This window comes from Dicentrarchus labrax, unplaced genomic scaffold (genome assembly GCF_905237075.1).
Source record: "Dicentrarchus labrax unplaced genomic scaffold, dlabrax2021, whole genome shotgun sequence".
In the NCBI taxonomy this organism is placed as follows: Eukaryota; Metazoa; Chordata; class Actinopteri; family Moronidae; genus Dicentrarchus; species Dicentrarchus labrax.
In genome coordinates this window covers 2,360,920-2,494,144 of record NW_026136709.1, presented here as the reverse complement: position 1 = coordinate 2,494,144, position 133,225 = coordinate 2,360,920, and the positions used below count along the sequence as shown (strand labels likewise).

The following is a 133,225-nucleotide window of genomic DNA, read 5'->3' as shown; positions in this document are numbered from 1 at the left end:
TGTAAATGGTTAACATATTGGATATGTAGGGTTTCTATATACCTCTCTCATACAGCTTAGATTTAAATAGACTCCTTGGCAGGAAAAGTACATTTTTGTGAGGGTAAAACTCCTTTGTGCCAGAGGAAGACAGAGAGGAAGGTGTGACACACATGTGATTTTGTCAGACAGAAAGAACGTGTCACTGTGGCTCTGACTGAGGGAACATATCATAATAATAACATCAGCAAACAGAAATAACATTCTTACTGCTGCCACTCTTCACCGATAACATATCCTCAATGACATGCTGTGGCTGGACCCTTGTGCATCGTCCATATGTCAGTCTTTCACACACTCTCGCACTCACACACACACACACACACACACACACACACACACACACACACACACACACACACACACACACACACAAAGACAGATGCCTTACACAATCACGGCACCTTACGCACACAAATATATCCTTCATACATTGTTCTAAAGCCTGTAACGCTTCCTTTGTCTTGTACCACATTTACTCCATCACTTGAGTAGACACACCCACACACACACACCCACACAAATGTACACACTTGAACTAGCCCCTGATCCCCCTCCTTCTGATGCACACACACACACACACACACACACACACACACACACACACACACACACACCCCTCACTAGTCCCTGGAGATTGTGACAGAGATTGATGATGGCCTATTATTTGATGTCCAACTGAGTCCTGCACAGCCCGCGCACACACACACACACACACACACACACACACACACGCACACACACACACAGTCTGGTACACTCTCATGCATATTTATTATAGTTATGCCTAAAAGATGGAGAATAGGAATGGTACTGCTAGTTAAATGAGCATGGTGACATACAAATACATGAATCCTGTGATGCAAAAAGATACAAATATTTAGGATGTGATTCAAAAGCCTAAATATTATATTCACTTAAACAGATGTTGATAAATGCAGAGCCACCTTTGACACCCCAACCCCCTAAAACACACACACACACACACACACACACACACACACACACACACGGACAAAGGCACCACCTGCTTTTAGCAGTAATCAAATGCTGTTTATATTTTGGTGCTTGTACCTGTCTCATTTGCATTCACAATTTTGGCATTTAGCCAACACGTTCATCTTGAGTGACTTGCAATGTGCGGAGCAGTACAAAAAGCTCCCATTTTTAATTAAAAAAATTACAAGCAACCAACAGTAAGTAGTACAAAGGTCAGTGACGATATTGCTATGAACACAGAATGATTTTGCAAAAAAAACAAAAAACAAAAAAAGACTGGTGCAAGGAGAAACAGTGAAGGACAGAGATAGACAATGTTCCTTTTCAGAACAAATATACCTTCAATAAATACACTTTCACCCCACCCCCCCCGTGGAAGGTCAAAGGGTGTCTTCATCATTGGAAAGGAGAGCGGAGAGCACAGACGACTAAAGCTCCATTTCATTAGACATTTTGATACGTCCTCATTCACTTCCCTTTGGCACACTCATTCAGGAGAATCTTAAGTGCTGTTCCATTAGTCTAAAACCTCAGCTCAGCTTACTGAGACCCAACCTTCAACTGGCCAAGGCTGTTAGTCAACAGTGTGACCTTCACACACTATTTCTTCACTATTTCCAGTTCATATAGTGGTGTTCCTTGTACTATGACATTTTTCTTATAATTTAATTTTATTCATTAAATCGCAATACACCGCCTAGCTTACAGTATTGAAACATATCACAATATATTGACTCATAACCTGTATCATGATACATATCGTATTGCCAGATTTTGCCAATAAATAGCCCTAACTGTAACTAAGGTGATATATTGTGATTCAAATTCTAGAAAAACAGTCAAAGAACATATGCATAAAATATGAGTAAATAAATGTGTTTATTGTGCAGTCAGAACAGTGGGATCTGCATTTCTATTGATCACAATCAATGCAACAAAACAAAATATCATATACAATATTTTTCTACACCCCTAACAATCCTACAGAAAATGTATTAAAACACATCTGCAGTATTCTGTTATCTATTATCTACAGTCACCTGTGTTGGGGCAAGTGTATTCCATTGCAAGTTGTAAACCTGGTTCCTGGCTTCTTGTGAAACCTGGTGCTGGTGTGTCACAGGGGATGAAGAGGAACATAACAGACATGCAGAAATGTTGCCTCCACTACAGCTGAATCCTCAAGTCAAAGTTGTCGTCAAAAGTTGTATTATTTTTTTTTTTTTTTTAGGTTTTGTTAATTAGGTGAAATACTTCTATTGTACTTAATTTAACTTTTAGTTCCCAACATGAAGGTCAACTTGCTGTGTCAATACTTTCTCCACGTTTCTCCAGTAATGCTGAAACCTTTATTTCAGTAGTCACATTTAAAAAGTACTGCTGATGTTACAAAAACCCACAAACAAAAATCCATACAACTTTGGTGTACTCAATGGTAGCTATGGCCCTGGATTATTTTAGTGGAGTCTATATTAAGTTTATATACTATATAAATATCTATCTATATTAGGGTGATGTCAGTATTTTGGACATGGATTATTTTTTAAATTGGTCCAGTGGTTGCACTAAAAGTGCCACTGACAGGCTCAGATTGTTATTATAAGTGCCTGACAACATTATTGAAGGGATCCCTACAGAGATAAACCTTTATGTGCAGGATCTCTTTTGTTTAATCAGAAACAGCAATTATCACTGTGATCAAAACCATCAGACTCTAATGATAAAAACAGGGATTGTACCTTTCACATTCATTCAAACTGGACAGAAACAAACTAAAGCTCACCAAAACCTTGGTCAGTCTTTCCACTGTCTTTCCAACAATTTCATTGCCACACATACATTCACCCTGGCAAGTATGAAAAAAAAATGCAGTGATGAAACAGTTTTATAGAGGGTTTACTGGTTCCTCAAATGTGTGGTAGTACCAAAGTATTCCATTTTTGTGACAGAGATTTTACACACAGTGTGCATGTCCAGTTTGTGCTTCCCAGTAAGTTCATAAAATCCAAAATATCCCAGGGTTTGCTTTCAAAACAATGTAATTTTACTACTTAATTGTCCAGCCGAGGCCAGAAAATCAACAATCAAGATTAGTAGGCTGTAATTTTGTGTAAGCTAGCTCTCGATTATGTTCTGTCACTGCATTGATGCAGAAAATCCACACTCTGATGCATCTTACATGCATCTACATTACATGCATTCTCAAACATCAACTTGTTGTCATTGTGAACATGTTGACATTGTTTCCTACATGTCTATGTTAAGTCCTTTACTTACTTTAATGTGCAGCAGACCTTTGTCTGTCAGAGAAAACAGACTCCTTTAGAGGTCAACTTTGATGAGATGTCACTGCTCATTCAATCAAGTACTTCTTCTTTGCCTTGTGTATTTTAAACTCCATAGATCTGTTGCTGCACCAGGACCGGGCCTAGAGCTGACACTATCCATCTTTCACATGGAGAGCATATTTGATGCACTGCATTCTCAGGCTGGAGACATGTTAAATGTAAATTTAATGTGTTATGTACACTGAAATGACAGAGGGATGATGAGAGCTGGAGAAATTCCAAATAAAAGGCAGACGATTTGATGTTCAGCATGTACTCCATCATACCTTTAACCAATGTTGGCAAGAAATCCAGAGCATCAGTGCTCCATGTTGTTTTATTGCTTTCATTTGTTTCATTGCAAGCATCAAACCACACTGGAATCAAAATTAACTGCCGTGTATTTCTGATAGATTTTTGATCATACACATTAATAAAACTGGATTGCATTCTGTTAATTGAGTGGCTTAGGGTTAGGGGTTCAGTTGTAATCATCAAATACAGAAAATGCTATTTTGTCTTTTTAAAAAAGAAATTGTTTGAAAGGAAAAATAAATGTCAGCTTTGTGGAATACAGATCTCAGTGACTGTAGATCATGTTAGGAATGCCTCTCAGTCCATGTTAATAAATAAACAGTAATGAAAATGCATTTAAGGAATAAATGATGATGTCACAGATGAATAGACCACTCAATGTCAAACAGTTCAAATTATTCTGAAAAATAAATATTTTGTCTCCTCTGTCCTCCCACAGTAAATTTAGAATACTTTGCCTTCATTGCAGTCGGCTTCTCCCAGTTAGGATTCCTTCAGTGTTCATGGTTCAGGAGGTTTCTACTGGGAGCCCAATTATCCACAGAGGTCTCCTCCTCTCCAAAACAAATGGACCTGCAGATTAAATAAGGTAAAAACACTGAATAAAGTTCCACCTTTAAAATCATCACTGTTTCTCCCACGCTGTTGGGCAGACAAAGGACGTCCCGGAGGGGCTGCAAGCCGAGCTGCTGCTAACGTTAGCTCAGCTTGTTTCTCTGATAAATTGAGATCCAGACGTTGATGACTAAAACCTTTCATCCGGTTCAAAGCACCAAGATCTCAACAGTGGATGGTAAAAATGTGGCTTCAAACTGATAAAAAGTCAATGTATGACAGCTTCAATGCTGACGCAGGCACAAAGGGGAGATGACGACCGGTGAAACGCAGCGTTACCTGAATAAAATGACAGATTTCTCTTGTTTCTCAGTTTGAACATGGAAGTACACAACTCAACTATGTATAGAACATAGGTCTAGGCCTACATATTATACACTGTAAAAAAACAACATTTTGTTTTATTTTTTGTCTAAAAAGAAAAATAATCTTGTCAAGCATGTTTTACATTAGAAAAGTAGAAAGATCTAACTTTGTGTTAATAAGATAATACAGTTAATACTGAATATCCCAGCAGAGATTATTTTCCTTATTATAAGACCACTTGCTTTCAGTTTAAGAGAAAGTAGTCCTCTTCCAGTGTTGGAGATGAAGCAGCTGTTTGAATAAAAAATGCAAAATATGCATCTGGTGCCTTCATTTAAGACAAAGTCACTTATTTTTATTATGGTTTTTGAAAAAATTGTGTCATTTCTTTTGCTAAACATTATTAAGGTTCAGGTTATTAAATTCAGCTCAATAAAGTGACCAAACTACAAAGTCTATCTTAAATAATAATAATATAATAACATTTTTCTTGTAATTAGCACAACTTCTAGTTTTAAGGCCCATTACAGTGTGTTAGTGGTTAGATTTTTAGGCTTGTTTTAAGAATTCTAGCCAGTCAAAACTGGCTTACACCCCACCCCCTAACTTACTGGCAGATTTATTTTTCTCAATACATGAACATTTGATTATATTTAAGAATATTTGGCTTGTTTCTAGAAGGGCTGTTTTTGCAGTGTAGCTTTAGTTGCCATCATTTTGAATATTATATACTGTTTCCAACATGTAAAGGTTTTTGTGGCTGGAGGAGTATTGCTTGGTACAGACTAAAATGCCACTTGTAGTTTTTTTCTTCACACACGCGCACACACACACACACACACACACACACACACACACACACACACACACACACACACACACACAGACACACACACACACACACACACACACACACACACACACACACACACACACACACACACACACACAGTGTGGCTTTCATGCAGTGTTTAACTAAAGGGAACAGACAGTGCCCGATCCAGGGATCATTCTCGGACTCCACCCTGATATCTGGTGGTGTGGATGGAGCTTTGCCAGTCATACCACTCCCCTGCTTTTATTTTAGAGTCAGAGCCGACCCTACAAAAGACTCAGCAGCTCTTTCACCGTAGGAAACAAATGAAATATCATCCTTACTGCTAGAATAGAGCGCTCTTCTACCAAGCAAGATATGTAACAGTTACAGAATATTAGTAATGAGTAATGTGACTTTAACTCAGATGCTAAATTTAATCTAGCCTTCTCCCCATTTTTATTGAAATTATTTAGTTTCTCTAGCTTTTTAATTGTTGGAGATAATGAAATATATGGATCCTCCTTTTGAAAAAGCCTTTCTGTTCTCTCATTATTTTTCTCTTCTCATTATACAGTATCATACATATGGCTCTGTACAAGAGACTGCCTATGGAGTCACCACACAATCACAATCTGTATGCGACTGTATGACTGAGTTCATTCATTGCCTTAATAAAAATGATTAAAATCAAGTCATTTATGCGGCCCACCATCATGGATCACACATTTGCCTCAACGGGCTTTACAATCTGTGCAGTTTACAACATTCTCTATGCTTAGACTCATTCAGATAAGGAAAAACTTCCAAAAAAAGCCCCTGCGACCCAAAAAACATTTTCCCCAAAGACCAGTATTATAAAAGAGACATAGTTGTGCTATTTGTGACTCTGTGTTAAATGGTGTGGCCATGGGGTGGCATCGAATTTCAAAGTATGGCCATGAAACAGGAAGTTGTCATAGGTTTGGTGCAAATTGGACAAAGCACACTGAAGTTAACATATCTAATAAAAGTCCTGTCCTGAACACATACACATGCCAACAGTCGCGAAGGCCCGTACTTCAGTATTTTAACTTCTGCAATATTTCATCACTATGTCTTTTTCTTAGATTCTCTGTTTTATTTTTATACATATTGTTTAGGCATCTCTAAGACAGGATCGTTTGTCGCTTTCTGTGTTTCCACTTTGTCTCAGCCTGACTTGCCTGCTGCTTTAATTGATGCTTTCCTTAAGTCTTAGTTGGGTGTATAAATTTACAATATACTCACTAACCAACTAGTCTGTGCACTGTGGGGAACCTCTGTAATTACAGCCGTGCTCTTTACTGAAAAACACACAACAGTGCTGAGAGAATGCATGTCAGAGGAAATATTTAGTCTGTAGAATGATGGACCTGTCAGTTCTCCAGCACTGACACCAAAAATCTGACATTTACAACTGGAGTTTAGGATACTTGAAATGTTATCCCATCAAACTTCATTCCAGCTGCTGGAAAAAAAACCTGTCACATCATAAATCTGTGTTTGGACATTCCATCAACTTTCATCAACTACACATCTACACCAACAGCCTAATGGCCCCAGGCCCTTTCACAACCTCTGTCAACGTTCTCCTCGTCTTTGTTGAAAAGACAACCATATTTTGATAGATTCATTGATTTTAAGAGTTAAAAGATAAAAGCAACACATATATAGCTAATGTTATCAAACCCTAGCTAACCAGCTAGCACATCAATCATTAGCTAGTTATATTTAGCTTGCATTTTGCTACAGAGCAAAACACTAGCTAACTAGCTTTGAAGATGGTTAAAAGAAAAAAGAAAAATATAGTCACATTTTGTGTTAGCTAATGTTAGCAAAATGCTAAATAACTAGATAGATAGATAGATAGATAGATAGATAGATAGATAGATACTTTATTTATCCCGAGGGAAATTCAAGCATCCAGTAGCAGCATACAAACACACATTAGACCTACATTAAAATTAAAATAACTATGTGTAATTAAAATAAGGCTGTCGACCAATGGTCCAGAATGTATTTGCTGGAAGACAGGGTTGATACTTTGGTCCATGATTATAAGACTAATGTTTGAATTTCCATGAAATTTGCTGATTCATGGTCCCAACAGGGTTAACTTTACAGAATATAATATATATTATATATTATCAATATATGTATATATCTATCCATGTATATATATATAGATGTATACAATGTAGGCATATACATTACATGCTATTATATGCTATATATTAACTGCTTTTTTCACTGCCCTCAGAATAATGATTGTTATAAGTACTTAAGACTTTATTTGTGGTCTTGTTTCTTTACCCACAGCTCTGATCTGATACAGTAGCTCCAACAGTATTAAACTAACAGTGTAGTGTAATATTCTACCGGGCAGTAAAGGGCTCCTGTACCAAAGTAGCCTTCAGGCAGAGCATTTAACGTCTTTTTATGGCACAGCATTAATTCCCTGGCAAGGCTCTTGCCTATCAGATCATGTTCCTTGTATGCTGCCTTGCAGTTATAGCTTTGAAGAGCAACTGATATATGGAATCATCTTCCATATTTCTCCTCATGACTAATAACCTTGCTGTGAGATGGGAGATTGTAAAACCTGCTAAATGGCACACTGAGGAATGTCTGCTCTGATTGTGAAGATGAAGGAGGGCAGACTAAAAGCACCCTGCTATTCTCCAGATGTCATTTTCCTCTACAGCTAAAAGTGGAATATCATGCCTAACACCTCTTTTAGCAGATGAGACTGCAGTGGGGGTAATCAGTCTGCTGCCTGGAGGATATATCCATTTACATTATGCATGGCTCTCAGGTGCTGTAATGTTAAAGGTATTTAACAGTGAGTAGGGCAGAGGGAAATATGTTAAGTTACTTTGATTTCAGTCTGTTTTGTGAATTACACAGTAGGGCATAAGCAATCATATTCACACTGTGCCCTATTATAGCTTTATAAAACATAGTCTTATGAATGCTCATTGTTTGGTGTATTTGAGTCCAGACATTTGTATGCTTAATTTTTTTACACTATAATGAGGCAATGGAACAGTATATCACCAGCTTGTCCTGTGGTCAGTAGTGGTGAAAGATCTGGCCCGACCCGACCTGAACCTGAAAAAGTTCTGTGAGAGCCCCAACTGAGCACAATCCATAGAAGCAGTTTGAACCCAAATTTCGGCTTGAAATATATACATAAAAGTAAACTACATTGAATATTAATTTATTCTTTATATTAAAGCTACCTTATAAACTTTGGGTTACTTAATCTTTTTGTTTTTCAAACCATTAATTGGAATTTGGACAAATTAAACAATACTGTGTGCGATATACAGTGATGTAATATGTGTACAAGAAAAGACAAGAGAAAACCAAACAGAGCATAGTGACAGTAAAAAAAACAACTACGCTGTCAGATATGTATTTGTAAACATAAAAAAAAAAAGAAGCAGGGATTAAACTGTTGTAAGTGAGTTAAGTTAGCACGGCTAATTCTGACTGATAACTTTATTTTCTCTTAGTCTAGTCCATAATAATATTTCCAGGGCCTTGCAGTGATTACCTCATATTTCATTTTTCTTTCGTTTACATGTACATCTACACATATCCCCTAGCATACAAAATATCAAGGATCTGTGGAAGGAAATCTGTGATTTTGCTGGTTATTTTTACTTAATGTAAAACATACTGTTAGTAAGCACTGTACAATCATAATCATAAAACATGATCACCCGGCTGTGGCTCAGAGGCAGAGCGGGTCGTTCCTAAATCGGAAGGTGAATGTGTATGAATGTTAGTTTCTGTTCGATGGACTTTGCCATCACTGTGTGAAAGGGTGAATGTGGCACGTAGTGTAAAAGCGCTTTGAGTCGGAAGACTAGAAAGGCGCTATACAAGTACAGGTCCATTTACCATTTACCATCGATGAAAGTGTCACATCCCCCTATAGGTGAGTGTGTAACTGTCAAATGTGTTGGTATGTGTGCGGGCTATATAAGGCTGATGGTCCTACTCCCTTATAGACAATCTGGGGGTATGTAAGGGCTGAGGAGCTCCTCCAGGCTTCTTAGGAACCTTCTGGTGCCTGCTTATTACTACGTATTTGTCTATTGTGAGATATTTTGTCAGGTCCACAGCTCTTCTGTATGTTGGTCAATTTCAGGTTAATGTCAGAAAGGTAATGGTTTTGATGTTAGAATTCAGTTAATCAATGAATTATCTTAAGTTATCATTTATTGTATAATTTCTAGCTTCAATTTTCGTTTAATTCTTTCTCCTCTTTTTTCTGTTGTTAGTTAGGCTTTGAATTGTAAACTTTTTTTGGGATTGTCTGCTGTAGGATAGTTTGTGGTTTTATTTCTAGTGAGAGCTGGTTGGTTTGAACTTCTCTCTGAAGTTCAATTTTAAGCTTCTATGTGATGGGTCCTCATATTTTTCATCTAGTTTAATGTTAGTCCCACCAACCACAAAGACACAAAGGTGTCTTTCCATCTTTTTCGGCTCTGACTGGTTGTTTTTATTCAGGCCCGTTGGATTCTTGTAAATTAGGAGCACAAGGAGGAGCCAGAGGAACCAAATGTTTTCACATATTATCTGTCTCATGTACTACTGTCAGGATATAGTAAATTAAGACAAAAAGTTATTTTTATAAAAAATACCTACTGCAGCTTCAATTGCTTAAAATGTTCTTTTAAAATGGAAATACATATAGTGTAATAATCTGTTACTATGGGCTGATTTTTGTGTCAGTAGAAACTGAATTTGAATCATTTAGAACTGAATCTGAATTGCTCAACTTGAATAATTGCATTAAAAAACTGAATTTGAATTGCGGAATTTGAATTTGTATTGTTTAACTTGAATAACTGTATTGAAAAACTGAATCTGAATAGCATAATTTGAATTTGAATTTATTAGTTTGAAACTGAATTCCAATAAACTTCAAACTGAATATAATATTATGAATCTGAATTCACTTGCACTTCAATTTCAATCCACAAAATTCACTGTTAAGATCACAGACGGGTCAAGGTCGTTCAGTAAGAGCAATCGAGTGCAGATGCACAGAGCTCCTTTTTGACCAGCAGCATGTTTGTTTTTTTATTTCCTGGACCTGTAGACATTGGCTAGCGAAAAACATGATTAAAGGAGACATATTATTCCCCTTTTCAGGTTCATAATTGTATTTTGTTTTTTTTTTATTTTAGGGAAGCGGAAGGATTTTGTGTTGAGCGAGGAGCGGCAATTTTTTTTCAAGTTGGAGCGGAGCCTTATCTCTCACTCCAATTTTGCTCCGGTCGCTCATGCCCCACCCAGAATGCATCTTTGCACCTGCGCGCACACCCACACTATTTTCTTTCAAAACTATGTGTACTTCAGAAAAGAAACTGAGAAGTCGTACAAGTGTACTATTCCTATAAAAGTAACAGATGGGGATAATGTGGAACAAGAAAAAGAATGTGGCGACATTGTTGCAGTCGGTAAAGAGTTGTTCGATGCAGGTTTTTTTTTTTTTGAGCAGAGTGGTGAGCGAGTGGAGCGGGATAAAATGTATGATGGAGTGGAGCGGAAAATGCGCAGAACCAGGCGGAGCGGATGACAGGTCTGCGAGGGAGGAGTGGAAATTTTCACCCTGTCCGCTCTGCTCACATGCTCTGGTGGGTAGAGCTTGCGACCTATGCACTGAGGCTGAGACCCTGCTGCAGTGGCCCAGGGTTCGAATCTGACCTGCGGCCCTTGCTGCGTGTCATCCCCTCTCTCTCTGCCCCCCTTTCCTGTCTGTCTTCAGCTGTTACTATAATAAAGGCAATAAAAGCCTAAAAGAATATACTATATATATATATATATTATATAAAAAATAATAATAATGCTGATTAAAAGTTGTGCTATTTGTTCATGTACATTCAAGGTCGTGTTTGTGGCGTGACATCGAAGTCGTACGTGACGCGGACGCAGCACACCCGGACGCGCCGAGTGTGAGGGCCCGTTCATCGCTGCTTGCAGCTTTAATTGTTATTATTATTATTACTACAGTTACTATTATTACTATAATCACTGCTCATTGTCCCCCATCGTTGTTGTCGTCATCGTCATCATCTTCTTCATGTTCATCATCATCAGTCACTACTATTAGTGTAGTTGTTGCTACTGTTGTTGCTGTGCATCTGTCAGTCTCTGTCCTTTTGTCGTTACCTCTGTTCTCTCTCTCTTTCTCTCTCTCTCTCTCTCTCTCTCTCTCTCTCTCTCTGTCTCTCTCTCTCTCACCCCAACTGGTCGAGGCAGACGACCACCCACCTAGAGCCGAAGGATCTGTCCTAGGTTTCTGCCTTTTAACAGGCAGTTTTTCCTTGCTGCCGGCGCCAAGTGCTTGCTCATGGTGGTACTGTTGGATCTCTGTAAATAATGTTATAAGGAGTATGGTCAAGACCTGCTCTGTTTGAAATAACTTCTGTTATGAATTGGCGCTATACAAATAAAACTGAATTAAGAGGAATAACAGAAATGATTAGTTATTGTATAGTTTATGTCCTTTTCGAGAGCTTGTCATCCATTTTGCATCACTGGGCTCTGGATCCGACCAAACACGTTTTTTATGTGCAAAAGAGACCTCAAAACTTCCCAACAACAACATGAAACTAAAATATTTAATATTTGCAATTGATGTATGAAGTTTGTTTTTGAGGCCTCGGGCCTCATGAGGAATGAGTCAAGATATATCCACATGCTGCTGCAGCAGTGTACATCAATAAAAGTTTAATATGTTCTCAGTTCATTTGAAATTATTCAGCACATCCTGTTCTGTTTTGTCATCAAAAATCAGCTTTGCTGTCATACTGCATCAATATGTGTTTGAATCTGATTAAGTGGCAATGGAAGTGTACATGACTGTGTAGGTCACATTTAAGATGTGAAAATTCACATTATACGCTAAGTTAAATCTACTGCAGTTTTTAAACTGGTTACGTGCTTGTAAAGGAAAAAGAAGAAACATAAAATCAGGTGCTTAGTGGTTGAATCAGTTATGTATTGTAAGGAGCTCAGATATCTTTCACAAGCAGAAAAGGGTAAGGCAAAAACTACAAAGGGAGAGAGATGGTGGGTGCTGTGTAAATCAAAGACATAAATGTAACCAAAAGAGGACTCCAAGAGCTTAAAACTATATGAAATAAAAGAAAATTTAAAGAAAAGCCTCACTATCTACTTTCACTTACCGAAAACAGCCAAAAAGGCACCCCTTATCTAGTGTTTCTAGACATAATTTTTAGGTCTAACCTGGCCCAGTCCCAGGTAGCGAACAACGTAACTTGACAATCAACAGTCTAATCGCAGCAACAATGAAGCACCAGCTGCACTGACTGGTTGATCAGGCTGAATAGTCTCTGTTCCAGGTCATGTTCACTGAATTGGAGAGCAAGACTGGGTGCCACTCCAATCAGGGTCTTCTGCTCATCAGAACTTACACACACACACACACACACACACACACACACACAAACACAGGGCTTATAGACGTGCAAATGTGGAGAGATGGTGGAGTGATGGCCTCCGACATAGCAGTTCCCCCGGGGGCAGTTTGGGGTTCTGTGCCTTACTCAAGGGCACCTTAGCAGTGCACCTCTCTACACCTTGGTGCTATCTAGCGAACAGGCTGCGTTTCCACCAGTTTTGAGTGGAACCACTATAATGTGATGCGTCACCAACAGAGGGTGCTGCACAGTGCACAACAACCTGCAGAATATGACACGCCCACTTTGGTTCCCAAACTGGACTTGAATCTGGTTCCCAAACAAAGTCTCTATGAACTGAACTACTGCTGCCCCAGACTGCACATTGACATCTGTCACTTGATTCTGATTATGTTTCACATGGAAGAAGTTATTTAATGAGCATTTTTAAATCTTGGTTACTGTCAAGAAGGTTAAGGATAAGGTCCAGAGTTTAAATCCACTCGCTGGCAGGGGCCTGTCTCCCCAACAGTCCAAAGACATTCAGGTTATGAGAATTGGAGAGTGAGTTGCCTGTAGGTGTGAATGTCAGTCTATTTGTGTCAGGCCTTTAACACTGGTGACCTGTCCGGGGTGTACCCTGTCTCTCAACCCTCCAGGCCCCCTAAGCAGGATAGATGGGTTTGGAAAATGGAGGAATTTTAAATCTGGAGCATGAATATTAGAGTATTTCTAAGAAAAAGCTGGAGATTTAGGGAGAAAAAACACTGGCAAACAGTCCCGAGAAGGCAGCAGTGAAGAGGTTATCATAAGCAATAAAACCCTGAGACAAAAATGTCAGAGAGTGATATTGATGCTGCGTGAGAATGAGGAGCAGCTGGGTGGGCAGGTGACTGGGTCAGCTGATGAGATAAGGTGGGAAATGAAATAGTGACGGCTGGAGGACGTGCGTGAATGTTTGGAAGGACAAGAGGGGTTAGTATGCACAACACACACATTATTCAGAGGAAGACAGGAGGATGGCGCAGCTGTTGCCATGACGGCAGACACTTAAATTTCGATTCCAAATAATTTTCATTTTAATTCAGCTACAACAATGCCTCTGTCAGAGTTTAAGGTAACAGGGAGTTTGTTAAGTTTTTGTTCACCAGCAATTTTTCCATTTATTTCAAGCATCAGCTAATTGGTACAGTGAAAGAGCTCCTTGGAGCTCAGCAGCCATTAACTTATCTAAAAGTGAAAAAGTTTATTTGGGCCGGAAAGTGCAGGTACAGTGTGTTCCTTTTGAATCCGAAAGCAAATAAACAACAGTCGATAGTATCGCCCTTGGTAATGACAGTATCCAGCAGCAAGGTTTTGTTTTGCTTCCCACAAAGACAAACCTTGTGGGAGGCTGATAAGAGGAAGGCCCTCCACCCACGTCCCTGCAGCCAGCTACTACACTCACATCATGTGTTACTCTCTTTTTGGGGGTTTCATTTTCTCTCATCTGAGCTTTTGTTGGCAGTTGATTAAAGAACGTGGAATGCAGAACAATGTACATAGCAGCTATGTGCTCCACAGAGCCGTGAGTCAGCAAGTTCGCTGCCAAAAAAACCCTACAGCAGCTGATCGCAGAGGCAAATTCCTCCTCATCAAATCAACTGTTGCAATGCTTGATAGGTAGGAAAATCTGCAGCTTTGGGCCATGATGATACGATACCATTTATTGTTTTTACTTCATTGATTGAAAAGTCAAATTGGCACAGCAGCACAGCAGGAACAAAGAATAAAGAAATGAAATACAATAAGATAAATAAAATAGAGTATTATAAGCCTATTTGGTTGCATTTTTATTTTTTTATTTTTTTGATGCCCAAACCTAGGTGAGTCTGGTACATTCTCCCCCAGGGAGATTTTTCCCCATTTACAGCAGCTATATGCACTATTTTTTCAGTCAGTTGAGATATAGAATGCCTAAAATTCTGTACATCATTTGGGAAATGTGATGTAGTATAAAGAAAGTGTCTGGAGGTGCTCGGGTCAAACAAACACAGGAGACTGCTGTTGGTGTCCTGTGTGAGACAAAAAGTTAACGATGAATTGTTTCAACTTAAGGGACTTATGGAGTTTCCAGATGGACTTGTCGCTGTAGCTTGTACAGCAAAAAACCCCTCAAACTTTATTCCTTGTGGTCAAACTGTTCTCTGTCGGCATCAGACACTGCATTCAGTCCTGTTCTGGATGTGCTGGGAACTCTCAGTCCGGCAGAATCAGCTAATGGGTCTGTTACAGCTGACTGACTGGGGAGTGTAACACACATTGCTATTGGCTACTGTAACAAATCCCACCCCTACCTGCCTGTCTTTGCCTTTAATACATTAATATGTGGAAGTAGTGCTCAGATTTCAGTTTCCTGTGACTTTAACTTACATCATCATGTATATAACGTGATCTTTTCTTAAAACTAAGTAGTTTTGTTGCCTAAACCTGTTTATTTTTGATACCATGACGATGGTCACCTCACCTGTCCTTTCCTGAACAAAACTTAAACTAACTAAAATATGGCATCTGTAACAATGTTAAATGACACATGAAAAACATGCATGCCATTTATATGCCATCCCAATGCCGTTTCAAAAGTGTTTTAACAGAACCGCTCATGGCACATCAACACAGAAAGCATTTTCAGGTGCAGTTTTCAGTAGTCTCAGAAAACGTGTGTTAAGTCAAGTTTTGAAATAACAAGTTTTGCTGACCTACAACTATTGTTGAGATTTTTTTCTTTAGAAAAACTTAAAGCTTTGAGTTTTTGAAGTCATTTGCATTTCAAAAATTGTTAACAAATATATGAAATTTCACTTTGAGTTTTAACAGTTTTTGAAATACAGATTTTTCTTGTTTACAAAACTTAATGATTCAAGTTTTTCTAAAGAAGACAAGTAAAATATTATTAGTTTCTAGTTGCCTTTAAATGATGAATTTTCCCAATTTGTTTTTTACAGTGCAGATGTGCTACTTTTTTTATCAATCCAGCTCTCTGCCCAAAATTTGCTTGCAATGTATGTGTGAAAATGTGAAGAAGCGTAGTTTTACTAGTAGTTATACTGAATATAGCCGACTGAAAGAAAGGTTAACCTCTTTATAGACTTCAGCGTGTTGCCTGCCTGTCTGTTTTGTTTGTCCCAGCTGTATCGTCACTGCTTCTTGTCCAACTCTCTGTGGAATGTACATTAATTTAATCCATAAATCTGTTTCTTCCAAGAACGTCAGATAGCATTACAAAAGGTAATAAGTAAGGAGTTGAAGGTAATATTTTCATTTGCCTCTAAGAAAGATGCCTCACTTGTGCATTTCTGACCTGTGTTCAAGAGATTTGTATGACCCCTTAGGGGCTGGTAAATGTCTTCAATTCATTAAAATGCATGCAATCCTTCAACTTATAAAACTAATTAAATGACCAAAAAGAGAAGCTATCAGGTTTTTACCAATTTGTGGGGCTAATTTAATACACCTGGCTCCATATACAAACATACTGCACACATCCATGGTTTCAGACATCGAAGGAACCAATTGCTAAACCAGGATCCAACTGCTGATTGGGTTAATGAGGCTTATATTCAGTAACACAATGCTGTTTCGCTTCTTTTCTGAGCTTCCCCTGAATGCTGCAGTAGGTAACTTTTTTAAAAATATCTTCTTGTCATTTTTTCAAAAATGTTCACTTTATCCTGACAGTAGTACATGGCTCCTCCTAGTGCTCCTGTGAATGCAAGAATTCACAGGACGTTAACGAAAACAACCAATCAGAGCCAAGAAAGACAGTTGATTGTACAGTCTCATTCCCAGCTTCGGTATTTAATGACCTGTGAATGAGACTGCATAATCAACTATCTAAGTTCGAGCAGGAAGACCTTCTCATTAAGCCTCATTTGTCACGGCCCTCCGGCTGTGACCCTGGTTTCCTTCATTGTATGTGTGTGAATGTAGTTTTTGTATTGTTTTCTCCCCTTTGGTGTGCCTGCTGTGTGCCCGGTGTTTTTTGGTTTGGTGTCCGTCTCTGTGTTTTGCTTTCCCCACATGTTCTGAAAGCCGCTGGTGGGCGTGGTCGCTGGAGCTCCTGCTGACACACCTGTGGTTCATCACACCAATCAGCACACCGGGTCGTCATCTACAAACAACCCAACCTTTATAAACCAGGCCGACCTTCCATTCCCTGCCGGATCGTTGAATTATTTTGTATGAGAACACGCCAGCCAACCTGAACTTACTCGACTCTGAAATATCTCTTACTAACTTGTTTTTCCCTGTCGCGTCTCAGACCATCTCACCCTGATCCTGAACCCAGTTCCACCTGCCAGCACCGCAACACCCAGAGCACTGGAGTCCGGAACCCATCCCCACTCTCTGTCACATCTGAATCTCAGCCACTTAAACCACTTTGTTTGTGCCTTTCAAATGAAACTTCACTCTAGTCTGCATCTGAGTCCTGGTCACCATTCCTGACATCATTCATTCACAATTATCTCATTCTCCTTTCTAATCAGCTATGGCCGTTTTACTCTTTCAGTTAATCCAATCAGATTAATCTCCTCTAGCCAATCATGTTGTTGCTGTCAAACTTTAAATCTGTTCTCCTCTCTGCTGCTTTCAGCTGTCATTTCAGTGAGAAATAATTGCAACTCTCCTCCACCCCATACACCCCCTGTTCATCATATCCAGTGCCCAGGTTGAGTTAATCAGAAGTCCTTATCCCATCCAGATGTTCAGCATTCTCTTCTCACCACCACCACCACCAGTGTCTGGACTCCATCAGGAGGTTTCCTATACTAATCACGGCTTCACCGACCCCTTCAAATACGTCAAGACGTCAGGATAGGGTCTAATCGCCAAAGACTTGTAACGCTAATCATCTTCAGTATATCACTTAAGTGAAGGTTGCATGATGGCCATTGTGTTGGTGTGTAATTGTACAGTCTGCCCATTGGTGTTTTCACCAGACCACGTGATATTGCTCTTTCGCAGCTGAATGCAGGATTTTGTTTTTGTCCCAGGATGATCCATAGTTGTATTTCCAGCTTTGGTCTGGCCTTAACTATGAACAAGAGAGTGTGTTGAACCATGTCTCCTATTAATTTCGTCTATATAGCACTAGTTTGTTTTCAGAATTAGGGTTGTGGTGGCAAACATAATCGGTGGCTTGATTATGTTCACAGGCAACATTTTTCTGAGTGAATAAAGTGTTACATTTGTGGGTTAGGGTTAGGGTCAAATTTGTCAACACAACGAGCATGAAGAGGCATTGGTGCATACATTAATTGAGACTAGGATGTCTACATGACTGTGAGTTAATGTGTTTGTATTGTAATTCCTATACTGAACTTATTAAATCTTGCATCTGACAAATTCCCCTATGTTATAAAAACATGGGCCGGTTTCACAGACAGGTCTTAGATTAAACCAGGAGTAGACCCAGCGTGTGAACTGTACTGTCTATGGTCTGAGCACATGCTGTTGGTCTAATAGTGCTCAGAAAACCCGAAATGGAATAGAAACACCATTACTGATGTGTATCTGGAGCCGTAACAGTGGCAGAGGCAAAAATCATTTGTTCAAAACGTATAAAAAGTATACTGTTCTAGTCCAAGTCGTCTGTTTCAATTTTGTCTAGTCTAGAGTCTAATGTCATCAAATATTTGACTCGAGAGACACACCTCTGGTATTATATGTAGTGGATGTAGTGGTTGTGAACTGACTTATACCAAAATGTTTTAACTTTAATATATTGATCTACTGATCCTCCACAGTGTCTACAGTTCTCAGCACTTTTTGTCCTTCTTTTCCCTTATTCCATTTACCCATGTCACCTTCCCTCCCTTCATTTCCCGAGTCACATTTCTTTCTCTGTCTCTCTCCTCCCCTCCATCCTCTCTGCGATGGTGAGGGATGTGTTGGCAACAGATGGCCACAAGCTGCTCCTGCTGGACCAGATGGGGATGCTGGTCCCATTAACACTTGGGGAAGGGCAGATCGCCGCCGTGCCCAGTCACCTGCATGGATAGTCTGCACACAGGTGGGAAGAGGAGAGAGGAAAGACAGGGATCACAGATGATGGAGGTAGAGTAGAGTGGTCATACGATAGAGCTGTAATGACCCCAGCGGGAAGCTGAGTCGTGGCAGCAGCAGTAATGAGGTTGCTGAAAGGGGGAGGGAAGGCCCCACTCAAGGTATAGTGACTCATCAACTTTTATTGTCCTCTATTGGAAAGCAAAGTAAATGAGAACATGGAGGCCTCTGGCACAGCTTACAGTAGTTAAATCATATCCAACCTCTATGCTAACTGGTGGGTAGAGTACATATGGTGCAATCATGTCAGAAATTGTGATTCTATATGAAATGTCCCCATCTGTATCAGGGAGAATGATAAAAAAAAGAAGAAGAAATGTCTAGACATAATACTGTCACTTTCATTTCACATGGTTGGCTCAGCCAGCAGGCTCAGTCTTACAGGAACTAAAATGACAGCCATTGACTTGTGTGTGGGAGTTGGGTCGCAGAGGACTTGAAAACATCTTATTATCTTAAAGTCAATGTGAGTGCATAGTTTGGAATTTCTATAGAATGCGGGTTTTAAGACACTTCCGCGTTGGCTTCACTTTTCAGACCCGGAAGCTCTATCCATTATATATACTGTCAATGATACAAACACATAAAATGATATTTCAATTCAATATAATTCAATTCATTTTTATTTGTATAGCGCCAAATCATTACAGAAGTTATCTCAGGACACTTTTCAAATAGAGCAGGTCTAGACCGAACTCCATAAAATAACTTCTATAACTTACTCTTTTAGAACTTTATGGACATATAAATATATACCTGTCTGTAACGGAAATATTTTGGTAAAATATCAGTAACCATAAAGTACATTTACTCAAAACTTTATTACAATTTTTAGGTACTTGTGCTTCAGCATTTGTACGTTATGTTACCTTATGCTAATACTTTTAAAAATTCCAGAGAGAAATACTTTTACTTGACAGTTGGTGGAAAATGTTAATTGTACTTTAGCCTCTACTGTGGCAAAATTAATGTTACGGTTAAAGGAAAGCTGTAGTCAATTCAGAAAGCTTAAATATCTGCTGTGGTGAGAACAGACAAGCGTTCCACAAAAGTGAGCTAACAGTACCTTAAACAATGATCACTGTTTGTGAGCGTCCTGCTCAGTGCTGTCCTTATTGTCAAGAAAAACTCCTGGACAGGTCCTGGAAAATAACTTCTGAAAAAGAGTAGGAACATTGTTGTAGCATGAAATTTGAAAACTGATTTTCTAGGCTGTTTCTGTGGCTGTCTTCCTGCCCATGCGATCTACTCTGTGCTGCTTCTGGGACACATCGGGGTACTTCTGGTGGAATCACCAAGACCTAGAAAAGCTAGAACTTTCACGATGAGGTCAGGTTGGGTACCAGAATGTATTTTCCTTTTTTTCCTCTCCCACTAATCACACACACATGTACATATACTGATCATTTTACTGATACTTCTGCTATACATTTACTTGAGTAGGATTTAGTAAAGTTAAAGAAAATGAACACTTCTTCCAACACTGCACAATATAAGTCATCATAAATACTTGTTGCACTGAAAAGATTGTATAGTGATTTTAGAATCTTGTGAGTTTAAATAAAAGTGTTTGGTGAGGTGATGTGCAGATGCTGCTGCCACCATCAATTAGCAAAAATGGGCTTCGCAACAGTGAGTGAGCAGCTGCATAAACTGAGAGGGAAGATGTTACATTAAGAGTCATTGTTACCTCTAAATTGTGTTCTTGTCAGGATGGAAAAGCCTCTGAAACAGCCACTGTATATAAAGCCAATTCAACCAACGCCTTTGCACTGAAATGTGAGTCAGTCAGCTTGGAACAAGTATAATTTCCACATTCAAATCTGTAAAAAGTCATCTCCTCCTTCTTCCTCATTAAAACATCCAGAATCTCTGCATATGCAAATGTTGTTCATTTCTAAAGTTGCATTCTGGACTAGGACTGACTTCCAAACTATTTGTGATGTCATAAATCCTGCACAGCACAGGGAAACTTTCCACTTTCAGCAGATTAATGTGAAAACATCTTTCTAGTGTCAAACTCTGCACATACATCATTCAAACAGCACGCTGTAGGAACAAGAAGAAACACTGATTTCTGACTGGAGGAGGACTTGCACTCACATATCCCAAACAGAGAGGCTTGAATCACTACTATTAGTGTAGTTGTTGCTACTGCTGTTGCTTTGCACCTTTGTCTCTGTCTCTGTCCTTCTGTCTTTACCTCTCTCTCTCTCTCTCTCTCTCTCTCTCTCTCTCTCTCTCTCTCTCTCTCTCTCTCTCTCTCTCTCTCACCCCAACTGGTCGAGACAGACGACCACCCACCTAGAGCCGAAGGGTCTGTCCTAGGTTTCTGCCTTTTAACAGGCAGATTTTCCTTGCCCCCTTTGCCAAATGCTTGCTCATGGTGGTACTGTTGGGTCTCTATAAATAATGTTATAAGGAGTTCGGTCTAGACCTGCTCTATTTGAAAAGTGTCCTGAGATAACTTCTGTTATGAATTGGCGCTATACAAATAAAATTGAACTGAATTGAATTGATTGCCATTGATGACTAAAAGGAGTTCTTCAGCTTGCAGTTAATACATGGCTCAGCTGCTTTTCATGCTTTTTGCTTTCTGACATGACAAACAAGATAGACGTGACGCAGACAGTCCATGTCTGCCTACATACAGTGAGAGAAAATGCAGCGGATTACTTGTGAATTCTGTAGCTGAGTGAAAGCCAAGGCCAGAGCCAAGGCCAGCACTGAGCAGTTTGTCCTCCGGCTACTGATTAGACTCTTGGTTACAACCATTTCCTAAATCCTGTTATTCAGAGAGAGTTGTTTATATCCTGTCCTTTAAGAACTTGTGTAACTATCAGCTCATGGTGTCCTTGATGTGTCGCATTGAGTCTGGTGCTGTGAAATAAGATATCTATGCTGAGAAGCATGATTTATTACATTGAGGACATATGAAAAGGATCATGTATGTCCCTGGATTCCAACACATCAATCCCTTGTAGCTCATTTGTACCTTCATTAGAATTTCTACAAACAAATGAATAAACATTTGCACGTTAATAAAGCTGCAGTAGGCAAAAAAAACCAACAGTGTCATATTTGCTGAAACTCTCACTATGTTCTTCATATCGCATGAAACTCCGGATTGGACTCAAATGTGAGACAGCAGCGTGGCAGGATGACTTCAGTGATTTAATGTATATGGAACTTACAGGCAGGTGTAGGGAATTGGTTCTCAATTGACTTAACTGGGTAAATAAAGGTAAAATAAATAACTAAGGGCCATGAAGATCTGGACAGATGTAGTCTCTGGTCTAGGTGTAGCCGAGCAAGCACACAGCAGAGTTCTGAACATGCTTCATTCTGTTGAGGACTTTGTCAGTGGTGCCATAGCACTAGAGGTCACCAGAGCTTAACAGGGGATCACGAGGCCTTCTTGATTTTAAAGAGGTGTAAGAAAACTTAAAAAGTAAACTCAGTATGCCTATATCTCAGTATTTCATTTGTTTCTGTGAAGAAGACTAAATGAGATTGTTATTTTTTAAAGTTTAGATTGTTATTTGAGATATAAACTTTGAAGTGAAGATTCACAGAGCCTTCACTCTCTTAGAAACAACTTCGTCCTGCATTAGAAAAGTTAAACAACCAAAGAGCTGAAAAAAGAAGCATATTAAGTCTGTATGATTGTTAAAAATAAAAGAAATCACATTAGGAATCGCTCGTTCATTCACTTTCTTACCACTACATGTCTTTGTTTACCTAGTGCTGAACAGGAACTTTGCTAACCTATTATAACATATTATTATTACTATTATATCATAACAAGCTCAACTACCCTCCTCAGTTGCACTTACTCAGATTGCTTGCAGTGAGCTGCCTGCATCAGTCCTGTTTGGCGAAGACAAGGTTGTGAGTTCCAACTGCAAAACCACAGCTGTTCCCCCTGATGGGATTAATGATTAGAGATATTTTAATGGATCAGTATCAGCAAAAATGAAACAGATGTTGACAGAACACCTGGATTTACTAAACTTCGGTGTTAAGGATTATGTTGTTGAGTCTTTTCTCTCCTCTCTCTTTCTAAGCAAAGAGCAGGTAGCAGCTCCTCATTAATTTGGTTAAAATGACAAACATTCGTCATATGAGCTGTTACTAACAGGGGAAAGGATGGGAGAATGTCTGTCAGCCAGCGTCCCTATTCTTTACTCTGTTTATAATAATGCAGAATGCCTCCATTTACTGAATAGCTTCTGCTGGTTATTTGTTGTTTTAATTTAATGAATTTGAATTTAAGGTAATCTTTCATCCATTTCACTTCTTTATTAGGTACAGCAACACTACCTCCACACTAGATCTAGTACTGATCTGTGGGGATTCAAAGGGTGAACTTTAACATGGCTAGATGTAATATGATTCAAACAACAACACAGAGGTTACAGACAAGAAAATATAAATAGAATCATTCTCTCGACCAATCAACCAGCTGTTTGGTCCATAAAATGGTGAAAGAATGTCAATCAGAGATTCCCAAAGCCCAAGCTGAAGCCTTGAAGTTCAGCTATCTACCACAATCTCTAGCCCAATTCCCATCTTAGTTGCACTGTTTAAAACAGCAACAAGGAACCTTTATTTTGTGTTGTTATTTCCACCACATTGTGTCATTGATTTCAAGGGGAATCCAACCTGGTGGCAGGCATTAATGTACATAGAAATAGACTCTTTTCTTGCTGATGATCTTGTTTGTTTATATAGGTCATATAGAGGCATCAGTATTAAGACTGCTTCATAACTACTGCTTCAAAACTTTTTTGAGTATGTTTAACCAAACTATCTTCTTTCCAACTGTCTCAAAATAGAATGTAGAAAGATCAAACTGGATTTGAATTTGGACTTTGAACAAGAATGTCAGAGTTACTGTGAGAGCTTGACTTTGAGTGTGGACTATCTGTGCAAACATGGACTATGGTCTGTTTACACTGTTGAAGTCCTGTCTCAGTTAAGCCAAACGCTTCATGGCTTTTGTTTGGGACATGTGACTTAAGTTGTCACAAGGTTTGAAACCACAGTTTGGACTGGAATGTTACCTTCTGTAACACTGCAATTGTAGCATAGCTGCCAATGTCTTTGAGGACCAGTGTGTAGGATTTATTGGCATCTAGCGGTGAGGTTGCAGATCGCAACCAACTGAATACTGCTCGCCTTCCAAGTAATAATATGGTGATATTGATAAAAATGCCAATGAATACTGGCCTTTAAATCTCAGCTTCTAACTTGGTGATGAGCACAACCACAAAAACACAACTTGGAGACTTAAATACCCAGAAACCCCAGGGTAAAATTCCATTCAGATAGAAATTGCCAGTGAGAAATGTGTGAGGTTTCCAAAATGTAAACTGTTGTGATTCTTACCTTACACTAACCTATGCAACATGTTTGAAATGAATCCACAGTGAATGTCTAAATACTCAATGCACACTTTATGTTATGAGTTACGCATTGAGAGAAAAACATTTCTATACAGTATCATTCGGTTCAAGGATTTTCTGTCCACTATACACTTTATCTTGAACCCAGTCAGATTAAGAGCAAAGGCAGTATTTAGAAAAACCCAACCTCTTATAATGAGTTTATTTGCAATAAAGGGAAACAGGTCTAGAGTCTTTTCACATATGTTTTTTGTTTTCAAGAGTCAATAGACATTATTTGCAGTGTTTGAGATTTAAAAAAGGAGGTTTTTGAGGTGAGATTTAGAGTGAATGAATCAAGTTTTCAAAAGTATTCTTTTATCCAAGGTTTTTAGGTTGCAGACAGGTCTCTCATCTAAACACTAACCCATCAAACTTAAATGTGATAGAATGCACCAGAAGTCATTATCATCAAAAGTCATCGAAAACATCTATACCATTCAATGAAGAAATACTCTCCAGTTCTGATCTATGCTAACCTCTTTAGCAGCTGTCACTGATGTTTTTGAGCAAACAGTCACAGTCTCACAGATTCACACACACCTGGAATCAATCCAACTGCTTTCTGTAGCTGGCAACAATCCTCAAAGGACGATTGGTCCCAGCCACTGTGGTTGGACACGAGCGCATAGCTTGAAGCCTGGCAATATGGGGGAACAGGGGGGAACAAAATGCAGCAAAAGACCACAGGTCAAGAAGGACTCTATGGGACTCTCATGCTCTACCAGATGTGCTACTGTGTGCCTTATGAATGTCTTTATCTTCTCCTTTCTTTCCTGTGGTGCTACTAAACAGGAAAACTGCACCTAGCATGTTTTAACTCGTGATAGTGTGTCACACACCTGATATTAGCAACCTTGCACTAGAAAATTAAAACATTGGTTTAGGATTGGTATGAGGTGGCAAAATGTGTCCTCACTCGTCTGCAAGAGACAAATCCACTCGCCTGTTACAATTTTAAACAGAACTCAAATGTTGGACTGTGGTGGTAAAAATACATTTTTATTGCAACTAAGGTCAGCTGATTGACCGATGGAGGTTGGTGGTCAGGGCACATTGGAGGGACTGTGGACAGAGGAGATGGTGTTGTAGGAGACATTCTTCCAAATATTGAGAGTTGCTAGTTCTCTAAAGAATTACAGACCTGGTGTGATGAAAAAAGTGTTTTTACTTTATGGAGCATGAAGAGAAGACCTCAGCATGGATGTTCTCTCCCAAACTTTCAGAATGATCTACCTTTTATACCACCAAGTATACACAAAACACCTGGTGACCTCCTAACAGTACCGCTGTAAATCACATGTGAATGCTTTAGGCCTTCAGTGTGACAATCAACAGATTCTTATCAGAGTTCCCCCTACCATAAAAATCACTAACCCCCTAACCCAAACTCAGTACATTTATTACTCCATCTAAAACATTCATTTAAAAAATAATGTGAACAGCCAAACAACAGAATCTGACCTTAGAAAAAAAAAAGCCAGAAAAGAATTGTGAGGCTCTGCCAACTCTGAGGCTGGCAGTGTGAATGAAGCCATAGACAACCGGTTGATGGCATGGTGAAAGCCAGGTGAGCGGATAGGAGGGATGATGAGCTGAGTGAGAGGTGAGGTGTGTAACTGCAGCAGGGCCAGGAGCCAGGGGATTATTTTCTTTGTGAATTAGACAATGGCAGGTGAGTGACCTGGCACTCTATTGGGGCCCTTAAATTGGGTATACTACAATAACCCTTTCTATCACCACAGCTATGCAGACTGCTGAGGGCTCAGAGAGGCAATGTAAAGTGATGCTTGCTTTCTAAAAGGCTGTGTAACACCAAACACTCCTGTGAATATATATATTATATATATATAATATTTTACACTCCTGTCCACAGTCAGAAAACCCTTTGGTCATTTGCTGACCAGGTTTTGATTACTTTACTTACTTACTTTATAGGACCAGAAAATGAACTGAAAACATTTAATATGTGTCAGGATATTAAAAATGTAATTGTCTGGCTTCTGTATTTGTGTTCTCATTGACTTGTGAAAACATCTTAGAACTGTCCCAACTCAAAACCTAGATTTAGCAAGGATCCAAAGTCCAAACTGACTTGTGTGGACAAATATCATCCCAGCATTCATTTCATATCAACCAGCAGCAAAACCTGGAGGTGTGGACCCTACAATGACAAGAGCTTTGCCTTTATAGCCTTAGTGGAGGCCTGCACAGCTGCCACAACATTACCTTAACCTGCCTGACTGCAAGCTTCTGCAGGAAGTGGCCATCCTGTCTACTGCAGGCAGAAGGCAAAACTAAATTAAGTTTTGAGACTTTTTTCAACGAGAAACAAAGAGTTTATATTTTGAATTTGTGGTCAATTTATCAAAAATAATTTCCAACTCCAACTCCAACTAACTTGTAGTGTACACAGGCACTGAGTCACGACTATGCTTTCAATGCACGGTCCAAGCAATTAGCAAATTCTATTTTATTCAGTCATTAATTTGCCTTTTTATAATGGCTTCCCAGCCTATTTACCTTGTACCATCCCAATAGGTTTGTGCCTCCCTACTTATCTATGTCACTTTCATAATTAGCTGTGGGTCCGCATTTCACTATATGACTGACAGTTTTGTAATAGGTTGAATTATTTATTTATTAATTATTATTATTTTTATATTGTGGGACGGGTTGAGTGGGCCATCGTTGTTCACAATTTTAATGAAATTTGAATAAAAAAATAAAATAAAATGTGAGGACAGAGGATATCAGGCTAGCTACTGAAATAACCATACACAACGACAGTCATCCTGGTTTTATAGTCTCTGGCCCTGTGCTTTAAACTAGGATGTTTTAGGGGACCCCTTTTGTGTCATTTCACGTGCATGTCTGGCATAATGTTTTGATGTACCGTAGAGGTCACATGACTTAGTGTAAAGAGCAAGAATGTCTGCATATGGAGGAGGTTGTGTGGAAGGATGGATGGGTCAAACAAACACAGAGCTTGAATCCAGGAGACCATGGTAAAAGCCAAAGCCAAAGCCAAAAGTCAAAAATGACTTCATTACTTATGTTACCAATCCTCAGTCTTTTCCTAAACCTAACCAAACTGCGACCGTTTAAACTCTGTCTCGCAAGCTTTATTTTGAAAGTCTAACCTGATGTTGCACATTAATTGTTGCTCACTTGACTGCGGAGCTCTGCACATGCAAAACTGGTGCTAAAGGGCCACTGACCAAGCTGCTGTATTTGATGAGTTGGGAGAGAGAAAGTGTGTGTAGTGAGTCTTATGATTGCTAAGCCCTTTGGTCATTTACTGCAGGTACTGATGTCTTTAAGTACATGATCTCCTTTTTTGGAAGATGATCTGTGGTCTCAACTTTGACACGTAACTTGCACTGTACTGTGATGTTGTTGTCCTGATGGTGAGATTTCCACCCAGTGAAAGCATTTTTTTTTATAGAGGAGAGATAAGGAATTGGTTACTGTTTGCTATGATCCTAATTTTTACTGAATGTAACTGTAGTCTAATAAGTCTGTCTCTAACTATAATGGATGACAGATACCTATTTTTTGTATCCTGTTACTCCTTTAGCTTGATTAAGATGAAATGTTGAACTGACTTTCATGTTCCCTAGATAAAGAATCCTAATGACTGTGGTGATTCCCTAACTCTTCCTCTAGCGCCACCATGATGGATTGCCATGAAATGTACATGTAGTACACACATTCATGATCCCCTCAGCATGAACTGTATTAACGTTGGCGATCCCTTAACCTCTTTAGTGTATGACCAACCAATGCTATTTACTACTGCTATCCATTTCATTTCACTTTTGCTGCTGCACCTTCTTAAACATAAATAGATTCTTCATTAGATTCTTATGTGCTCCAAGGTTAACTTTTGGATGACAAAACATTGGAAATATGAGGACAAATAATAATTTTTTTTACACATTAAATGTCAAAAGCTCCACTTTAATCATTTTCAGTGGAGGCTTCTGGGTTTTCACCAGAACAATATAATTAGTGAGCATCACCCACTGTCTGCTGAACACTGTGTAACTAACTAACTTCTATTTTAGTTTTTAGCTTTGTGATTAGAATGACTGAGATTAGAGGTTTGGGTCCAGAATAAACTGTGTCTACAGCACCGAATCTGCAATTACTCACCACCTGAATGGAATATTAAAGGAAACAAAAACATACCACTCATCTTGACAGACAAACTAGAGAAATTTGTGAGAGCGCAACAGAATTTAAAAAATCCATCAAACATCCCACTGGGGAAAGAATTCCTTGAATAAAAGACTAATTAAAGACTTCCTGTCATTGTCAAATGAACATTTGAAAAAGGTAAAATTAGATTTTGTGGTGGTGAGCGATAGCAATATTACGGCTGTTTCTGGTTGAACAAAAGTTCTATCAGGTCAAAAGGGCTTTCTATAATGTTGTCAGACACTTAGAATAACAATCTGAGCCTATCAGTGGCATAAACAACAACGTTTAGTGGACGTACTGACAGGCACATTTGTCCCCAAAGATTAGCTACCATTATATGGCAGCCATTGTAGCCTTTTTTACAGAAATGTTCTCATTTAAATGCCACAGTGTAACATTTAGGAGGATCTATTGGCAGAAATGGAATATAATATTCATAGGTATGATCACCTGAATGTAAGAGTCATTGTGTTTTTGTTGCCTTAAAGTGAGCTGTTTTTATCTTCATACGCCACAGGTCACCTTCCATGGAGTCCGCTATAGTCCAGAATGGACAAACCAAACACTGGCTGTAGATAGTAGCGTTTTTCGTTCCACTGTAGTTTCTCCTTTGCGCTTGGAAGGGGAGGCAATCTGCAACTACACCACTAGTTCCCTAGTTAAAAGTTCCCATCCAACAACCTGGACCTTTAAAGCAATGGTTCCCAACTTTTTTCCTCAAGGGACCTCTTTTCTATCGTTGAGTAAACTGACTAAGTGACATATTTTATGGATCCTTCTTCTTTCTTATTTAATGCAATGAACACAAACAGTGAACATAATAACTGCAATTCTAGTGTGACATCTAGTGCTAATAATCTCTCAGCTCTAGCTCCATACTTAATGCACAGATAGGAGAGTGATGTCAATCGTCTCGTCTCACTTTAGGGAATAAAGGAACCATTCGGACTACTCCTTAAAAGATAAAATAACGAACGGACTGTTGCATTGTTTGGTTTGGGCCATAATGGCACAATTCAAGATTGCACATACGTATACTGTACATGTGCACACATTTACTGCCCACCAAGCACAGTCAAAACTTAAAATACAATAGTGAAAAACTAGGTTCATTTAGAAAAAGATACTTTGGCAAAATTATGCATTTTTTCCACATTATGTCTGTGTCTGCAACCCTTGTAACATCCTTATTATCTCAGTCTGACACAGAGCTTGAAACAATGCACAGCAGAGACTGGTTTTACACCTGATTGCTTCCACCAGCGATCACTCACTTCATGTGCTCATCTGAGAAAGTGTGTGGGTGTGTGTGTGTGAGACGGAGAGAACATTACAAGTTGTGTTTGTATGTCAGTGGTTTAAACATTAATGCCTCAGCCCTCGAGCACTCTTTGACTTCACACACCTTACATTTTGCAAAGTTTTGAGTGGTTTCTGTAACTTTTTTAACAAATGATAAATCAGAGCAGGTCTCTGTGTTCCTCTGCAGCCTTCAGGCCAGTCTGCAATACATTAGTACCTGATGCTCAGTATTGTTTGTTGTTGGATGAGAAGCTTCAGCGATGAGTCTGATTAAAAAGTCAAATCTCATCTGTGGGTTTTCAGGAGTGAGGCTACATATTTGCTCTATCTGACTTCCAGGTGTGAATGCTGGGCTCACAGCAGTTTGTAACACGTAGCAGTAACAGTTTTTGGTTGTGGTATTGTTTTTTTTATTTCATGAAATATGAATCCTGTTGACTTTCTTCCAATTATTTTAATTCATGTCACTTTTACAGTCAAACACAGCGATGATCCAAAGAAAAAAATCAACCATCAATGACCCTTACAAACCAACATTCGGTTAGAGGAGTCACACCAAACCAACACAGTACAGGTGACAACATGGGGTTATTATTATTATTACAGAAAACCATCTCAGCACATTGGACTGACTCCTCCAGCCTGCCTGAGGGTTTATAAGCTCAGAACAGCTGACTGGTTTGATTACACTCCATAACACTGATTTTACATCATGACAGGAGAAAGACAGGAGAAAGAAGCTTCCTGTTAAAAATACTGTTCCTGTCGGCTTCCACAGGGCTGCCGAGTAAGCTGTAACACACAGACAAAAAAATCTGTACAATGTATGAATATTTTACTGACTAGCTTCCTTTCTGAGGGGGAGATGAGAAGATGGATCTGTGTGTTAAATATGGAGCTGGAGCATAGATATATAAAAAGTTGGCTTTACTTCCAATTTCTCCCAGTGGCCTTTCACGATATTGCAGGGAAAAATTCATCTGTGTCCTAAAAAGCATTTTCCCCACAGACCCGATGACGGGACACCTCAAACTGCAAACAAAGTCAATTATGACTCTTTGTAGGATGAAATATTATTCATTTATAACAGTCAATGGGCTGCATAAGCAGGAAGTAAACCTTGAGGCTAGAAAAAGTTTTTGGCTATTAGCCAAAATGTGCGCAATTCTCATTGGACTGAGCTGGATTTAGCTTAGCTTAGCATAAAGAGGAAGTAGGAGGAAACAGCTATCCTGGATTCGTCCAATGTTCTAACATACACCCACCTCTAAAGCTCACTAACTGACTTTCTGCTAGCTAAACCCCTCCCCAAAACAGCCATCGTCCAATCACAGCTGACGCAACACTTGTACACATTTATAGAATTACATCGCAGCCAGTGTGACATAATAGGACCTTATGCTAACTGCTATATCAAAGTTATAAGATAAGTGACTTGGTCCAGCTCTATATTCAACCCAGCCACACTACCAAGTCATCAAATACTGCGGCTTGGTCGTCCGCTTTGTACGATGTAAACTTATGTAATGTTACGTCAACTAGGTGTCAGAGACACCTACAGTGGCCTATTTTGGGCCACTAACCATGTGGCAGTATTTGATGAGGGAGAACATGTTGCCATATTGTATTTGGGGTTTGTCCTCATCCTCAAACCCTTTTCTATGGAAGCCCATTTCCGCCAATGTGACAAAATAAAAAGGGATTCTGCAAGTCATAAGAGAGAAACGTTAAATACTGACTTAGCATCTCAAAATATTCTGTCAATATTATCTCAAAGTCATTATTTTGAGTCAATATTTGAGAGTTTCTCATAGCGGCTTACATGACATGACTAGCGGATGAATAAACCATTGTGCATCAGGATATATATCGCTACCTAAAACCACATTTTTCTGTGGTTTTAGTATGGCTGAATGAAATAAACAAGATGCAAGGTGGTCATTAGTCAGTTTTATAGATCTTTTCATCCCACCCCCCCAAAATGCTGAACTATTCTTTTAGCAACAGAAAGGATTCATCAGGAGCAGAAAACATCAGTCTTTAGATTGAACTTTAGTTGATTCAAACGTGACATGAAAACAAATGAACTCACTGAACACATACAAAATATTGAAAAGTAACAGAATTCATGTTGGCTCCAGAGGACATAAACATAACACTAATAATAATAATAATAATAATAATAATAATAGATGGAGGAGCTGTGGTGAGAGGTCCCTGCTACAGAGCTGCCTAGCACAGTAATACTGTTAGAGACTGGGACACATTGTGCTATACAGGCAGATAGACAAACACATACAGACAACACACACTATATACTATAATACATTCTGGAGTAAAAACACTTCATAATTGTCATCATGCAATAAAGAATGTTTAAAAAAACATGGCACATAGGTGATCATTACCTCAATCAGATACATATCAAATATAGAGACATTTCTTAACAAATATAAAGTTATTGCATTTTCATTATTACTTCATATAAGACACTATACGCAAGGCATACTATGGAAATCTTCTCTACCCAAAGTGGATTGTGGGTAGTGACTAGCTGATTGTCCTTTTTGTTATTAAATGGCTTCTAGTTCATATGTACAGACAGGAAGCATCCCTTTTAATGCTTTTCAGAGGTATTGGCCTCACACAAAGGGAGAGGTGATCCAGGCTGTTCTGCTGCGCTATACCAGCATGGAAGATCCTGGTAACACTTTATCAGAAGTGGTGCCCATCAGATACTCCTGTACAGTGTTTTCCTAACGCTCACAACACATTAGGTGAAAGTATTCTAACAAGTATGGAGAAACTGAAAGCTATACATTCAGAACAATGCTGGAGTTTATCAGGCCACTAGAATCTAAAAAGTCTTTTAAGCTGCATTTTGGGAATTTACTACCAGGGACTAAAAGTTGACCACCGTTACTTTTCAAAACCTGTCTTAACACTTAACTGGTGGTGAACCCCTTTATATACAAACCAAATACATACTTTTACAATCAGATCTGAAATGTTCCACACAGCTATTGTTTTCAACTCATTTCAGTACACTATACTTGTAGATCTGTAAACCTTGAGATGGGCGTCTATCAAAACGAACACTTTAATTTGAGTCTTCACGCGTTATGTAGCTGCAAGCAGGGACTAAATCTCGTGTTGCATTCATAGACGTGTCAAGGTTCAGCAATGACAGTCAGACATTTACTGCTTTTTTCAATTGTTGTAAATTCAATACCTTCGGATTTTGGACTGTTGGTCGCACAAAACTAAACATTTAAAGACCTCATCACAAGTCTGGAATAGTGGTTCCAAACTGTTTTGGCTTTTGACCTTTTAAAGCAAACTCAGTAGTAGCAAACCACTTAAGAACCCTCGTCATGGGTTACACATGTCTATGATTGGTGAGCACTTTCATCAAAGAGTATAGTCCAGTTTTTCTATATCTGGAGAGGTAAAACTAGTGAACATAACTGGTGTAGCCAAGATATTGTGTCCTGTTTTCTCTGGGAACCGATGGTCTCAAATCACCATTTTCTGACATTTTAACCACATTAGTTGAATAATCAGATAAATTAAAATTGAGAATAATTGTTGCCCTAACATGTTTCTGGAATGAGCTGAAAAGTAGGAACATCCATCTATATAGTGATGTTGTGTTTGTAGTTGTCAGGCAATGGTGCAGAATAACACTGGTATGCTCCTTAAACTACTCTTTTGATATTTAATGAACACCACATCCGATAAAGTGTTGCTAGGTTTGGTTTGAGACATCCAACTGATATCCAAGATCGTTTTAGGTCCTGGATCACCATTTCAGCTCTGATCTGCTGCTCTACACTGCTGAGTGAAACACAACAGAACCTGGCCTCCCTTAATATTTGAACTTTTTGTTTGACTTTTGGACACTTTTGCCCCTTTTCCAACAAGGCAGTTTGAGGGCTGGTTCAGAGCCAGTGCCTAATCTTGAACAAGTTTTTTAAGTTTTAACAGATCCAGTTCTCTGACAAGAAAGCTAGTTCTAGTGTGGCACTTTGCTGGTCTAGAACCAGGATCCACTTATTTCAGGGGCTGGGGTTGCCTTGTAGCCAGACACACAATGTCGATGTTGTGAATGTAACATAGAATTAGCTGGCTAACTAGCTAGCTGTTGGTCAGCTAACATTACCTAAACAAGCATAGTTCCTAATTAATGTAACATTAATGTTACAAACACAACATTGATGTTGTGAATGAAACACTGATGTTAGAAATTAGCTATGCTTGCTTGGGGGATGTTAGCTGAGCAACAGCTCCGAACCTGCAGTGGCACCAGCCCAGAACTAGTACTAGGTTTGCGTTGGTGGAAAAGGGGGGTCTTTGTTTTGGTCAGTAGTTAGAACCGACTTTGGAGGCTGGATTAGTTTCATCTGAGCTGGCTCAGTCCATGAGCATGGCACTAACACTGCTGAGGTTAGAGGTTCAAACACTAGGTCCATATACACCTCACATGTACATACATTGTGCACCGTGGTACAGACTGTGCAGTCTCGTTTACTGGAGGCTTGAACGGTGTCACGGACTCCATCTAACACATGGTTTACAGTGAACAGAGTGGTCTGGATTTAGTGACACCAACCTTTGTGTGTTGGTGCGTGCAAAAGTGTGTGTGTGACTGAGGGAATTTCAGGTAATTTGTCAAACAGATGTGCTGCCAGACAGGGATGTTTTGTTCTTGTCTGTCTCCGAAATCCAATCGGGCACACACACATGCAAAAACACACACACACACACACACACACTCCAAGCTCCAGAACAAGACAGAGTGAGTCATGAAATTTACATTCCCACTTAACAGCTTTCAGAGGAGAGCTTGCTGTTGGGACTAATGGATAAACACTGCTGGTATGAAGTCAAATGCTTCTTAAAGGTCACACACGCTCACACTCACACACACAGTCACACACTTAAGCACACTTCACTGGAGGGAAACCCAGTGAGTAACTCGTCCACTGAATAACACTGTTCATACAAAAGCTTTCCCTAGTAATAGCTTTTCTACCGCCTTGATTGTTTGACACGCAGGTGAGTCAATGAGAATGATTGTCGAAAGACGGCGCCGCTGATTCTTCGTGCTCCGCCACCACCCAAACACACTCACCTTATAACACCCCCATCCCAGCAACGGGGGGGGGACTTTGGAACACTTGAGAGTTAGAGGGAGGGAGGCTAGGTGGAGATATTAATGCTTAGAGCTGGTGGAAGACAGGGGCCACGGCGATGAGGAGGCCCAGGAAAAGGCACAGGCCGGGGGGCAGAGGTGAGGGTGGAGTGCCCCCGGACGAGTGGATGGAGGAGGTCTTGATCTCGGAGGCGAGGAAGGCAGAGAGGGGGACGTGGGAGACCAGTGTGGGGCTGGCATAGTTGATGAGGGAATCGATCTTCTCCGCCTCCTTACTGCAGGCTTCGATCTGGAAAACACAAGAGCAAGCTCAACACTCCGAACTGGGAATGGGATTTCAAACTGAGTCAATGCCGTGGCTTGTTTGGAAACTTTCTGTTACATCATTAAAATTGCTTACATTTTTTTTGTTTGGCTGTTCACATTTTTTTAATCTAGCCCATATCAGATTCTAGTGTGAACAGGTCACAGCCCTGAAGTTGCATCACAAATGTAGATCTAGATCAGGGGTTCCCAACATCATTGAGTAAACTGACTAAGTGACATATTTTAAGGATAGTAACAGTACAGAACAACTGACAAGTTTGTAAAACAAGCAGTTTAGATGAATTCTGAGCAGACTATTTACTGTGAATATTACACCAGAGGTGAGTGAGGGACAGTTTTAGGGACTTCTTATACAATTCTATGTCTGTATTGATGTATGTATATATTTTTCATCTTAAACTATCATACATTTAAGCAAACAACCAGCAAACAATTTCATTTAGTTTTCTTCACAGAATTAGATAAAATGCTGAGACATAGGCCTACAAAGGCCTGTATATTTTTATGTTTTCTTTCACCCCTTATAATCAAGAAGGCCTCACAACCTCCCTGTGAAGCTACGGCCCAAATAAGAATGGAAAAGATCAGATTCCATGTGATTTGTTCTGTTCACACTGTCAATCTGATCTGAAAGACACGAGTAAAGAAATCAGATGTGGGCCGCTTGTGCCTGCAGTGTGAACATAGCCTCAAAGTTTTTCTGGAGTTTCAGAGGCGGTGGGTTGCGCTGCCGATTTGCTTAAAGTAGCCTCGACAAATACTTGTTGCAAATGAGTAGTGGCCAATGGAACGCCCTGTCTCTTAACTGACTAATGCTGACTTAGACTTGGAAATGACTGATCCTGTGGACACAATACCATATCAGAAGAACGTATTTCTTTCATTTTCTTCGGATTCATTATCTACAGTTCTTCATTTATGCAGCTGACACATTCCAGCCCAAGGTTAGGTTGAATAGAATGAACTCTTGATTATCGTGTCAGGTGGCTATGTGTCGCAGTACGTGTAAGGATTCATCAGCAGTGCCATACAGAAGACACGACTGATACAAAGCTATTCTGTGTGTCGTGATTCAGTTTTGTTGGTTGTGCATTCTCAAACTACAAGTGCACATTGTACAGCGCTTAGATGTGAATCTAGAAACTTTGTTTGGGCATTGCCTTCATCAACCTGGAAGAAGCTGTTGCCTAGTAACAGCTAAAACTAAAACTAAAATCAGAAGAAGCTTCCCTTAACCACTGAGACTTGCTTTGTGTTTTTCATGTTTATCCTTTTTTTTTCTTTAGTTGCTCTAAATCCAATGTCACTTTAGCATTTAAGAGAGATTCATTCTGCCTCTCCATAGTTCCACTGTCTGCTTCTCTTGAGTGTCTGTTAATTAGTTTGTGAATATTATTCTTCAAAAATTCATATCAGTTACATGTACTCCCAATCTTGGATCATAATAAATTAAACTTCACAGGGCTTTCTTCATTGAGTGCCAGTCTGATCATTGTCTTGCTCAACTGCAGCTACAAGCTTTTGGAAGCCTGTTTGACTTGAATGTTAAAGTATAAATGTGTAAATGATAAATTGTAAACTGTCAGTCCTACAGTTTTGGTTCATTATTGCCATGACCTTGAAACAGTGAAGCTGAAGAATAACTGCAGGTTAAAAGTCAAAGTGGACTTGAATCAGCCCTGATGACTAGACAAGATTTCTGGTTGATATTGTAGCGGTTTTCTTTTCATCCTAATTGATAAAGTAGATACAGCCCTGGAAAACAGACTGTATGAGCCTATTCAAATAACTTTCATATTCAGGCAGCATGGAGACATTGAGGAGCAAACAATACCAGTTGCACAAATCTGCTCCCATATGTTATGTTTATTCCCAAAATGTTTTCAGCTACATTACCGCACTGATGAAAGAAATGTAGCTGAAAACATCTGGGGGAATGAACTATGCATATGGTAGGAGCATTGTTTTCACAAAACATGGACCCCATCTATCAACCTTTCTATTTCTATCAGCCTGCTGCCAGTACTAAACAGTGATTCATGTTATGTTTTTTAAGACCCTTCTTGTTATTATTGTGTAATCTGTATCTGGATATCCTACCTGGTTAAGGAAAAACTCTTCACTGCACAACACATTGCGACTGAAATGCAATCAGATCAGTGAGACCACATCTTGACATGGTCTAGCTTGTGATCACACTGTGATCTGATTGATTTAAGTTCACCTTTGATAGACAGATGGTTCATCCAATCATCAATCACAAAGTACTTTCGAGATTTTCCAAATCATAAGAAAATGTTACTACTGTAAAATACAGTACACTAATGTCTGTACAGTATTCGACCCAACTGAGATCATGGTCAAGACAAACCACAAAGCAGTTTGTTTTATTGTCACATTGTCATGGATGCTAAATAAATCAGGTTATACTGTATTTGTGACCATTGTTTTGTCAGGAAGTATGTTTGTATGATTGCAGTGAGACACTTTGGATTGGATCCGAGAGATAAAACCAGGAAACACCTCGGACATGAAGAACCTCACGACCATTCATTTCTTAATGACTGAGGTCAACTGTTTCAAATGCAGTAAAATAAAGAAAAGAAGACCTTGAGCTAACAAAAACAGAAATATCTGTGGCGTCATACTGGCCCATTCCTCCCACAGGCCCTGATGTGTAGCAACTGCTACACTGAGCTCATTTAACAATTTCCCCAGAAACGGAACGACTGATACAACCTTTCTTGGTAATACATTCCCTCTGCAAGAATGTAGTTGGAATTATGTATTCTGCTGTAAGTGATGCTCTTCATCTAAATCTAAATCAGGAATAAATTCTAAGAGATGGCAAAATCAGACTGCTCTCATGCACTTAGTTGAGAACTGTGATCAAGTGTGTTTACTTTAAAATGGTATAAAAGCAAGAACTAAGTCAGTGTAATGACCAGACTTGAACTATTTCACTATTATAACTATTGTCTTCCTTAACAAAAACTTCAAGGATCTTTCCAAGTACAAAATTGCTTTGATGTCTGAATTTATAGATTTTTTCCCTGAGATTTCTTCTTCTGATAGTGATTTTGTATGATTCCCTCTCAATGTCTTTGTTTTTTTGTTCTCTCCCTTCAAGTCTTTTTCTTTTGTAACTCCCCTTTTATCCATCCTTTAATTCTTCCACCACACAGTATCAGTCTATCATAAACTTAAGCATGTTAAATGCTTGTAGGCATGAACTGATTCTGGTCTAAGATTAGATTAGACTTCCAGCAGCAGCAGCAGTTAAACACCAGCCTGAAGACTTCTCAGCTCCAGATAAAGTGCAGCTGTACTTTACTGTTTTTAACCCACTTACTGTGTGACACACATAAACCTCTTCCTATTACAATAACCTAACATGACCCCCCTTTATGACTTAAAGGGGGGTCATTCACAATTAATATCAGATATGAGATCAATTTCATAGATAAAGCATACAATAAAGTTGGCCTATGTCTGAATAGGTGCCCCAGTCATTTTTACATATGACAGTCTTAGGTGAGTAGGTTGGACCTGTAACATTTCTGTTACTTTGTCTGAATTGAATGCTGTCATAATAACATTCAGGCTGCAGTAACACGAAGTTATACAAACAGAGAGAGAAATAAAGGCATGTCTTGTTCTACCTTCAGTCATTCTGGAGAAAGATTGTTGATTGTTAAGTCTCTTTCCACGTCCTGGAAACATGAACGCCAGCTGTTGTGTTGTGTGGCTCACTCTGAGCCACTTTGTTTGTTTCCTGTGTACCAGAACTAGTGGTGTGAATCTCTCCCCTGATAAGTATCTGGATACAATTCAGGGACAATTCATTTTAATATAAAAACATTTTGGGGCGATACAATGCAATCTCATGCAGTTCTTCTGGATCAGGTTCAGATCAACTGGCTAGGATTTTGTCTGACTTTCCTTCCATCTTATAGAATCCAAATGTCTGCCAAACTTTAGATGTTTGATTTGATGGTGCTGTAAATTGTGTTGGCGTTGTCAGACAGATGTCCCGACCTGGTGAGCCACGCTGTGCTAACGTTACTCTTCTTGCTCTTGTTGTGAGACCCTGCCGTTGACCCTTTTCCTTTTATGTGAGGTAGACGCGGTTAGCAGCAAATCTTCAGTCAGCCGATTCATAAGTTCAGAATGGGGCCATCGACCATCATTCCTGGTACGGGTGATTTATGATGTATCGATGTAGTACTATAATGTTAAAATGTATTTCCGACTCGTATCGGTAAACCTTTATACCCCTAACCATAACACAAAGTGTCTGTATTTGACCACGTAAGAACGCACTTAATGAGCCAATTTGAAGTTATTAATGAGATGTCAGTGTCTATAAAAAGGTTTTCTTCATCTCAAAAGCTATCCCAAATTGCTCTCAATGCTGTGCATCGGTGTATGAATGTGTGTGAATGGGGTGAATGTGGCATGAGTGGTCGAAAGACTAGAAAGGCGCTATATAAGTACAGTCCATTTACCATTCCCTTTCAGTTCACCACTGTAACCACCTTGAGAATGAATATGTATGTTCAAAAGGAGCGAGCAGGGTAATTAGCAGAGCTGAACACGCTGTGTGTTTATGTTTCTGTGTATGTGTAAAGAATGGAAAGATGAAAGAGCTCCTGCTGTCAGCCCAAAACTGCAACCTGGAAAATGTGCTTCCACTGTGGTTATGGAAAATATTTTTAATTAACAAATGTGAATGATACTGATTATCAGATCAGTGGAATTTGCAAAACTGTCAGGAGGTGTCAGAGTGTTAATACAGCATCTTGTCTTATAAAATCTGACATAAATATCTCTTTAAAATTAGTCTAAGATATGTTTCCAAAGCTTGTAAGAATATTTTTTCACTGATCCATCATACTAGGTTGGGAAAATATATGTAATAGTTTTAGATCCTACACTTAAAGGACCAGTGTGTAACATTTAGGAGGATCTATTGTCAGAAACAGAATATAATATTTATGGGTATGTTTTCAGTACTGTATAATCAATTGAACATGTGGGTCCAGACCCAGTCTCTGGGAATGAATGCTCTAAATGCTGTTTTAGAAACATTTAGTTTAGTTTATCACTGTTAGTAGTTAGTATTTTATTAGTTAATTATTCTATTAGTTTCAAGTATTATGATCCCTGCTCAATACATAAATGACCATGACCTTAAATGATACTGACACACTCAAGTTGGTTTCACAAAAAGAACAAAAAAATTACTGAATATGCAAAGACATGGCTAAATGAGTCTACTGTGTGTGTGTGTGTGTTACCTGCAGCGGTGTTGGCTGCTGGTCCACCGGAGCGATGAGGACCACCAGCACATGGTCGATGCTCAGGTAGCCGAAGACGTCGCACTGCGGCACCGAGACGTGGAGTCGCAGGGTCTGCAGGACGTCGTAGACTGTCACCGGCCGGTTCTTGTTTAGCTGCACACAGGGGTTAAAGGTCAAACAGAAGGGGGGGGTGGGGGGAACCAGACAGTGTTTAATTAATGCTGCTGTGATGCAAGTTTTCAAATGTCAGTGGACAACTATGTTGGGTGCATTTCAATGAGGGATAAAAGCAATAAACTTGTTTTCTGAATGTAGAACAGAGCTTCAGAATAAATATTCATCAGGACACAGCCTTTAAAGGCTCCCTTCATTATTGTTCTTAGCTATTGATTGCAACATTTCTTGATTTCATTTAAAAACAAGGAAATCAATTGGGAAAGTTGTAAATAGCAACTTTACTTTTTATAAATTTCAAACAATCTTGTGCAATGCCACAGGAATATGGTGCAGTACTCAGGCTTCATCCACATTTTGAGGATGTTTTGATTATGTATGATTATATTTATAAAGGGGAGGCATCTTCATAAGCCATTTTTGGCTTCAAACCATTGTTCTATGTCTTTTAAATTCTATTGAAAAATTATTGTTGAAACAATTGAATTAATGTACATTGAACATTAATTATTTAACACTAAGTTAAAAAAGATTCTTGATTAAGCTGCTTCTACTAGTCAAGTAACAGAAACATTCCTGATTAAGTACTTTTTACTGACTAACTTAGATAGTTAAGTAGTAGTAGTATTTAAATTACTAAAGCAAGTTGATAAAAAAAACATTTCAACTCACAAAACTGAGGCTGGAATTCCAATGAGCAGCGAGCGTGAACCAAAATCTCTGCGGTGATTAGATGCTAACTAGCCTGGCTCCAAACATGAATCCCTGCCCACATCTCTGACTAGTTTCCAGTGGTACTAAGGCTTATCTTATTAGTACTAGCTTAAGTGGGATGTTAATTAAAATAAAGAAGGGGCTGTAGTGAAACATGTTGGGCTGAATGAACTAATACAGCACAGATGCAGAATGATCATGTGAAACAACAGTACAGACTACCTTTTCAATCTCCTCTCATTGCTGTGGTGCTGTATTAGCTCTACTTTATTTGAATATGGTGCCTGAGGGAGTCAGTGTGTTAGAAATGTACACTAAAATGACTAAATATTATATAAATGTAATTATATATAACTTGAACATAAGTTATACTTTAAATATAGTTCACTGCTATTGTCTTCTTGGTGGTTTTGTTGGTTTTTTTTATTTATTTTTAAAGAGTTTGTTTTAGACCTGCTCTATTTGAAAAGTGTTCTGAGATAACTTTTGTTATGAATTGGCACTATACAAATAAAACTGAATTGAATTGAATTGAATTGAATTGAATTAATCAAAATTACTGTTAATAGTAAATACTGAGATTTTACAGTTAAATTTAAAACAAACTGTGATTTTTTACAGTAAATTTCTTGTAAATGGCTCCCAGTTAATTAGTGGGAATTTCATAGTAATTATTTTATAGTGTTAAATATATTCCACTGACCACATCTCAGCTACAACACAATGTTGTAGAAAGTAGAGCTGCAAGAGTACCTAATTTATTATTTACAGCTGGCGGTGGGCATGTGGAAAAAAAGGATCCTGAGTTAAAGAACTGCAATAATACCCACAATACACAACCTGCTGTGTACACACATAACCTGTTTGTTAAACGAGTCCTCCGCTGAGTTAGGCCTGCATGTTATATTGTCCGATTCATGATGACCTCAACCTGAGAGATGATGAAGGTTTGTTCCACACATTCCATACACAACCTGGAGCTTAAGTTTCCCACAATGCAACACAAACACAGACAGTTTAGTTGGGGTTTGGGTGTGTTATGCTAGTACCACAGATATACCATAAAAAGTCTACTAATAGCCCGGGTACTCCCCCTGCCTTTACTGGGGACCAGCGTTTCATTCCTTCAGCACAAACTGTTGCTCAGCACAGATGGAAATACTCTAACTGTGCCGCTTCTCTTGAGTTTTGTTCCGCAGATTTGACAGCGGTAAATTTCAGGTCGTACTTTTGCTTAACAGCAGTCAGCATGCAGAAAGTAGGCAACAGACTTCAGATGACAATATTCACAACTCAGATTCATTTTTATGAAACCCTTCGATGGTTTTGATTGGTGGACTCTGACGGACTACAGGAATTTAAATAATGGAGGAATGGACACAACGTACGATTATGACCACTTCAGAGGTTTTTTTCCATCTCTCTTGTTTACAGTGCGTAAGTCCGAATGAATTATACTTTGGTGTTCATAGTTTCCATAAAATGATCTGAATCTAACTGATCCTACGATGTGCAGCATCCATACTGACAAAGGTTTAAACGTTTATATTTGTGTAGGAGATCTAAGCAGCTCAGAACTCGCTCAAGCGGGCGACCCAGGGGGCTTTAAGAGGTCCAATACACATATGACATGCTAATAGCATGTGCATTCAGAATAAATGAGACATTATTTAACATTATTTAACAATAGAGGCCGGGTCAAGTCTGGATCCGGCCTCTATTGGAGACCTGCATTTATTTGTCAAAACGTGTAGCCGCACCAGGCTTAGCTGTAGTTTTAGTGGAGTAACACAGTTAAACTCATATTCTCATGTATCTTAGCAGCTGCAGATCAAATCAGCTCGGCTTGTGTTTGGTATTAACAGGCTTAATGTTGAGTCTTACTATGATGTGCTCGTGGTGGGGACTGCAGCCAAGTTGGCTAACAGCCAAGGGGGCTTTGTTGTATAATTAAGCCGATCGGAATGAGATGCCAGTGGGACTTATTAGCTGCTAACGTGTCAGTGTTTAGGCGTCGGTGGGCCTTGGGCTTTACTGCTGTTCGACATGTTGGGCACACATCCAGGGAGGCTCGGGGGAGGCATGTGAGAGGACCTGTGGCCAAAGGTGGAAGGAAGTAACCACCTCTGATTAGTGTGTTATGAATATTAAGTCAGTAGTGTTTCTCTTGGGATATGCCTATGGAACAGTACACTTGTAGTTAACAGTATGTTGGCTTACAGACCAATGTATCGGTCGGGTTAATATAAAATACGTCTGTATTAATACATAAGTATAATAAACTATAATACTCTTTCTTATTAATACTGCAGTGATAATATAAACTGTAGAGTTTGTCATTTATTATTAGGATCCAGTATTTACTCATTACACTGCTGTTATACATATCTATCTATATATGATATCTTATAGTCTATATACTATAGTTTAATGTACATATTATTTATACTATAGTTTAATGTACACATTATTTATACTATAGTTTAATGTACATATTATATATACTGTAGTTTAATGTACATATTACATATATGTCCTAGGTTTCTGCCTTTTAACAGGCAGTGTTTCCTTGCCCTTGTCTCCAAGGTCTTGCTCATGGTGGTACTGTTGGGTCTCTGTAAATAATGTTAAAGAGTTCGGTCTAGACCTGCTCTATTTGAAAAGTGTCCTGAGATAACTTCTGTTATGAATTGGCGCTATACAAATAAAATTGAATTGAATTGAATTGAATTACATGGATTGTAGAGTAAGGGGACTTGAATGTACTGTTTAGCATTTTTACTTATCTGGTCACCTCCATCATTTTTCCTACTTATTATTTGGTCTTGTGATCATTTTAGATTAGCAGCACTTGTGTTGGGCAAACTACTGTAGGCAACAGCCAACTGGACTCCCATGTGCACGGCTTTCCCTTCTTTAGAAAATATGTGTTTATTCTTGTAAAAGTAAAGAAAAAAGAATTCAAATGATAAGTTACCCTTCTTAAGTCCCGCCCCTTTTTGTTGAGCAAGCCTTCCAGATATTTTTTTCATTTAAGATTATCTTCTTTATCGTATTATCTATTAACCAAAACAAAGCTGTATTTTCAACATTAGCCTAGCACATAGCCTATCTAAGTACAGGAAAGGAGAAAGTTGACAGATGTTCTGATTGAGGCTTGCTCATCTGTTATTGGAGCACAGAGCAAAAAAGGACTTGGGAAGGGTCAAATGAAATCAACAAAAACAATTTTTGTTTCTAACAAAGACATTGGTGGATGTGCAGATACATCAATGTGAAAATGTTCAGTCTGCATGCAGTTGCGGTCGGGGACTCTTTAGATTTATAGCTCCCCCAAGTGGTCAACATCTGTAATTACATCTAACACCACCAGCAGCATCCACACAGAGAACATTGTTGAACTAAAATCTTGTTCTCAAAACAGCTATCCTTATACTCAGTTTTCAAAAAATATATTGTGGAACAATAATAACTATATAATAAGACTATAACTCTCAACACTGTTATTCACTGCTGAGCATTACAGTACTGGAACTGCTGGACAGTGAATGTGAGCTGTTCGTACCTTAGAGAAAGTGTTCATCTGCTCTTTGTTCCAGAGGATTTGCAGCATGCTGGCACATATTGGACAACAGGCTCCTGCAAACAGGTCAGACGTCATGGATTATTTCAGTGCAACCTTCAGAAACTAACTCTATGTGCATGTCATATAAGGAAGAGCCATCAAGTGAGGTGAACAAAGTCTGACGTTCACTGCAAAAATACTTGTAGTGCACCAACCAGGTGGGGTGACAGGCCTGCAGCCAGGAGTGGACAGAGGCGGACAGCGAATCAAGCTGCACGCAGAATCGGGGGCCACATCTGACACTGCTCCAACGGCGTGGCAGGGGCCCTCGTAGTCCACGGCCACGCGGTCAGAGTAGGCGTCACACACTGTGCTGTAGGTCTCTCCGTTGTGGCCACAAACCTGCTGAGGCTTCCTACAGGCATCCTGACAACAGAGCAAATATATTTCATATATGTTTTTCTTCCTTCACATTACATATCTTAATGATTGTACTTATATAAATTAAACAAACTTGGTGTTCTGGTATTTGATTATTTGTTCCTCTGGTGTTACCATTAGGCCAAACGCGTTAATACATCGACATAAAAATGGAAAGCCTTACTGACAACTTCTCCTGGCTACAAGTCCATTCATCTCCACTGTACAAAAGCATTGCACAAACTAAGACCAGATCATTTAGCTCAGGTCTCAAATGATGAATTTGTTGGTCTTAAGTGGTGCTAGAGTAAAATCAGGGGTTCAAAATGTTTGCATTCATAATAATTCATAGTTAGTTGTGATCCCCATCTCAGTTCGAAGATACCATTCACTGATGAAGACCATGAGATGTGACTGAAAAAGGTGAGGTAAGACAGTTATTTGACACATACTGATTCAGAGGTCACAAATTATCATTTGTTCTTCTTCTGTGACTCTAGTGGAGCTCCGTAAAGTCTGAGAGAACAACCTTGATGACATCATAGTGATGTCATCAGGGTTACCTCAGCTTGGACTTGGCCACTATGAATTTATAACAAAAAGTCTGAATTACAAATATGTCATTTTGAAAGACATGGGCATCTACCAGGCAGGCAGGGTTTAATGGAGGACACTACTGAGGTGCATTAGTGGAAATGTAAGATCCGGCATTTTTGGAACTTGATCCATATGAGGGACTAAAAGTCACAATATCTCTACCTCTGATGCAATTTTGACAATTTCTAAAAATAGGTTCTAACCCCTAACCTCATACCTTCCCCCTTCATGAGGGTGTAACGTTAAGATTGCTGGATAACTAGTTTAAATATCATGGCAGTATGGTTATACTTGTCAAGATGAGAGTGGTAATTGTGTGCTCGTCCCATCCTATATTTAGACCAGGTGCAGGACAGGTTCAATGACAACAATGGAAGGAAAAAAGTACAGCGTGCTCACATTGGATTTAGCTCCCCAAAAAATGTTTTTGATTGAAAACGGCAGTGTTTCACCACTACCGGGACTTCATCAGGCAAACGGCCAACATGACAAAGAGCAAGGTGCTGTGTGTTGGCAAAAATCTGTTGATTTGATACGTATCACGATACAGGGGTTATGTGTCAATAGGCTACTGTAAGCAAGGCAATATGTTCCAATAAAAAAAACCTGTTTCAACACTGATATCTAGCAGCTGGGGGTTATATATCACCTAACAAAATATTACGATATATTTTTTGTTTTTTTCTTACACTCTACTGTATACTGTACATAGACACCACATTGGACATCACGCTGATTTCCAGTGCTGGGCTAATTACTCCAAAAATGTAATATATTACTCATTTCACTTTACTCATTACTCCCTGCCGGTAATTAGTGACACTATTAGTTATATTACTTTTCTGCTACTCCCCACAAAATTTCTCATTTAGCCACTTGGTAGCAACCGCCTTTTTTAAGACGTGTAAAAGCTTCAGAATTCAGTAGTAGGGTATTTACTGACGTATTTTATGTCATACAACAAAAAGGTGTGTTAACCATGGACCTTATTTCAGGCATCTAAGCAAAAAAGCGATTGACTTCGAGGAGAGGGAACTGGTGCTAAAATGCTAACTCTTTTCAGGGTTTTAGGACTCATTTCTGTTTCTAAACATGAAGACAGCGGCCATTGAGCCCCGCTGCCTCCCGTGTGTGTGCACTCCTGTGTAACCTACCTGGCAGTGGCCCATGTAGGCCAGGGTTTTCCCAGCCTGCTGAAGCTGGCACACACTGGGGTGGACCAGGCCATCAGTATCACAGGCTGGCTCCACACTGCTCTTATCGCAGGGCGTCGGCCGGCCAACACACTCGTGCTGCACGCAGTCGGATGAGTCACTCAGACACACGCGATACTTCGGGATACACCTGGAGACACACACACACACACACACACACACACACACACACGATATACAAGGATTTATGCTACTTGTAAAAACCAAAGATGTATATTCAAACTTTATATGCTGCAAAATCTATTATTAAGTCATTAAGTCAAGATATATATTCCTTTCTATCTATCTATTTATTTCCATCTACACTGCTCTTTTTCCTTATTTCATTATAGACCAATCTCTAACCTCCCCTTCCTCTCTAAGATTCTGGAGAAAGTAGTCACCAAAGAGTTGTGTGACTTTCTACATAACAATAGCTTATTTGAGGATTTTCAGTCAGGATTTAGAGTTCATCACAGCACAGAGACAGCTCTGGTTAAAGTTAATAATGACCTTCTGACTGCTTCTGACAATGGACTTGTCTCTGTACTTGTATTATTAGATCTTAGTGCTGCATCGTCTGTCTGTCTGTCTGTGTCTCTCTCTCTCTCTCTCTCTCTCTCTCTCTCTCCCTCTCACCCCAACTGGTCGAGACAGATGACCACCCAGGAGTTCGGTCTAGACCTGCTCTATTTGAAAGTGTCCTGAGATAACTTCTGTTATAAATTGGCGCTATACAAATAAAATTGAATTGAACTGAATTGAATACCCAGCTATATCTATCGATCAAGCCCGATGAAATTAATCAGAGACTCACTGTCTAATGATATAGTTACTCTAGATGGCATTACCTTGGCCTCTAGCACCACTGTCAGGAATCTTGGAGTTATCTTTTCCCACATAAAGCAGACCTCCAGGAGTGCCTTCTTTCATTTACGTAATATTAGAAAAATTAGACACATACTATCACAGACAGATGCAGAAAAACTAATCCATGCATTTGTTACTTCAAGGCTGGATTACTGCAACTCTTTATTATCAGGTTGCCCCAATAAGTCCATTAAAACGCTCCAATTAATTCAGAACGCTGCAGCACGAGTACTGACAGGAACTAGAAAAAGAGATCACATCTCTCCTGTACTAGCTTCTCTGCACTGGCTCCCTGTAAAATGTAGAATAGAATTTAAAATCCTCCTCCACACCTATAAAGCTCTTCATGGTCAGACCCCTTCATATCTTAAAGAGCTCATAGTACCCTATTACCCCTCTAGAACACTACGTTCTCTGAATGCTGGGCTACTTGTGGTTCCTATAGTCTCTAAAAGTAGAACAGGAGCCATTTTATTTTATATATTTTACAAATAAAATTGAAATTGAATTGAATTTTGTGAGACCAGGTGAGGAGCTTCAGACTACCAATACACAACATTCACTCAGGACTATATTTTGGTAAAAAAGCTGCAATAAAAAGGCAAAGCACCCTTCCCTCTAAACAAACAAAGAAACGCAGCTCTATCACCATAGCAACCACCAAGTCTCCACACATACCTCCACTCGTGTGTGTGTGTGCGTTCAGTCTTTGAACACAGAGCCAGGAAAAAGAGTTTATGAAAGTTTATGCTGCAAGATAACAGACGTCATCATGGGGTGTTAGTGAACGTGGTAAATCTGCCTATGTGTTTGTGTTTATGTGTGTTAGTTTGTGGGTGGGATGACTGTAAAATGAACGGATCAGAAAACAGGGTGAGGTCTTACAATTTAGATTTTCACATCGTTTTACTTTTTACCTTGAATTTATTTTTATACATTTTTATTTTTATTGTATCTTTTATATTTCGCTTGTCTTATACTTATTTTTCACACTAGTCCTTCAGCACAGCACACACTACACATATTACTTGTACATGGGATGAACACATTCTTGAATCCTTAAATCCCTCGAAACAGTCAAAGTTGGGAATGGTAAATGGTAAATGGACCTGTACTTGTACAGCGCCTTTCTAGTCTTCTGACCACTCAAAGTGCTTTTACACTACGTGCCACATTCACCCTTTCACACACATTCACTCAGTGATGGCAAAGTCCATCGAACAGAAACTAACATTCATACACATTCACACACTGATGCACGGTATTGGGAGCAATTTGGGGTTCAGTATCTTGCTCAAGGATACTTCGACATGTGGCACCAGGAGCCGGGGATCAAACCCACAACCTTACGATTAAGGAACGACCCGCTGTGCCTCTCAGCTACAGCCGCCCTGCGGACCCGTCTTTAATATAAGCTTGGTTTAAAGAAAGGCCTCACTGTAGTTCAACAGGAAACAACAGGCGTTTTCAGGTGGAAGGTTTTTCCTTAGTGTTGATTGGTTGGTGCCTGTTGTCACCAGCAAGCACACTGAAAGTGTTTTTCCACCAAATAAGCTCTGGTTTTTGAACCGGTTCAAGATTCTCGGAAACTTGGTGCTATCTACCCATCAGCCCAATGGTTTTGAGTGGAACCATAGTAATTGGATGCATCATCAACAGAGGGTGCTGCACAATATACAGAGACCTGTAGAATATTGGTTCCCAAAGAAAACCTGCAATTTCTTTTGGGGAACCACCTTTTCTAGTTCTGAACCAATTTAGTTTTGGTTGGAATGCGGTTCAACAAGGTGCTTGAACTGGAACAGGTTCTCTGTTGGTGGAAAACAGGCCTATGACTGCAAAACTGTGAACCTACCTCTGGTTTCTCTCACAGGGTTTGTTGGCACAGGGGTTACTGAGCCGGCACAAGCCAAAGGCAAATTCAAAGTCCTTGAATCCCATACAGCGAGCCACACAGGCGCTGGGATAGGTCCGCCCATTGGAGGCACACACTGGGACGAAGCGGTCCGGACAGTTACAGGGAAGACCTGGAGGAGGACGGGAGGAGGACAGAGGGACAGATGACAACTACTGTGAGGGAGAAAAGTATTCAAAAGTATCACAACTTGAGTTTTTTTGCACAAATCTGTATGCCTGATCAAGCTGGGTTGAGGGCAGACACAGAATGCTGACGTAGAATGCTACATATGAAAAAAACCTGGCCATAAAAATCGGATTGAGTGTCAGGGACTCTATTAAGCAACCTTCAAGTTTCTAGACCCTTTTAGTGTTTGACCAACCTCATCTGAAATGACCGAAATCAGGTTCAAACCATTACATTGGTCAAAGACTGGCAGACACATGGAACGTGACAAGCAAATACACAGACGGACCGGTAAATTGTCGGCGGTCCTCATCGGAGCTGTCGAAGCTGAGACATTCTCTTGTGGAGCAGATGGTGTCACCAGCGAAGCAGGAACAGTGGTGGCAGTCGACCCTGAAAGACGTCCCGTGGCCTGGTGGAAACGCACACAGCAAGAGAACAGCAGAACATATGAACAAGGTGTTGCTGTATGTTTAGGATTTAATGACTTACATTCCAAAATAGGGCCTTCAGAGACATTTCTGCTAAAACATGTACAGCTAATTAATCAGTGAAACTACTGAAGTTAGGGAGTGTTAAATCCTTTTTTTTCTGATGACTTGGCTATTGTCGGATGACAGAGAAGATGGTGAATACTGGATACTGATTCGGTTATTTGTGTATTTGTGGTGTGAGCAGACTTGTCACAGTTTTCATGGTTCTTTGTGTCACCTGAACAGAACCTGACCCCTACTTGTAGATGTACCTGCCTTCACTTTGGCAATAAATCACTGACCCAATATGATCTGGTCGAGGCAGACGACCACCCACCTAGAGCCGGGGTCTGTCCGAGGTTTCTGTCTCTTAAAAGAACATTTTTCCTTGCTGCCGGCGCCAAGTGCTTGCTCATGGTGGTACTGTTGGGTCTCTGTAAATAATGTTATAAAGAGTTCGGTCTAGACCTGCTCTATTTGAAAAGTGTCCTGAGATAACTTCTGTCATGAATTGGCACAATACAAATAAAATTGAATTGAATTGAATCTGCCTGTTTTAGCTGCATTTGGGTCCTCCTTCCCCTGCTGCCTCACGCTCAAGCTGTGACACTAAAGACACACTAAAATATGGGAATAATACAGGAGTTTAATGTGGGTCAGCGACTCTGTGCTGAACACTAGCTGGGCAGGGGAGTGAATAATATATGTCTTATATTTGTAGGTATGGAAAAAGCACAAACCAATGAACCTTAAGCATGTGAGAAATTAATATACCAAAGACCCATAAAGTTGGTATCCGCCCCCAACCCCCCCAGTATCAATATGATACATCTAGTGCTACAGGTATTTGACTTATTACTTATTATTCATATCAAGAACAATTATTAATTTACTCATTCCTACACGAGAGCAGTGATTTATTACTGCTATTACTGCCCTGCTGCTGTACTTCTTTTCTGTTACATTAAATATTCATCCGTTTAAAATTCTGGATAAGCCTGGGGAATATTTGCACCCACAGAAAGCCAACCTCACTACCATTTCTCATGTTCCACCAGAAAATTTAGCTTTTTTAAAATGCATGTTCAACAATAAAGGGGTTTAAATATTTAAAATAAATGAAAATGCTACATGTTGCTTATACATGTTGTTTTCTTATTTGTGGATGTTATATGTTATATATATTCTGTATTAGTCAGAACGTCTGCTGATGCACATTGAAGAGAAGCTGTCATGCTAACAGTTAGGGGAACTTCACGGCAAACCAAAGCCCCATTCAGACAGAATGACATGACATTACAGCCACTTTTCAAAGCCTTTATTTACATCAGCTTTAGCTTTACAGGGTGCCCTGAAGCTCTCCACTAACCACAACACCCCCCTCTAAAATGATGTTTATAACAGAAACCAATGAACCATGCTGAAAGGTTGGTGAAAGTGATCTAATAAGTCTTGCTCAATATAAATGAGGAAATGAGGGGAGAGAACACAGAGACATTGTGGTGGCTGGCGCTCAAATTAGCATGAATAAATATGCAATGTCCAATTGGTCTTTCAAAAAAGGAAAGAAATATGCTACCACCTACCATGGTGCATCTTTGTGGAAAATGATGTAGTAACAAGCTACAGAAAGCTTCCCAGCACTCAAAGCAAAAATGTGCTCCTCGCAACATGTTTTACCTTGCTGTCAACAGTCAACAAGATGACTGCAGTGCAAACAAATTCAAAAGACTGAATTAAGAGGAGTGGATAATGACAAAGCATTTATCATCCTTGGCTACCTTTCAAGTAACCTCTCTTCCCATCTGCTTAGAATGAGTTAACCGTTTCAGTGATTTGGTTGAAATGTGAACTGGTGAAACATAAACCTGCTGAACTGAGAGGCTCTTCAAATTCTGTGAAGTGATGTGTGTTGTTAGGCAACAGAACATTAAATTGGCAGAATTTTGAATGGAGCCTGGCTCTACACAAAACAGAACAGCGTGTGTCCAATTTAAACCAAACATCTGTCTTCAATAAGAGAAGAGCAGATCACTCCTCCTCAGACATGCAGGTGAAAACAAACATAAAACAACACAGCTCGAAGAGCAATAAACCTGGGGCGAAACAACTCAAGATTAATAATTAAATGGAGTGAATGTGTGCTCATTAAAAAAAATTAAAGCCACAATGTGAGGATCTTTAAATGTTCATTAAATGGTGGCAATTTAAAAAATGACAGTGGCATGTTTTTTGAAGTTGGCTGGTTAAATGCTGGTATGACCGAAACTTTAGTAAGATACTGGGAACGTAAAAACAGACTTGTATGACTGTATCGTTCTCAGGTTGTGTTTTAATGTGATTGTACGATAAATGTTCATTATGGAGGTATAAGGAGAACTGGAAACCGTGTCAGTGTCACGTTTTGCCTCACCTAGATGTGAAAAGTACACACATGTATGAAAGTGCAGTATAAAGAGGGTCTGCATAGGGAGGACGACAGGCTGGATGGATGGGTATAACGTACTTAACTTACATCAAATATGAAATGTAACTTACAATCTCTTGCTAGACCTAACCAGGTAGTTTTGGAGACAAAACCAAACTGCGACTATTTTGAAAGTGTAACTGGACGTTGCATATTTATTTTGCTAAGTTGACTGCGTATTACATGTTTAGGCGTGATACCAGGTGGGCAACTGATTCTTTTACTTGTGCATTAATTCACAAATATCAGTCAACACGCTTGTCTTCATATCATATGGGTGGTATATGAACTCCTACAGTGCCTATATTTTCTCTCTAGTTTCTCTGTTGACTACAGTCTGATAATAATGACTCCCTGAGGTTCCTGCTCTGATCCAGGTGTAACAGCAGTCACTGACACGGCCTGTGGGACAGATGAATCCATTCTGCCTCAGTCACCACCTTAGAGGACATTCTGAGCCTCAGTGCCTCATTTGAAAAGAACCACAACTCATTCATCTTCACTGGAATATTACTACTTCATCTGCAAACGAATTGATGCAGTGCTGTGTAACTGGTTGGGAAGAGGAGTTTGATGATTGATTACATTTTTTGTTTCTTAAATACACAGTATTGTTTTTCTATTAGACTGCGACTGGATCACTCCGACAATTGCAGACTTCAATCTGATAATCTCAATTTTAGGCCTTAAAATTAGTGTCATCTAGCAGTGAAGTTGCATATTGAAACTAACTGAACACCGCTGGCGTCTGTGTTTGACGACCTGGGAATGAGAACAGCTTGTATATGGTGAATGGACTGTACCTACATAGCAACTTCTAGTCTTCCCATCACTCAGAGAGCTTTACACTACATGCCACATTCACCCATTCATGCACATTTATACAGTGATGGCAAAGGCTTATCTTAAAAACAGAAACATTTTACTCATTCACACTGATGGTATATCGCATCTAGAGCAATTTGGGGTTCAGTATCTTGCTCAAGAACATTTCCACATGCTGTGGGAGGAGCCGGGGATTGAACCGCCAACCTTCTGATTAGTAGGCGACCTGCTCTACCTCCTGTGTGTGTTGGAGAAACTACAATGGCAGTGAAACTCGCAAAAAAAAAGAACAGGCTCTATCTAGAGCCAGTGTTTGGTTTGTCCATCCTGGGCTACTGTAGAAACATTGCAGTTCAACATGACGCCACTGAAGGCAACCCATGGCGTCTGTAGATAAACAGCTCATTCTACGGTAACAAAAGCACAATGATTCCTATATTCAGGTGATTATACACTAATAAAAACATACCGGTGCAACTAACTGCAGGAACTTAACAGGATACATGCTGTCAATAATATTCCTTATATCAACACACACAAATACATACATAGGTTGAACTTAATGTGACCCAAATATCAAGTGACACTGGCTGTTGGTAGGGGCCAGGGTGCAACAGAGTGATCTCTGGTATTGAAGTTGCATGTTTTTGCACAACTGTCCCCCCAAACCTCCTAACTTTTAATGAAACTACATGGCATGAAGAGAGCAGTGCCCCACTGCTCTCACTAAAAAGCTGTAGATAAATCATACTTGTCCAAATTTTAGTCTCCTCTCTACAGGAAGTGATGAATCCAATTACTTATTTCATGAGATATCTCATTACACATAACCAGCATTTTTTGTTAAAGAGTTAAGTTCCTGAGATGTGTACTGCTGTATCTAAGACTTTTAAATATTTCTTGTCAGTCTTTTATGGGGCCTTTGGAAACTATTTTGACATTCCGACAGACATGAGGGAGGTCTTACTCTTCCTCTGTCCTCCTATGATGCAGGGCTTGTTGGTGTCCACACAGGGCATCTCCAAGCAGTTCTCCAGACGCCCACTGGGACCACAGCTGCAGACCTCAAAGCACCCGGCAGGACCGGCGCGAGTCGGCACCTGGATACGAGCATCTTGCTGCACCAGAAACTCAGAGGCCTCGCCCAGTTTACAGCCTGAAGACACACACACACACACACACACACACACACAAATTACTGCCAGGCTATAGTTTTTAGACTCTTGAACACAGTTAAGCCATGCAGTAGCTGGTCATACCTGGCACACAGAGGTATGGCTGACAGTTGAGTTCATCAAGGCAGCCCTTCCTGTTGACCTGGCATAAGTGGTTGCTGGGGCAGGGGTTGGGATTGCATGGATGGATGACCTCCTCAACGATATTGTTGCCTAGGGAACTGGGGGCTGGAAGGCGTGTGAAGGGGTAGGGGTGTATGTGAGGGGTGGATATATGGAAATGTAAAAAACAAAATCAAAGCTGCACTAGGTAACTTTTATAAAAATAACTTTTTTTTTCATTTTTGCTGAAACTTTCACTATATCCTGACAGTAGAAGAGACAGAGATGTTCCTCTGGCTCCTCCTAGTGCTCCTAATATTCATTTTTCTCTCTAAATGTACTATTTTAACTTAACACTGCGTACAAAAATGCAAATGTGTTGATAGGCACATTATAACTTGTTTAGGACTATAAGATCTAACTCTGTACTTACTTGTGACTAACAAAACAGTGACATTTCTCATTGTTTTGGTTTTCAGGCACATTTACTGAATAGCTTTGTCTCAACACTCTCATTAACCTTGTTTTCACCAAATAAACTCACTGTCCACTACTTGCACAGCACCAAAGTTACAGAGTTAGCTAAAAGGTTGGTGACTATTGGTCTTTAACCTGTCAGGTGGCCTGAAACACAACTCCAATGGGACACTAATGGTGCTCTGTGTCTGCTAAAATAACCAACTGAAAGCCATAATAGCTTTATGGTATGCTATAATGTCAGTGCTAACAGTGACCGTCAGCTTCTGTCTTCCTCTGCCCCCTGGTGGCCACAAATCCATTACCAGCAGATTTGGCTACATGAGCTCTTGGAGGACTGAAAGCAGTATACAACACTGTATCTTGTTGGCATTTCAACCTATAACTGAGCTCCTTTACATCTCACTTACAGGACAGAATACAACTTCAAAGGCATTGAAAGCCTCCCCACTGAGGAATATGTATGTATGTATATGGTTGTGACTCACTGAGGTATCTGTGGAGGGGGATGCAGCGTTCAGGGTCATCAATGGGCGACAGCAGCTCACAGATCCTCTCTGGAGTTTGTCCTTCATGGAAACGTTTCCTGTCCCCACACTGGGTCAGGATGTCCACACAATCTGACCTGAGGACAGATAACAGAAGAAAAAAGCCTGCTTGAACCACATCTATAAGAATCAGTCATGTCTTACTTCTATGTTTAAAATGTAGAATTTTGAAGGCCGGAGTGCAGAGACAGGCTCTGCTAACACAAACAGCCTGAAGCTGGATGTGTACAGTGTGATGGTGTAATGTCATTCAAGACAAGTGGGAGATTAAAACCTGAGAGGAAGGTTGTACCTGACAAATGACTGAACAAGACATTACAGCCCAAGGGGCGGAATGCTGTTATGCAGTATGCACACACACAATGGTACACAAACTCCAGACATGACACAGCAGATCCTGGGAGAAGGGCGGGGCCTCCACCTGCCCATCAAATTCAAGGCACATGGATTTATGTTCTCATCACTCATTACTGACTGCACAGCTTTAATTCTGCACGGGCCGAGGAGAGGGAATGGAGAGGAGGAGAGGAATGACAGAGGGAAAACTGAATTCGTGCCTTTGGGGAAAACCATGTAATTAATGGTAAACAGAGACACATGCCAAAAAAATTACCACAAAATTTATGCTGAAGACAAATAATTAAGAGACATTACACCAAACCAAATCCATAAAATAAGTCTTCAGTAGTGAGCAAAAAATAATCATGTTGCATCTTGTCGTGATGCTGGATTTAATCTAGAATTTGGAAAACTCTGTTTGTACTTTAAAGCAACCACTTTACTGTTGGCTTTTTGCATAAATCTGATTTTTTCCAACCTCACGTGAATGAGAAACCTGTTTTAATCTGGTAGGGGATTAGCAGCCCAGCCTCACTTGTGTGCAGCGCATATGCCAAAGTCCCATTTTGCATGCTGGTGATACACCAAACCATACTGTGCGAGCGACAAAGTCTGCGTATGGAGGAGGTGATTGGGCTGGAATTGATGGGTCAGACAAGCACAGGCAGGGTTCACACTCTTTTTAAGAAATCCTTTTTCAGGAGTTTTTCTTTACAATACATGAGCACAAATGACAGTTCAAATCAGTTCTCACTTAGCCAATTAAAAGAAGAGGAACAAAGTGTTTGATGCATAGGACGATTAACAATTATCAACCACAACAACAAATGTAAATTTGAATTTAAGCTGTATGTATGTAGCTGTGACTATCTGCAGCATTTCCAACATAGATTTGATGCCCATAGGCTGCTGCAAGGGGAGTGAACAGCTCTTCACTAGGAGCAGAAATTAAAAAGGGGAATTTTTCTGTCTGCTTTGCATCTGGTAAACCCACTTTGAAGTGTCATACTGCGCAGTTTATCCTACCAACACTAGAGTTTCAAACAAAATACAAAGCTAGGCTTACATAATCTAAGTGAGGGGCTAAAATAAAATTTTCCAGGACAACATTATTATTTTCAGGATATTTGGTCATTTGAATATTTTTTATTGTTTCCAGGTTTTCCAGATTTTCCAGGATGGGTGAGAACCTTAACAGGACATTAACCGGGAAATCAAGATGCCAGTAAGGAGCAAAGAGTAAGTTAATTTACGATACATATTTAATTTAGGTTATGATCTTTCCCTAAACCTAAGCAAGCCAAACTGCGACGCTTTACATGTTACCATGATGACAAAGGGTTCTTCCTTAAATGTTCCTGCACGTCCAAAAGCTACAGAAGTTAATGGGAAGGACTAGCGTATCACCTGCACACAAATTTTGATGTTGGGGTATGCACTGCATGCAATTTAACCCAGATTTACCCAGATTAAAGAAACCAGGTCGGGACCGGGATTAGAGAAGTTTTCCTCTGCTAGATTCCTCCTGGAGAAAGCTGCTTTGTTGCTTTCTAGTCTGCTTTTGCTTGTACACAGACGCATTACAAAAGGAAGTAGGGATACGTCTTTGCACTCAGAAGCATTTGACAAATATACAAAAACATTGTCTGCTCACAAACACAGTCTGCTTAAAAACTCAAAGGAGCCATCTATGTGGAATGAAAGGTTTTCTCTGCTACCAGACCTGACATGCTGCAGATTTGCAGTTGAATCTTGTGGTAAATGCCTATTGTAACTATAGATAATGGTTAAAGGTAATAGTTATTGGTTATTGCAGGGGTTTGCCAAACTTTTTCTATTATGCTACCATTTGGTATTTTTTTATTGTGGAGGCTAATAACAAAAAGGTCATGTAGAATTTTATTCAAATGACATAATCAAGAACATGAACTACATTTTATCCAGTGAAAGTTGCCTGGACATTAATGAAGTACATTGAAAACAGGAACTACTAATAAAAAAATTTAAACAAATATAGGCTTGAAAGAAAAGTAACTGTGCAGGTCAGGTCAGGGAAGGCAGGGGATTAGATCAACCATCTGTCTATCACAGGGGAACCTCAACCTACCTGCCTGTAGCAGATTATAACAGCCCAGTTGAGGAGCTTCTACAGGGTCTATCTCTCATGATGGCTTTAATTTTTTTCTGTCATGATATTGGTTCCCAAACTGGCCTATATGCTGGTTTTAGCATGTTTCCAGATTAGCGAAAACAACTTTGGACCTTCTACATTTGCACAAAAAAAAGGACAAGTGGTTTTTCCTGCGGAGAAATCTCAGAGATCCACTTTAAAATACAATACAAGGACCAGCAAGTTTGCAGAAGAATAGTAGGTACATGTAATTTTGGCTGTATTTTTTGGGAGGAGGGTGACAACATTAGCCATACAATTTTACTGACCAGCAGAGGTGATGTTAAAAACACCCTACTAAACTAAATCCAATCAGAATGGGGTTTATCTTTTCATTTTGGTTAGCTGAGTAAATCTGGCTAGCTTGAATCTAGCAATAACCTTGACAGCCAGCATCAGAGTACTTTTGTTTCTTTATGGGTGAATGAACAACAGACATTTTGACTTGTCACAGCAGGTGTAAGAGCATTAATGACGCCTTCACTCCAGCAACTTTTGGAATGTAATGCAACAACTAATGATCCCTGTGTTTGACAAGTCAAAATATCTGTCAACATTGGTCATAGGTCAGTTACTACTGGGTAGTAACTTGTCACTTGTACAATGGTAGTAGTACACATACTTGCATATGACACTCCCTCTGGACTTGCTGTGGCAGGGTTTGATCTGCAGGGAACAGGCCACGGCCTTCCACATGTCCGGCAGACACTTCCTGATGTCCAGCACGGGGATGTTCATGAAGGGCATCTTGATTGTCCCATTGGACCACAGCTTGATGTCGTTCATGGCGCCCTGGTCTGACTGTACGTTACAGCTACGGAAGAGCTCCGTCGGTCTGTGGACATGTGAAATAAAAGTTGGTTTCTATTTAAAAAATGAAAAATGATATGAAATGATTTACAAATATGTGCTCAGAACAAAAGCAGCATTCCGGCTGTTTGCAGGACGAGGTCTGCTGGAAACTGTAGCCTTGTAGCCGTCTGCTCTGCAGGCCTTACAGAGGGAGCTCAAGTCCCTCTGGGTAATGTGAGGACTATGTTTCCCCTTCGACTGCACCAGGAAGTGTCTTTGATGTCTGATTGGTGGGTTTGGTCTCAAGTGAGTCAGCTAATTGGTGGTTTAAAGGGAGAAGGTTCCAGGCAAAAGTCCTGGGTGTGGTTCCATCATTTGCTGCTGATGAGTGGATGCTTTTTTTATCTTGAAGCAACTGTGTGTCCGTGTGTGTGTGTGTGTGTGTGTGTGTGTGTGTGTGCGTGCGTGCGTGCGTGCGTGCGTGTGTGTGTGTGTAAAACCCTGTGTAAAACCCTGGATGCTTAACTTCATTTAAGCCCAAAATGGTGGTTTTCCTCCAGAACCAAAGTTAAATGTGGCAATCAGCTAATTCTTACTAATGGCAACTCACTAGAGCTCTTTCCCTACTTCAGTAATGGAGGATGGCAGTTCAGTCAGGCCTGCTGCAGCGCATACAATCAGGGTTCTTCATCTTTGTTTCAAATAAAATTCCAAAGGAACAGTTCCTTTTTTTCAGGCTTAGAAGAACAAAACCCATCTATCACAACTTTACTGTTCTATTTTGTTTTGCCTTCCTTCAAGGCAGCAATTTATTTTTATTGATTTCCAATGAGGTATGAAAATCAAATTGTTAACACATTACATCTGCTTGTACTGTTGACAATGTTGCATTGCACTGCATTACTATCTAGATAAACAGATAGCCTTTATTGTCCAGGAGGGAAATTTGTTTTCACTATCTGCATGTTTATGTCTCACAACAAAACAAATATGGTAGACATATGGCCAAATGCAATGCAGTTCTATCTTGAATGACACCCTGGGCGAGACCCCCTTCGAGCGCCATGCCCAAAACCGCTACTGGTCAAATGTATGCATCATGCCCACATCTATTCGAGTACACACACTTACATGCATAACTTAAAGCATGTAAGACAACAATAAAAGAAGCACCATTTGTACTGTGATTAGTCTAAAAGTGTACAATTAGAGAATTTCCAACATATCCGTCTCTATGGGCAGCATTAGACAGTCATGCTATACTGTATATACAGTGTATGTATTAAAGGTCCATTGTGTAGGATTAAGTGGCATCTAGCAGTGAAGTTGCAGATTGCAAGTAACTGAACATCACTGGCATCAGTATTTGACAAGCTAGGAATCAGAACAGGCTGTGAAGTGTATACGAGTACAAGTCCTCTCTACAGCCAGTGTTTGGTTTGTCTGTTCTGGGCTACTGTAGAAACAAGACAGTCCATTTCTGCCAATTGATCCTCTTAAATGAGAGAACCGGATACCAAAATGTAACCAAATTTGTACCAACGATAGTTTGATATGTTTCATTTTTGTTGGAGCAGATGGTAATTGTGATTATACTTGTGATAACAAGTGTGTGACATGTATCATATCTAAGTGTTTGTGATGCTCAGACTCATTTCGGGCCCAAGGGTGTCATGTGAGCTGCAATACTGACTGTGGACACTACGTAAAAATTGCCTCACAGCCCAGTACTGGTCCTGGATGCTAGCACTACCACCAAGACAACAAACGTACCCATTCTTTGCAGGCTACAGCGTGTAGATAGGCCACACATAAACTGTATGCTATTGTTTGCAGCATATTACATGTTCTAATATATTTGATAAATATAAATAGATTCTCCATTAACCTGGCACAATTTGTGTCAAGTGTACATCATGTGATGAAGCCAAATGTAAATGTTTTCCCAGTTTTCCATTATGAGTTCAGTGTGCTCCAGATGTGGAGTGCTTGTCAGTTTGTTGAACAGCGTCTGAATCCCACAAAGGCACCCACTTCAAGCAGTGACTGGCCAGGTGGGTGGAGGTGTGAAGGTACTTTTTCTCTCTGTTTCAATCTTGCAATACTATGAATGTCTCCAAAGAGAGACTTTCTGAGGGCCTGTCTTCACGAATACGCGGCCTCACCCAATACGATGTTGTTTTGAAAAAAATCCGTAACAGTAAAAGTCGTTTCCAGAAATATCTGCGTCCACACGGATTCACTGAAACAACCCAAAACGCTGTAGTACATATGCCAGGCCTGTATGTGGTGCTGTGACGCCGCCACACACTACACTAAAACCGGAAGAGAAGCCATGGAGCATGCGCTGTTTACAAACAAGTAGTAGTAGTCCGCCATTGTTGTTGTTGTTATGACGCTTCTAGAGAGGCAGGGCTAATCCATTATCGCCGTCCAGACGACTCCGGGCAATCCGGCGTTTTCGGATTTTCCCACTCTGGGAATGGTTTCCAAAAAATACAGTTTTCACACCCCGAAAACGCCGTATCCGTCTGGACGCGAGGCCGATACGATAAAGTATTTATCCGGATTCGAGAAAAACTTATTTGTGAGAACAGGCCCTGAAAGTGTATGCTTTTATCCCAATTTGTATGATTCATTGCATCAAGACTTCAAAGACAAACAAAAGACACTGAAGACTTCCTGAAGAATGGTTCTTCCATTTGTTAAGTGACTGTTGTCATGTGTCACAGAGATTGGCTTTACACAGCCCTTTTCGCACTTTGCGCTGCTGCTCACAGTCTGTGTGCTCAGACCTACTGCTTTGTGCTTGTTGTTGTGTGATTAAAACAGACAGAGGGAGGCTATGATCTGAGGCCCTGTACACTCTAAACCACTTTTGCCTTACACATGGTGACACAATACCCTGTACAAACATTCATTTCAAGCATAAGAAGCCTCCTAGTATCCCCAATTATAAGACTGTTTGAGGGCAACTGTCCAAATGCACCATTACTTCAGTCTCTGTGAGGTTAGATCTCCCATCATTCAGAGGTAGAGAGTGACTATTCACTCAGTGTTCTGTCAAAGAATACTACAATAGCTGATAACAAACTCTAGAGGGTAGACAGGCGAACCATTAGTGAAATAAAGCATTAATGATTGAATGATTGAAAGAATGAATTGATGACTATGTGAGTGAGTTTTGGACACAGTCCTCTTGATCAGGGTTGGCACAATGGGTTTAGGAATTTGTTTCTAATTTAAGGTTTAAGAACTTTTGTTTGCCTTACACCCACAGAGAGACAGAAAGACAGACACACAGTTATTAGCCCCATGCTCTGCCACCTCCAGACCAATGTTTGTCTTCCACGCTGCTCCCGGCTACACAGCCCAGCGTTTGAACCCCTCGGGGGAGGAGAAACCCATACAAGGCTCTCCTGGAGACCATCAATGGAAACTTACACACAGTTTGTTTGCCTGAACATCAAATCCCACAATGCCACAGCATGAGCTCCATGCCATCATGATCTGAAACTACAATTTGTCAAATGACTTTCTTTGTGACCTATAACAGGCAGTTTAGGATTAAATCCAACAACACGTTCAAATACATCAGAGGGAGACTCTTATGCACTCATAATGCCGTTCACTTTGAGAGCTTTGTTTGAGCTTTGTTCTAGTTTCCGTTTGTAGTCCGATTGTACTGACCAAATCACATTGGTGCGGGCTTTGGTTGCAAGCAGGTAAACAGTCTGTGTGGACAAGAGGTGGGACACATTGGCCGAAATGCAATCTCGGAACCTATTGGCTGTCATCTGACAATGATTTATTTCCTAGAAAATTAATACATACGTTTATAGAGATTATTATAGAGATAGAGACAAAGAGTCTTTGTCGTCATTCTTGCATATCAAGTTGCCAAACAGACTGCAGAGGAAGTCTTGCAACGAATATCTGTTATCCATCCATTTTGATCCAGAATCAACATAAAATGCAAGCTCCTTGTAGCTGCTTTAATTGTAATTAACACAATGTTCCAACAAACTAACATTTTAAATGTTCTACTTAAAATGTTTGATACTCCAGTCTAATTGAACTGTGTGATAAAATTGTCAGTATGAAGCGGCTGTGAGCTTTTGTGGTTGCCTCACTCACCAGGTGACCTGCAGTATGTGTGAAGTATATTTGAGTTTGTTTTGATGTGTGTGTGTTAGTGTGACTTCCCAGTGCAGCCTTTGAAGCTGTTCCATTTGGCCTTTGGCCCCATCTGTAGACAGTGTGTAAAACATGCTGTGGTTCTGATAACTCCAGGGTCACACCGGGTTCAATATAAATCTGTCTCTTGTTTTCCCTCTCTGCCTCTTTCTTTCCCTCAGGCTCCAAACGATGCATTTTCACACAGATGTTCACAAGCACAGTTAGAGGGTTAAGCAATGAGTTTGATGATACAAATAAGTTGATAAAAGTAGAAAAGGCTACAAAAAACTGTAAGCGTCTATCTTGTGCTGATTGCATGTATAAATACTGTAAAATGTTAATTCTTTGCATGTGAAATGTAGAATGGGAGTTGCAGTTCAGATGAAGTACTAAAATTGTTTGAAGTTGAAATGAAACCACTGAAAGGACCTGAAGTGTCTGCTTGTGTTACAAGTGAAAGCTGTTAAAAGCAGTTAAAATAAAGTGAAATGGCTGACAGCATTAGTCATTTTGGTTTCAAGTTCAAGTCCTGTATGCAGTAAATTAATTGATCTTTAAGCACTGGAAGTAAATAAACTAACAGTTGAAATTTAAAAGATGAAAGCAGCTGAAAAGTCAGTCAATAGGTTGAGGAGACACTGACATCTGTCTAAACACCGCTTTATGATGTTACGTCTGCATCGCAGATTGGCTCTGTGATCGTGAACACCAGAATGACAAAATAATGTCAAAATATCATCAGTGAATAAAATACTGAGAAGGGAAGCATGCCTCAATGAAGGAGTCTAACCTGTTGTTGAAGTTGGTGCAGTAGGCCAGATCCTTGCAGCCCAGCTGGCAGGGCTCTCTGACATCTGACAGGCAGTTGATGAGCTCCGTCTCCACCGGGTTGTACTCACAGAGCTGGTCAAAGTCCTGCCATGTCTGGCTGCCCCAGTTAGTGCTGATCTCCTGGCACATGTCCCTGTCAGAGCCCAGCACAGCCAGGTTATAACAAGAAAACACATTTCACCTCAACCTGCACTCAGAATATATGACATAAATGTGACTCCCACTAAGCCATAGGGGGGGTGGGTGCCATGTACCTGCAGAGTGAGGTGTTAGCCTTGGAGCAGCAGTGCAGCTTGGCACAGTCCATCTTGGCGGGATGGGGGAGGTCTTCTTCAGGCGGGGAAGGAGGGTGGGCGCTGCCCAGAAAGCACTGCCACATAGGTTCCTGAGGGAGAGGCTGGGAGCCGCACTCCTCGATCAAACCCTCCATGATCTCGTGCTCCGTGCTCATGGTGCGAAGGATCCGCCGGCAAGCCACCTGGCAGTGGGTCGCCTCCGCCCGGTCACAGCAGTACAGACCTGGAAGGGGAGGATGGACTGATAAGTGCTGGAAAATGTACTATATCATGATGGCCCCCAACATTGAAAATGATATACACTGCAATGGAAGATTTGATCCATGTAGCACTCTCCTGCTTCCATGTGGAAAGTAACAATCTATTAAGAGTGTCTGTAATTCTGTGGCTGACAAGGTGAACAGTGCTTTCCAGCAGGAGGCTCCCATCAACTGTCTTTCCCAAGTGAAGTGAATCAATCATGACAGACAGACTGAATGAGTAGGGATGGATTGAGGGAACATTACATCAAAAAGGAAAGATGGACAATGCAGAACACTTGTAAGATGTCTGAATGGATCTGTCCAAAGGAGCAATAGATACATAGATAGATACTTTATTGTCCTTCACAGGAAATTTGTCACCGCAGTCTGTACATAGCTTTTAGACATACATACACAGATACAAAAATACATAGGGACACCACGACATAACAACACTCAATGCAGCACATTTAGCACATTTAACCACACTTAACCCTCCCATGTAACCCTCCCTGTCCTGTGCGTAGCACCCACCCAAGGTGGTTACCGGGGTGCCTTGTTTAGAGATGCTATGGCAGAAGGTACAAAACTCCTGCCATAGCGAGCACGTTTACAGGCCAGGGTCCTGTATCTGCGTCGAGATGGTAGCAGTACGAATGATGAGTTGTGGTGGCTGGGGTCGTGTGCTATACTGAGCGCTCTGCGTGTAATGGCTGTATCGTTGAGGTCTGAGAGGTTGGGAATGGGGAGACCATTGATTTTGGAAGCGTGGTGTGTAATGCGTGTCAGTGTGTTCCTATTTGAGGCAGTTAACATGTTGTAAAAGCAGGTTGAACAGTAGAGGATGACGGGTTGGACTATACTTGTATAGAGTAATGACAAAATATAATAATTATAAACCACAGTCAAACAACTGTATGGGCAATAGCAGTCGGAGTTAAAGGTCCAGTGTGTAATATTCAGTAGGATCCATTGGCAGAAATGGAATATAATATTCATAGGTATGTTTTAATTATTGTAAAATCACCCGATTGTAATAATAGTCTATCTACAGAGAGCACTGTAATGCAATACATTATTTCAACAAAAACAAATTGTTGAAACGGATTACATCAAACACAACTACATTTTGGAAGTTAAAAAGGATTCTTCATGAAGCAGCTTTTACTAGTAATTTTAGGTGACACAAACTTAATTTTTGATTAAGTTAGTTGTTGATTATGTTATTTAATTATTTTTACTAGGTATGTTGTTTTCGTAGTACAAATAAAAATATCAAAATGAAGTCAGTGTCACTCACGATTACTATAGTTTGATCAAGAATGTTTTAGCCTACAAAATTAAGTTAGTTTTACTTAAACTTTTCGATGTAATCAGTTTCAACAATTTTTTTTAGTTAAATTAACTTCTCTGGTTTTACAATGAGTGTGGGTCAGCTTCCATGGAGTCCGTCATGTTGATGCAGTAGCCCAGAACAGATGAACCAAATACTGGCTCTAGATTAAGTTGTTTGAATTTCTCGCGTGTGTTTGCAGCCACTGTAGTTAGGGTAAGGTTAATAGTAGTTACTGGAGAATCAAATATAATGTCATAATCTGGCGTAGTGTTTCTGTCATTGTTTTACTAATTGTCTGTGCTTATGTTCTTCTGTGTGTTTCCTTTAAAATCTTATACATGTCATATGGTTATGTCATTGTTTTAATATTTGTCTGTGATTATGCTTTTGTATGTTTTTTAAAAATATTTTCTTATATGCCAATACTTTATAATCTGGCACATTTACATGATAACTCAAGTGCTCATGTTAATTAATGTGTGTTGTCCCCTATAACATAAATAAAGAAATACAACAAGAACAAACATTGTTTTCGGAGCTGGTAAACCTAGACTAATAGCATAATAAAAATGGCTGTGTATTTGACAGCAGGAAGCAGCAGGAGAGTGGGCTGTGGATGGACTCACTGTCTATCGGGCTGCGTATGGGGTAAGACTTGGTGAAGTTGCTGACGCAGCTGAGCAGCTGAGCGCTGTGACTCTGACAGTACTCTCTGACAGCGTTGATCTGCGACACAGTGGGGGTGGAGTCAGTCCTGAAGATGGCCTGGCAGTACTCCCTGCAGGTGGTGTGACGCCCTGCGTAGCTGCAGCATGTGGAGCCCACTGGAGGAACACACACAGGTTAAATACTTAAATAGACACCAGAGCTTTTGTGAGTAATCGGCTTAAGTTGTGTGTGAGTGAAAAAAAAAAAAAATCTTCATCATTGGTCCAATCTAATAGCCTATTGTCACCTTTATTTAATTCCTGTTAGCATAACTTAATCACTTTACTGTATACATTGTATATATTGTTCCTGTATTTTTCATTGTAATGTATTGTATTTTGTTTTCTTTATTCTTTGTACTACATTCCCCTGTGTGTTGAAATTCCCCCAAGGGATAAAATAAATATATTACATTATTTACATTATTTTACACTAAAATGTAATGTTGATTGAAACTAGACTAAAACTGTTAAGCACAAAAATAGTGACCAAAACAAATAAGCATTTTCTTCTAAAGACTACGACTAAGACCTAATCTAAAATAGACGACAAAAAACAAAAACAAAATTAACACTTTTATTCTCAGTAATTTCAGCATTTCATAATTTCACTTACCTGTTTATTGATATATATTCTGATATGTGTTAAAGGTGCAGTAGGTAACTTGCTGAAACTTTCACTTTATCCTGACAGTAGAACATGAGACAGATAATCTGTGAAAAAACAGGTTCCTCTGGCTCCTCCTAGTGCATTCTTGAAAAAAAAAAAAATAATCCACGGGGCTTGAACAAAAACAACCAATCAGAGCTTTGAAACATAGTTAGATTCTTGAGTTTCATTCCCAGGTTGTCAGATACTGATGCTTTCAAGCCACCAACCTAAGCAGTATTTTACGACCTTGGAATGAGACTTAACAATCATCTTTCTCAGCTCCCATCAGGAGCACAGATTATCTGTCTCTTCTACTACTGTCAGGATATAGTGAACGTTTTAGCAAATATGACAAAAAGTTATTTTCATCAAAGGTACTTTCTGCAGCTTTAAAAAGTGCTTACTTGATTTTTGGTCCTACATATTGACTCATTAACTGTGACTGGACCTGTGTGCTGTAGGCGGAATTCAGTCCTCTCATACTGACCTCACATCCTGCCAGGCAAACAACACCACTCTGCTATGTGTGTGTGTGCATGTTGTGTATTTACAGTATGTGTGACACGGTGCAAGAATGAGAACAGAGAAAGAACACAAACAGGCCCGTCTATTGGTCCTAGAAGATAGTGGTGTGCTTGAGGGTTTATTTATTTATTGGCTGGATGGAGAGATGAGATCAGTGTTTGCAATTGTTGGCTTCTTCGCTGTTCATCTTGTGTATGTCTGTGTGACTAACAACTTACTTTCATTTTTGGTGATGCAGCTGTAGAGGGAGTTCTAGAAGGAAAGGAGAAAAGCTGTGGTGATACTGAACTCACTATTTTAACACTTTATAATACAAAAAGCATACTAACAAAAAGCATAAGTCTATCTCAGCAGCTCCTGACATTTTTGAATCATGAGCAGTTCAACCAAAATGTGACTTTTCCTTCTTAGATTGTTTTATCTGAGGGATTAGTATAGGTTTGAAAATACTTAGTAAGAAAGTATCCAGCAGTAACAGGAAAAATGCAAATCTGTGATAAAAAGTCATTAAAAATTCATTCATAAAACATACATATGTGCAGCAGAAATATGTTCATTTGAATCTTTCTGATTCCTTTAACCATATTGCGACCCTTCAGATTAATCTTTCCCACCTCTCTCTCTTTTCATTAAAGCTGCAGTATGTAATTTCTATAAAACTTTATTTTTTGTCATATTTGCTGAAACTATTTTTCACTCTGTCCTGACAGTAGTACATGAGACAGATAATCTGTGAAAAAAGCATGTTCTTCTGATTTTTTCTAATGCTCCAAATGGCACAAAGTGGATTCTAGCAAAAACCATTAATAGCACTAGAATGAGCCAGAAAAATCTCATATATTTTCACAGAAGTTACCTACTGCAGCTTTAATATGAATAAGAAGAAAAACTTAAACTATGTTAAAGAGCCTCTCTCAAAATTACAATTCATATTGTTGGGTTTGTAACCCTGTGTAAGTAGCTGTATAATCCTATCAGAGAGCACTAAGTAACCAGTAATGAGCTGTACCACCTGAATAAACACAAAGAAAATGGTACATGAATATCACAGATCTAAAATATCTACTAGTATTGTATGTTTGAAAGTGGTAGCTATAGTGGTAGTAGCACCACTGCTGGAGAAATGTATGCTAGAGGAAGTACAAGTATGACGAATAGTGGTAGTAATATATAATAATAATATAGTAATATCATTTGGATTGACAAAACCAGTTAACATGCAACTAATGAATTAATCATAGTTTTCTAAAACTCTTAGACTTACCTCTGTGACCTTTTTGCATACTTTTGTTATGTCATTTTTAGATGATGCCTATATGGGAAAGGGAAATCAAATGAAAGCAGGTTAAGTCTGTCATGAACACAGAACAAAAAACACAGCGTAGGGGAACCTAACCTAAACATGAATAACGGTAACATTAGGTCAGTCATTCTTAAAAAATAAAGCTGGAATAGACCTCACCTGTCTGCATTCCCTGCGGCACTCAGTTGAGATAGCCAGCTCACAGCAGCCCAGTCCCACCCAGCCGTCTGACTTCCTGGATACTCCTGGAGACATATCAAACACCACAGAATCAACCATATGATGTGTTTATGGAGGTTAGCTTGACAGTTCATGATTTAATTATCATTATTAACTATTTTGTTTTCAGTCCATTTCCGAATCCTAAAACATATTCTAATCCTAAAAAGTATTTCCCCAAAAGTTGGCTGAAACAAGTATCCTGTATGGAAACTTTCCTTTTTTTAAATTTGTCAGTATCCATTATCTTATAAACAATAAATATAGCAACTTTTATCTAAAATATTTCTCTTACTGAAACATTGCTCTGAAGCTCAATTCTGAGGCTGTTCTACAAATACTTTTCCAATAAATACAGTTGGTTTAATCTCCACCCGCTCCCTCACAAAAAAAACAGCTCTTTTTAAGGAAACAAAAACACAACAATTCTTATTTTCAGGTGATTATACACTAATGAAAACTAGTGCTGTCAGTTAAACGCGTTATTAACGCAAACCCATTTTAAGGCTGTCAATTTTTTTATCGTGAGATAAACATTCTTTTTGTCCTAGTACACTTTGTAGTTTTTTTCACATGCTGTTGCAACAACTAGTAACGTTAGAAAAACTACAAAACAGGCACGCCGCACACACTTGTTTAAGAGTAGTAGACGTTACGTTTTGAGTGGATGGCGAGCGCGAGACGCCGAAAAGGATGCCAATAATATTCTGAATGAAAAGTTTACTTTTAAAAAGTTGCCAAATGGTTCCATTGACAAGACCAAAGTGATCTGTGTGTTTTGTCGTTGTGAACTGAGCTATCATCGCAGGACGTCCAGTCTGAAATACCACTTGATGGCCAAGCATTGATGTGAATTCTCCGCCCCCTTGTCAAAGCCAGGCAACAATGGATGACTTTTCAATAAAAACATCTTCACAAAGCAAGCTGATCCACTTTTCCATGTTGATAAGAGCATTAAAATGAGAAAAAATAATGGGACAAAAAGAAATCAAGGGACATTTAGAATAGATAAAAATGTGTGATTAATTGCGAGTTAACTATGACATTAATGCGATTAATCGCGATTAAATATTTTAATCGTTTGACAGCACTAATGAAAACATACCTATGGATATTATATTCCATTTCTGATAATAGATCCTCCTAAATGTTACACACTTCCATCTTTATCCCTCATAAAGACTGGCTAACATCAACAGCTATTTGATTGCTTGGTAGTGTGTTTGTCTTATTCCTGCAGATAACTGACTAAACAGACAGCGTCACATAGTGTGAGAGTATTTCGAAGAAGTTTCGGTGTCTAGTCAAAATATAATTAAATAAGCAACAGCTTGGTTCTAGAACTGCCATTTTGTGACTCTTACTTTATGCCAGCATTTCAATGTGCTACAGTGAGAAGAACGAAGAGCTGCCATCCAATATTTACATTCAAAATAAATGTTATCTGTGGTACCCAAACCACACCGAGCCATAGGTTTTGTGCACCGTTGCACCTCCACTAGCAAATGTGTTACATGTTGAGCTAGCAAGTTCCACTGGATTTTTTAAGGCATTCTGAGAAGTGAAGGTACTCATTCATTGAAGTTAGAATGTTGAGGAGACATGGTTATCAGATATATATTTAGACTGTTTTTCTGCTATCGAGCTGCATCAATTAACTTGAGTAATTTCTACATCAAAGCCATTAACCTGTCTATTAGACCCGATCCCAACTAGGCTGCTTAAAGAAGTTGTACCCTTAATTGGCACTTCTTTACTGGATATGATTAATCTTTCTTTATTATCAGGATATGTACCACAGTCCTTTAAAGTAGCTGTAATTAAACCCCTTCTTAAAAAGTCCACTCTTGACCCAGGGGTTTTAGCCAACTATAGACCGATATCTAACCTCCCCTTCCTCTCTAAGATTCTGGAGAAAGTAGTCGCCAAAGAGTTGTGTGACTTTCTACATAACAATAGTTTATTTGAGGATTTTCAGTCAGGATTTAGAGTTCATCATAGCACAGAGACAGCTCTGGTTAAAGTTAATAATGACCTTCTGATTGCTTCTGACAATGGACTTGTCTCTGTACTTGTATTATTAGATCTTAGTGCTGCATTTGACACCATTGACCATGATATTCTTTTACAGAGACTTTAGCATCTAATTGGTATTAAAGGAACGGCACCAAGTTGGATTAAGTCATATTTATCAGATCGTACTCAGTTTGTGCACATTGTTAGGGCCGCCGCTGGCTGCCGTTAAGTGTGTGTTAATTGTGGTGTTTCTTGAGTGATTCTGCTGGTATGCAAATCCGGCTGTGTGATTCCCTGCCGACGATTGGTCCTTCTGGAGCTAAGAACGCCTACTTCCTGGTTGCTGTTCCCTTGCATCTGTGATTGGTGTGGCTGTGATTCCACCGAAGCTACCAATCGGGAGTCTCCAATCAACCCCAGCTGCAGTTAAATAGCTTGTGTGTCCACAGTTCAGGGTGGCTGTGAACCAGTGATCAGTTTGCCTCGCTGTTGGTTGCACACCATTGTGTTAGTTTAGAGTGTTTGTATTTCTTAGTATTGTCTGGCTGTTGTCTGGGTGGTTTCAGCCAGTGCTTTTGTAATCTTTGTGACTTGTTTAGTTTGTATAGTGTACCAACAGTTGGACACTCTTTTGTTTGAGACCTTTTAAGTTGCAGAATAACTGCTAGTTTGTTTTTTGTTCACTATTTTGTAAGCTTATGGGTGCTGATCTCTTTTTTTTCTTTAGTGTTATTCAGTCACCTTCATTTTGTCTACTAGTTATTTGTCAGCACCTGTATAGCCTCTTTTTGTTATATTTCCTTGTGCAAGTGCACTCTCCTTAGTTAATTAAACATCTGATTTTAACCTGAACCTGACAATTGTCGCATTCCATCTCATTTCCAATCTCAATTGTATGTTACTGCTCTCCAAAACGAGCCGGGTCGTAACGATGAATCCTCCATAAACACTAAAGTTAGTCATATTCCACAAGGTTCTGTGCTTGGACCAATTCTATTCACTTTATATATGCTTCCCTTAGGCAACATTATTAGGAATCACTCCATTAAATTTCCCTGTTATGCAAACGATACCCAGTTATGTCTATCAATCAAGCCCAATGAAATTAATCAGTTATCTAAATTACAAGCATGTCTTAAGGACATAAAAACCTGGATGAGCTGCAATTTTCTGCTGCTAAACTCAGAAAAAACAGGAGCCAGAGCCTTCAGCTACCAAGCTCCTCTCCTGTGGAACCAGCTTCCAGTTTTGGTTCGGGAGGCAGACACCCTTTCCACATTTAAGAGTAGGCTTAAGACATTCCTCTTTGATAAAGCTTATAGTTAGGGCTGGATCAGGTGAGTCGTGAACCATCCCTTAGTTATGCTGCTATAGGCCTAGACTGCCAGGGGATTTCCCATGATGCACTGAGCTCCTCTCATCCTCTCCCTTTCTTTCTGCACACATTCGTGTCCCATTAACGCATGTTTCTAACTTCACTTCTTCCCCGGAGTTCTTGTGCTTTCTCGTCTCGCAGGTACTCATGGATCCTGGTGGAGCCTCCTGCCATGGTCCTGCTTGACTGCCATTGCTAATATTACTGATATTATTGTTCTTCTTATTATTATTATTATTATTACTACAGATACTATAATAACTATAATCACTGCTCATTGTCCCCCATCGTTGTTGTTGTCGTCTCTCTCTCTCTGTCTTTCTCTATCTCTCTCTCACACCCCAATTGGTCAAGGCAGACGACCAGCCACCTAAAGCCGAGGGGTCTGTCCTAGGTTTCTGACTCTTAAAATTATGTTTTTCCTTGCTGCCGTCGCCAAATGCTTGCTCATGGTGGGAGCTGTTGGGTCTCTGTAAATAATTTTATGAGGAGTACGGTCTAACCTGCTCTATTTGAAGTTACCTGAGATAACTTCTGTTATGAATTGGCACTATACAAATAAAACTGAATTGAATTGAATTGAAATTGAATTGAATTGAATTGGTTACACCAACAGAGTGAATCCCAAAAAGCTGCTAGAATGCAGTGAACATCAGAGAATCGATGATATCTCAGCATCTGAGAGGATCTGATGGCCGCTTGTTCCTTAACTGGTTCCATCTTTACAGACTCCTGAGGCTGTCTAGACGCAAGTGTTTAAAGGGTACAGAAAGGTAAGAATAACAATACCTCCAAATCTGGAGGCTATTAGGCTACTGACAGGTAGATTTGTTCCAAGCACAGGCAGTAGGATTTAGGCCTTTGATCCACTGCCTGCTGTCTGCTCTACTCACAGCTTTAACAGCTTCACTTGCTACCATCTCTACTCATGCAACCAGATACACACAGTAGATACAGCTTGGGTTGAATGTCATGTTCCATGTTAGTTCTAGAGTCAATTTGTCTCATTTGGATTTATTGTGCATTCTGTTTAGTCACCCTGTTAGGAACGCTGCAGAAAAACCTTCCAGTCTGAAGCCGTCTCCACTACATTGTAAGGCTCTACTTGACTCTAGAGGTCTGCAAGCCCATCAGGACCTTGGACCTCGGGCTCATTTAACTTCTCTATTTTCATTGTGCCCTTATATTCCCCGAGTCATGGGGAATGAGTTATTAAAGTTGTCAGAGTTGTCAAAAAAGGGAGGTCAGTCATATGCATCTTTTCAGAGAGGAGGACATCTCTGAAGACTTCAACAGTGGATGGGATTGTTTTTCTTCACAACACTCGCCAATAAATCATCAGTGATGACCACCGTACGCTTTGGTTCATTTTCAAAGTGTAATGACCTTTTCAAATTCAAAATTTACCATCATCTAGCATCTCTTGGAAATGCAGCATTAGTTTGTCTGCACAGCTATTTTATGTAACCTCTAAAATAATATCATCAAGTTTTAATATTGGAATAAATATGAGAATAAAAACAGCTGTGTGCCTATCTATATCATTTTTCACACAACAAAATAAGATTTAGAAAACCAAAATGGACTAGCTGGTGTTAATTCTCAGTGGGTTCATCAATACAAGCATTCAACATTTGAAGCATTGAACATTTGAAGCATTGTTCCTGTAAACGCATCGATGGAGGTCTTCTAGGATAGAATCAGAGTCAGAATTAATACGCATTCTGGGTTTAATAATAGTGTCTTCTCTTACCTGGAAGTGTAGAGTTGATGCACAACCAGAGTTCATTCTAGAAGACAAAGGAGATGAAACGCCAGATGTCACTTGATGTTTAATAAAATGTCACACAAAATAATGACCTGCTTGCTGTACATTATCCAGCTTATTGCACAGCTACCAAAGAAATTAATAGTTTGACACAAAATGTTGATTTTTAAAATGATTTAAGTGATTTAAAAATGACGTATTGCTTCCGCTTTGGTAGAATTAAGTACTCAACAAAGCTGTATAATAAACAAGGGCCATTTTATTTCGATCCACCGAGGTGGATTTCCAGTCTGCTTGGTGTAGATTCGTCCATAGCACAAATAACACACTGCCAGAGTGCAATGGAAACTTCCACATGGACAAGAGTATGTACACGTCCACAGCTGTGGATAGTGCAAGTATCGCATTAGTCCTTCATAATATGAAGTCCTTATGTCATTAAAAATGTCTAATGTACATACGAGCATATCATTTTCTGGCATATGATGAGAAACTCTTGGGGTTAGGGTTGGGGACAAGCTCATTATCTTGTAATTCCTTGGCTTTGAAAAAAATTGGTCAGCAAAAAAAAAATATACTGAACAACCGACTGAGACGTTGAAGAGATGTGAAAAGTCAGTGAAGAAGCTGTTAGTAGTTACACAGAACAAACATGACATTCCTTGGATCAAAACAGTGTTGAAAAACAGGAAAACATATGAATGCTATGAAACTCCACTTGGGTTTGTGGTGAAACGTTGTGGGATTAATCATCACAAACAACCTTGTCGGTCTCCTCTGCCTAAGGGACAAAGGGACACCAATAGGGACAGCAGCACAGAAAGACAAGGAAATAGAAGTGTGGTAGAAACAGAAAACAATCCCTTTCATGCTCTTAGGCTTTATAGGACAGTCATTTGTGCAAATACACGTCACTGCTAACACCCCTCCGTTTCTCTTGGCTGGGGAACAAAGGTTCCCGTCAGCAGGCGTCAGCATCATTTACAAGGCAGGCCGAGGAGTAACAGCGTCTTTACATGAAGCATAAACATAATTTGTGACGAAGCAGGGGCCAATAAGGCAAGAACATGACAGGAAGAATAATGCTGCAATTTAGATGAGCCAAAGCAGAAAGCCCTCCAGTCTACCCAGAGAGCGAGGGCCTTTGTGTGTCAGTGTCTGATAAAAGCAGTTATTTTTTAATTTTTTATATGATTAAGAATTCAATCTTCTCTCTTTACATTAGACCAACAGCCAGTCTCTCACAGTTTGGTTTTTGTCAGGCCAGAAAAGGCCTGGATTCAAATACTGATGAATAAAGTGGAAACATACAGAATGTGTGCATAGGTATATGGACGAACGAAATCTGGATGTTGTACTATCATGGCTAGATTAGCCTGTTTGCGGACCCGGGGTGAAAATTAGCTAGTGGCAGGGTTCTCACACATCCTGCAAAATCTGGAAAACCTGGAAATTTAGACACTAGTTTTCCAGTCATGGAAGCACCTTGAAATGAACTAAAATGAGAAAATATCCTGGAAATTAACTATGCTGTCGTGGAAATTTTGAATTGTATTTTAGCCACTAACTCAGATTACATAAACCTTTTACCAGACAAAAGATGTGGTATTCCAATTCTACCATCTACCATAGTGAAGCTTTATCACCGGTTTCAGATGGCACCATGAACACAGCATATCTCTCCTGCCTTCAGTAGCAGTTTTTTGTCAATTTTGTTTAACGCCTTTCTAATCGCAGTTATGTGTGGTTATTATTTAAATTGCTTTCATCATTACTTCGTGTTGACAACATAATACCTGCCTGGATTATATTCAGAGATGTTTGAGTGAATTAAACGCAGTATGGCATAATTAAACACAAATTTATTAAGAAATATGCAACACGTAACATATTAAACACGGTGGATCTTAAAACTGGATTCCAGTCCTTTCCAAGATGGGACTTCTAAATAAGGTAGGACCCACTTAAAGTCCCTTATCAGCTTTGGTGGCAGGGTCCAAAATTAAAGACTTACTTAAGTAATTAAAAACTTAAAAAGAAGACTTTGAGCCCAATGAAATTAGAATAACTCAGCTCAAGTGCCGGAGAGAGAATGAGACAGACTTTACAGATGAATATATCCCTCATTTTAAGAACCACTATTTTGATGAACTTTGGGCATCAAATAAGTTTAGTGGATAATAATAATGTGCATTTGTGACAGCATACATGTGCATAGTATTTGTACTGTAAATGTCAATAGCTGAGAGTGTTTTTGCATCTGTTCAGCTGAATAAGATCAGGACACATTTAAGACTGCCTAAGTCTAATTACTGGTGTGGTTCTAATAGGCTGCTTGGAGAGAGACGAGACGAGCACCAAACCAGCCCCTCTGCTTTGTAATTAGCCATGATGGGAGGAAGGACTGAGCCCTGTGTGTGTGTGTGTGTGTGTGTGTGTGTGTGTGTGGATGAGTGTGAGCGAGAGAGATGGAGATTGTGTGGTTGAACCAGGTGCTCCAGCATTCTGTTAACCACAACCAACCACCCACTTCCTGTATAAGTCTAATTAGAGAGTTGGTACAAATGTTATCTCAACACTGGCCAAGTTATCAGTACAAAAAGACACCAGAACATTACATTAACACCATGCAGCTGTGGTGAAGAGGCAGAGCGCTTTGTCCCCTAATCGGAAGGTTGTTGGTTCAATCGCCGGCTTCTCCCGCCATGTGTCGAAGTCTCCTTGAGCAAGATACTGAACCCCGAATTGTGTGAATGTGTATGAATGTGTTAGTTTCTGTTTGATGGACTTTGCCATCGCTGAGTGAATGTGTGTGAAAGGGTGAATGTGGCATGTAGTGTAAAAGCACTGAGTGGTAGGAAGACTAGAAAGGCGCTATACAAGTACAGGTCCATTTATCGTTTGAAAAACATATTCATGTTTAAAACTAATACTGATTTTTGCAGTTTCAGTTTTAATTTTTGCAGCCCTTGATAACATACTTTTATCGAGCAAATTAGAACTGGCAACTGGCAAACTCCAACCCTCTCCTCCCATGCACAACTAATGACTGGCCACTTTTTTTTTTTCGTTCCTCTCATTACTTCAAAAAATACACTAACTTTGCACAAGCCAATGTCTGAGTTTAGTCCAAATGAGTACTCTTAATCTTCTCATTCAGCACTGCCACCTCTGTTGAGCACAGGCACACCCACAACTGATGTCATCAAGATATGGGACTTTTCCGAGGGGTATATACAACCAAAGTTGGGAAATAACTGTCTAAGAATAACTACTTTGATGCTTTGCTGAGTATTAGAAGAATTAGGGCATTGTCACATTTTTTATCAAATTCAGGCACTGGCACAAATCTCTGTTTGTTTTACAGTAAACTGCACTTGCTGCTTTACTGTTAGCTAATTATTAATGTTAGTGCACACGTAGTTGACATTAGCTCAGATCAACAGTAGTAGCTGACCTTTGAAATTGTTTAACCATTGGTCTTAAACCAAACTATATTCAATTTTAAAGAGAAAGTAAAAAGCAGCAATCCAAAGGTTCAATATGATTCCATTTAGAGCTTTCTTGGTGCAATACAACACAGCTGTTGAGCCCCAGTTCAGGATGTTTAATCTCACTGCATTAATTTCAATTCATTATTTGTGCATGTAAATATAGTTTTGCTGTAATAGAGGAAGTGGACTCACCATCGACTCTGGACAGTAACCGGGTAACCTCTGGAGGAGATGCTTTAGACGAGACTCACTCTTTATAGTAGCGAGCTGCAAGACAGAAGCAATAAAGAGTCACATTTAACAATTTACACAGATTAAGAAAATGTTTCTGTCAAGGTACAACTGTGCAAGGACACAGCATTATCAGTTGTGGGAGGTAGCTTCTGTCTCCCAATACAGCCCCGACTCTTCTATATCTGTTTTTGTCTGTGGATTTCAGATATCAGGACTGCAAGCTCTGCACTGTGAAGGTCTTCTTTTTAGTCCTGTGTGACAATTTAGTGAATGAAACATTCAAACAAATGAAGCAGAACAGGCAGCACGCATACAAGCAAACCTTAGGAAAAAAAGCAAATGCAGTTTAGGATAACAATACAAAGATGATCTAGCACAATGCCCAATGTAAGCTGGAGCACTTCAAGGCTTGAATATATATGAAACTCTCCTGGCTGCATCAGTAGTACAAAAGATGAGATGATTCTATCAGAACCAGCATTCACTTTTTCAGCAATTTGAGCTACAGTAGCTCGTCTGTTGGATCGTACCACACGGGCCAGCCTACACTCCCCATGTGCATCAATGAGCAGGTTCAGCGCTTTTCCTTCCCTGAAGCACTTCTGATAGGTACTGACCACTGTAGACCAGAAACACCCCACAGGAGCTGCAGGTTTGGAGATGCTCTGATCCAGTCGTCGAGCCATCACAATGTGGCCCTTGTCAAAGTCGCTCAAATCCTCACGCTGCCCATTTTTCCTGGTTCTAACACATCAATTTTGAGGACAAAATGTTCACTTGCTGCCTATATCCCGCCCACTGACAGGAGCCACGATAACCAGATAATCAGTGTAATTCACTTCACCTGTCAGTGCTCACAATGTTATGGCTGATCGGTGTATCTAGTTATTTCATAAAAAGCCAAAAGATACATAAGGAGAGAAACTAAGCACAACTTAACTCACACTTCCTAAATACATTTTGATAAGAAACAGCCGACAATGTCATCTTCTAGCTATGATGAACTTCTAAGACTATGCTTTGAAGGAACCAAATACAAAAATTTAACCCAAAGAACACAATTTGCATCAAAAAGAACACGCTGGAGACAAGCTCTGATTCTCAAACCGGTTCCATTCAAGATTCTTGGAACCTTTGAGCTATCTAGTAAACCAGCCCTCGTTTCCACCACTTTTGGGTGGAACCATTGTAACCGGATCCATCATTAATAGGTAACCTATTAATGATGTAACCTGTACAATATGACATGCCCACTTTGGTTCCATAGGAAAACCTGCTATTTTTTGGTTCCAGCTGGTTACTGTTCAAAGCTAGATGTTGGTGGAAAAAAGCCCTACCTGTCTTCTCAGTTGGAGTCAAGGCTAAGTCCACAGGTAAGGCATGACAGTTATGAAATAATCTCAATTAATTTGTTCCAAATGACAAATAAAAAGGCTTCATAAAATAAATATCCGGTCCCATCAACATATTTCCTTTGTCGCTGGAACACTGGCACTCTCCTCTATCCACTGATTTCAAGATATTTGTGTTGAAAAACTAAACTTAACAAATTTTGCCTTTATCAAACAAGTTGCTTCTGTGATTTGGTATTGCACTTATTGCGATTTTGATCCTTTTTCGAATAATTGTGTAGCCCTCATGACTACAAGGCAGAGATGGGTTCAGGTCTTTGCACTCAAGGAATTAGTCAAGTCCTAGTCCAAAGTCCTGAACTTTGTTTTCCTAAAGAAGTCATAATGTGCTCTTCACCAAATGTAGTGCCATTTTAACAAAAGAGTAATATTATGGCCATATTATGCTATTTTTCAGTTTAACAAAGTTTGAAGCTGAATTCTTGAACTTAAACGAAATAGTTTTTCTCCTGTGGTATAATTATTTCAAACTGATGCTAAGTTAGTTCTTTGTGGTTCTCTACTGCAACTTGATTAGTTCAATCTAATTGGATCTGTGGAATTAAAAGTTGACTTGCTGGGAGTGAATGGCGTTGACGTCAGTTGTTTAAGGAAATGAAGGGAAATTAAATGACTGGTGGCACACTTTTTAAATAACATCTTTTGACTAGGGCAAAGGAATCAAGTATTTTTTTTAAGTCAAAAGGCTCAAGTCAAAGTGATGTCACAAGTCTTTGGTGTTGGAGTCCAAGTTGAGTTGCAAATCTTTTTTTATTTTGCTGAGTCTAAAGTTTGTGACTCGAGTCGAAGTCTTTGACTGGAGTCCACACGAAATGTAGTGACTGCTGTAAGCCTGTAAATAAAGGAAGGGAAAAGGGGTCTAAGTTTAGAAGGGTTAAATCAATTCACTTTCAGATTCTAGGTCGAAAGAATCAGGCAAATTGTCATGGCTCTGCTCCCCTCCTGCTCTTCCCCCCCTCCCGGGCCAGGGTGCGGCCCATTCTCCCACCCGCCGTTTTTTTTACTTCCTCTCTTCCCAATTGTTCCTATGGGGTAACTGTGGCTCCCTCAGTATTTAGTTAGCGATCAAGCTCTCTGTGTTTCCCGTGCGTGTCCCCTGTCTAACCGTTTCTCCCCGTGCCCCAGGGTCCCTTGTGCTGTTTGGCTTCCTGTGTCCGCCTCCTGTGCCTCTGTGTCTCCGGTCTCTCCGCCATCCACCCACCCGTTCCTCTCTGGCCGCCCCTCATCCCCCTGTGTGTGTGCGTGTGCGGAATAAAACCCCCTTTAAACCTTCCATACTGTCTGGGTGTCTGCTCCGGGTCCAGTCCCAACACCAGCCCTGTCAGAACAATCGGCCAGCATGGACCCAGCGGACCCAGACTCCGTCCGGCGCACGGCCTACCAGGGCAACAGGGCCAACACGAAAGGTCCTCGACAGATTGTGGCACCATCCAGGACCCCGTAGTGTGGCCGCCCGGATCCAACCGATCAGGTCTCCACCCCCCACAGCCCACCACCGCCACAAGCAGCACCCCCGCCTCCCACCAGCCGCAGCACCTCCCCCCCGGAACCACACGTTCCTACACCGAACGGTATGCTGGGGTTGGGGGTGGGGCGGTTTCTGCTTCAGTGCTCGCTAGTTTCCAACAACAGCCGCTACCCAGCCAATAGCGCCCAAGTGGCTTTGATAGCCTACTGTCAGGAAAGCAGCTCAGTGCCCGCCTGTGGGAGAAGCACTCCTGTTTGTGACTCCTTAGCGGTTTGAGGAACAAGGGTTTTGATCATCCTGTGCAAGGCAAGGAGGCAGCAAGCGTTAGAATCTTCGCAGGGATCAGGTTCGTAGCAGTTCTCCGTCGAGTTAGGATTTGCGCCGAGTGGTGGAGAGGGCGTACAACTGTTCGTGCATGGGCTGTCAGAGGTTAAAAACGAGTAGCGGCTAGGATAGCGCGCAGCCCATGACTAATCCACTACTGGCCGACAACTCTGTGAGGACAGCGAGAGGAGGGGGCACCACAGCCTCCTTCCCGCCTACCCAGAGCCACCATCTCGGTAGGTCCCCAGTAGCAGCCCCATCCAAACACCCCGAGCCAGATCCCGACCCGGAGAGCCTCATGGCCCCCGCCCACCCACGAACCCAACGCCGGATTAGGTCCGGTTTATGCATCTATTGTGGCCAGCACGGTCACTTCTGCTGCCCCCCACCCAAAATTAGGCCACCAAATGGTAACTTGTGAGCCAAGCCACCCACCTCAGCCCCCTTTCGCTCAATTAAATGCGTCCCTGCTGGCATTAAACCCATTCCCACACCTCGACGGTGCCGAGGAGAGTTCATGACTCAGCATTCGTCTCAGGCAAGAATCCCCACTGTCAAACCCCAGACAACCAACCCTAATCCAACGAAAAACAGCCAACATACCACAAACCGTTCCCCACTCTATCCTTCGCAATCACCGAGGAGTCAGTTCAGTCATTCTCACCCAACGCCCCGTAGTATTAGGTTTTCCTGGCTAAGCTCCACAACCCCCAATTGACTGTCTACAGTTCACCTAGTTGGAGCGCCCACTGTCATTCACATTGTCTCCAGTCTGCCATGTTTTGTCATCTCCCACTGTTTCCAAGCCTCCTGAGCCCCGATCTATCCGCTGTCCCGTAGAATCCACACCTGGAGGTTTCAGCAAACATCGAGCCGCACACCTCCCAAGGCCATATGATTGTGCTATTGAGCTGCTTCCTGGTCCCTCTGCCAACTAGTCGCCTATAACCTCCCAGACCGACGCAGGCCATGGAAAATATAGACCACGCGGGCAATACCCTCTCCCCGTGGGGCTGGTTTCTTCTTGTGACCAAGAAAGACCAGACCCCCGCCTCATACTATCGAGGGCTAACACATCACCATTAAGAATAAGACCCCCCCCCATGATCCGCATAACCCCTTCATAAGGCCCAAGTGTTCTGAAATTAACCCAACCATACCATCTGTCAGGATCAGAGGGGCAAACGCCTTAACACCCCCAGGCCACTAATATCGGGATGCCGTTTGGCCACCACGCGCCACTGTGTTCCAGGCTTTAGTCAATACGCAGGGACATGCACAGGTTCCTATTCGTTTATTTAGATGACAACTCATCTTTCCCAGTCTCAGGAGGAACACGTCACATGTTCGGCAGGTCCTCAAAACCCTGAGAACAAGCCTTGAAGCCAGGTGTGAGTTCACGTGCATCCGTTCTTCCTGGGGTTTATAATGAGCGGGCAGGTTAAAGCGACCCAGCCAAGATTCAGGCCGTGGCTGATTGGCCGTCCAACCACTGCAAGCACTGCAGCGCCTGGGGTTCGCAACTTTACCGTCCTTTATTAAAATTATAGCAAGTAGCTGCCCCCGACCAAACCACCCAGTGAAAGTACCGTTTGCCGGTCCCCGAGCAGAAACAGCCTTCTAGCCCAAGGCTGTACTTCCCCCGTGCCCCCCCCCCTTTTTTTTTTTGGGGTGGTGGGTGGGGTTTGTATTTGGGGTTTGTTGTGTACTTTCCCTCCCCCCCCAAAAGAAAGGAAAAACCGGTGTTTTTTCTTTTCCCCCCGCGCCTCCCCCGGGGGGGGGGGGAATGTTGTGGTGGGGAGGGGGGGGGGGGGGGGGGGGGGGGGGTTTTTGGGGGGGGGGGGGTTTGGTGGGGGGGGGTTGGCTTTTCTTTCTTGGGGGGGGGGGAAAAAAAAGGGGGGGCCCCCCCCCTCCCCCGAAAGAGAAACCTCCCCCGGGGGGGGGGGGGGTTTTTTTTTTTTTTTTTTTTTTTTTTTCCCCCCCCCCCCCCCGGGGGGCGGGGAACCGCAAAAAGGGATCCTCTTTCCCCCCGCCGCCCCCGGGGGGGGGGGGGGGAAAAAAAAAACCCCCCCCCCCTTTTTTTTGGGGGGGGGGGGGGAGGGGGGGGGAGGGGGGGGGGGGGGGAAAAAAAAAAACCCCCCAAACCCCGCCCGGGGAAGGGCCCCCCAACCGGTTTTTTTTTCCGACCCGCCCGCCTCCGGGGCCGCCAAGATCTTGCCATCCGCCAGCGGAACCCCGGTTTGGGGCCCAGCAGACACAGAGCTGGCCCCGTCTGTGCCCCAAATCCCCCACAGCCCCACGACCACCCCTTCCACCGCCCGTCCCACATCGGACTTTGGACCCTACCCAAGAATACACTATTCTCACCATTGTTGATCTTTTAAATTCCTTTTTTTTCCTCTCCCCCAACTCCCCCTCTCTTTTAAAAACTCCAAAACTCTTGTTCCCCCCCTTTTTCCCCCTACATGGAATCCCTCAGGACATTGTTCGACCGTGGTCCACCTTTCCTTCCAACCCCAAAAGCTTCCCCCCCCCCCCCCCCTTTTTTTTTTTTTTTTTTCCCCTTTTTTTTTTTCCCCCTTTTTTCCTCCGGGGCCCGCCGCCCCCCCCCCGCTCCCCGGGTTGGGTTTGGGGCGGGCGCCCGCCCCCCCCAGGGCCGGGGGGAAAAACCAACGCCGGGGGGCCCCCCCCCCCCCCCCCCCCCCGATTACGCCTGATAGAAATGGTGCTGTTTCCCCCTCTTGGGAGTTTTATAAAACCCCCTTTTTTTACCTTTGAAGTGGACAGTAAATTTTCCAGTTAACCCCCTCATACTGTCATCCGTGTTCACGTCGAGCGTCTCAGCCCGCCCCCCGGCTCACGGGGGGGGGGGGGGGGGGGGGGGGGGGGTCTCCCCCCCCTCCCCCCCCCCCCCCCCGCCCCCCCCCAATACCCCCTAATAAAATGGCTCTATTATTGAGTCATTGTACTGACAAAGATCACTGTATACAGTATATTATGTTCACTTTTATCCATGATGTTTTCCTACATAGAGGAATGTGTTCAGGCCATGGGAATGTGTGGGATAATGTAGTCAGTCCCAACACTTCTGAGATATGCTCACTTAAACATCAGTAAGGCATCCAAGTTTGTGGTGTGTATCTATCCAAGTGTTGTGTGAACATACAAGGCGAGAGCCTGGGAGAATGCAGCCACTGCCAACAGCCTCTGGCTGAAGTGTGAAGTCATGAAACCAAGTGAGTGAGATTTACAGCTTCACACACTCAGGCTGCTGGGAGGACTGGATGTTTCTTGTGGATCATCTCTTTTCTTCCACAGCTATTAGACATTACAGTGATTCCAAACACTGCCTGTGAAAATTAACAATACCAAAGATGCTTGATGGTCTGCAGTCACAGTGCGTGACTTTTTATCCCCTCTAAGGAATGTGATAAAAGACTTTTCACTTGTATCTTCCAACACATTCCTATATGGAAAATTGATGCACTGACACAAGATAAATTCAAACATTTCTATGTAAACACAATCTGAAAAAGTGCATTCCTCAATAACAATAAATAAAATGTGCATAATGCACTGACACAAGTTAGACTGAAAAAGTGCATTCCATAGTAACAAGAAAATTAAGGTTGAAATGATTTTGGCTTATGGTTCCATTCAAATGAATACCTTAAACGAGGTTCAGTTGTTTTATCGAGACAGAGAGAGAGAGAGACAGTTTTATTTACTTATTTAATGAAATGTATGAAATTTTTCTTATGTAATTTATTTGTAGCTTTGGCAATATTGCTGTTTTACATTCATGCCAATAAAGCTGATTTGAATTCAATTGAGAGAGAGAGAGGGGGAGAGAGAGAGGGAGAGAGAGAGACTCTGTCGAAGCGATGGCTTGAATTGAGAGAGAGAGGGAGAGAGAGAGAGAGAGATTTAAAGCAATGGCTATGTTTCAGGTGACTTATCAGGTTTGACGTATTGAAGCTTGTGCTACTTTTACCTCCTCGTGGAACTTGCTTGGAACATTTGTTACAAATAACAAGCGACCTGTCTTCTTTAGAGACTTTGAAAAAGTCCCACACAATTGACGCCATGTTGTCTGTTTCAAAATGTAAGCACGCTGTGCTGCATTCACGGTGTGACGGAAATTCCCTGTTCCCACGTTTGCTAGTCATTATTTCGGCCATTTTAAGTTCATGTTTCTATTGTTTATGTGTAACATGTGGAAAAATACTGTGGATATCAATTCAAGTCAGCAACTACCAAAATTATGACAGAGTTAACAAGTTCTTTTCCGACATGAGGGGATGTTCTTGAATTTTGCCAGTCAGAAAGAGTTTTTCTGATTATGCCAACATCACTTGAATGCAGCATTCACTGCGGGGCATTCAGGTCTCACAGTGAGAGCGGGGCACTGCCGTGCTGACAAAACGGCTAATTGTAAGGTAACTTAACAAAAACACAACGATTCTTATTTTCAGGTGATTATACACGAATGAAAACATACCTATGGATATTATATTCCATTTCTGACAATAGATCCTCCTCAATGTTACACACTGGACCTTTAATCACAAACAATCACATATCAGTATTTACTTGTAAAAGCCCCCAAATGAAGATATTTGAACTCAAAAACATTACATTATTCTATCACTTATCTTTCACTTAAAAAAGGAAAACTGCAACTGTAGAATTCTGTTCTGTTTTTAAACCACTGTCAATTTTGGACCTTGATCAACTCCTTATACAAATGCCCATACATCCCAGCTGAAGTGATGGAAAAACACAACACCAAACGGAGTGACAGTGTTTTGTTGGCAGATAATCAAAGAAGAAATCTCTCTGATGCAACAAAAGACCAACTCTGAAAACCGAGGCCATTTGTAAGACCCTCTTAGTCTGTATGAAAGGTGAATAAGTGCTGGTTGGCAGACTGATGGACTTTCTCCAGGGCCGGGCCCAAGAAAAAACAGTTGGGCGCAGCAGTAGTTTCAAATCATTTGCCATGAAGGCCTAAGAGTCTGTGTTTTTTATTACAGCAAAAGTCAAAAACAGCTGATTCTGATCATAGGTTCCTTCTCTAGGTATGAAGGTATGTCAAACTGTAGAGTGAACTCCTGTGGAGTTCAGCTGCAATTAGATCCTTCAGACTTATAGATTTGTTGGCTCTAAAGAAAGAAAGAAACTTTAAAGAAAAGCACATGCGCAAACTAGTGCTGTCAGTTAAACGTATTATTAACGGCGTTAACGCAAACCCATTTTAACGGCGTCAATTTTTTTATCGCAAGATTAACATTCTTTTTGGCCTAGCACACTTTGTAGTTTTTTTCACATGCTGTTGCAACAACTAGTAACGTTAGAAAAACTACAACACCACACCGGATCTAGCTAGACCGGAAACAAAACAACAGGCACGCCGCACACACTTGTTTAAGAGTAGTAGACGTTGCGTTTTGAGTGGATGGCGAGCACGAGACGCTGAAATGGATGCCAATAATATTCTGAATGGAAAGTTTTCTTTTAAAAAGTTGCCAAATGGTTCCATTGACAAGACCAAAGTGATCTGTGTGTTTTGTCGTTGTGAACTAAACTATCATTGCAGCACGTCCAGTCTGAAATACCACTTGATGGCCAAGCACACTGCTGATGTGAATTCTCCGCCCCCTTGTCAAAGCCAGGCGACAATGGATAATTTTTCAATAAAAACATCTTCACAAAGCAAGCTGATCCACTTTTCCATGTTGATAAGAGCATTAAAACGAGAAAAAATAATGGGACAAAAAATATTAAAGGGACATTTAGAATAGATAAAAATGTGTGATTAATTGCCATTAATTGCGAGTTAACTATGACATTAATGCGATTCATCGCGATTAAATATTTTAATCGTTTGACAGCACTAGTGCAAACAGATCTTCACAGGACTTATACATTGCTAATAAAGCCCACTTTTACAACCTGTGACTCCAAAGTTTCGACCATCATTCAGTTAGAATATTTTACTCACCAAGTTAACTGCGGAAATTTAGGAATCATATAAATAGAACAATCTGTAAAATAAAACCCACATGAGCAGCTAGAAAATCAGTTATTTGGAATGAAGATGTACAAAATCAAGATAAGCCACAGATCTTGCTGTGAGCGGTTTCAAGTAGGAACTGATGCCGGAATGAGTTTTAAAGTGGGGGGCATTCAACTTAGGATGGTCTAATACAACTTCATCTTCCTTTCAGTCTCAGCCTTCGAGTATTACAGCTTAACATGTTTCTGAAAAGATTTTAGGCAAGAAGCGCAGTGACAAAATTTTGACAGTTTGATCTGAGTTCAGTGCGTTAAGATGGACAGACTTACTGAAAATGAAATGACTTGTCAATCATGAAATAGCCATGCCCTAAAGCATACCCTGCTTTACTGTCTATTTTACTCTAAATTGGACCTAGGTTCAATTGTGAAATTTCACCTGTATTGGAAACAACTACTAAATGTCTGGTATCGTGACATGCCTTTTTTATATTCTGTCCATGTTGGGCTCATGGAATCCACTTCTCAGCTCTCCAGTCATACCCAATTTATGCAATTCCCACACCATTTTGACATACTGGACCAGTCCATTGGACCCCAGTATGTTGAAATATTTAATAACGCATTTATACTGCATACAAAAAACTGCATGGGATTAGCATAAAATGGGCATGTCTTTTAAGGGGAGACTCACAGGTACCCATAGAATGTCTTTTAAGGGGAGACTCACAGGTACCCATAGAACCCATTTTCATTCACATATCTTGAGGTCAGAGGTCAAGGAATCCCTTTGAAAATGACTATGCCACTTTTTCAATCTTTTTTTTTCAATCGCCAAAAATACTGGGGTGTTATTTAGCCCTTTTCTTGACAAGCTAGCATGACATGATTGTTACCAATGGAGGTCTTCAGTATCTTCACTATAGCTTGAAAGCTGAGCCTGCTACAGCCTCTGAAAGACAGTAATGTCGGCATGTATTTGTCAGCGTAGAGTTGAAGAGGTTACCATAATACCTGAAAGTATTCTGGCACCAGTGCTTGCTACGTATTACAGGGAGGAAAGAGGAAAGCGCATCTACTCAGGGACGAGAGGCTCATGCTCATCACAGTACAGGATGTAAACATTAATGGCAGTAGGGTTAGCTAGCCCACCTAGCACCACTGAGATAGCTTACGTTCAGCTACGGTTGATGGGCATAGTTCTGTAGAAAGAAAATTATTCCGATACCAGAGCTCTGTTTGCTTTAATATTATTATTATCATTATTGTTGATTTTATATGAGGCTGAAATAAACTCCTCTCAGGCAACTTGAGGTAAGCATAAGGTCAGAAAAGGAAGTCAGAAAAACAGGAAATCCTGTTAACAGGAAAAATCCCATCCTGAAAACAAATATGTAAGGGTTCCAAATTGATTGTCATGTCAATACTAGCTAGCAGACTGGCCGGCAGGAATCACTTGTGGAGTCATTTCAGCAGACAACGTTAACGCAGACATGGCTCATGGATATCGGATATCTCCGGAAATTCCGATCTGTGAATTACGCTGGTATCGGTCCCAATACCGATACTGGATCGGATCGGCCCCATGCCTAGTTGAGCTCAGTGCCTTCTATTTCCATTATATTTGAGAGAAGGCAGACATCTCCAAAACTCAGCAACTCACACCAAAAATATCTAGATGGATAAACCCTAGACCCTGAGTGATCTGTACTGTCAAACCCTAAACAGTACCCAAACTTTATTGGCCAGGTGCTGACATTTACTTATTTTATTTCTCTTATGAATGCACCAGACCAGAAGAATCAAACGAACTTGGAACTACATTAGGATTTTTTTTCTGATTCATTAATCTGTTGAAAATTAAAAAATAGATTTTTTGAGCCATTATGGTTCTATATATAACCACCGCAGCCTTTGAAGAACCGCTCATTTTCTGGGTGTAACCAGGCACAAGGCAGCTTCCATTAAAGCTAAAATGGTCCTGGTGATTACAGCGTGTGCCTGACACCCATTCCCTACACCCATACACCGAAACACACCCCCACATTTACACTCAAGACCTTAACCACAAACTCTGAAGGCTGTTTTAAAGCCATTGTTTTTCCTCCTCCATCTTTTTCATCTTTATCACTTTCTTTCATCCTTTTTTTTCCCACTTTTGAGATGTCCCTACCATTTCTCAGCTACTTTTTTTTGTCAATTTTCATCTTTTTTCTATTTTTTCATGTCTTTTTCTATGTGTTTTCTTTCTTTCTTTGGCTTCCAAAATGGTGATGTCAACCAATAAGAGCACAATAAGTTTTTTCCAGCCTCCCTCTTCAGCGTTCCCCCCACTTCAAACGCAGGAGGAAGGTTTGAACTCTCTGCCTGTTTGTTGCATGCAGGGAAAAGCTTTTTTTTTGTTACGTCTCCTTTGTGTCTCTTTGCCATAAAGAAAGACATGGAGGCTTCAGAGAGAGAGAGAGAGAGAGAGAGAGAGAGAGAGAGACAGACAGACCAAGAGAGGGAGAGAGAGAGAGAGCATCACCTGCTCCCAATTGAAACAGGGTGAGACAGAACTTTTATTCTGCACTTCAAAGAGCCAAGAGACAAAAAACTTTACACCACTCCCCTTCAAAAACCTCTATTCATAGGCTGACCATAATGGGCTGAGGAGCGGGCTTGCGTGTGTGTATGAGTGAGTGTGTGTGTGTGTGTGTGTGTGTATGGGTGTGTGTGTGTGTGTGTGTGTGTGTTTGTGTGTGTGTGTGTGTGTGTGTGCGTGTGTTTGTGCGTGTTTATACCTGGTCACAAGCTTCTTTGCAAGGCGAGAACTCTGCAGCATGGTGGCAACAGGAGGGATCTGCAGACAGATGCACAAAGTTAGTTGCAGCATTACAGTTTGTTTAGAGTATTATCATCAGTGGAGGTGAGGAGATTAGTGGACAGTCTCTGCAACCGTCAGTGGGTGCATTAATCAGATATGAGTGGTGATTCAGAGATCTGGAACCAGGCTATTTTTTTGAGTGCTGCAGGGGTGAAATATTGTAGGCCAACTGCAAGTTAACAACTGGTTCCTTCAACAAAAAGTCAATAGGATTTTTCCAATGGATTTTGGAATATTGCAGAAAATAAGCGAACAAAAGTTTATAATAAGGGAATGCACACACAGATTGTTTTGTAGCTGATATGATAACCAATAAGTACCTGCCTTTCATGGCTGATACCAGTAAGATAACTGATAATTTCACACTTTTGTATTTTAAAAATAAGTTCATTACCTGTAGTTTTTTTTTTTTTACAACAGTAGCGGATGGAAATAAGCATTCATTCGCTTTTTTCATTGATTTACTCAAAATTATGTTAAAGTTTGCGATACATTTGGATGGAAATATGGCTAATGACTACTTGCGTAGCTAGCTGACAAGTTACTGTATCTGGAAAGCTAGCCGCTAACATGCTAGCCAGCCAATACTTCTCTCACCGAAACAACACTGAATATTTGCATAACGGTAGTGGATAGAAACAAGCATTCATTCCCTATTTTTGTGAATTTACTTCAAATTCAGTTAGGGTTTGCGATACATTTAGATGGAAACACGGCTAGCAACTACTCGCATGGCTAGCTGATGAGTTATCCTATCTGGAAAGCTAGCTAGCCAATATATTAGATGATTTTTTCCTAGAAATGAATATAATGGGACAGGAAAAACTAGTCCAACTGAGTATATTGGCCACAGTTTTCAGACACTGATTTACATTCATACTCAATTCAATTCTGAGACTACAGGAAAATCACAAAGTCATGTAGAAGAAGCAGTATGGTCATGTTTGCACATTCAACTCCCCCAAAGTCTGTCCGTCCTGAAACTGTATCTACCACACTGTCTCCTCAGAGATAGCACCAGAGGGAAAGATTCTCTGAAAATTGGGAAAACAGACACTGACTGTGTCCAACTGCAGCATGAAGTTTGGTACTGTAGCAAAGATATAATCCTCCTCTGTACACAAAGAGGTGCAATTTTATCATCATCTCTATCACGCATACACTGTAAATAATATCTATGTGTCTCATAGCTAAACAGAATAATAAACACACACAGACAGGGGATGTTGGCTTGCGGCAGAGCTCCAAACCACAGCCCAGCCCTGGCTTCCAGTAAGTGACTTGGCTCAGTGAGCTGTCAAAAGGCTGCTTCCACCTCCTCATGTTTCACAACACGACACTTTAGCACAGCGATGCTGAGCTGGACCTTTCCAGTCAGGACTGGAAAGATACAGTCTGACATGCAGGCAGTGGGACAGTTATCTTTCTCTAGTCTTTTATTCATTGCAAAGCCTCCACCCTTCTCCTAGACAGGTGGAAGGTACTCTGATCATTTAGCATTATACTCCTCCAGACTGTTTTAAAGGACGTAACTGATGACACGCTCTTGATCTCAGCAGGTAAAAGCACCTCTGACTCTCTCTGATCACCTGTATATTGTTTAAGCCACACACACAGGAAAATGTGTTGTCATTGACATACGGATCACAAATCACTTCCTGTCATTTCGTTTGGTGCAGTTCAAAGATGGACACTGACTATCAAGTTTGTTCAAGCTAAATGATATATAATAGCATCACCATTTAAAGCTGCAGAAGGTAACTTTAATAAAAATAAGCTTTTGTCATATTTGCCTAAACTTCCACTATATCCTGACATTAGAACATGAGACAGGTAATGTGTGAAAAAAAATCTGGTTCCTCCGGCTCCTCCTAGAGCTCCTGATAGGATTTGCAAGAATCAACCAGAGCTGAATGAAAACCACCAATCCCATCGGAGAAAGATAGTTGATTGTTGAGTCTTATTCCCAGGGCATCAAATACCTACACTGGGAATGAGATTCTAGCTGCTAGTGGGGCTCTGTCCAAAGTGAATAAACACGTCTATCAACACTTCTAAAGCTCACTAATGAATTTGTTTAATCAGCATTTTCTTCCTCCCTTGCTTCCAGTCTATATGCTAAGCTAGGCTAATCACATCCACAACACTTCTGAGAGGCTGATCATTTTTGTGGAAGTAAACTTCCAAATTGAGACAGACAGGATGTGAGTCCATATGTGAAGTGGGGTCTAAGATGTTTTTTTACATCTATTAATGTAAAACTGAAGTGTAAAAGTTATAAAATATATATATATATGTGTGTGTGTGTAATTATTTCAAACAAGTGTCCAAAATGTATGTTAGTTGAGAGAATAATGAGTAGCGCCTTAAATTCTACTGTGTGCCAGTCCTTATTTGGAGCTCTCTCTTTCAGTTCTTTGTTACACTCTCCCATACTGACCACTGCCGGCAGCCATTATGAGACTGTACTCGACAGGCCTGACACAGGACGATGAAAACCATAACACCCCGCTTATCAGCATGTTCATGTGTGTGGGGAAGTGCACACGCTTGTGCATTTGTGTTTGTGTGTGTGTGTGTGAGCAACCCCTCCGGTGCTGTGTCTTTAGCTGCCTGACACTGGAGTTTCTGGACTCCATCACTGGGTCTGTTACACTCCTCTTTGATGCTCTAAAGAGTGCAGAATGAAAGGAGTGAATGAGGGTAAAACTGAACCTGTTATACCCTAAATTGAGCTAGGGAAAAGAGAAAAAGAGTACTTCATGTGGTCATAACATCTATCTGCAGATCATTGGGTTTATCACTCACATTCATTCTGTCCTCCTTCACTCTAAAAACAAATGTTTTGGCTCAACAACAAAAATCTTTTTGAGTTATGGCAATTTCTGATTAAATTATGTTCAACAAATTAACTGAGTTAGGAGAATGAGCTTTTCCTCTACAATCAAAGGGTATTTTTAATTACCACTTGGTAGCATAAGTTGATTAAACTACTCATAAAAATGTACTTGTTCCAACTAGTTTTTCCACATTATTTATGTCATAATGTTTGCAACTTAAAAAGTTTATATAAATCAATAAATTAGAACTTTTATCTTGCAACCATGCATACATAAGTCCATATATAGGTCCACTTACTTTATCTTAAATTAAATTTCTAAATCAGTATTTTATCATATATTTCTTCTCAATATTCTTACAGCAGCATTAAAGTATTAGATGAGATAGATAATCTGTGAAAAACCAGGTTCCTCTGGCTCCTCCTAGTGCTCCTTATGGTATTTGAAAGAATCCACCGGGCCTGAATGAAAACAACCAATCAGAGCCAAGACATATAGTTGATTGCTGAGTCTCATTGACTGAGCGTCACACACTTTAGGACCCTGGGAATAAGACTAAACACTAAATTATCTTCAAGTTTCCAACCCAAAGTTTCTTTATATCTATCTTGCCTCTGATTGGTTGTTTTTGTTACGACATTCTGGCACATGCCATTAGGTGTGCTAGAACGAGACAGACAAACCTGATTTTTTCAGATTACTTGTCAGGAACTTGTCAAGGCCTTGCTTTCCCCCCCTAAAACTCACAAACTTTCAAGGATTTCAAGGACCCGTGGGAGCTCTGCTATTTAGCTATTTAGCAGACGAACAACATTAGCATTGATTTAAAACCTGTTACATGTCCGTCCAGTATGGTTCTGGTTCTTCAGCTGCCACATTCTCCACTATATTCACCAGCGAGTCTCTAACTGTGTCAGGTAGATGAGAGCGTTTGCCGGCTGTTGCTCAGGAGGTAGAGTGTGCTGTCCACTATTTGAAATGTGTGACTGTGCCATGTAGTGTACAGAGCTTTGAGTGTTCGGAAGAATAGAAAGGCGCTATACAAGTACAGTGCATTTACCATTTAAAACCAAAACAATGAGCTAAAGGAAACCAAAATGCTCAGTTGAGCTGAGGGGAAGTGCAGTGCTGGTGATCACCCTCTGTGGGTTTGTAGCTAGAAACAACAGCTTTACCATTACACACTGATTAATAAAAACAATCAAATAAAATATACTGATTAGTGCAGTTTGGAATAGCAGTATTTGGTAATTCCAAGTTTTCCGCCAGTCTCAAAATCTCTCTCTCTCTCTCTCTCTCCTCTCTCTCTCTCTCTCTCTCACACACACACACACACACACACACAGGAACAGCTTTTCCAAACAATGGCAGGTGACATAATAATTTGGGGGGGTGGAGGCCATTCAGTCGCAGTACAGTACAATATGAGGCCTCTGGGTAACTGCTAATGAGCGCTGGCCCCATTCTGCCTCAGCATACACACAACAGGAACAAGGACCTCCCCTCGGCGGCGTTGTTACATTCAGGGGCTGGAATGAAGCGCACTGTAGCCAGCCCCTCGGCAGCATTGTTAAACTTCATTCAGCCATCCAAATGACAGTTTACTGTTTCTTGTATGCAGAAACCTGTGTGGATACTGACAGTGCAGAGCTTTACTCTTCACTTTGTATTCAAGTGTTTTCTAATACAAGTGTTTCAATAGCAATGTTTACCTGATTTCAGTTCAGGTTTTGTTTTGAATGTCAGATTTTATTTTCAATGCCAAAATGTAATGTCACTGTTATGTTATTGTTTACAGGAGGGTGTGTTTGGAACAAAGGTTTGAAAAGTTCAAACATAAAAAGCCGTGACATTTGACCTTACCAAATGAGCCTGCAGCTAGAATGGAGAACAACAATTTGTTGTAGACAATTTGTGCAGCAAAAGTACAACAGACCTAACTTAGTAACAGACTTCCCCGATAAGCCGCTGTAACATAAAAGCAAACAGACTTCTTGTTTCAAACTAGATATCACACGACTCAAATACTGTAGAAAGGCAAATACACGTCTTCACCTGTCCTGTTTGCACCCCGTGAGAGAGTAAGTCATCTTAACCTCATCAGCGTGCAAATGACTCATTATGCTTAAATATTGTTTTTATCACAGGACTCACTGCGAGCCTGTAGGCTTTATTTTCTTTTAGTACATATTACATTAACCACAATAGTTACACATTAAGAAATATAAAAATATGAACTTAATGTACTGTACTGTCTGGGCGAGGACTTGTTTTCAGAAGAGGGGTGTTTGGACTACCCAGCTATACACCTGCTGTCACTGCAACCCAGAGCACAACATGGATGGATGCTAAGACAGAGCTGATGAGGCTCATTTTGCACGTGTCCATCAGAGATAATATTTGAGGTGCGAGTTGTGAACCTTTTGCAGTAAAGAACTCGTGTGGAAGGGGTCCCACATCAAAGAGTAACGTCACTATATTGATCCTGCAGCAACACAGAAGCATCAAAAGAAAAATAGACAGCTATGGTACGCTGTTTTAGTGGTAATTAAACCAAAAAACAAGGTGAGTAGAAACATTACATGTCGAAGTCATCTATTTTGAAATTTGGATTTTTAGGATACATAAAACAGTAATACTTTAATCCATGCCTTTACTGACACTGAAAGGAGCATTTTCTCAGTGCTTTGTACATGGCATCTTCCACCACTTCTCTTTTCCCCACTTTAACTCATCAACCACACACTGATAAAGCTCATGCTTTTAACACTTATTTCATTGCTTTAACAGAAACATCTTCAGCATTGAAACATCATCGAGTACTGTGAGAAACTAGACAATGACAAGTCAGCTTGATACCACAGGGTACATTTGATGTGTCTTGCAATGAATGTGAGATTCTCTTCAAAGACTTGTACCACACTGTTGACTGTGTAATGTCTGTACTGTGTGCCACTGTCAGTACATAATTTAGTGGCATCTAGCAGTGTAGTGGCAGATTGCAACTCACTTGCTTCACCCCCCCCTTTTTCCTATCCTGGCTGTGACTGTTATTCTCATTAGAGTTTTTTGATTGTTGATTTTATAGCCCCAACTTTACTGTTTTGGTTCACTCTCACAGCTCTCATCAGCCTCATTTTCAAGTTCAGCAGGCAGCGGTTTGAAAAGCTCTGGGCGCCCAGTTAGCTCAGTCGGTAGAGCTGGCGACCCATGTACAGAGTTACTGCAGGGTTCGAATCCAACCTGCAGCCCTTTGCTGCGTGTCATCCCCCCTCTCTCTGCCCTGTCTGTCTTCAGCTGTCACTATCCAATAAGGGCAATAAAACGCCAAAAAAATAACTTAAAACAAAAAAGAAAAGCTCTAAAATCCAGTGTTCATCCACTACCTGCTCAGCACCAAACCGCAGGCAGACACAGTTAGAGACAGCCAGGGATCACAGTGGAGCATTTGGCATTGTAAAGAACCAGATATTTCCCTGGAGGCTTTCACTGTGATAGCCCACATCAGTGCTTGTTCCAACTGACCTCTGCCAGACCAGCATAACGTCAAATAAAAGTCAAGAGTCAAGATTGAAAAGTCATTGACAAACACATTGGAATACATGGCATAATTGTGTCCACTCTCATGTTGATCATACATATGACAAACCCTGTTCCAACTTGTTTGGGAGAGGAAGTGAAGGCGAATGGTTTCATCTGATCTGGGTAAACTGTTGGTTCTATACAATACTCCTGTTTCTCCTCCTGTGGGACAGCATTTTGTGACTAGAATGCCATCATAACTGCATCAGAAACAGTGCCCACATTGTAATAAACTGAAATGACCATTTAAAGCCATATTCACACCATTATCAGGGGACCTCGTGTGATTTTATAAATACCCCCTCCATGTCTGTGTTTCCTGCGGCACGTTCACATGGGATAAGCGCAGTGTGTATTTTACTCAAATTGACAGACATTATCCCCTGGTCGGCATGGTAATGAAGCTCCTGCTGCTGAGCAACAGACGTGAAAGTGCATATCTTTCTCATTTTAAAGCAGCGCGTATGGTTTCTGCTGCAGTGGGATGCAGCAGGTATTCAATAAAGCCACATTCATGACCTGTATGCGTCTAAGTTCTGCTCTGTTACATTAAAATACCATCACAATGTTGCCGATTCGCACGGGACTAATATTATCACATGACCTCTGTGTTTGAGGTTGTACTATCTGTAGTGGAAAACAAAATGTGTTACAGGTATTAATGTGTATGAATATGAATATGTATGTGTACTGGATGAAAACAAACTGTATCACACAGTTTAACATTGTTGTCTTGTAGCATGTTTTATGTCTGCTATTGTAAAGGGATGGGATCTTCAAAATGTGGTTGTCTTTTCAACATAGATTAGCCTAGCACATAGCATATCTAAGTACAGGAAAGGAGGAAGTTGACCAAGCTTGCTCAACTGTTATTGGAGCACAGAGCACAAAGGGGCGGGGCTTAGGAAGGGTCAGTCACAACCTCTCGTCCACAAAGAGGGGTTACTTTGTTTAATAATCCACATGATACTGTGAATGAACTAATTCTACATTGTTGAGAAGATTCTGCTCATGTTAGGTCAGTCAATAAAAACTTTTCTTGTTGCACTGTTGACATAGCTGTGAATAAAAAGCAGGCTATACCATATTTCATGTCTGAAGTGGGCTTCTGAGAGAGAATTATAGTTGACAACACACACACACACACACCTCCCCAGAGATAAAGGAAGTGACAGCATGAGGTCTGAGATCTCTTCAGGGGGAACATGTGGCCCAGCTGTGGGGGGTTACTCAAACCACTAGGGGGTAAATTGTGTCTTTTGTCTGTATTCAAAGTCCCACCTGCAAATCACATTAGCGGTATTATTCTATCAGCACCTGATAGTCAAATTGAGTCTGCAGCTTCAAAGCACAAGCATCAGCATCAGTCCCACTGCTATCTGCATACACACATTCCTGCATCTGTGCCATGTGTGTGAAGGCATCCCAAAACAACATCACATTCAAGCCATTTACCATCGGAAAGTCAGAAAACAAGTAGCAGAGAGAGAGCCCTCCTCTGACTGGCAATAACAGCCGTGCATGAGAATTCCACATTAACACCAAATCTGAATTCTCCGTGGAGCCGATGGTGACATGGATGTGGTGTAAATGTGGTTGAAAATGGAGAATGTTTTCAGCTGGTGGCCATGTATGAGCCAGACTGTGATGCAGTGAGTGTCATCCCAGTGTCGGCTGAGAGAAATATCTGCTCTGTGATGGAAAACACTACTGTGGTTCCTGGGGAGTGGAAAAATCACAGAAGCTGGGAATGCAACAGATTTCACACAGTGTTGTGTAACTTCTACAGACAATAATGTTAATTCAAATTTTTCAAATTTTATATCTCATCAATAGATGATATCAGTGTTGGGTTAGATTTTGTCTCACTCTAAATTAGCATTAAAGCTGCAGTAGGTCATATTTGACAGTATTACATGAGACAGTGCTCCTAATGGTATTTGCAAGAATCCACTGGGCCAGAACAAAAGCAACCAATCAGAGCCAAGAAAGATAGTTAATTGTTGATTCTCATTCCCAGGACGTCAGATACAGAAGTGTCTTTATATCAAACTTCCTACAGTTATTGTGTTCACTGTCTGGGTTCATTGTACAGTTAATCAGCTGTTCTCTACTGATATTGTTATACATTGAATATATTAGGAAATATCTATAAAATATGTCACTCGGCCAGTTTACTCACTGATAAAAAAAGAGGTCCTTTCTGGAAAAGGGTTGGGGACCACTGATTTGAACCATGGTTCTTGTAATTTCAAATTCCACTAATTAAAATTGAAATTTCTGTATAAAAATGACTGTCCAACCTTTTCTCTTTGCTCAGCCCTGACTACAGACATTGTTCCTTATCACACAGGAAAACCAGCCGGGATGTGATCTGAACTGGCTTGTTTCAGCGTTTTTTGGACATAAATCCATTTCCATATATATTTTGTTACTCTTATGTGCAGGTCCACTGTAACCCCCATACCCAGTTAGCTTATTGATAAGACGGTTAAACCCAGGAGGAGCTGTGACACAACAGTCACACTATCAGCAATTACAAAAAGACTACTTGACTACTTGACAACAGCCCTGATTTACAGTCGACCACAGTCTAATTCACTCAGTAAACTGAGTACTGAAAGGCTCTTCATTAACATTCCAAATAACATCCACAGTGGTGTTTGGCGTTCCCCGCCTGTTGATTCCCACTGCAACAGACTGAGTTCATCCAGAGGCAGAATCATCTGGTTTCCTCCTCCTCCACCACAGCTGGATGAGTCGCATGCCATTTTCACCACACAATATCTTACTAAGTATCAATTACTGCTTATTGATCAGTGATCTACTCGTGGTACAGGCAGTGAAACCACAGCATCCTCAGGCATCTGTTGCTCAGTTCTGCCACAGCACTGCTAGCTGGTTAGCATTGTGTGTTCCTCTGTGGCCCCATGGGGCACTTACAGTATTACCCTTACAGAAGGTTGAGTGGCAGTTAGAGACTAGTTAGTGAACATAGAGGAGTATTTAGCCGCTACAGAGACAGATGTTTTCCTTAGGAGTTTGTGGAGCTCAAACCAGAGCTAGGTGGACACAAACACCACTCTAAAGGCTCGTGTATACTCGCCGTTCCCGACCTGTCGCACGACAACGTGGCGTCAAAATGACGTAGATCTCGCTGGCGCGCCAGGATTTTGGCTCGGTCACGCACCACTCTTTTTTTTAAGCTGAGCATGCCAAAGCGGAATTGTACGATCCTTCAATGAAGGAACACAGAGATGCCCAGAGGTGCCAGCATTCAAGGCGAGAAATCGTTGAGAAGAGGCATTGGAAGATTTGGAAACATCACTTTTAAAAAAAAAAATAATAATTCTTCTTCTTCTAGTGCCTAGAAATCAAAGCGAACCTTCCATAGCACACCTCTGTTCAGGAGAAGACCAACAGCGTCACCACGCGAGAGATGCCCAGAGGTGCCAGCATTCATGGCCAGATAACATTTTCAAAACCACCAAAAACTTTATAATATCACAATTTCAAAGTATTCACTATTATATATTAAGTTAAACCGATGTAGCTAAATCGCAAACTTTTTTTCTAAAATAACTGGCACCACACAAACTGGCTTTTATTATGAAGTAACACTAACAGGAAAATGTTTGTCAGTGAGGTTGACACTCGCTGACTGCTATCGTTAAACGCATTAATAACACAAGTCAATGGTAAATGGACCTGTACTTGTATAGCGCCTTTCTAGTCTTCCGACCACTCAAAGCGCTTTTACACTACGTGCCACATTCACCCTTTCACACACATTCACTCAGTGATGGCAAAGTCCATCGAACATTCATACACACTCACACACCGATGCACGGCATTGGGAGCAATTCAGGGTTCAGTATCTTGCTCAAAGATACTTTGACACGTGGCACCAGGAGCTGGGGATCGAACCCACAACCTTCCGATTAAGGAACGACCCGCTCTGCCTCTGAGCACAGTCACCCTGGTCCTTGTGTTGAAATGGTAATTTCAACAAGAAGGAACAGCCGCAGTGAGCTGTCAGATGAGGAGCTACAGGTGACAGGCTGCACCTTCAACTTCAACCTCTCAACCAGGTAACCAATTTACTGTTCGCAGACTTGTGTCGTGTGTAGCATAAAAATCAGAATCAAATCAAAATAAGATCACGCTTGCTCAGAATGATGGAAAAAGGCCAATTATTGCCTGACTACTAAAACCATAATGGTTAGTTTAGCTACCCAGTATTTTGTGACCTGTAGTATTAAACCACATTTAAAGTAGTGTCCCATGCACAATAATGGTGTAACTGCATAACAGCGTCAAAACCACCACTCCTCCTTGGAGGAGGTCTGAGAGCATTCTCTAGTTAAAAAGTACCTTAACTCCCAAAACACTTTCTAGTGCAACTGCCCTCTACTGGTTCAAACCCGGCAACTGCAGTTGAATTTCGCTATAGGCTGATCTGGAAGTGGCTTTCGTCACAAGAGTTTCTCACTATAATGACACAAAGAATCTTTTTTCCCCTCAGAAACCAGAGCAGGGCAAACACAACAAAACGGAGCCAATATTAAACAGAACTGAGAATAGAGTAGATTTTCACTTCAACCTGGAAAGAGCCTGTTTTTCTACCACCATGGCCTATAGACTCTTACAGAAAGTTATGTTCTTCATTTTTGTTTTCCATCCACTGGAGTGCCACCCATCAGAGCCACAGGGTCACCCCACTTCAAATGGCCTGTATAAAGAGTACTGTTTCAACTATGACAAACAAATCTTGAAATAGCGGCCATACTTGGGACTGTGAGCCAGCTGCTGGGACGATAAGGAGAGGAATTTCAGTGCACCCCCTTCTATTTAAATGTAACATTACTCTGGGTTTCCTGCCAGCCAGTTTCCTGTGTGTGTGTATGTATGATTGGAGGGAAAGAGTGGACATAACGGTGCGGCTTGGCACTCTTTTTGGGGGGCATTTGCAGGTTTCAGAAAGCACTAAATAAAGCCTTTTAAATATAAAAATGAGCTTTTATTCAATTAATGAATTGACCTTTTTTTGATTGATCAACCACACAGATATACAATAACAGACCAGCTTTAAAGAACGTGAATATTCAGTTTTATTATCTGCTTCTAATATCTGATTTCATCTCATGACTTTGAGTTGGTCATTGAGCACCACTGTGGTTTTGACCACTTACTACACACTGCCTTTGCTTTCGACCGCTGCCAGCCATTTTCCACAGCACGGTGCAGTGTTTCATGTTTTTGTTTGCAAGTGCTTTCCTTCCTTCCAGGCAGCTATTGGTTTCACTTCATTCCACAGCGGGATGACACTTTCTAGGCATCACATCTGCTTTTACTGTTGTTTAAACTGCATCATTGCTGCAAAGTACTGCATTATCACACAATGATCATTGACATTGAAATGCCAAAAGCAGACATTATTCGCTGTGAAGGATTGGGCTGCTTCTACAGACGTTTTTGTCAAGGCTGTGTTACCAACCAGGCTCAGGGGCCTCTGTTTGTCCTTTGGTTTGCTGTAATTTAACTGATTGCAAATTTAGATACATCACTAGAACATGATATAAAGTGACACATTTTGATGTCTCCATTAACCTTTTGTGATGCAATGTGGATCAAAATACGTTGGTGGAAAAACGGCTATTGTCATTTTCATCCAGAAAGAGCAGGTAGTAGAAGTGTGCACGATTAGTCCACTACTCAGTTGAACGTTGTTCAACACCAGAAATACTACTCTAATTATTATATTTTATTAATGTACAACACTGGTTAACTGTGTCTTTACACTCACACTCGCCACTACAGCCGGGGACGCAGCCCCAGCAGGCATCACGCATCAGGTTATCCCACAATGATCCAGAAGCCATGAGAGTGAGCTCTCTCTCTTCGTCTAATAACATCAGCAGCTTCTTCATTTCCTTCTAATTATTCAGATTCCAGCTTTAAACTTTTGGTGGAGGTAAATGTGTGTGTAGGAATACACACAGCCCCACACCGAGCAGAGAAGCCCCTTGTAGCCTCTCTCCTTCCTGCATTCCTCAGAGCCTCTGTAGACTCCGTGGGGGAGAGTTTAATGCATGAAGGTCAAAGGTCACTTCCTGTGCATTGATTAATTGAGATGTGCCGTAAAAAGCTGAGCATTAAAGCATCAACAGAGCATGTCTGGTAGAGAACAAGAGAGAAGATTCTGTTTTTTCCCTATACGTTGTCATTTATCATGTTGAGAGATTAGCAGGTAAACTCTGTACATTTCTTCTTCACTCGGGGTATCAGCTTAGAGTTATGCGGCCCATAATGGTCTAAAGATGTCTGGGGCTTTTCCCACTGAAAGGCATAAAATAGGGGGGTTGCATGATATTTGTAAGATCTGATAGTGATCCCCGTCTCACAAAAGTCAGAAATCAGATCAAATCATCATTCGGTATTTGATAACATCTGGGGATTTGAGACCAGTTTCCCTCACTGAAGGCGCTTTAAACAGCCTCTCACACTGACAGCGTTCAGTTGGGGACTCTGAGGGATGGAACATTTACCTGTTCCTGATACAGAACTAATATCGTCTGCCAGATGCCTCAGATGGGCTAACATCTGTGAGAGGGACAGGCCCACGTCCTGCTCTGTTTAAATACTCTCCTGTGACGGACTTTACAGGACCCAGAGGCTTTGGCGGACGATCTGCTACTGCCTGTGTGCACGTGTGTTGTTGTCCTCAAAGATAATATTAAAGGCACTGAAACATCAGCGCTTCAGTACCAGTATGCTCATCAGTAATGCATGCGTTCAGTATGAAATAGTCAAGGCAGCAACAGAATTTTGATTCGTAGTTTGACAGTGTGATCTGAGTTTGGTGCGTTGAGCTGGACGGACTCACTGAGAATAACCGGTCAATCACAAGGTAGCCCCGCCCTTAAGCATGCTTTATTGCCTATTTTACTGTAAATGGGACCATCATTTACTAAATGAACATCATGCTGTATGGAAGAAGACTGCAACTAGAGATTGAGACCATAAACTCATCAGGGAACTGTTTACTGACCTCATAAATCAAGTGAGAAGTCAGGTAATTTTTCCTTAAGAACCAATACTATCAGACACCTTTTTTGCAGCCCATAGAGCTAACCCCTGCTGGCCATTAGAAAGAATGCAGGTTTAAGTTATTTCTGCGCTGGATTCACTTCACAGACCTGGTGGCTTTGTCCACCAATTATATACTGTCAGTGGTAATACCCTGCATCCTGGTCCTGCTCATTCATATTGCTTTTATTTGTTGTCGTTTATATTTTCATTAGATGCGACAAAACCTGTAAAAACAACATTCATTTATATTTAAGTCTCTACTTGGGCAATGAACACGAGTAATAAAATTGTGTAAAATTTCCTCTGATTTCATCTAGAGTGACCAGTCCTGCCACATGCTGACCAGGTGTGTACCAGATAACACACAGTCACACACACCAGCCACACATCTACAAAACCTCCACAACACCTGAATCCTATCAGAGGAAGAGCAGATGTCAAACACACACACACCTCCAGATGGTGGAGTATGCCCTGCCCTGTCATTTCATATTCAATTAGCAGAATCAAAGGAGGATGCAGACCTGGCCTGCTGTACCCTGCGTGTGTAATGGGAAATGACATAATGAGCTTCATATGGCCACAGAGAGTGAGAGCAGTGAGTGAGGGAACAGCAGTAGGAAAACCATTCAACCATTCCCCTACATTCAGTCAGCTGTTTATTTAAACTTATACCGAGTTCACACTACATGATTTTAGCCAGATTTTCCACTCTGCAACCATTTTTGGAGGTCGCCGTCAAATGACTCTAGATCGGTGGCAAATAGGAGCTCAGTCCCGTGAGCAGGATCTGAGGAGGACTGCAATGTGTGAACTGTTCAAAGACCTGATCTGCAGGCTGGCCAAGATGTCAGAATCCCATGGAGTAAAAACCACAAATACATTTTTACATTACAGTTTATGTTATAGTTTCTCCTGACCAAAGTCACCTTTTTTGTTGAGGAAATTGGAGCACTGACCTCTAGCCCTATCAAACAAGTCAAAAACCAAAACACATCTTTTACAGAACTTTGAGCCAAGTCTGACCAAGCCAAGAGAATAACATTGCATAACTTATATGATCATAAATGATCGGAGGCAAACCAGCGCACATTCCCGTGAAGAGTATCGTGTTGTGAGAACTGTTAAACAACACAACTCGTAGGCTCAACAAGAGCTCGCCGAGGCCAGAACAATATCCAGCAGGCTAAATATCTGTTTGTGTCAGAGATGACTGGGAGAGCCAAGCAGGGAGCTACAGCCAGTGAGAGCAGACACTGGTAGCCTCTCTCTCCAGCACCAGACAGGAACCAGTGAACCGGTAGTTACTTTGGTAACAGCGAAAAAAACTCAGATACCAACACAAACAATAGTGTTGTGAGTCGGTGTTCAAATGGGCGTGTATCTGATCCACCAACCAGCACTTATTTTAGTGAGAAATCTCAATTATTGAAACGGTCCTCCCCTCATTCTCCCACTGAAAGAGCGCATCTACAACAGAGGCTGAATGTGCTGAGGCAACAAAATGTAAAGTCTGTACACAATACAGTTACTTTATGGATTATACTGATGCCCAATTGGCAAAAAGACTGTCATCAAATAATGCCCTTGTTTCAAATAACGGCCATGTTAGGAAGTGTTTAAATGTGATATGTTTTGATTAAGCTCTTGGTTTAATTAAAACAGGTAGGCATAATTTTAAACCTTTTGTCACCACTACAGAAACACTAGGTAACTAATAAAGTATGATAAGTTATTAGTTTGATTAATGCTTTAATAATGTGTGTATTGATTACTGACTGGCTGACCAGGTTAATTATCAGCTTATTGTACTCAGTTTCTAATGGCAGTGTGCAATACTACGGTATGCCCTTTGTTCCAGTTTTTACTACTGGAACAAGTACTAACTACTTTCCTAATTGAACATGATGTGCTTGTAATGAATGGTGTTTTTACTGACTTTTGATGATGTCCGACTGGGTGACCCCCTGTTGCTGAACAGTCATGTAGTATGAGAACCACAACAACTTCAAGAATAGCCTCCCGATTACAGGACTGAAAGTTGCTGGCATGAACTGTACAGAGATCTCACACCACTGAACGTCTTGTAATGTGTCAAAGACTTAATACAGTGCTTCATTTGAAGACCTGCAGCCGTCTAATGTAGCCAGCACTCGCATTTAGATCTGTATGTGCCTGAATGGCAACCAGGCCTCAGTGTGGACTGGTTCTGACTACTACGGCTCACACAATAACATCTAAACATAAAACACTTGCTCCTAACTCTTAGCATTCAATCATGTACAGAAACACTATTGCATTTTGGAATGAATGCAGTACAACAAAGCCAATTTATTTAGGACTGTTTCATTCTTAAAAAAGGAAAGAACACATTGTTTTCGTTTCCTGTTATCTTTAATTTCAATGTGTCCAAAAGCAAACAATGAGCTGAGAGGCTCCATGCTCTGTGGGTGTGTTAGGATCTGCTTTCTGTCAGTCACAACCCAGTCAAGCCAACAAAAACATCTTACAGCTTAATTGCATTTCTACTCCGATAGGACAGCCTCTGGGATAGAATTTGTTTCAGAACAATTTATTTGTGTGGGAGAACCAGAGATAAATATAATAGTACAGTATGCATAAGGTAAGGGCACTAGAATTAGATGTTCAGGAAATTAGCAGAAAATGTAATTATACTGGAATATTACATTTTAATACAACAGACAGCAACAGAACCTACAGCTCAGAGAACATTCAACCCCTTTAGCAGGATGCAGACTGGTTAGGGTAGAACAACGTGAGAAAGATACAAAACACAGACCTGCTGGGGGGTCCGGGGACATTCTCCCCAGGAGATACTAAGTGCTCATTTCTGATGACATTCTGGACTGGTCACAACACTGGAAAACCAGATATGTTAATTTAACGCAAAAAATTGTTGAAACTGATTATATTGCAAATTTAAAGTAAAACTAACTCAAATTTGTGAGTCAAATAAATCTTCATCAGGTAACTTAAGAAATTTTAAGTGACAGAGACTTATTTGTACTGTGAAAACAAAATAGCTAGTAAAAAAGTACTTAAGAATGTTTTACTTAAAAAAATAATCAGTTTGTGTTGCTTAAAATGTTTTATATAATCCCTTTCAACAATTATATTAAATTCACTTTTTGCATTAAAGTAAAGGTAATTATAAGATTGAGCAAAAACAAAAAACAATGTATGAAAAATTTTTAATTTTAAAATATAAAAAGTGTTCATCTTACCATTACCACTAATGTATAACTAACCAATATAAGAGAACACTCAAATTATTATTCTTAAAAAACCCTTAACACTAACATTAGTTAGTAATTGCAGGCAAGCAAGACAGCCAGGTGACTTGTCAAGTTCACTGATCTATTGTTTGCTATTGTATCCAACATGTTGAATGGAGGATAGGCTAGTAAATGCAAAAAAATAGCTTACAAAAATCTTTAAAAAGACCAGTGTGTCGGATTTAGTAGCATCTAGTGAGGAAATTGCAGATTGCAACTAACCTGGGAATGAAAATAGGCTGTTAGGTATGTAGGAGGAACTATAGTAGCCGCGAAACTCGTGAAAAAAACTAGTTCGGGTTTTTTGAATAAAGTACTTATCTATAGTCGGTGTGTTAGCTGCATTAGCTGCTGCCCAGCGATCCCTCAGTTTGGAGAAGCAGAGAGCCGCTCCAGCACAGACGATCAGCTTTGCACTGCAGTGAACGGAGTCCAGATGCAAAGCGAATTTCAACCACCTAAAACAAGGCCCACCTAAAAAAATCTGTATCAGTTCAAGTGTATGTTACATAGAGAAAATTCACACCGCTTTACATCACTGTCAGACGGCCCTTATACTGTATAACTCACGTATTCCTACGCATAAGCGCAACTTTTGCCCACTGCAGCCGCACTGTATTACGCCGTATGCGTAGGAATACGTGAGTTATACGGTTGAGAAATATAGTGCCAAAGGAAGGGCCGTCTGACAGAGATGTAAAGCGGTGTGAATTTTCTCTATACAACATACACTTGAACTGATGTTTTTAGGTGGTTAAAATTTGCTTTGCATCTGGACTCCGTTCACTGCAGTGCAAAGCTGAGTGAATATTTCCATGCATTCGCGCTCCCGTTTGGCACGCGCACCTGTTCGCAGTTCACTGAATCCCTGGTACCTACATCCCCCCCAAACATTTTCTCATCGAATCTACACGATTCACGTAGGTCACCTATTTTGGTTTCAAAACGGCGAATTTCACCGAAGGGTGAGTAAGTTTCATGTATGCTATTCACTTGATTTAACTTCCTCTGTTGGAGGAAAAACCTCCACACAAGAGGAATCCTTTTCAAAAGGTTATGAGAGGTGTCGATGGTACAAATACGTCTTTTGAATAAACTGTGTAAACTCATTGTTGCATTAGCAACGGGGCTGAGCTCAGAGGGCTTTATTTCCCCTCTTCAATAACTTTTTATTGAACCAAATGGCAGGGGCAAGTCAACTGAGGCCATGATAAAAGCTGTCTGCAAACAAGTAGACGGTGCTTGTGCAACACTTTTGGAGCAGCAACAAATAAATCATGATGGCCTAGATATTGCCTTCAATGGGATTATTAGAACTCTGTGTCATTTGATATGGAGAATGGGTAATTTATTGACAACACCATTACAAGTGTTTCGTTTGTTCAATGTTTTTTTACCATTGAACTCTCTAAGTTTCACTGCATCCAAAGGTTTTGGTAGAGACACACAGTCGCACCAAAAACATAAATTACACATTTTGTGTGGAAATACGGCTCTTGCGGTCCCTTTTTTGTGTCAACATTGTATTTCCAAATCAGGCACAAGGAGCTTTAGAGTCTTGTTTTAAAGCAGCTCCTTCAATTTGCCTTGATTCATAAAATCATTGTCTATGTGTATGTTGCTCGACACCAACCTTGTACAAAATGTGCTCATATCCATAATTGTTAATATATCAGGGTTTATAAAGCAAAACTTGTTCTGTAAATAGTTCTCTTAGTCTTGTGAACAAGAACATTGCTCTGAAGCTCAGCTCGATTTCAAGCTTAAATTAACGAGTAACAACAAATAACGAGTATGAAAACAGATAATTTAGTTGGTAACAGATAGATAATGGTGTTTTCGCACATCCCTAGTCATTACGTCTTTGTTTAAAAGGTCCAGTGTGTAACATTTCGGAGGATCTATTGTCAGAAATAGAATATTCATAGGTATGTTTTAATTATTGTATAATCACCTGAATATAATAACAGTAATGTTTTCGCTACATTAAAATGAGCTGTTTTCATCTAGAGAGGGAGAAAGTCCCTTTCTGGCAGATTCCGCCATGTTGAACCGCCATGCTTCTACAGTAGCCCAGAACGGACAAACCAAACGCTGGCTCTAGATGGGGCCTTTTGCGTTTTTTGAGAGTTTCACAGTCACCATAGTTTCGTCTCCACACTTCACAGCCCGTTCTCAGTCAAATACAAAGGCAAACAGTGTTCAGTTAGTTGCAATCTGCAACTTCACCGCTAGATGCCACTAAATCTTACACACTGGTCCTTTAAAGTGGATCGCTTTTTACTGCACGTCAAACAAACGGAGTATGTTTGTGGGAATCACTCCTTAATAACTGCTGAATATCAGATCTGATGTTAGTTTCTCTCTCTTCCCTTTTCTCATAAAATGTATTTCTATCTTAAAAATAATAACTGCCCTGTGACATTATTTCATTTTAATACCTCTTGAAATGGGCAACAACATTTGTAAATGTTTTGCATTTGGAGTGATAATTCTGTGACCAGAATTCTGTGGAGTTTTTCAGCTGCATTGGTTTTAAAGCTGAACATGAACTCAGTGACAAAGCTCTGATCAGCCAACTGTACACCTCCTGCTCAGCATCAAACAGCAGACAGACACAGTTAGAGACTGGTTGTGAACACAGAGCATTTTGCAAAGAACCCGATATTTTCCTTACACTTTCTCAACCATGTCTGCCCAATGCAGGGTTTCCCAAGGAAATCGGTTAGCTGAAGTGGTAATTGCTAGATGATGGTTTCAACAGCTCAGAAAATGCCCAGTCTGGCTGTGTGATGGGTAACAACTTTTTCTGATGCTCTTTATTTCAGACACATTTCAGTGGTTCATAAGCTCATACTATGTGAGGGATCTTATGTAGACATATTCTAAAACATCAGAGGTATTGTGTGTGGCATTTGCTGTCTGTTGCCATCAACATGTTATCAGCAACTACAAGTAATGGGGTGTAAATCACCAGTTTCATCAAGACGATACAATATATTGATTCTTTGGACAATGATACGATATCTGCCACAATACAATTTCGATTCAATTCAGAATCCTGCAATCAATATGAGATGATATAATATATGCCCATTAACACAATCAGTCACATTTATCAACTCACAAAATGTGATTTAAAGAAATATTACTGTACATTTATTTTATCTCGTAATGGAATTGTTTGCATATTGCCTGGGAAAATTAGGCTAGCTGAATCTGTTTCATTTTTCAAAACCATTCTAAAAATGTACTTTTATAATCAGGCTTTTATGTGAATTTACACATCACACATGTATTTTTGAACAATCTCTTATTTGTTTTATCATCATCATCGTCATCATCATTATTATTATGACATATATTTCCACGCAAAAGATGATGATGTTTTCACTTTGTATCGATATATTGGACTACTGAATATTGATAGATTAATTTATCCTGATCAATGCATCATTACACCCCTACCAGATATATTCATATATGCAACAGTTGACTTGTTCTTAATCAGTGCCTCCATGAAGCTGCGAAGGCAACAATGAACACAAATTCAACAAACACCCCCATGAGTTCAGCACCACCTTACATTTTTGACTGATCACTGTAGTTTACCGAACTAAACTTGCAGCACTAACTGTTTGAGTAACTGGCTCAAAGCAAAGAAGTAGTAGGCTTACCTTTTATTGGTAACCGTTACTGTTCATTCTTTCTGAAATAAGAGGCTGGGTTGAGCCTCTGGTGAATAAAGAGCAGTAGCCTGACTGCTATGTTCAAAGAAAACTTGAGAAAAGTATTAAGCCATGGTTTAACTGCACTATAGGCTGAGTCCTAGTTTACCTTACATGTGCACTTTGTAATTTTATTTTGTATCGCCCTGTTTTGATCCCTTAGAAAGGGCTGTTGAAGGGGCTGTTTGTGTGCCAAAGTATTTTTTTCACCCTTTTATTGATGGACAGTGTTACATTGTGTGAGAGATTATTTGCTCCAAGTGAGAATGTTAGTGTGAAATTGAACACTACAGTATATGCCAATGTTGTTTTCAATGAAAACAACATTTGCACAAAGCAAGCCGATCCACTTTTCCATGTTGATAAGAGCATTAAAATGAGAAAAAATAATGGGACAAAAAGAAATCAAGGCACATTTAGAATAGATCAAAATGTGCAATTAATTGCGATTAATTAACTTAACTATGACATTAATGCGATTAATCGTGATTAAATATTTTAATCGTTTGACAGCACTACTATTTTTTGCAGTTTTCACTTTTCCCCCGACATTTTATTGCAAAAAACAGCTGAAAAACAATGTAACAGGCATCACAGTTTTTTTTTTTAGAAAAGCGGGTAACCCTGAGACTACTTCTGATTAAATACGGGTCTGTGGCCTGATGTGTATCAATTTGGGGGTCCTTTACATCAATAAGGTTGAGTAGCCTGTACTGTGCAATGTATCTGCAGCTACATCTACACTCTGAGTGGTCCTGTTGCTCTGCAAATGCCTAAGCTGTTTACTAGCATGTAAACCTCAACTCTGACCAGACTGCTGATGCTGCCTTAGATAGCACAGCGCTTTGAACTCAGTCTCCAGGGAACACGGTCGGGTCAGCAGTCTCAGTCAAAGCAAGATTCACTATAGACTATTCTAAAACCTCACAGTTTTATATAGATTCATTTGCCCAAAATGAGAACCTGTCAACCAAAGAACTGACCCTAGCTCTTTTTAGAATTTCTCTGGGTGTATTCCCCTTTCTTCATATATATAGCCTTGACAAAACACTGGCACACTTAGGAAAACACAATATTTCATAGTCAATTCAACAATCACTATACCATGGGATAGCCGAGAAATTCAACTGTGTATGCTGCACTTTAATCTTGTGTTCGCAAAACTATAATTAGGTTTGCGGGACTCAGGCCCATGCCTGCTCACAGTGGACATGGAAAGAAAAGGGCTGCCGTTCACTTCCCCCCTTCCCCTCCTCTTCCCCTTCTGCTTTGAGGAGTCAAATTGGTTCCAGATGCATTCTCTCACGGCTAGCCTCCATAACCGAATCACAACATGAAAGAAATGTAGGAGAGAAGTTTAGCAAAACTCGGCAGAGGGAAAAAAATGTATGGAATTCCTACACAAAGTAAGTGGAGGAGAAGAAGCTGGAGAATTATCTTCCTATAGGCAAAAGCAGCTGATCACTTTCCCACATGGCACTATTTATCGCACCTTTCTGGATTTTCTGAAACCTTTATCACTCTCACGAGCCTTCGGGAGACAATGTGCACCCCAAATGAGGATCTAAGAGCTGTGTTTCTTTCATGTTCCTGGCAGATGTGTCAGAAAAAAAAAAAAACTGTACAAAGTGATATTTAGCCAGAGCAAATCCACATCCTGCACCCATGTGGACCCGACATCAAAGACTTACCCACCCACCAGCATGTTACACCAATTTATAACCCTGCCCATGGAGCCCCCTTGGAACTCTCACTAAAAAAGGAGGCTAGGATAGGCACTGGCCAAAGTGACATTAAAGAGTGGCAACAGCTGAAGGTCTCCAAATGGCTCAAAAATGTAGCAACAAAGTACAAAGCCGCAGCTCCATGTTGACTCAGCCAATTAACAAGTGAAAGCAATTTCAAGGCCCGTTGTGCTACAGCACCAACACACACCTCTGTGTTTGTTTAACAAGTCCCAGTGAATTCATTAGCGCCCTGAAAAGCTCATACACTACTCACTCACACACATTTCACACACACTTTCTGTAAGCGGGCCAGACTCCATTCAGAACGACAGACAGTTTCCTTTCCTAGCTCCCTGTCTTTCTCACCTGCGCAAGCTCGTGAAACATCTCAATTGTCAGGTACACACATGGGGCCCAGAACCTAGACTGTATGAACGCCTGGCGGAAATCAAAAAGACATTCATGTATTTCAGAGACAGAATAATGTTGGAGAACGGCGCCAGACAGTTAAAACACGCGTTATTTTACGGAAGTAAATGTCTTTTGAGAGTATAGGATGGATGTTGAATTATAGAATAGGACCTACTGATTCGTAAAATATCTGAAGAAATATGAATACAAGCTGTGTGCCTTTGCTAACAACGATAAAGGGTCAAAGTTCTAAATTGTTCACGATGTTTGCCGTCGCGGGAACGGTCCATTTTTTACTTTTTTCCCGAACCGCTATGTCCGCTCTGTTTCCTTCCTATCCCCGGCTATTTGTCGCGCAAGGGACCGAGCGAATCTACTTTCAGAACTATTATAAGCTTACCAGCAGTCACACATTACCAGAAGGGACCCAAAGTGGGGGGGTTATATTAACTACGCCATAGCTGTCCGTTAAACTTCAAAGGCTCATTCAAAACATATTTTGTGGTGAGAAAGCGCTACACAGGATGCTAACCGCATACGTCGCCTACTCTGAGAGCGTCATGCTAACATCCATCCCAATAATGCATTTATTCCAGATATCGTCGCTGTGCTTTTCGGACAAGTACAAGCCTACAAATCACAACTAAAATGATTTTGTGAATTTCAAGAGTGCCATCTTGAATTCGTCTCGCCACAAACACATCAAAAGTGATCAAATTGCAACTTTTCAAATTGTTTTTGTCCCGTTATTCTCACAGTTATTTCACACCTTGACAGTCCGTGGTGGGCGGTAGCTAGCGCTGTGAACTAGTTAAACGTACAGGTTTCATTGGAAAAAGTTGCTGGTTGCTGCACATTTGGTCGCCCGAATTTACCAGATGACTTTTATGATTCAGGAGACATCTAAATGACCAGTCTGCAAGGTGTTCAAGTTCACAAATAAGTGAAGCAATCTCAGACTTGTATGATTTGCGAATGGAGTTTGGCATGATGTTCTAACTGCATAAGCGAAATCTACGAAAGCCAACGGGATGCCAACTGTAACTCAATCAACAAGTCAAGTCGCAAAAGAACACATGGCTTTAAGTTTGAGTTATACACAGTAATGTGTTTTTCAGCAACGTTAACAATGCATGAAAGCAGACACAGACGGACAATATGGACACAGAGACTTACAGTTTTCAAGTGGAAATCATAGACACACTCACCCTGAGCTCGGAGCGGCTGACAGTAAAAGTTTACGGCGAGGAAGAAAGTGATTATCTGGAAACACACACGCATCTTATTGAAATTCTAAAGTGCATTGTGGACAAGAAGACATAGAAAACACTGGTGCTGTGACATGCTCCATGGATCTCCTGTTAACTCTCTCTCTCTCTCTCTCTCTCTCTCTCCCCTCTCTCCACGGCCCCCAGGTTTTGTGTATGGACCACAGAGGACATGCGCAGAACGACACCGGTTAACGGTGACAGAAGCAGATGTTGAAATACAATTTGACTATTAGGAGTAACAATTATGTATGGAGTAATAAAGTTTACTTTCCACCAGCTTTTCAATATTCTTAACCCATGCCTGTAGCTACACGGTGTGATTTTATAATTGCCTTTACAGCACTTAAAGCTGCAGTTGGTAATTTTTCTGAAAATAACATTTTGTCATATTTACTGAAACTCCTGACAGTAGCACATGAGACAGATAATCTGTGAAAATACCAATCAGAGCTGGAAAGATAAGGCTTTGTGTCAGTGGATTGAAGATGGTGGTTAATTAATGAGTCTCATACCCAGCATGGATATTTGACAACAATCAGCTGTCAACTGTCTTTCTGGATATTCCAGGAAAACGCCTCGAGAACAATAGGTTAAGAATTTCAGATCTTCATAATTTTTGATACTCACATTCTGAATTATACAATCTACAATATATATATTATGGAAAATGGTAATCTGCTGCTTGTTATTGGTCCATTATTTCCATTTTTGCAGACATTTTATTATGTATTCCTATGGGATGAAATGAGTAGCCCTCAGTGACTAATGACTAAATATAGTATGATACAGAAATGGCTGTATATCTCAAACACTACACGGAGTTCAAACATATCAATATTGGCACCATGGGAATCAGAAAAACTTCCATTTTGTTAATATGTGCTTTGATCCAGTGTAAATCTGATATTTAACATATCAAATAAATGTTAAACTTATTTTTGTGATTTTTTTATTTTAAAAGAAAATTAGCTTTGTCTACCAGTTAATTCCCAACCTTTCTCCTTAAGGGAGTCCTTCACTGAGTAAATATCACTATAATAAGGAGGTCAAGATCCGCTAGTTAACGATGCCGAGAGATGCAGACTGCACTACAAGATCTGCTGTAAGTCGCTTAATTCAGATTTTTCCCCCATGAAATTTGGTTTGTTATAAAAGTGAAAAATGAAATATACAATGTAAAAAAAGAACTGTAATTTTCCTGGTTAGGCATTTTCAATCCAATTCAATTTTATTTTATTTGTATAGCACAAATTCATAACAGAAGTTATCTCAGGACACTTTTCAAATAGAGCAGGTCTAGACCGAACTCTATATAACATTATTTACAGAGACCAACAGTAAACCAGTAATTTATACATAAATAAAATTGTGGCCATATAGGCAAAATATTGAGACCATCCTGTAATTACGAAGGGCAGCAGCAGCCTTAAGCATCTGGGGGCTCGTTTCAAGAGCTAATGTGGGGCCTTTCTTTACCTTATCGGCAAGTACCATTCTGCTTTGAATAGCACTATGTGTACCAACTGACATACGAACAGCTTAAACAATTCCCTCAGATTAAATGAATAACAAAAAGCAAAGGGAACAGTTTTTAAGCAGACTGCAAAAAGTAGAAGATTAGAAATATATTTTAGAAGAAATTGCCTTTAAAGGACCAGTGTGTAGGATTTAGTGCCATCTAGCGGTTAGGTTTCAGATTTGGAATTAGAGGCCCCACCTAGAAACAAGTGTTTATTTGGTCCATTCTGGGCTACTGTAGAAACATGGCAGTTCAACATGGTGGACTCCATTTAAATCTAAACTGAATTCTGATTGATATTTATCTCCCCCCTTCATCACAGGAGAGTCTTAAAAATGTTGTAAAAATTACTTCACTTCTTTACCAGTGATTCATTTATTTCCATACCAGCTTAATCCCATATGTAGGGGAGCTGGAATCTATCCCAGTATGCACTGGAAGAAATGTTTGGAAGCACAGGTCGCTAGTCGACTGAGTTAACACCCAGTCACACAAAACATGTGCACCTACTACAATGCAATGTTAAGTTTCCAGTTGATATAACCTGCATGTCTGGAAACCGGAGCAGCCCATGCAAAATACAGAGACAAAGTACATACATACATACAAAATAGTATTTGTTCATGTTGCACGGGTTTATCAGAAGGAGTCATTGCTCCACTGTAGTTGCCCTGAAGATTTCCTGAATCAGCTCTAGATGCCAGAAACTATTGGGAGTCACCACACACAGAGAGCTAGTGTAAATAATGGACCTATGAGACATTACATGAATATTTTGCCATTTTAAACACAGCACATGATCAGTGTGTTACTGTATAAACCTTCCCTGCATATCAACTGTCTGTAAGATTGGTGTTTCTCTGACATCCAATATGAAATACATATTTAGAGTTAAAATAAATGTATCTTTGCACATTAGATCTATAGTGGTTTATGATATAATGCATCAGTGTGTAATTATGTATACTGGTACGAGTGGTCATAATGATAGATGGTGGGGTGTAATTAAGTACTGCCAAGTAAAGTAACTGAGGTGAAAAAGAGATGAAAATGGTAAAATGGGTAGTTTTTGATTGACGCTTCTTTTAGAGCAGTGGTTCCCACACTTTTTAACCTTATAAGCTTAACCCAATGATATGTCTATTTGGGTCACAGGCTTGCGACCACTTCATCTGAGGACTGATTATTCTTTGTTTTACCTGAATACTTTGTAGAGGCCTGAAGATGTAAAATTCTCAATGAATTTACATTTTAATAGTTTCTGAATAGTTTTAGTAATATGCACTATTATGTTTTTTTTCTTTCTCTTTTTGTCCTGTTAATGACCTCATGATCCCTCAGATTTACCCTGCAGCTCACAGAATGCTGTAGGGATGACATATTTTTGTAGGCCAACACAGAATCCACTATTATTTTTTCCAAGATAGTCCATATATTGCTCAAGGGGCCCTAAATTCATGTAAACTCTAAATACACCAAATGAAATATAAACAACAGCTCAAATTCTTTACCATCTACTTATAATCTTTGTCCAAGTTTTAGCATGATACAATAACCATTCAGGTAAGCCAGATATGGTGATTTGCCAGTACACCCATCCAGTGACAGGAAGTGTTGTTTTCCAGGGGGGCCTCCCAGTCTGTCCTCTCTTTGTCCCCCTTAATGCCCGTGTCAACAGGGCAAGGCGGCTTTTTGTGCCGCACAGCCGCCAAACAGCAGGGAAATCTCTGTCCAGGGAGACATCCTCTTTTGTAATGGGTCAAAGGTTGTGAGTGAGAAGGATGTCAGGGGCTAGAGTCAGCACTTTGGCCCCATGTGGCTACATCATGCTGTCGACAGGCATGAATAGTGAGGGGCCAGGGAGAGAGGGTCCACTGGAAGCGGAGGGGAGGAGAATGAATCATTTATTCATACAGATGTACTGAGGTCATCTGGGACAGATAGATAGTCCTTTGAGTTAAAAACATATGACACGGTACTCTGTGTACTTCAATGTATTTTTCTATTACCCACTTAAATACAGTGTATTACATTATATAAAACATATTAGATTTTGCAGTATACTGTATGAATCTATTACTTTCAACTCTGTAATGCAAAAAGTTATTTTAACTGAAAAAGTATTGTTGAAACGGAACATTCTAAATAAAACTAACTTTATTTAAAAAAATATTGTTGATTAAGTTGCTTTTGTAATTTTGTGACTTAAGTGACTTAATAATGTATTTTTTATTTGTACTGTGAAATCAAAATACCTAGTAAAAACTTAATTGGATTTGTTGAACATTTTTTAATGTAATCAGTTTTCTTGAGTTAAATTAACTTATCTAGTTTTACAGTGAGTAATATACTGTTGCATTACACGTTATATTTATATATATGTGATGTCTTTTATTATTCCAATTGCCTCTGAAATATACATTTTATTTAATGTGGCATAATGCCATATTACATTGTAATATAAAGTAGTATTAGATTGTCTAACAATCCTCATTCACTTATGTTGTTTTACCCAACAATAATCCTGTTGTAATGTATCCTCTCTCCATTATCTTAAAGCCATTAACACTGATCATTCGTCAAGTATGAATTTATATATGCTTTTATCTTTAAGTTTTTCTAAAACCATTTGTAATAACATTTTGTTTTTATTTTGCCTTTCTACTCTCAAAGAACTTTAACACTACATGCCACATTCGCCCTTTCACACACATTCACACAGTGATGGCAAAGTCCATCAAACAGAAACTAACTCATTAATTTACATTGACACACCGATGATGCAGCATCAGGAGCAATTCGGGGCTCAGTATCCTTCTCAAGGATGCATGCAGCAGGAGGAGCCGGGGAACCAATTATTGGATGACCTACCTCTGAGCAACATCCCTATGAGATTACTATACAAGCCAATTTTATATGAATGAATAGCTACAATTCAAAAAGTGTGAGTGTATTTGATGTTAATTAAAAATAAATATATAAATGAAAATGTCTTTAAGCAATAGTATAATTGTTTAGACTATTTAATTTAAATGCATAGCTTGTTGTACTTGATTTCCTCAATTGACTTTTACATGTACTGCCATTAATATGAACTTAATTTGGGTCATTACACTAAATGAAATTAAGATTCCTCAATACATCACTGATAATTACTCAATTATTTGAGTGCACGTAACAAAACTGCCCAGCATTTGAATTTAATCAGTGTTTTTCAGTGTAAAAGTGTTTTTAGAGCCTCAAACGTATTACTCAAAAGGTCTGCATCTGATAAGGTCAGAAGTGCAGAATGATTGGTGATAACAAAATAACATTTAATCACCTACATTTACACAAGCTGTAGAAAATCTGTGCTCGAGAAAAACGGGACACGTTCAGTACCTGCAATTAAGGAGCTGACAACTAAATTCTCCACTATGTTAACACCAACACCTTATGTAACTTTCTGAAACCAACAATCTGACAATCAGGCGGACGTCCTGCAACAGTTAGGCAGGTGTTTAAGAAGCAGGGTTTAATCTCAAGTTCTCTTTTTTGTTATTTACTATTTTTGTCACTCAGGGGCATCATTCCTATGTTCCCAGAGTCCTATGTTTCCCAGTTCTGGGGTTAGGGAACATCCTGGAGGAACGTCCTGAGCAGTCAGGTTTAAGGACCGTACTCAAGGGCACCTCAGCAGTGGTAATGACAGAGGGGCAAGCCCTGCTTCTGCACTTTCCCCAGCCAGATTTATCCTCATTTGTCCCATTCACTCCACCTTATCCCCAATTTTAACCGCAACGCATTCCAGCTATGCAGCTGATCGCGCCCATTCTAGATAATGTTCAAAATTTCCACCAGAAGTGTTGCAATGCGTCCCAGAAGTGTCTCCGTTCTGCTCAGCATAGAATATGCAGCTGGTCTATTTTTGATGGACGCCACAACCAAATATAAAATACCCTGTGGTAACTCCAGATCGAATTTCAAGCTACATCACCATTGTTGCACTAGTCCAAAAGTCAGTCAGTCAGAGGCAGGTCAGCGAAAATTTGAAGTGGAGAAACACACCGTTTTGTATCCCTTTTAAGGACAAACGACACAAGTCAGCAACGTTGGGCAGGTAAGATGCTTTAAAGATGATCTGCTTCTGCTTCAGTGGGATTTGAAGACATGTGGATCACAGAGCTGTGTCGCAAACGCAACGTCATAGAGCTGTGCCCGGTGGAATTTAAAGAGGAGGAGGTTAAAGTGCCGCCAGTTGGATCAAGTTTTTTCCTTTAGACATTCTCATACATTTCGTACAAAATAGTTTGTTTTGCATTTGTCATTACATTTATCTAGAAAATGTGAAAACTTGTGGTTCCATGTCCTGGTCCTGCCTGGAGTGTCTTGATCTTGATAGTGCTATCTTGGTGGCATCCTGGAGGGCAATCTGTGCAACCCTGGCAGAGTCCATGACCTTCTCCTGACGCCCAGCCAGATGAATCGTTTTCAAATGGAAAACTACCAGTCCACCATTGCTTTAAAGTTGGGTGGAGGAGGACATGGCTCATCTAAGCCAGCAGCACCCATCTCATTGTTCTACCACAACATTTTTAAGGTTTGGCAAGAGTTTTGAAATGATTTTGAGCAGGAATTCCCCTCTGTTGATGCCGTACCACCACTACCGCCACTAAGTCCTCACCAGCTCTGGTTATTTGCTTTGTAGATTTAAATTCAATTCCTTTGCACTGGGTCGGTGCATTATATGTAAGGTGGGGCAATATATTTATGTGTCAATGTTTTGCATTTCTCACTGATTAAAAATGGCTAGCAACAACATGCAACCATACGCACACATCTTCCCACAGCAGCAGCTTACTGAGCAGCAATCTGAAAGAATAAAGTGTCTGTAGAAGAGAGAGTCTCTTGTTTGCTGTGAGACCTACCGTACAAACCCTGAGGCCAGAGGCTCCATCCGTCACTGACTGGCCAACTGGCTCCCAGCTTCAGCATAAAGCTCCATTGTCATGGCAGATGTAGCCAGACACCATGATAAATTCAGTGTTGTTGTTTTCCATTAGGTCTGTCTCTATATCCGCTAACCAGATGTTTAATTTCAGTTATTACACAGCTTCACAGATGTTCGCCTGGGAGTGTGTGTGTGTGTGTGTGTGTGTGTGGACTGTGTGTTGGACTAAACTACACCCATATATGAAGACGGTATCAGCCTTTTATTATAATGTAGGATCCAGTCAGTGATGTCCGCATTTGAAATGAAGAAAATGTCTGCATGGCCAATGCTATCAGACGATTTTACCAATCATTGATCAATTTGTTTTCTATATGCAGTATCTTAGCCAAGAAGTTAATTTTAATTCAGTTCAATTTTATTTATACAGCACTAATTCATAACAGAAGTTATCTCAGGACACTTTTCAAATAGAGCAGGTTTAGACCGTATTCACTATAAGATTTTTAACCTTTATTTAACCAGGATTACAAGATTATTTATAGAGACTCAACAGTTCCCAACATGAGCAAACACTGAGCGACAGTGGCAAGGAAAAACTTCCTTACCAATAAACAGCAGTGTACAAATGCCATAGATATGTTTGAGGTAAAAAGGCGTAACTCAGTTACATAGTTCGTCCATCAGAGGGCACTGATTAGTTTATTTTCAGCTGTACAATGGCCCACTTCGTATGTTTCTCGATCATAAAACTGATGAATAAATTTAAGGGATCCTTATCAGAAATGTAATTTATGTTATGCATTTATGTTAAAAAAAGTACAGTACAGTAAAGTTTTTTATCCAGTGCTATCTATAGAATAGAATAGAATAAAAAACTGTATTGTCCCCAAGGGGAAATTTGTCTTGGGCACAGTGCTACAGTTTGTTGCTTCACAGAAACAAGCATACCTCAACAACAGACACACATCAAAAAACAATTACAAAATCAACATTAAAACATCTCAAAACATGGAAGACACTATACATTTTAACACTGACAACGTGGCAGCTTAAAAAGAGACTATAAGAATTAATACAATTCAATTAATTTAAATTTTATTTGTATAACGCCAATTCATAACAAAAGTTATCTCAGTCTCAGACACTTTTCAACTGGAGCAGGTTTAGACCGTATTCACAATAAAATTACTTACAGAGACCCAACAGTTCCCACCATGAGCAAGCACAGCTGCAAGGAAAAACGTCCTTTTAAGAGGCAGAAACCTCGGACAGACCCCGGCTCTAGGTGGGTGGCCTCGACAAATATCTAGTGTTGTCTTTCCACCATGAAAGTGTAAAAATGTTAGTGAAACAATAAATATATGAGTGTTTTTAAAATAATTAATAGATTTATTTTTCTAAAAGGAAAAAAAAAACTTATTTTGGACAAGCCAAACATTGGCTCCAAATAGTGCAGTTTCGCGGCCACCACAGTTTCTCCTACACGCTTGGAAAGTACGCGGAATTCAGCTTACTGCAATCTACACCTTCACTGCTAGATGCCACTCAATCCTACACACTGGTCCTGTAAAGCAAAGGTAAATGATAAAGGAAACACACGTTCAAGCTCGAGCAAAAGCAGTGTGCGCCTTAGCCCACTTACACACAAAGCTCACTGATATAACAACAAACAATAAATTCCACTCACAGTTTCAGGATCTCATGTCTGCTCTGTTCACATCTATAAGCCCCACTGACAGCAGAATGATGGAACAGTCAGCTCTAAAAGGATCTGACACACATGCACACACACCAATCTGACCCCCATTCAGTCATGTTGAATGGTTGACACCAGTTTATTGTTGAACTATCTGTAGCTGAACTATTATTTACAGTGTACGCAAGGAAAATTCTGAGTAATACAGCGCTTGTAAAATGGAAGCAAAATAATGACTTAACCACATAACCACACTGCAACTACCTGCAGCTTCAGTTAGATACATGAACCAGAGTACATTAAAATCCAGGTGGCTCATTTAGATTGTCCACGGTCTGAAAATCCAATCAGTCCACCCCTTCTCAATGTCAGGTTACTGCAGTCCGTAGGAACCTAAACTGACAACCCCTGACTCAGTGACATATTTTATGGATATTTCATATTGTATAAAACTGTACAATGAACCCAAACAGTGAACTCAGTACTTGTTATACATTATATTATGTATTTTGTAATCATTTTTAACAATCACACAGACATAATAGGGATCTTTTTCTTGACAAATTCAGTGTTTTCTTGTCTGTGAGCTTGACCATTGTTCTGTTAGGCAATTCACTTTATGTTTACTTTTCTTTACAGAAGTGAACCAAATGCTGAGATATAGGCCTACTGTGTATATTTTTAAAGTTATCTTACATCCCTTAGAATCAAGAAGGCCTTGTGACCCCTCACAAAGCTTTGGCGACCCCAAGTGGGGGTCCTAACCCCCAGGCAGGAATCAACCGACCTAAAATGACAGAAACCATATTTGTATTTGACATGTACTTTGATTTTTTTAGTTTGGCCCATGTTTATTTGTTTATATATATATGTTTAGATGAACATATAAGTCTGTGTATATTGAGAGCAATGTAAAACCGGAGTCACATTCCTTGTATGTGTGCACATACCTGGCCAATAAAAGTGATTCTGATCCTGATGTCCCATCTGCTGATTTATTTATTTATTTATAGATTTACCTAAACTGCAACCAGCCACCAGGTTAGGATGTTTTGGCCTCACTTTTGGGGATCTTTCACGTCGTCCATATTGTATATGTCGATGTTTGAGACGCATGTGAAGATGCATTCTAATGCCAGGTGTGAACTGACGTGCTTAGAGCTGTCCACTTGTGATCGGATCACCCAAGACGCATGTCAGGCCTGCAGAGTATAAACAGACCCATTAGTGCTTCTTGAAACAGGCTAAAAACACTTCAGTGCTATCCCATATGTTGACTAGTGAAGGCTTGTTTGAGTTATAGTGAAGGAAGCCTCGTTCTCTGCCTTTTCAACAGAGGTACTCCGTGTGACGTGTTGCCGTGTGGGGTTTCCATTTGCACCTATGCAGTAACCAAGGTGATTAAAAGTACAGCTGTGTGTGTGTGTGTGTGTGTGTGTGTGTGTGTGTGTGTGTGTGTGTGTGTGTCCAGACAGCCTCTGTGTTTTTGTGTTGTCCCCCAGGCAGCGTTGCATGGCTTTTCACCACCTGTCAGTGTGTGGAAACACACTCATGTAGACTCAGGCCTAGGTTCCAATGAAGGTGTGAATGGAAACCCAAAGCAAACAACATCTGTCAAGTTCACACAAGCTTCTCATGTACAGTATGTGTTCATACTAGCTCCATGGTTAAAGTGGCACAAACACACACACACACACACACACACACACACACACACACACACACACACACACACACAGTCAAACCTCTAGGGTGCCTTGTGTTGGAAAGCGTGTTTGTCAGAGAGTGAGAAAAGGCAGAGGGAGAGAAAAGAGGAGGCTCTGTCAGTGTTTTGGTGTCAGCCATGATTGATGGGAAACAGGAACATATGGTTTGCTATTGTTACCCAGTAAATCCCCCTTTACTATTGAGCTGTTTGCTTGGTTTCCAGGCACTGGGTTTGACATGGCTGAGATAGGCCATGACTCACAATGCCATTGAAAGTAGAGTGAAGGAAAATAACATGAGCCACCTGTGGCCCACTATAGAGCCTGTCAGCTGAGAGCACTGTGTATGTGTGTGTGAGTGTGTTGTATTTCTACAGAAATAGAATGAGAACTACATAATGGGAGAAAATCAGTGTTTTTAAATTACTATTTTAATTTTAACAACAGATTCCATGACAATGGGTAATGTGAGAGGTGTAACTCATAGGCTACGTTCACACTGCAGGCACAATTGACTCCGATCTGATTTTTTCGCGACAGTGTGAACAGCACAAACCACATGAAATCTGATCTTTTCAATTCTGATTCGGGACACTTTCATATGTGGTTCAAATCAGATATGGGTAAGACTTTTAGTAGTCATACAGGATTCATGTGGCTTTTTTGTTACCTTAGATCTAAATTTGTCATGTGGGTCATTTCAGGACCGTAACCACACTGGAATCCACCTTAAAAAAGATCTGAGCAATAAATCAGAATTTAACCACTATGGCTTGCAGTATGAACGTAGCCATAGTGACAAGCCCTTAACTTTAGCATCTTTCAGCTCGTTGTTTTGGTTGGTTGGTTGGTTATTAGTTTGTTTTGGTTTTGCATATATGGCTACACTGTTATTATGTACTGTTATTATTATTTCCCAAAATGTCATTATTTGAAGACCTGGGAATGAGCTTCAAGAATTTTTTTAAATTTTTAAAAGCTACCTACTGCAGCTTCAAATGTGGATGTTGAATGATTCATGATGTCAACTCATCCACTGAGTAACAACCAGTCTATAGCTAGCTAACCTTAACTAGTAAACATGAAGAGGTAAAACACGTCTTTCATTCATGATTCACTTTTCTGATGATTTCTTTATTAGTGATGAAACATTACACAGCATGTTTATCTTGGCCAGCTTGTGCTGCATCCACAATGCCTGCAGGAAATGTTTTCATAGTCTGGCCTTTTAGATCGTATGGTCAGTTATAGCTGACTAATGTATGTAAAGCTGCCACTGCAGGAACTGTGATTAAATAGCCTTCAATAACCATAACTCTATAAGGTGATAATATGTCAGTCAAGTTTCCAGCTTTCCCATAAATATACAACATACCACCAAAAAACTAGATCTTATTTAAAGGTCCAGTGTGTAGAATTAGTGGAATCCAGCAGTATAGTTGAAAATTGCAACTCCCTCGCTTCACCCTACCCGTCCAAGTGTGAGGAAGAAACTACGGTTGCCATGAAACATGAGAAAATCTACAGCCAGTGTTTGATGTGTAACCCCTAACCATAAAAAACAATGATTCCTATTTTCAGGTGATTTTACACTAATGAAAACATACCAATGAATATTATATTCCATTTCTGACAATAGATCTTCTTAAATGTTACCATACAAAGTTGTTACAGCTAAAGTGGCTATTGTGTTAGCAATTGTTGGAGCTATTTACACATTCAGCATATATGGAGAAACCCCCTACTGATTTGAAATCCAACAATCCAATCACATCCTTTGATTTAGTTTTGTAATCGTGGAGGAAACTAGTTTGAAAAAATGGAAATGCTTACATTCAGCAGCTGAAAATACTCAATTACTTTGATTTTAACAAACAAAACTGGATTTTAATTGTTGTTAGTCTGAATTTTGGGGAGAAAGGACACAATTAGCAATTTTGTGATTGCAATACTGTTGGCAGGGAGTAATAAGTAAAGTAATAATATTACTTTTGAAAAGAGTAATGACTAATTTTATTTTTTTGAAAGACTAGCCCAACACTGCTGCAGAATAAAAACCCAATATTCAGTCCACTGTTTTCTCCCAGTCATTTTTTCCTTCAGCTAATTGCTAACTTTAAGTAGCATGGGTTCATGAGGTTTGTTTTGCTAGAAATGGGTTTAATGAAAGCTTGCAGTGTGTGACTTTGAGTGACACCTTTCACAATACGTATATAAATATTAATTAGAGCAGCTTTAATACTATAAATCAGGTTAGTATGTACAAAGCTGAAGAGAGTTTATTTTTACTTCAAGCTCCTCAGAGTAATCACAGGGACATGTGTGTGGGTACAGTATGCATGTGTGTATTTTAGGAGGGCGGGCGGGGGGGGGGCTCACCTTGAGGCCATATGTGAACCAAATGTGCTCTGAAACGCCACGTACAGAAGTGAAAGACAAAAAACAAAAACACATGTACACACAAACATAGGTAAAGGCCGCCCACAGACCATAATGTGGCCTCTGTACTTTGTGGTTACAGGATGCCAATAAATGAGCCAGAACTCAGTGATTGAGTCTCATTTAATCTGACACCAGAATGAGCTGAGGTCTGCTCACATGTGCTCCAACTTCCTCTTCCTGCTCTTATTTGGGATTGTGGATTAATTTGTTTTCTTCTTCTGTACTTTCCAGGTCACATGCCACTGCTGTTCTGATTTGAATGACACCTGACTGATTTCCATCTGCTTTATGAGTATGTGATTCTGTTTCTAAGGTTAAAGATTAAAGTAAAGTTAAAAAAGAAACCAAAACGGTGATATCCTACTGAAGGTTGCAATGATATGACAAACATTTCCGTCTGAGGCTTTTATTGCTATCTGGTACTGTCATAATTATAGGCCGACATCTGTAAGAGACATGATAAGCTGTTGGGGATTTCCTTTCCCTCCCTGCACACACTAATCCCGTCAGTGTTTGTGTTACAATTTTGTGTAATCTTTGGATAATCAAACTAAAACATTTTAAGATAAATATATGTTTACATGCAGGGGCCCTGACCACCCCTAAAATCTAATTGGTCACCCCAAGTGCCATCCCATTAGCCGTCCCTCTTCCACTTGGCACTGTCATTCAGAGGCCGTAGTGGGCTCCGTTTTTAAAGGTAGAGTGCAGGTATTATACGAAACTAGAAAACTAAACTGCATCCATTGGTACCAACGATGGCATGGACAGGAAGGGAGCTAAATAACACTCCACATTTAGGCTAAATTCTTTTTCAGAGGGATCCCTGGACCCCTGACCTCAAGATATCTGAATGAAAATTGTTGTATGGGTACCCACAAGTCTCCCTCTTGCAGACTTGCCCACTTTAGGCTAATCCCATATAATTCAAGGCAAAGAACATGCAGTTCGCATGGGGTATAAATGTGTAATTTTCACCTACAGTAACCGATGATAGCAGCATCTACGCTAAACTCTTTTGCAGCCGCCGTTATTGTTTATCGAACAGTGTCATCTCACTGCGTCACACCTAACGCCCACCCCCATAGTCACAGTACCTCAAAGGATTAATTGGTACGATACTACTGTAGATAATTAGTGTTTTTCCTGTAAGGTTGATTATACTATATTGCAAAAGGATTTGCATATTGAATTGAATAAATGACTTAACTACTAAGGTTTTCATTGCTAAAGCCCACCAATTCTCAAATTACCATTGGAAAAAATTGTCCAAATTGTCATGAACCCAGGTTGTCAAGTTGTTACATCAGTGTCAACTTATGGTCTTGCAAACTTCCCACTGGCCCTCCTGCATTTGAAGTATCACAAAATGGCTTTCCAAACCCATTGTTAACATGCTCTGCTGTGGGCTGTTGATGAAGGTGTTTACATTTCCTGATGTAAAGTCCTGATGTCTGGGAGGTCTGGGCAAAATCATCTGAGAATAATTTTTTCTTTTTTTTTGGCTGGCTCAGGAGATTTCTGATTCTTTGAAGCTTTACAATCTGCAATCGCTACAGTGTGTAATGGCTGAGACATCTATAAATACAGGTAAATACTCCCCAGCACGTACTTCAACTTCAGTCTTAATACCATTTAAATAATCAGTGAGAGATTTTGATGAATAATAATAAAAACTTATGTGTTCCCTAACTATGCTGTGTTCCCACTAAATATAAATAAATGCAAAATAAAGTGATGCTGCTGCCCCACAGTAAGGCCTTCTTACTTTACAATGAACTAATTAGCAAGGCCCTGATCGATCATAACTCCATTCAGAAAACAAGCATTTTAAAAATTGTTGCTTATCGTCCTGCGGACTGGCCTGACAAGGCATGATTTTTACAAATCGCCATCCTGATGTACTTATTTCAGCATCATTTTGAGCTGTTTATTGACATTAAATCTGTTTATTTTCGGCTCATACCACTGTTGTAAACCAGATTAAAGGGCGAATATTTACACAAGTAATTGCGAGTAACGTATGGCAAATATTTGCTTCGCCTTTGGTAGGAGCGCACCATTAGAGTCAGCGTCTAGTGGCCATTAGAGGAACTGCAACTTAAGACACTTAAAGTCTTAAAAGCAACCAATTGTAATATAATATTCATAGTTATGTTTATGTATAAAATTACCTGAAAATAAAAAATGGCTGTGTTTTTGTTACCTTATAGGTTGTCCGCCATGTTAGTAGCCCAGAACGGGCAAACCAAACACTGACTCTAGATAGGGCCTGTAGTGTTTGTTGTGCATTTTGCAGGGAAGGGTGAAACGAGGGAGATACAATCAGCAACTGCACCACTAGGCCACTAAATCCTTCAAACTGGTCCTACTGGAAATTGTTTACTTTTGGTTTCCCACCAGACACAAACAGTGTTCTCCTGTGTGCCTACGTCACCTGAGTTTGATGGCTGGCTCGTCAAGAAATGCCACTAGAGGGTTACCTACAGTGTTATATGTTGAAGCAGAGGGCCACTGACCAACCAGTAGTATTTGACTGGACTTTTGTCAAACTTTCCTTCCTTCTTATAGAATCCAGATGTGTTCCAAACTTTGGATTTTAGGTTTGATGGCACACTGTAAATCACGTCAGCATTGATGCGCTTGGAAGGGGTGAACCGAGGGAGTTGCAATCTGTAACTAAATCCGACAAACTGGACCTTTAAAAGAAAAGAAGTGTTTTTTTGAGCCATCCATCCTCTCAACCACCTCCATATGTGGACTCACTACGTTGTCACCTTACTTTGATGGCGGGCTCATCCAGAAATGACACTAGAGGGATACCTACAGTATCGTATTTTGAAGTGGAGGGTAGTTTTTGACGACTTTGTTGGCTGAGACATCACTGGAGGGGAGCTCACACCTTAATAAAAATAATACTGTTTCATGATTTTGGGCATTATCGGGCTTTAAAAAGACATACTGGTGAGGACCAAATATAATGTTAAGCCTGTCATAAATGTTCTCCTTTGTCTCCATTTCTTGTTTTTTGGCTTGAAAACACAACAGACTCATGAAAGTCATGAAAAAAATTCAAACCACATTTTATATTAACTGAGAACAGAAACACAACCGGCCCAGCCTCTTTCTGTGCCTTGTCAGTTGACATTTAGCTGATCCTGGAGAAAAACAAAAACCCAGTAAGACCTGGCTCCATTTGCAATGTTCCAACTCGCTTGTTTGTGTCTTTATTTTTTGTCTGTGTAAAGCCATCTGATGATATTGCACAATAAATTAATCTGACAACCATCTTCCAAAAAATCCTCTTCCAAAAGGGTTGTATTCCTCATGCGGTTAGAGATCAAACCCTTGCAAACCAATTTCTCCAAGCTTTTTATTTACAAAATAGTGTTTAGAGAAATCCTATGATGTAAATTAATTTTTTATATATTATAGAAAGTAAATATGTTTGGAGCATAATCAACATTGAGATTGGCAGTGAAAAGTAGACTATGAACCTTTTATAGCTAATTTTCAAGTCTACATACGGTGAGTAATAGCTGCATGAGAAACCTGGATGTCAACATGATACTACAGAGATTCTAATGAGGTTGTTACTCTCTGTCACAGCCTGAATTTAATGGGCAAAAACACCTCCATCTTCACTTTTGCAGCTTTTAATGACAGTACCTTGGAGTTTCATATAAAAGAACAGCGTAAAGACAGGCTGTCTCTCTACTTTCACAGTCATTCATGAGTGATATTTTAACCTGGTAATAAACACTCAATAATATTAATAAATATATAATAACAAAATAATAATAATAATTAAATATAAAGTAAAAAAGAAATTGACATTGATATTACATTGCAATAAAAATAAATGTCAAATAAGTGTTTGAGGATGCTATATTTACTATACAAAGCTGCTTGATACGACTATAGTGTGATGTGATTTAACCTGAACCACCATTGTTTCTCTTGTTACTTTGTTGTAACTTTGTATTTTCTTTCTGCCAGATCTCACTGGTGCTAGGTGAGATACTTACCTGTCACACGAGCCTCTCGTCCATGAGTTGATGCACGCTTCCTTTTGCTCTGTGATACGTAGAAAGAAAACAGTACCTTTCACACAAAAGTGGAAAGTCTTGTTTTTGCTGACCTCTAGTGGTTTAACTTCTCGCCTTGCTGCAGTGATGTACAGGTATACTCCTATACTACTATAGGGTGTGTCAGTACACAATGACGTCATTGTTGGGCGTGGTTATGTGTGAAACAGAGCACACTTCTGATTTGGCTGCACTTTTTTGGCCCTCTTTCCTACGTTGCTCACCCCTGTAATCCCAGTGTTCGGCCTAATTGTAAATCCCTTATCTTCTGTTGCCTCGCTTTCCTCAAGTATAGTACATGTCCTTTGATTATATAAAAAAAAATGTTCGGTAGCTGCTTTTAAGTATAAAGTCTATGGTAGCCACATATATCACACAGACTATGAGAAAGCAAGAAATTCTGCTATCCAAAAATGTATTGCCTAATTGTGTCATGTGATGTAAATCAAAATTTTTCCAAAGTTTTACTGAAAATGAAACACTGAAAAATAAATGTTTTATAACAGTGATACTGCAGTGCTGACCTTTAGCTTCCATGATGCAACTAAACAAAGACATCATTTAGTGAGTGACTGGTAATGGATGCTTTCCAAAACCGAAGACAAACAAATAAGAAGCGAACGAAACAGTGCGCCACCTTCCTATTCTGTCTGACTCTGTTACCAGCAGGCATCACTACTCTCAGGAAACCTCCTCGCATACTGAACATCATGTAGAAGGATTGAATGTTCTGAAGCCCACATCTGCTAATGTGTGTGTGAGTGTGTGTGTGGTATGTACGCTTAATAAATACCTCCTTAGATGTGCGTGCAACACTCCAAAACAGCAATGTGGGAGCACACATGCACGTACACATGGCCTTAATTCATACTGAGGCGACTGTTGGGATCAGAGGCCGTCCACTGCTTTTTTCTATTTACAGAGGGCGAACTGCACGTAATTCTCAACTGTTATGCAATAGACCAGTAATGAATACAAGAGCTGGAGCCAGTGGTAGTCATTCACTATCTTGATGCTTTTATACAAACAGTACATGCTGATCTTGTCCTTGACTGATGACACAAACCTCTGGTTAAAAATAACTCCTGACAGTATTTCTGGAGTAAAATTGTGGCTTTCTTGGTGCCTGCATCTAGCACAGAGCAGGTTTCATTAGCTGCTAACATGGAGCTACCTGCTATCGACATAGTGCAGCTCTTCCCATGCAGCATACAGGTTGTAGTATGTATGCAATTTAAAAAGTGCTTTACATTCAACCAACTGTATCTGGTGTCATCCGCCATGGCTTGTGAAAAAGCAGTAACTGAACCTGTCATTGCTGCTGTGCAACAGAAGGACTGTCCAAGTGATCAAACACATAAAAACACAGTGCATTAAACAATTCTCATTGTAATTAGCCTTATGTTCAATAGACATTCAGGGACTTTAAAACATGACAAGAATCAGAGATTTTACTGATATATCGATTGGATCTGTAGATGTAAAAGGATATGGTACTGGAAAAGGATCTATTATCAAGTGTCTAATTTGCTCTTCATCCACTGCTGGAATCTTTCCAGGTGACCAAGAACCTTTTGAAGACCACACAAAGAAGTCCCTACCTGGGGATGTCTTCTGATTGTTTTTCAAGCACTTTCTGCAGCATTCTACAACAGCCAATGACGTCTTTGCGGACATGTTGTTTTGTTTTGCAAAAGAAAACACCAGGGAGAATTCCAGACAGCATAATTACCAGAAATGAGCAATCTGATCTAAAATCTGCAGTGGTGCAGACAGTCTAAAGGATAAAAAAAAAAGAGGCTCGTCAATTCATCCTGAGGGGACCATGAATCTTCGAACCAAACATTTAATTTATCCATCCAATAGCTGGCATATGGTGTGTACTGTTTGCATGTGTCTGTGGTGTGAACAATGGTCGTCCA

The 133,225-nt window shown here is 40.2% G+C and overlaps 1 protein-coding gene and 1 long non-coding RNA gene across 2 annotated transcripts; one reads left to right on the top strand and one right to left on the bottom strand.

Annotated features, from left to right (window-relative positions):
- The first annotated feature begins 21,140 nt into the window (after positions 1 to 21,140).
- On the top strand, positions 21,141 to 44,341 carry LOC127369199 (uncharacterized). The gene is made up of 2 exons (XR_007886034.1): positions 21,141 to 21,311; positions 44,152 to 44,341. It is a non-coding gene; the product is annotated as an uncharacterized LOC127369199 (long non-coding RNA).
- reck (reversion-inducing-cysteine-rich protein with kazal motifs) lies at positions 30,373 to 115,038 on the bottom strand. The gene is made up of 21 exons (XM_051410227.1): positions 114,857 to 115,038; positions 90,890 to 90,948; positions 78,843 to 78,917; positions 75,142 to 75,178; positions 69,938 to 70,023; positions 69,740 to 69,787; positions 68,694 to 68,727; positions 67,218 to 67,415; positions 64,972 to 65,236; positions 64,677 to 64,850; positions 59,538 to 59,750; positions 56,347 to 56,483; positions 55,364 to 55,507; positions 55,072 to 55,260; positions 50,629 to 50,751; positions 50,112 to 50,283; positions 47,348 to 47,537; positions 45,392 to 45,602; positions 45,177 to 45,250; positions 40,721 to 40,876; positions 30,373 to 35,382 (listed from the first exon to the last, which is right to left on the bottom strand). The coding sequence occupies exons 1-21, from the start codon at positions 114,927 to 114,929 to the stop codon at positions 35,161 to 35,163; spliced, it is 2,880 nt and encodes a 959-aa protein (XP_051266187.1). The 5' UTR covers positions 114,930 to 115,038; the 3' UTR covers positions 30,373 to 35,160.
- Positions 115,039 to 133,225: the final 18,187 nt, after the last annotated feature.

What these genes read in the sequence shown, in the direction of transcription:
- reck (XM_051410227.1), bottom strand. Translation starts at nt 114,929, where the DNA reads ATGCGTGTGTGTTTCCAGATAATCACTTTCTTCCTCGCCGTAAACTTT. An exon ending in GTTACTGTCCAGAGTCGATG is followed by an intron (nt 75,179 to 78,842) that starts GTGAGTCCACTT and finishes TTTGTCTTCTAG; the next exon opens with AATGAACTCTGGTTGTGCAT. An exon ending in CCCCCTCCACAGATACCTCA is followed by an intron (nt 55,508 to 56,346) that starts GTGAGTCACAAC and finishes CACGCCTTCCAG; the next exon opens with CCCCCAGTTCCCTAGGCAAC.